Source organism: Neopelma chrysocephalum, unplaced genomic scaffold (genome assembly GCF_003984885.1).
Source record: "Neopelma chrysocephalum unplaced genomic scaffold, ASM398488v2 Primary Assembly neopelma1_26, whole genome shotgun sequence".
Taxonomy (NCBI): Eukaryota; Metazoa; Chordata; class Aves; order Passeriformes; family Pipridae; genus Neopelma; species Neopelma chrysocephalum.
The window spans coordinates 22,737,691-22,859,586 of NW_020897695.1; the positions used below are offsets into that span (position 1 = coordinate 22,737,691).

General features: G+C 38.0%; 2 protein-coding genes and 1 long non-coding RNA gene across 25 annotated transcripts in view; 1 reads left to right on the forward strand and 2 right to left on the reverse strand.

The window, feature by feature from the left end:
* LRRFIP2 (LRR binding FLII interacting protein 2) overlaps positions 1 to 29,466 on the reverse strand; it is a 63,538-nt gene extending 34,072 nt beyond the window's left edge. For 6 of the 11 annotated variants that reach the window (XM_027675908.1, XM_027675909.1, XM_027675905.1 and 3 more), the window contains exons 1-3: positions 28,644 to 29,180; positions 17,821 to 17,925; positions 2,528 to 2,614 (exon numbers count right to left, since the gene is read on the reverse strand). In XM_027675908.1, the coding sequence (XP_027531709.1) occupies positions 2,528 to 2,614; positions 17,821 to 17,910 (177 nt within the window). In that variant the 5' untranslated portion in view covers positions 17,911 to 17,925; positions 28,644 to 29,180. Of the gene's footprint in view, positions 1 to 2,527; positions 2,615 to 17,820; positions 17,926 to 23,865; positions 23,884 to 28,643; positions 29,185 to 29,445 lie in introns of those variants that run through there. The other 5 variants (XM_027675911.1, XM_027675910.1, XM_027675901.1 and 2 more) reach the window with 4 other exon arrangements.
* Positions 29,467 to 49,542: 20,076 nt separating this feature from the next.
* On the forward strand, positions 49,543 to 121,585 carry GOLGA4 (golgin A4). Of its 13 annotated transcripts, XM_027675899.1 has the most exons (28): positions 49,544 to 49,740; positions 54,696 to 54,791; positions 65,103 to 65,201; positions 71,209 to 71,274; positions 72,262 to 72,576; positions 74,562 to 74,609; positions 74,998 to 75,054; positions 78,637 to 78,735; positions 79,257 to 79,395; positions 83,983 to 84,170; positions 85,144 to 85,227; positions 86,039 to 86,186; positions 92,163 to 92,341; positions 93,354 to 93,485; positions 94,495 to 94,650; positions 95,572 to 95,624; positions 96,996 to 99,629; positions 100,302 to 100,423; positions 101,453 to 101,583; positions 105,430 to 105,543; positions 108,694 to 108,762; positions 110,855 to 110,875; positions 111,051 to 111,119; positions 111,724 to 111,799; positions 113,633 to 113,736; positions 116,296 to 116,382; positions 118,716 to 118,779; positions 120,826 to 121,404. In XM_027675899.1, exons 1-27 carry the CDS (start codon positions 49,654 to 49,656, stop codon positions 118,743 to 118,745), a joined length of 5,403 nt encoding a protein of 1,800 aa, XP_027531700.1. In that variant the 5' UTR covers positions 49,544 to 49,653; the 3' UTR covers positions 118,746 to 118,779; positions 120,826 to 121,404. The 13 variants fall into 13 exon arrangements, with proteins under 13 accessions (XP_027531696.1, XP_027531697.1, XP_027531700.1 ...); XM_027675886.1 differs by having other exon boundaries at positions 95,572 to 99,629; positions 120,826 to 121,585; XM_027675890.1 differs by having other exon boundaries at positions 72,289 to 72,576; positions 95,572 to 99,629.
* LOC113964080 lies at positions 51,362 to 77,320 on the reverse strand. Its single transcript, XR_003533043.1, has 3 exons — positions 77,122 to 77,320; positions 54,681 to 54,771; positions 51,362 to 52,153 (listed from the first exon to the last, which is right to left on the reverse strand). It is a non-coding gene; the product is annotated as an uncharacterized LOC113964080 (long non-coding RNA).
* Positions 121,586 to 121,896: the final 311 nt, after the last annotated feature.

The following is a 121,896-nucleotide window of genomic DNA, read 5'->3' on the forward strand; positions in this document are numbered from 1 at the left end:
TCAGTTATCAGTCACAGCCAACACGGCTTCGTGAGGGGAAAATCCTACTTGTCAAATCTGATTTCCTTCCACGACAGGGGAACCCACCAAGCTGATCTAGGAAAGACAATAAATGTAATCTTTTTGGACTTCACTTCTGATATTGTCTCACACAGTGTCCTTCTCAACAAAATGTTCAGCACACAGCTGGATAACCGTGTTATGTGACCGGTGAGCAACTGGTTCATAGGTCAGGCACAAAGAGTTATAGTGAATGGGGTAACATCAGACCGGCAAACAGTCACTAGTGGGGTTCTGCTCCATCCTAAACCCAGTTCTCTTCAACATCTTCATTAACAACCTGGACACAGAACTCGAAGGTACACTAAGTAAGTTTGATGACAACACTAAATTGGGAGCAGCTGTTGATTTCCTCAAGGGCACAGAGGCCCTGCAGAGAGACCTTAACAAATTAAGAGAGATTTAACAAGCGAAAGTGCAGGATCCTGCACCTGGGATGGTTGTGTGTATAGGCTAGGGAACAAGAGGCTGGAGAGCAGCTCTGCAGAAAGGGATCTGGGGGTCCTGGTTGATGGCAAGTTGAATACAAGTCAGCAGTGCCCTGGCAGCCAGGAGGGACAACCGTGTCCTGGGGGACATCAGGCAGAGCATCGCCAGCTGGTCGAGGGAGGGGACTGTCCTGCTCTGCTCTGCACTGGTGCAGCCTCACCTTAAATATTGTGAGCAGTTTTAGATGCCACAATATAAAAAAGACACTAAGCTATTAGAGAGTGTCCAAAGGAGGGCCACAAGGATGGCGAAGGGTCTGGAGGGGAAGTTGTATGAGGAGTGGCTGAGGTCACTTGGTCTGTTCAGCCTGGAGGAGATTGAGGGGAGACTTCATCGCAGTCTTCATCATCCTCAAGAGGGGAAGAGGAGGGACAGGCACTGATCTCTTCTCTGGGGTGACCAGTGACACAACCCAAGGGAATGGTTGAGTCAGGGGAAGTTCAGGTTAGGTATCAAGAAAAGTTTTTTCACCCAGAGCGTGGTTGAGCACTGAAAATGATCCCCAGGGGAGTGGTCACAGCACCAAGTCTGAGTTCGAGAAGCATTTGACAATGCTCTCAGGCACATGGTGTGATTCTTGGGGTGTCCTGCACAGGAGTTGGACTTGATGATCCTATGGGTCCCTTCCAACTCAGCATATTCAATGATTTTATGATAAATTAGAATAAATTCAGCAGCAGCTTTCTCAGATTGTAACTCTATCTTTATGCCTTCCCTATTAGTTTTAATCTGAATAAGCAGCCAAATATTTCATCATTATTAACTGAAAACAAGGGGTTTTTTAATCTTTTATAGTTGATTTTTAAATCCTAAAAGTTGACTTAATCATCTGTAAAGACACTAGCATTTGCCATGTTACTCAGAGGAAAAATACAAATGCAAGACCACTAAGTTAGAAAAAAAGGTAAAAACTCAAGCCCAAAAAGTTAACTGAAATTAAAACAATTATTGTTAAGACACTTACCTAATTGAAACTAATCTCATTTCATTTAAAATAGATTAATGACTTTAAGCCAGCATATGGTGGAAACACAAAACATTTCATTTTAAGAAAAAACATGTCATTCCATAGGTTCTCTTTTGCTGCCATAAAGTGCCCTGGATATCCACATCAATATATAGTTTATAAGTAATTGCTTTCAGTAATAAGACACTTTGAAATGACACACAGCAAACCATTAGTTAATTACTTCCTTCAAATCCTATGTTAGTTCTCTGAATGGCGAAAACATGCACAACAGGTGATTTTAGCCTACCATCCATTTCTGAATATGAGTCCATTTTCTATCACATGAATGCTGAGAAAACGACAGAATGTAAAAAGAAAAACAAACAAACCATTTACAATATAAATTAGTCACCACACAACACTGGATTTCTCAATTGAAAATTCAGAAAAATCTAGTTAAATTGCTATGTAATCTTCAGTATAATACCAGATACCTATAGCAGTTTAAAACCTGAATCTACAGCCTAACAAGAACTGTATAAAATTAAGGCAAAAACTGTTTTGTAAATTGCACTTGTTATTACCACAGAAACCCCCCCCCCCAACAACCAGATATCAGCAATCCATTGATTTGAATGTAATAATGAAAAAGAATAAGTTCTCAATCTTCCGCATGCAATGTCAAAACCTGAATTAAATACAATAACCATGAAATAACAAGACTGCTGAAAACCTAGTTTCTAGAGGTTTTTTCTCAAGAAATGCAAACTTTTTCTTTAGGAGAAATGTGTGGAGCAACACGCAACTGTATGTGTAAATATTACCCCAATTTTATTCATTTTTTTAAAAATAAAGATCCTGACTACAGGTATTTATTGTGAATACTTTCAGTATAATCCAGTCCTAATGCTGAAAATACTAGCATGCAGCTGAATTACACTAAAAGAAAAAATCTTATGCAAATACAGAAATAAAATACGTTAATAATTTCAGTAAAGGTTTCTAAGAATTCCTGACGAGTTACACTACCTCTTTTTGCTGTCGCTCCAGCTCTCTCATACGTATATCTCTTGCTTCTGCTCGAGCTGCTCGTTTGGCTGCAAGTCTGGCTTCTGCCTACAAGCAGATTGAAAATAATGAAAGTTAAAAATGTTTTTTGAATAATGGTTTAAGCACTCAAATTAATAATCTCTTCACAATTGTACATTAAGATTCTAACATCGCAATACAGAGCCAGTAAAGAATTCAGAGTTCTCAGAATGAAATTTCAGAAAGAATATGTACCCAACTTTACAGATATCATTGCTAGTCAAAAGAATTACATGTTGATAAAAGAATCATAGAATGGCTTGGGTTGTAAGGGACCTTAAAGATCATCTAATTCCAACCCCCAGACCAGGTGCCACTAACTAGACCAGGTTGCTCAGAGCCCCATCCAACCTGACCTTGAACATTTCCAGGGATGGGACATACACAACTTCTCTGGGCAACCTGTTCCAGTGCCTCACCACCCTCACAGTAAGAATTTCTTCCTAACATCTGATCTAAATCTACTCTCTTGTAGTTTAAAACCATACATTCTCCTATGTCCTATCACTATCTGCCCGTGTAAAAAGTCACTCTCCCTCTTTTTTATAAACCCCCTTCAGGAAGGCCACAATGAGGTCTCCCCAAAGCCATCTCTTCTCCATGCTGAATAAACACGGCTCTCTCTGCCCATCTTCATAGGAGAGGTGTTCCAGTCCTCTGAGCATCTTTGTGGCCATCACTGAGTCCTTCTCCCAGTCTTTACTCATGTCTGGGATTGCCCTGACCCAGGTGCAGGACCTTGCACTTGGACTTGTTGAACATCATGAGGTACCTATGGGCCCTCTTCTCTAGTTTGCCCAGGTCCCCCTGGATGGCATCCTTCCATCTGTTGTGCCAAATGCACCACTCAGCTTCGTGTCATCTGGAAACTTGCTGAGGGTGCACTGGATTTCACTGTCTGTGTCATCGATAAAGACATTAAAGAGCCCTGGTACCAAGATATACCCCTGAGAGACACCACTCATCAATGGCTTCTATCAGGACGCAGACTCATTGAACACAACTCTCTGCCTGGGTCCATCCATCCAATTCTTATCTACTGAATAGTCCATCCATCAAAGCCACGTCTCTCCAATTTGGAGATAAGGATGTGATGAGCACTCTTGTCAAAGGCCTTACAGAAGTCTAGGTAGTTGACACTGCTTCCATGAGGATCTGCTCCACAATCTTCCCAGGCACAGAGGTGAGGCACAGAGGTGAGGCTCACCAGTCTGTAGTTCCCTGGGTCTTCTTTTCCATGCTCTTTAAAAATAGGAGCAATGTTTTTCAGTCACCGGTGACTTTGTTTGACCAACATGACTTTTCAAATATAATGGAGAGTGGCTTGGCAACATCATCAGCCAGCTCCCTCAGGACCCTGGGATGCATGTCTGAACTGAGTGCAGAAATATTACTGTCACTACAACTTGAAAACTGATGTTTTGTGGACTTTAAAATTACTTTGCCTATGCATAGTATTTGCACAGGCATGTATGCAACTGAAGAATCTTTGGCCACAAAAAGATATAAAAACCAAGAAGAAAGAATCAAAACAAGGATACAAAAACACTACTGCTCATGCCATATTTAAAGGCTCTGCTACCGTTTGGAATTATTTCAAAAAGCAAACATCACTTAGAATACTTCAAATGGCAATCAAAATCAAATTGATTAAAGGACAAAATGTAGGAAAGAAATTTAACATCGCCATTCCTTAAGAACTACCTTCAACACTGACTATCACCAAAAAGGGACTTCCCTACCTTTTCATTCAAGGCCTTATACTGCCAACACCTTCCTTGGACAGAGTTTCAGTGCTCAGAATCTGCTGTAAGCCAATTTAACTAACTACCATAGCAGTAAGTTAACAGCAGCAATAAAAAGTAGTTTTCTGGTGTGTTTGTGAAATGAATTGGCTTGTACAAAGACCTTAAGAACACCAGACCCAGCAAAAAGTACAAGCAGGACAAACATTAGCATGACCTTCCCCTTTTCAGTGGCAAATAGCTTACTTCTGCACGGCTTGTGAAACCTGGTTATTGGCAGATACAACTACGTATTTTCTCCACTTTCTATCCAGCCTCAACAAAAAAAGAAACATTGTCTTTCAGACCCTAAATGCTACCCCAAATTTAATCATGAGGAAATAAAATTTGCCATAAAGTTTGAGGAAAGCACAAGCTCAATTTCTTCATGTTTGAGTAATGAGTTGACAAAAAAAATTGTCTTAAATTCTTGAAATAATAAACCACTGAAGGTTTTCCACCAAAAATTCCAGTTGCCTATCGAATGTTAATTAAAAATTTATGAGAAACAGCAGCAGCCAAAAATTCAGAACTCCTAACAACCAAAACATTTGATTTTGTAGAACTTCTTAAAAATGTAAAATTCAATGGGATTTTTCCTTTGATTAAGGATAGGTTTTTTCCCCTACTTTTACCACTATCACAGCATAGGTTTATGTAAAACACTGGAAACCTATAAAATGTTTTACTGTGCTTCAGAAGAATGAATGGGATTTTTAACCTGGACTTCAACTTCAAATTATTATTAAACTACAGGTACAAAAGTATCTATTGAATAACGACAAGAAAGAAGGCAGACACATTATAGCTTTATTACTCAAAATAGTTTGTCTTAATTTCAAATGATTCTCATGAAGACTGTTTTTCTGTGTATTACATACTCAGATAAAACAATTCCAAGGCTGTATCAACACTCCTGACTGTTCCACTATAATCTTTTTCCTCCTGCCTGATGACAACAAACAAGTAAAGCAAGGAAATTCCCATGGAAAAGGAAGTACTCCCATTTGCAGCCCTACTCTGTAATTATCACTCTGTTGCATATAAACTGTCATACAGACAGGGATGGGGACCCCTGGTGGTCTAGTGGTTAGGATGCGGCGCTCTCACTGCCGCGGCCCAGGTTCGATTCCCGGTCAGGGATACTCCCCCGGGCAGATGGAGCTTGTCAGCCCTGTACGGCCATCCATCTAAGAGAAGGTCACTCTAAACAAACCTACATCCTGAGGACCTTACTGCCATTGTCCAAGCTTGCTTGGCCCCGGCAGATGAACCTTAGGATTAAAGGGTGGGCTCAGATCAGCGCATGCTGTGTCTAAAAAAATCCATTGCGCAGGCTTGAAAGGTAAAAGACCTTTCCCAAAATCTTCGTTCGCGAAGACTGGCCATACCAGACAGGGATGCAGCACAGAAAGAGAAAGGACTCAAAGAGCTGATATATCTCCGTTTAGTTCTGTCTATAGAAAGGGAGACATTTGCATCTAGCCTTTAGGCTCTGGCAAAGATATATCTATTAAAGATATAAAGTTAATTTGCTTACTGGTTCATGCTGAAAATCAGTTCACATTTCACCACTCTCCTAGTCCTACAGACGTAACTTTCAGATTCCTATAGTAAAGGGGAAATTCCATTTCTTCTAATTTACTAAACCCTTGATAAAACATAAGAGAATTCTACAAACATTTGTCATAAAATAGATGCTTGAAATTGAAGAAAAAAAAATCTTTTTTAGAGAAATTTTTTAGCAAGAAATAGTTTGATATTACATCAATTATTAATCTGAGCAACTAGATTCTTCTAAAAATCACACAATTCCAAAAAAGACAAAAAATTTGGCAAGTTAACTGAAAGCACAGTTCTCGGGCTTCCTTCACCAAACTCTAAAGCAAGAGACAAATCATAGTGCCATGTGAAAAGGGCCATCACACCAAGTAATTCTTTATTTTCAGTAGACCTGTTAAAGCACAGCCCTCATGTTACCAATACAGCAGTCATACAAATCTTCATAACTAATTGAAATTCTAAATTAACAACCAAAAAGAAACAACCATAATTCCAAAGGACATAGTTTTCTTCCTGGGTGCTGCTATTCACTCTGTTGTCTTACTGAAGAAAGCCCATAAAAGTTGTGAAACAAATTACCCCCAACAAACCCTTCACAAATTAATTTTGTCAGCTACATTGAAATAAAGTCTTAAATATCTGCTAAGGAAAATACAGTGACTGTTAGGACTGTTAGTCAAGGGTCTGGTTAAGATGAAGGCTGGAAGCAGGTCACTGCACATACCAGGAGGAAGGTTCCTCCATCTTCACAGAATTTGACAGGAAGGGTTGGTACCTTCTAAAACAGGTATGACGCTCTGGAACTAGAAGGTCAGACAACTGGTGAAGTGGGCAAAGGTCCTTGTGGGGTAGTGGGGCCTCCTAAAAAAAACCACCACCTGTACCCCACATCAAGACCTCCTCTGTCAAGAGGAAAAGAAGGGTAGTTGTAATAGGAGACTTCCTTCTAAGGGAAATGGCAGGTCTGATATGCAGACCGGACACAATTCACAGGGAAGTCTGCTGTCTCCCAGGGGCTTGAGTAAGGGACATTACCAGAACACTCTTCAGTCTAAATAAGGCCCTCTGATTACTGTCCACTATTGGTTGTTCAAACTGGCAGAAGCAAAATAACAAAGAGAAGTCCAAGGGCAATCAAAAGACATTTCAGGGTCCTGGGATGATTGGTAGAGGGATCAAGAGCACAGGTAGTGATTTCCTCAATTCTTCTGGTAACAAGGAATAATACTGATAGGAATAGGCAGATCCATCAGGTCAATGCATGGCTCTGAGGTTGGTGCAAGTGGAAAAATTTTGCGTTTGTTGGCCATGGGATGATCTATTAAACACCTGGTCTACTGACAGCTGACAGGATGCACCTATCTCAGAGGGGAAAAAGAGTTCTGGCACAGGAACTAGCAGGGCTCATTAACAGAGCTTTGAACCTGTTTGGAAGGAGGAAAGGGGCAAAACAAGGCTTGCCAGTGATGAGTCATGGGATAGTGCGCCAAAATTTGAGGAAACAAGCACTCATCGGATCCCTCAATCTGCTTCACAAGGTATTGGCTACAATGTACCACACCTGAAATGTTTCTACACCAATGTACGCAGTGTGAGGAACAAAGAAGAGGAGCTCAGAGCTTTGGCCCAGTCCCAGAGATTTGACACTGGCATAAGTGAAACCTGATGGGATGCAACCTGTGACTGGAGTGCCCTGTTGGATGGTTACAGGCTCTTCAGGAGTGATAGGCAGGGCAAAAGAGGGAAAGGTGTGGCACTGTATGTAATAGAAGGGTTAGAATATATAAGAACTCACAGTTGGCAATGGCACAGTTGAGAGCCTTGGGTGAGGATCAAGGGGTAAATAGTGCGGATGTAATTGTGGGAGTCTGCCATAGACCTCCCAGCCAGGATGATAACGCCAATTAATTATTCTTTAAGGAATTAAGGGACACTTCCAAGTCAACTGCCCTTGTCCTTATGGGGAACTTCAACTTGCCAAAAATTGACCGGGAGCATCACATAGCTGGTACAATCCAGGCCAGAAGATTCCTAAAAAACCTGGATGACAACTTTATGGAACAGGTCCCAAGGGAACTGACTCATAAAGATGCTCTCCTTGATCTACTGCTTGTCCACAGAGCAGATCTTGTGAGCAAAGTGGAGACTGGTCTTGGCCACAGCGACCACAAAGTGATCAAGTTTAAAATCTCCATTGACAGGAAGAAAAATGCAAGCAAAACCACAGCTGTGGACATGAGGAGAGCAGACTTCAGGTTGCTCAGGGAATTATTAAGGTCCCCTGGGAAAATGTTTTTGCAGGTGCTGGGGTCTATCAGAGCTGGTCACTTTTCAAACGTCACCTCTTAAGGGCACAAGAGCAGGCAACTCCCAAATGTCAGAAGTCAGGTAGGTGAGGCAGAAGGCCGGCTTGGCTGAACAACTCTTCCCTTGGAAATAAGGCAAAAAGGAAGGTGTACGCCCAGCGGAAGCAAGATCAAGTGACATGGGAAGAATTCAGAGATGCTGCTTGCTGCTGTAGGAAGAAAGTTCATGCAGCCAAAGCTCAACTGGAGTTGAAGCTGGCCAGAAATGTGGGGGACACTAAAAAGAGTTTTTCAAATATATTAATAGCTATAGGCAGCATAGAAATATCATTGGCCTCTTACAGGATGAGGATGGTCACCTCACAAACAGGGACAGAGACAAGGCACAGGTGTTTAACACTTTCTTTTCCTCTGTCTTCAACACGGATGACAGATCAACGAGGTCTCAGTGCCCTGAGCTGGAGGACCATGACTCTGAGAATAATCAACTCCCAGGCAACTCTGAAATTGTGCAGGATCTGCTGCTCCAGCTGGATCTCTACAAATCTATGGGGCCTGATGGGATTCATCCCAGAATCCTAAAGGAGCTACCTGATGTCATTGCAAAACCTCTCTTTTGAGTGGTCTCGGGAATCCAGAGAGGTCCCAGCTGACTGGAAGCTGGCGAATGTTGTCCCAGTTTTCAAGAGGGAGGACCCTGGAAACTACAGGCCTGTCAGTCTCACTTCAGTGCCTGGTAAAGTTATGGAGAAGATTATTCTGGGAAGTATTGAAAAACACCTGAAAGACAGCACAGCCATTGGTTACAGCCAGCATGGCTTCATGAAAGGAAAGTCCTGCTTACCAAACCTGATTTCCTTCTGTGACAAGGTAACCCACCTAGATGATCAAGGGAAGCCAGTTGATGTCATCTTTTTGGATTCCAGTAAAGCTTTCGATACTGTCTCTCACAGTATCCTTCTGGACAAAACGTCCAGCCTGCAGCTGGATAAACACATCGTGGTGGGTGAGCAATTGGCTCATGGGTCAGGCACAGAGGGTGATGGTGAATGGGGTAACATCAGACTGGTGACCTGTCACTAGTGGGGTTCCACAGGACTCCATGTTAGGCCCAGTTCTCTTCAACAGCTTCATAAATGACTTGGATGCAGGACTGGAAGGGATACTAAGCAAGTTTGCAGACGACATAACACTGGGAGGAGCTGTTGGATCCCTCAAAGGCAGGGAAGCCCTGCAGAGACACCTCAGCAATCACCAACCATATGAAGTTCAACAAGGGAAAGTGCTGGATTCTGCACCTGGGATGGAGCAAACCTGGATGTTTGTACAGACTGGGGAAGGAGATGCTGGAAAGCAATGCCATGGAAAGGGATCTGGGGATCCTGGTCAATGGCAAGTTGAATATGAGTCAGCAGTGCCCTGGCAGCCAGGAGGCACATATTAATAAAATATATTATTATAAAGATAAACCATCTCATTTAAGTACAGCTTATTAAAAAGTGTTATACACACCAGGTTTCTATTTTTCTGAAGTAAAAATTCAACTGTGGATTGTCCAAATCTGAACCTTATTTTAGAAGCTTCTAAAGGAGATTTCCAACTGATAAAAAGAAATGGGACAGCTGAATTTTCTTGAACACTTTAACTGCAAATAAGGTAAGGTCCCCTGGGAAAATGTTACTATGAGGTATCCAAACCTGTCATAATCATACCAGTACACACTTATGCTGGTGGCTAAAATGAAAAGAAATCACTTGTTATAAACCCTGGAGGGCAAACAGGAGCCACAAGGTATAGATACAACAATTTAGCATAGAATTTATTCAGAGAAGTGATCAAGAAAGGACATAGAGGACTACAGAGCATATTTTTGTGACAAAAGAAATTGGGTAGGAATGCAAAGAAGAGGCCCTCAAGACTTTGCTTGGACAAAAAAAAGGTCTAATTCATAAAGGATTAATTGATAACTAAACCCGCAAATTTTTTTTTGTATACGAACACACTCATACTACTTATCTTTTACCTTCTACCTTAAGGACAAACATCTGTTTTTAAATCAAGTGCCATATCTGTATTTCTTTGAGTATTAACTCTGCTCTACGTAAGAAAACAAAGCAATCTGTTCACCTGGAATTCTTGATTTCAAAATAGGTACTAAAAAGCATTACATAAAAAAAAAGGTGGCCTTTCCCTGCACCTGCAGAAACAGCATTTCATTCCAGAAGAATATAATCATCCTGCCTGTTTTCAATCAGCTAAGCAATACCTTAAAGCAGTATTCACTTCATTTAGGTTATTTTATTGCATTTGCTTAGTAAACATAGAAGTAGCAAGACAATGTTCTCCTTTCAGAAGGTCATACGGTCAGTTTCCTGATTTTCACCTGTGAGATGATGGATCCAGTTAAACCTAGAGGGGATTCAGAATTTTAAGGTGAAAAGCAGCTGCAATTCCCTGGATGGACTGAGGTCGTATACTCCCCAGTACAACAATAAACATCTGCTCAGAGAAACAGAATGGAGTGTGGAACGAAGTGAAGACTATGTGGCCCCCCTCCATTCTAATCCCAGCAGAATGGGAGAACATTGTGGTACTGAGACCATACAGTACCTCTCCGACAAGGGAGAATCAAGATGTTCTGCTGCTAAAGCCAACGACCATGTCAACCCCCCTACTCAAGTGCCAAACCACAACCACCACCACCCTCCCATTAAGTACACTAATCAAAAATAAAAGGTATTTATGACTAGAGCCACTCAAACTCCACCCAAACACAAAGAAAATAGTATGAAAGAGAGCTGGGGATAAGGGGAAAACGGGAGTAGACCTCTACCAAAACTACTGGGATCAGTTGACGGGTTGAGTCTATCTTCTCTCCCCGCCCCGAGGGACACCTTGGGTGAGAAATATACTCTATGTGCATTAAATGCTGCTTTTAGGACTAGAGCTTTTGCTTGTCCTTACTCCATAGCATATTAATTAGATTGCTTCATATCAGAGCTTGTGCTTGCTTAATATATGTATCAGTAGATTGCTTTAAAACATGTTTTTGCAGTAGACACTATCACCAACAACCTTCAAACCTTATTAATCTATCACAATTTGTATTAATACAAAGTGTTATTCCATAAACTGTTGAAGTGAGCCCTTGCAGTTGCCGGTGGCAGATAACACCTTGGCAGGACCCACTGAAGGGTCCTGGCTCTGTTGAGTTTCCCCTAACAAGAGAGGTCGAGGTACCCTCCGATCTTGTGAATCTGTTGGTCTCCTTACAAGATGCTGACAGACTGTTGGACACCAGGGTCTCATCTTTCCTGGGGGACTGAGGAGCAAAAATCTGAACTCCCACCTTTCACGTAACATCACCTAAACCCCAATTATTAACAACTACTTAGAGTAATTTAGAAACCCATCGTTGTTTCTTTAATTTTTTTCATCTTTGTTTTTAAACACATACTCTACCACAATCTTTTGAAAACTATTTTTCTCAACTTTCAAGGATAACACGTAGGTCTTCAGTTAAATCAAAGATATTTATGGCAGGAAAGAAAGGAGAAAGGGAAGATGATCAGACTTTAATTTTAATGCTTTCATAATGATTGAGTCTGGAGTTTCTTCTTTCTGATGTGTTTTTTTCTTAGTCTCTTCACAGCAATGACCAAGTTCTTCACCCAGGTTAGCATCATGGTAGTACATGGAATTGACATGATGTTTCCCTCCATGCCCAGTAGGAGAAGCATAACATCTGTCTCCATAGTACAGACAGGCATCTTTTTCCTTTCCCTTGCCTGCAAGAAGAAATTCATTATAAAGCAAGAGTATTTTATTTTTAATTTTCATACTCTGGAGAAGATGATTTAATAATTAGCTCAGACTCAGCACAAAAGCTTCATAAGGATAAAATATAGGCTATAATAAAATGTTATTCACCTCGGAAAAAATTAGAATTATTCTGTCATCATGGACTACAATATGTATAACTTGTTTCTCTCTCTGCCAAGTGTTATGCAGTGTTCACAGTCCTGCAGTTTCCAACACAGGAGGCCTGATTGAGGAGTATTTTCCTTCTTCCACCAGAGGGCGGCGGTGAGGGCGCCGACTGTCCCTGGCGCGGGGCTCCCTGTCTGCCACGGGGTGCATGGCACGGCGCCAGGACACCCTGCCAGCTTGGGCCAAGCAGCGGGGTGAGCATTTTACAAACGTTCACCGTATTTCTTATACATTGCTGCACACAGCAAGTTGAAGTTTATTTCATCATTTCTTATTAAGCAAACATGAAAGAGTCCATGCCCATGCCAGGGAGGCTGGAACTAGATCTGTAAGTCCCTTCCAATCCAAACCATTTTATCATTCCTCTCTTCTGCTGCTCATTTCTTCTGTATTCTCACTTCCATGCTTTTTACCCTCCTCTCCTTACTGTCTCAAGGACCTGAGGCAACACCACCAATTATGTGCCCAAAGTATTTCTTATGCCTCTGCAGAAATCTCTCTTTTCCACTTATTTCTGATGTCCCTACTCCAGCTGCCTACAAAGCAAAGAATATAAACAACAAAATCTTAAGCTTTAACATGACTTAAAGGTTTAAGATTCTTTATTTCTGATGTCTCTTATTCTTTTGCCATTTATTTTACACATTCATATATAGATTAGAAAATGTCTAGAATATCTTCTATCATATAAAATACCCTTAACCACTATTAAAAACAAAAGTAAACTAAACTTTGAATTAATACTAAAGATCCCTTAATAAAACAAATTAAAAAGTCATCTAGCATCTATAAAGGCAATATCTATGAGGGTGGGATTCTTTGAGGCTTTGCTTGTTTTCTTAAGAGAAGCTGAAGCTATATGCAGAGAAAAAAGTGTACTGAGCTTTGAATAGATTCAATAAGAAAAAAACTATGTTGTTAACTCCCTTTTTACTTCATGATCTAGCCTTCAACATTTAAAAATATTGAACTCTTAGCTTTTTCTACCATGGTAATTCAGTAACATGACATCTTTACCAAAGTAAGAACAACTGCACTCTACTCCAAGTCTGAGCAACTACAGAGTGAATTTTAAATCCAAATGAATCTTTCTCTCTCATGAGAAAACACCTCTTAAGAGCTTCCAGGCTCCTGCTACACAGTGAAAATAGTAATGAGAACAGTTTCTGAAAAAAACAAAACAAAACAAACCACTAAAATCAAAAACAAGGTTCTATAAGACGGAAATCAAGTGAATGGTGTTGCAGTTGTCATCCACAAGCTCTAGTCCTCTGTCATCTTGTTACTCAGCCCTGAAGAATGGAAGGGTTACTGATGGAAGCATGGGGGGAAAAAAAAAAGGCTATAAATGGTAAATCCTGGTTGTGCCTTCAAACTGTTGCTTATCAGGTTGAGAACAGTGAGCTGACAAGAGTCAGACTCTTCTCCCTATATTCATTGTATCTGAGCTTGAACCGCGGTCAGTGTAAGAACACAGAAGTGACTGAAACCACTGTTCTGGCATATAAGGCTGCTCTTGGAGAAAGAAGTTTCAGGTAATCATAAGAGGTGCCTGGTGATGACAGGTTACTGCTAAATATTTCAAATGAACACAGCTTGTCTAAATTACAAAGACAAGTGAAGCAGTGATGCACAACTCAGCTGAAGATATTCTGTCCACAAAACAACTTAATGAGCATAAAGTCCCCACAACAAATCCAAAAGAAAAACAGACCTTGAGATCATATCAGCTGTATCCAATGTAGATTGTGAACACAACCTTGAGAACACAAACCTCAGCTTTCATTTATCTAGTTAGGTAGGAATCCTTTTTGATTAACAAATAAGAACATAATGTTGCCAGGAGCCTGAAGTTACACTAGACAATCCTTATCTGTACTTCGGAAGGGTAGAATTTTCCACACAACATAAGAAACTGTCTTCTATGCCAGGTGGCTTTATTCTTTGTCAATCTGAGAATGCTAACAGTTTCAGAATCCATTACATCAGCTAGAGAAAGAATCAGAAGATGGTACCAAGAACTCTCTATATTTTCAGGAGATAGGCCCTCTTTTTTCTTACAAGAGATCAGTTGGCTTCAAATTAATCTTGCTATAATTAGAATACATGTGCCATTACTCCACTTTAATGTAACTGTATGCATTTACACTCAGAGTTCCTTTTCTTTTCCTTGCAGGGAACACATGGACAATATACCTACACCTGTTCCCACAGCTTTTGAAACAAACATGATAAAGTCTATTGTATCAAGGTAAGACTGCCAAACTGATCAACTGCAACTAATCTCACTTCAGACACAGAGTAATAGGGAGAGTGCATTGCTTCCAGAAAAGGATGCATAGATAGATCCCTGTCCCTGTATATGTACATCACCTTTACTCTTCCTCAGTTCCAGTGAGCAGTGGAATTCAATGCCAGGAAGAATCACACACTACAACATAAAAAGTAGGTCCCAAAGAAAGAGGTTTAGTAATGCAAAAGTTCTTGGAATAAGGCATCAATTCACTCCAATTGATGTTTTAGCATATTTGTGTCTAGCACAAAGACACAGCAAAAGAGCTTGTCTCAATGCAAACTCCCACAGCAAGGAAAAGTTGTGAAAAGAGCTCGCTACATAACAGAAGTAAGTACAAGTAGAGGGGAACGGACAGCCAACAGAAGAAAAAAGTTTTCTAATGCAGAGGAAAGACAGAAAAAATAAAAGAAATATCAAAGAGGAAGTAGTTTGACCACGGCTCTCAGATCCTATGATAGTGCTCATCTTCCATTAAATATTTTTCATATAAAATGACACATCAGATTCAACCAGTGCAGAAAAGTGACTATATGGAAATTAATTTAGTGGATCAATACAATAGAATTCTTTAAACAATATTTCCTAGAAAGCAATGTTTACTGGTACCAAACGGAAGATACCACATTGGGGGTTTTTTTGACACATGCCATAGAACACAGAGATTGCAATTTTGTCAAATTAGATGTGGTGACAAAGAACAAAATTAGTACACTCTGAAATCTGAACTTTTGGAGAAAAACCACTCTGAAATGTCAATACACTACATTACAGTTCTTTGCTACTATTCCAAATTCTGATAATTCCTAGTACCATTTTGTGACTGCTCTGAATCCCAGAGCATTTCTATGCAGTTGCAACATACAGATCATCCTGAGTGCTGCCTTTTGCTTCCGCATATTCTGTTTGCTCTCTCTTGGTACCTAGAACACTTTCCACAGAAAACATGTGGATTACAGGACTCAGTCCTACTGTAGTAAGTAACATCTACTAAAAAGGTAATTTCAGAAGAGGAAGTTGAGGAACAAAACACCCTTTGACAATAAAAAGATAAGCAAGTTATGCTGCTGAGATAATGGCCTCAGAACAAAGTATATCTACTCCATATATTCATGCACTGAGAACTGGCATTCCATATGTCAGCATACTAACTGAAAACTTACTCAAGCCTCAAATGATAAGGCATATGTATGGCACAGTAAAATCAGATATTATTTAAAGACAGAAATTAGGATGTAACAGCGGAAAAGCCTGTTAATGAATTAAGAAATGCACCCTGTACCCTTAGAGTATGTTTTCTTCAGAATAAGGTGGCTAATGCTATGAATTACAGCTACCACTTCAATGACAACAGCCGCTGTTTGACAAGGGATGTGATGGCCAGCTTCTCCTATACTGATCCAGGGATTAGCAACCTGACAGTAGTATATGCTGTGTTAACACAATATTCATGATGACCTAGAACTTTTCACACTACTTTTAAACTGGATAATAATTTTTAATTAAGATCGTTAAAGTGAAACCTGGATATGGCAATAAAAAAGAAGAAATGGTGCTATACACAGCTTTGAAAATGTCTACGTAATAACAAACAATTCTATTCTGAAAGATGTTGAATTTTCTTCTACCTAACAAGCCATGAAAGGTGATGCTCGAAATACAGAAAAGTACCAGAGAAAAAATAATTGTAATGAGAAATCAGAAGGAACATTTAGACCAATTTAATTCAGCTAGGTTTTAAGAATTATTACTAGACAAAAAACAGATAAAGATTATATGAAATACCTACCCCTTAAAAGATATGATCAGCATAAAAATTTTGGTTATCTTCAGCAGTTTTACATTAACCTCAAAATACTGAATAAGCTTTATGAGATTTTTTTCCTTTTCTTGTTCATTTTTGACAGAAGAGAAGACAATATACCTCTAATTTCTGGAACAGACATGCAACTCACACTATTTTAGTGAGATAACACTTATAGCTGTGAGTCCCAGGATTCATTTCATTTAGGACTAAGGGGGAACCCCCCTTGTTTTTTGTTTAATTTACATTCATGCTCAGATTTTAATTGATGGGTTTAGTGATGTAAGAGAACAAAGCCCAACAGTAATTTTAAATAAGATATTATTTATTACATCTTGCTATTGAGACCTCTTTTTCTAGGCTAAATGTCAAGTTGATGTTACTGTACTGGAACCATGCAAATACTCAAAGAATTATTCCTTCTTTTTCATTAACTGTTTTCCCCAAAAATTAAGAGACAGAATTTGATGAGTGAGACCATGAATGATTCAGAGTCCTCCCCAGAACTTAGCTTGTAGAGCAAGACCTCCATTAGAAGTGATAGAAACATCACTTTCTGAAAAAAGTTACCAGGAAAATTATTTTTTTTATTGGCAAAGCTTATCTTTTGCCTACAGTCTATGATGGATAAATTTGGAAATGCCTGAAGAAACCTTGTTTTCAAAGACTTATTACCTACCTGTTTTGTCTTACATGCACATATATAGACAGTTTACATTACAAAGGCAATTTGAATCTGCATTTTGCACTCATTTATGTCAACTAGGGTGAGCAGCCTTGTAGATAATGTAGCTCAAAGGTTCTGTATCCACTTGTATATAAACAGTACTAAGGCTTTTGTTCCCAAGACACAGCATTTCCTCCCAAAAAAGCTCTAGTCCAAACAGATCTCTATAAGACTAAATCCAAGCTCCCTTTTTCCTATATCCGGAGGGAAAAAATTCCACTTGGTATCAATTTCTTGTTAATTGAACTTTTCACTGGTTATCTACAGGCATCTATTTTTCAGGTGGTGAAATTCTTGGTATAGTGTAATATTAGGCTTATTTCGAAAGAAACATGACTTGTCACATTTGAAATAGAATCTATTACAAATATATTTTAATAATGACTATTACTCGTTCAACACTAACACACTGTATATTTACCGTCTTAGGAATACTACACACTGTAGTAGGATAAATGTGTAATTTTTTTTTAGTTTTACACTTGAGATAGCAACTGCATTTTTCATTTATCTTTAAGCATGTAGGAATATCTGCTAAGTTTAAGTATGGTTCTGTAAAGTTACACTAATCGTACAATTACTACCTCACTGTGATGACATTTCAGTAAATGTGATTTTTTGATTGAAAATACTCTTAGGGTGCATTATTGTCATACTTTTGTCTAATTACACTTTTTAATGCACAGCTTAAAAAAACCAACTTTCTGGATAATGAGATTGCTTTCATCCCTATTTCTGAATTTAAGACACTTTGAAATTAGCAAACCTCTCTGGCAATGTTACTCAGAGCTTCATCTTCTGCAGAAAACCTGTCCTTCACTGGAGTTCTCTTCCGTCCTGATCCAGGAGTTCCCATTTTTATTATCTGGACCTGTATTTGAAAACATAAACAGGACAACGCTCAGTTTTCATTCAGATCTGGAATTAAAAACAATTTACAATTCAAAATGTCATAAGTTTTCCAATTCTTTAGCTACATAATACTGAAGAAACCTACATGCCATTGGCACATATTGGTAAAACTTTATCACAGTAACTTGTGGCAGCTTTACAGAACACCACTGCACCCTACAAGGTGCACACATAGCGTTTTTCTACTCAAAAGAACCCACCAGTTTAACTACAGCTTCAAGGTCAGGCACAGCTGTCAACTCTCCTAGTTCAATAAGGAGACCTCTGTAGTCTATCACTTTGCATAACTTCTAAAAAGAAGTATCCTTTTAATTTATGGATGTGAAAAAAACTATAAGCAACAAAGGGTTCAAGAATTAAATTTACATGATCATTAGAGTTCTCTCCAAAACAGCAAAGACGGATTCAGCTGACAACCTTTTTTAAGCATCCAAGCAGGTTAGATGGGGCTTATTTACATTTTAATACAACTGTTCTCATTCAGTTGCAACTGAAGGAGAACTGCTGTCTTCTAAAGTAAAAGTTTTACCACAGTAGAAATAAAGACATTTTTATGCTAAAAACCCATTCTCTTGCATACCAAGTTTCCCAAGTTTGGGAAATGAAGAGAGAAACATGCTAGCATCATGAACCCAGAATACAAAAAGTACCCTCTTAGTTTTCTTCCAGAAACCGCTTATCAATTGCAAGCATATAAAAGTCACCAACAAAACAAAACAGCCCATACAGCCACAAACAGAAAAATGTTACACACAAAAAAAAATCTCTATTAGGTTTTGTTCAAATATCCTAAAGAAATCCTACTTCCAGACATCCAGGTCCTTCCCAATGTCAGACTAGAATTTGGTGGTAGTCCAGCTATTTCATATCAACAAGACAAGTATCCCACACAGGGCTTGAGAAAACACCTTATTTAGAACAAAAATTTCTTCCTGCAAATAGAACAAGTCTAGAAGGGAACTACTATTGGCTATCCTTTTGAAATTGAACTGGTATAAGAACTACCTTTTATACTGGGTCTAACCAGCAAAGATTTAGTAATTGATTACAGTTGATTCAAAGGGGAAGGAGGAAAAAAATAATAAAATGACAGGTGTTTTTGTACAAGCAGAGTTTTTACTTTATTATTTTTATGAAGCAATCACAAAGCCAAAATACATTGGAGTACTTTCTGGCACTCAAAGATACCAAGTAGCATCACAGCACTTTTTTTTTTAATGATATATTTTAGCTTCTACGCCTTTTTTGTCCCCCTTTAACTCTGTGCTGCTAGTCCCCTCTTTTCTTTGCAGGCAAGAAGATTTTTATTCTGCTTCAAATTTTACAGGTATTTTACTATTCTCCATGTGCTCAGATGAGGCAAATAGAATATTTGCTGCTGAGAGAAAAGACAGCAAAGACTTGAAACTGATTGTGTCCTACCATGAGACAACTACCCTGGATGGATGAGTGGAGAGCAGCAGATATTGTCTACCTTGAATTTTAACAAGGCTTTTGACACTGTCTTTCACAGTATCCTCACAGGCAAACTCAAGCAGTGTGGACTGGATGAGTGGACAGCAAGGTAGACTGAGAACTGACAGAACAGCAGATTCCAGAGGGTCACAATCAGCAGCATAGTGTCTAGTTGGAGGCCTGTCACTAGTGGTGTCCCCCAGGATTCTATACTGGGCCCAGTATTGTTTAACTGTTCATCAGTGATGAAGGGACAGATGCCTCCTCAGCAGGTTTGTTGACACAAAGCTGGGAGGAGTGGCTAATACCCCAGAGGGCTGTGCTGTCCTTCAGAAGGACATTGACAAATTGGAGAGATGGGCAGCATGGAACCTTTTGATCCTGCACCTGGGGAAGAATTACCCCATGCACCAGTATGGCCTGGGGGCCAACCTGCTGGAAAGCAGGTCTGTGGAAAAGGGCCTCGTGGTCCCAGTGGACAACAAGCTGTCCATGAGCCAGCAGTTTGTCCTGGTGGCCAAGAACACCAATGGTATCATGGGGTGCACTAGGAAAAGCATTGCCAGCAGTCATGGCAGGTGGTCCTGACCCTCTACTCTGCCCTGGAGAAGCTGCATCTGGAGTGCTGTGTCCAATTCTGGGCTCCTCAGGACAAGAGAGACATGGAGCTCCTGGAGAGGGTCCAACAGAGGACAACAAAGATGATTAGGGGAGTGGAGAATCTCTCATGATGAAAGGTTGAGGGAACTGGGCCTGTTCAGCCTTGAGAAGAGACGACTCAGAGGGGACCTCAACAATATATATAAGTATCAGGAAGGGTGTCAAGAGAAAGGATCCAGGCTCTTCTCAGTAGTGTTGAGCAATAGGACAAGAGGCAATAGGTAGAAACTGACACACAGGAAGTGCCACCTCAACATGAGGAAGGTGGAACCCCTTACTCTGTGGGTGACCATGCACTGGAACAGACTGCCCAGAGAGGTTGTGGAGTTTCTCTTGTGGAGACACTCAAGAACTGTCTGGACACAACCCTGTGCAATGTGCTTTAGGACAGCCCTGCTTGAGCAGGGAGGTTGGACCAGATGACCCTCTGTGTTCCCTTCCAACTTTACCCATTCTGTGATACTGTGAAACTACATGCTCCCCTCCTTAAAAGCCAGTATCTGCACAGGCCAGATACAACAATTATACAATAATCCTATTAATTTCTAGATGCTATTCTGAGATCAATACTGCAAGTTCAAAAGAACTTCTTTCTATGCAAGGAGAGCTTGCAGTGTTTGCAGATAAATAACAGGGGAATAAAACTATAGTACCTTAATGGGTCACAGAAGATACAGTTCTATTGTCTAGTAAGGAACACACTCCTAATGGGGAAGAGTGGACATAAGTACACCCCTGGATTCCATCCATTCTTTCATAGGCTGCTCATTCATTTAGCAGTGCAAAGTGTTTGGATAAAATACAGACATTCAGATCAATATACAGGACTCACCTGCTAGGGAGTGTTTTTAACACTTGTCCGTGACTCATGGTTCAATTTATTTGTTACTCTTCCACAACACGACTTTGTTATTGTTGTTTGTTTTGGCTTTAATTCTGGTATTAGGTACCAGCACACTTTCAGGAAGAAATACAAGATTCCAGCCTTGCTCTTAGGAGATTAGGAGGGGTCTTAGAAGTAGGACAGCAGAGCTCAAAATCAGGGTAAAGGGAGACTCTGGGATAAGACCCAGCATGATTATTGCCACTGTTAATCCATTTGATAAGATTTTGTATTTTCAGTCTTAAAAACAAGCAAACATGTTTTGTACTCAGGTTAATTTAGATAAATACATGCAGAAGTAGTTTGTAGATCTCTGTGGTAAAGGTTTAAGCTCAGAGCTACAGATTGCTGTCCATGTTCAGAATAAATGTCTCAAAAAATCTGCATCTTTTTTCACAAACTCTTATTGGCTGACTTCTGATATTAAAAGCAGATAGGGTCCAAACTAGAAGTCACACCAACACAATATAATACTCCTCCTACTACAGAAGGCTTTGACAAGGTTACACATTAGCCACAAGAAAAATAATAAAATTGGTATTACAACAGATCAGTTCATGTAAGAACAGAACTCCAACCTACCTACTGAAAGTCACTAAGCATGAAATGATTTTAATTTGTACATTAAGGGCCATATTTCTTAAGTATTTACCACATAAGCAAACACCGCAGAATAACTGCACATATCATAGACTTGAACTGCATTTGTTCACATCCTTTAAACAACATACCATTTCTAACAGGCAACTAACTTTGGTTTATTAATTCAGTGAAATGCTCTTAGCTGGCAGACTTGGGGAACATAATGAATTATACAGCTATTTTTAGTATAGCTATGTTCAGATTAACAGTAAGTACTAATTTATAGACAGAGTAGTAAATTCATAAAAATTAGATGCTGATGCTTTAAATAAGCAAAGCACACTTCATCCCAGTCTCACTGTGGATTAAGTGTGACAGTCACTGTGGAGGAAGGAAAGTGTGGCATCCCTGCCAGCCATCTGCCATCCTTCTCACTTAGAATGAGCACAGAACTCTGACTGAGCCCAAACACAAGAGGGAGCAGGGACAGATTACCCAGAAGGTATAGAGAGATGTTGCCTTTGCCTACAAGGAGGAGTTAGGAAAGGAATTTGGAAAGCCAAAGCTCAGCTGAAGTCAAAACAGGCAAAGGCTGATGTAGTATGTAGTGGTGTAGTATGGCCAGTCTTCGCGAATGAAGATTTTGGGAAAGGTCTTTTACCTTTCAAGCCTGCGCAATGGATTTTTTAGGTGAGACACAGCATGCGCTGAACTGAGCCCACCCTTTAATCCTAAGGTTCATCTGCCGGGGCCAAGCGAGCTTGGACAATGGCAGTGAGGTCCTCAGGACGTAGGTTTGTTTAGAGTGACCTTCTCATAGATGGATGGCCTTACGGGGCTGACGAGCTCCATCTGCCTGGGGGAGTAACCCTGAAAAGGCTACACTGGGAACCTATGAAAGACTAAGCAACCTGTAGGACCACTGCTTGGAGGCTTGCAAGGTCCATCCACGGCAAAATGGTCTGGATAATAACAAATGCGAAGATGGGAATTTTTGTGTGTTTGAATCAAATAAGCAAAATTGTCTGACAAGGTATTGGCCCAAAACTGGTCACATTGAAGAGCAAGAGGATCACCAGTTATACTAAACAGTAAGTAGGAAATTAGAAAGAAGTATTTGAAATAAAGGAGTTCTCTTGAAAATATATATAAAATCAAAATAAAATTGAAAGTCTGTACCAGTGTGAGAAACCTTGGAAAGGTAACAGCATCAGTCAAAAACTGTTTTGATGCTGCCAGAAGTCACCCCACTGACTATATCATACTATCTGTTCAGGCCAGACAGTACTGCATCCCTCCTGGAGGATCCAAGTTCCTGCTCTCCAGCTAGCAGATGGTCAGTACACACCTTAAGTGCATGAATGTGAGCTTGTAAGGTATGCTCTCACTGGCACAGGCATTAGGGCATAGCACAGCATACACTAGAGAATAGCAAAGGAATATGCAAATCTAGTGTCGATATATCCAGTTGCAATCATGTACAAATAGGGAACCTTGGAGTTGAAGAACAGAGAACAGCTAAACACTGGCTTATGGAGGCTGTGAAAAGTCCATACCTGAAGATAGTAAAAACTTAACTAGACAAGGCTCTGAAAAAACAGTTCTAACTGACCACACTTTGGGCAAGGGGAGACCTCCAGAGATTTCTTCCAAAAGAAAATATATGATTCTATAGTTATTATTGCTGTCAACTTTGAAATTTAACCTCAGTATGAACTTTCTTTAATAAGATGCTTAATATTTCTTCATGGGTCTTGACACCATTTCTTCCATTACATGTAACTTTTAATTACGATGATATATGTCAGAGTATTTAATTTCTTGTGACACAGTTCAGTACTACAGAAATCTAAACCTATTGCTAATACACTAATTAGTCTAATACTTACATATCATGATGTTACTTCTTGTGAAAACACAAGATACTTCATATGCTCATGGAAATATTTCTGAAGTGCTTCACTTCCATAACTTTCTAATTACAAGAAAAAATATTTTGCTGCATGTGATAAAGAATTTAATACGTTCTGTAACATTAGAATTTTCACAAAAAATAGCTAAAGAGAACCCCAAAACACAACCAGACAAAGAACAGCTTGCTATTATCTTTTATCATTCAGGTAAGTCAATATAAAAGGAAAGAACATTATAATATCTGCTGCATTTACAGTTCAGAATTCTCAAGTCACATCTACTACTTGCTTAATTCTTACTATAGGCAGGGTTACACACTGTATTACGCAATGGATGAAATGACATCCTGTTGAATTTCATTCCAGAACACTGAAGTGTCTGAAGTCTCCAAACAAACCAGAATACCTGTGAGGAAATCTCTCAAATTCCCTCTAGTTTGTCTTCACTTCAGGCATACGTAAATCTTAACTCTTCCCAAAGTCTTCGCTATCTACTTGTCTTCCTATTATCTTTTGAGTTCTCTTTCTTTCTTTCTTCCTAGAAAAAAAGTGTGACCCATCCTACACTACAAAAAAAGCTACACTATAATCTAAGGGCCTGTCACTCACCACCTTCAATGGCACCACCTGTTCTAAATGCCTGGGTGTTTGCCAGCATACTTGGCATTGCATACATACAAGGCATCCAGATACTACAGTGTGAACAGGCTATAAATAACAGACCAAAATTTTCCTTTTCTCTTTCAACCAAGACTACAAGATAATTAAAATTCACCTGTGTAGACACAATCTCTATATATTCAACAATAGAAAAGAACAACCCTTCTCTACAACCACTGTCTATTAGAACCAGAATCTGAATCAAAGTTATTTGGACAAGTAAGGTTAGAAACATTAATACATAAGGAGGATAAATGTAAGAAGCATGAGGAAAAAAAACCCAATTCCTCACCTGAAAAATCAATCTCAGGTTACTGATAAATCACAAACAGTACTAACTCATTTTGATTTTTGTCAGTTCCACAAATATTAAACATACTGAAAAAAATACTTGTGCAATACATACACAGAACAAAAGCTTTGTCAAACACCTAACTAAAAAGAAAGCACTAAGAAGCAGGGGTACTGTGCAACGATGATGAAATAAAGAATCTACATATACTTCTTAAGTTAACTGAACAGTTGCTCTTTACTTCAAGAAATGAATACTGCTGATGAGTGAAGGTATGGAAGCTACCATACTCGCAATTAAAGCTAAGTTCTAAAAGTTAATGTGCTCAGAAGAACAGTGGAAAACCCAACCCAGTAATTTTAAAGAACTGTCTCATAAAACTGCAGCTCTAGCAACACAAAGCTACAAAAAAGCCAAAAGTATTAGTACTACAAAACAGCAGAAGTTGCATTCGTATTTAAGAAGGAACATAAAGAATCATACTGGAAATCACAATCTTGTTTGATTGATTTTTCAGTGCTTTGTCAAAGCAAGCTCTAAAGGAGACAAAGCAAATGGACATAGAAAAAAATACATTACTTTACATAAGTTAAAATTATGTAAGATGGACACAAGTCTTTCTCAGAAGAAAGACCCTATACAAGGGTACTCTGTTTGCAATTAGTATGCCTGCTCATGGGTCCAAAAGCATCTGAGAAAGAAAAAGGGCTGTATGATCACAGGGTGACCAGAACCCAACAAAGGGGTGTGTAGGGAGTGAGAAAGAAATAGACTGGGGTTTAATGCAATAGTTTTAAGGACTCATTAAGAATTTTCATTCAGAATATTATTAACTGAAACCAAACTATTGCAAAAAAGAGAGCTGCTACTATGAGTAAAAGAGTCTAACATTAAAGGGAAAAAGCAAAGACTGAGAAAATGTGCCAAAAGATTACAGTGCTCACCATTATGTTGAAGGCAAAGTTATTCCAGTTGATGAAGAGTGTTTCCATTTTAAAGAAACTGCTTGTCTCTAATCATGGCCCACTTCAGAAACCCTTGGCACAAAGTTTCTGTGCTGAGTGGAAAAGCTCGTGTCAGCTTTTCCAGGAAAAAAATATACCTTCAATGCAGTATATTTGCCATTTTAAAATCTGAGAAATACAATTTCTTATAAGTTCATGGTGTTTAGTAATAGAATTACAATTCCTTAGAGGCAGTTGAAATCCCTCAGTTTGTTGGTGTTATGAAGCTATAGAGGAACAGGAAGTCACCAGTTAAGACAATCAAAAAGCCATTATGCAGTTTTCAAGAGTCTGCAAGTGCCTGATGAATCCATAAAATGTAACTGTGCCTGGTTAGTGCTGGCAAACTTAAAGCAATGCAAGACAGTAAATGTACCAAGGTATCCTACAGCCCTGTAGAACTATGAGACACCTACAGATCCACCAAGCTATCTTTGGTGACCTTCCTCAGTCTTTGCAAATCACCAAAATTCCAAGACAACATCATGCAGTGATGCAGCTTCAAGTGGTGGCACTTATTTTATGAAGTATGAGTTCTCCACCAGTCAGTTGTCAACAGCTGCACAAAATAAAATATTACGTAGAGGATATTATTATCAGTGACATGAAGAATCTGCAAAGCTCTCATAATGGTCACTCACCAAAGGATGTCTCAGGGAACAATGTAAACCATATGTAGGCTTCAGAGAAGCAGTGTAACACAGCTGGACTTTTCTAGAATCAGTGCTACCATACATGCTGAAGATACAGGAACAAACTAAGAATTCAAATGCAATTTTAAAACATAAGGAAACGACAATACTATAATCAGCACCACGAAAAATGATGAAAATGCATAATAAAAAATAAACCACAAGATTCTTCCAGAAGTGTTTATTCTAAAATGAAACAACCATCATTTTTACACTGTCAACATTTTCAAAATGAGTATCCTTTCTGTCATTTTACAAAATAATGAGTTGTTGCTCATTAAAAATCAAACAAAAACATTGCTATTATATTGAGGCTCCATATTTTTTAATGAAACAAATAGAAAGCCCCATGGTAACAACCCACATTCTGTAACAAGCTGCAACTATTTAAAATATTTTGCAATTACCAATTTAATACACTCCTACTAGTGATACAGTTACAGTACAACAAAGAAAAGCTACCGAAGCAAGAGGAAGAGATTGTCCTGGATACCCCTTAGATGAAACAGCAGTTGGAGAAAACTCTTATCAGTTGACATCATTCCTGCTGACTAATTCTCTGCTGCGGTGGCAGACTGGTAGGCTTAGAAACACTTGTTCTCACTTGGCCCTTTGATAGGCACCCCTTCACCTCTTCCTTAGAAGCAGGTCTAACTCTGCTAGCCTAACTCAAGAAAATGTGAACTTTATCATCTTCACAAGCAGACAAGCACTATTTACATAAACTCTATTTATTTACATAAAATTTTTAAAGGATGTGTAATAATCACAGAATGTCCATTACCTACATTTACATGTAACCTAGTTTCCAGATATTACGATAATAAAATTGGATTACTTTCTCAGAAAGCAGTTCTAATAATTTTCTGTAACGCTACTGGACTGTACTCATGACTACCACCACACACCTTCACATTAGGATTTTATAAACAAAAACAGCAACATAGTATCAAATCCGTTATTTGTTTCTAATCCTCTGCTGACGTTATATACCACAGGTATTCAATTATATATGATACCGATCAAGGTTTTTTGGATATATGCACTGACAGCTTGTGCACTGCGTGAAAGTCTAGGCCTTAATATGCTCTACAGATCCCCACTACAAGGAGCCAAATCTAAACAGCACTTTCTAAAAGTTCACATGTGTTAAAGTACTATGCCATCTTCTGAGACAATGAGACCCTGGGAAAAAAAACCCACAATAAACCCCAAATCCTTTGGTGTCAGTTCACAAGCAGTACTGATGTTTAGGGCAACAAACTTACACCTGACACATTGCACACAACTGTCTTCTATTCACAAGTTCTCAGTTACAGCCAAGAATTCAGTTCAGGTAAAACTGACTTCACAACAAGGTAAACATCTCCAAACCTAAGTAACAGGAAACAACAGTAAAAGCATGTCATGTACGTCAAACAATTTCATACTGCTAAAGCACCTTTCATCTATTCTTACATCGTCACTAAGCAATTATATTAACCAAGGAAGCAGATGTATATTAAGAAGATAACTATTTCTGGGCCTCAATATATTTAATTACCTCGCTTTACAATCAAGACAAATGAATGTTTAAAGTTTAAGCACTGATTTAATCTTACAAGAAATTTGTAATAAGGCCCCCCACACACATCTCCATAAATATTGGATGCTAACATCGATCCTTTAAAGGGATAAAAATGATCCTAGATCATCTTCATTTCAAGCCAAAAATGTATGTCTCTCTAAAATGAGTGACGACTGAGTAGATCATACAAATTCAACGCAGTACCGCTTCATCTACAAAATGTCTTTATTATCAGTGAAATACATGACACTGCCCTTCAAAGCCTCACGCTAGGATTCAAGCCGGTAATCACTTAAAACACATAGAGCAGAACACAGTTCAGAGCTGTTTTCGGGCTCCTTCCAAAGTCACGAATGTGCTCATCTCTCTTATCATCATCAACAGCCTCTTTACAATTATAGCAACAAGGTATACTAAGAATAAAGAAACGTCCTCCGAAATAAATAAATCCCAAATGCCTAAGCATTAGCAAGCCTGACTCCTACCGCAGCCCGCCGCAGCGGGGGAACGCCCTACTGCTCTGGGAACAGCGAAGCGGTGGTAACGTGCTCCGAGGAACTGCGAAAGGCACCGAAGTACACACAGCAGGATTTCAGCACATCTTTCTTTCTTTCTCCCTCTCTGCCTCATTCTGCCGTTTCCACTCAGCCCCGAGGATCGCAAGGCATCTCCCCGCGGGCCAGGAGGAAGGATCTCTCCCGCAGGAAGGGCTCGGACCGGGCCCGGCTTCCCCCGGCCCGCCCGCAACAGGTTTGATCGCGACCATACGGAAGGGGCGCACACCACCGCCCCAAGCCATCGCTTCCCTTTCAGCTCACCGGTCTGACCAGGCAGTTCCGGCTGAGCCGCTCCTCTGAACCCGAAGAACCGGGTTCCCACACCGCTTCGCCGCTCGGGTTTCTGTGTTTGGGACACCCTTCCTGCCCCCAGCCCTCGCCCGATCCTTGCATGGGCCCCAGAAAGCCTTACCTGCGGGCCAGCCTGCCGCAGCACCGGGACGCCTCAGTACGGAGGGGGAATTTTTCACTCTGCCCTCCACCGCTTCCACGGGTGCGAGGGGCTCGTGGGTCCCGGAATCGGCTCAGGCTCCTTCCTTCCCTCACTCCCCACGCCCAAAGACCGGACCACGGTGCCCGCCAGACACGGACCTTCCAGCTGCTACCTCGCTTCACCTCCTCCACCGCCCCCTCCCGCCCCTTCCCCGTGAGGGGCTGCAGGAACCGGAGCTGTTGGCACAGACAAGCCGCACCGCCCCAGGCCGCCCCCCTCTTCCCCGCCCCGCGCTCTTGCCTCCTCCCCTTCAGAGCCTGGCGCTTACAGCCACACCGAGAACTCGGGTGAGAGACTGCGGTGAATTTCAAACCACCCGCAGGGCCCTGCGGAAGGAGGAAGGGGCCGGCGCTGAGGGGAGGGAGGGGAGTGAGGGAGGCACCGCGACCACGCCAGCAGTGGCACCCGGGCGCTACCCGGCCCCGCGCACAGGCCGGCAGGCCGACCGCGCAGGCGCTGCGGACGGAGGGGCGAGAGGGCGTTGCGGCCACATGCGCAGAGCCGTCGGCGGCCGTGAGGGCGCTGGTGGGCGGGGCAGCGCGAGTGTGGGGCTGCGCTCTGAGGTGGCCCCTCAGTTCGGGGAGGTGTTGGCGGCGCTTCAGGCTAGTTTCTCCTTGGCTCAGCAGGCAGGGGAGGGAGGGGGGGAGGGGGGTCGTGCCCTGTAGTGCGCCCGCTCTCCGCTTCGGCCGCCCCTTATCATCGGGCAGGCCGGCTGACTCACTGCTGTGGTGGGGAGAGGTAGGTCTGAGACCTTCTACTTTGTGCTTCGTTCTCGGTTTTAGACAGGGCTTCTTTCTGTCGAGCGGCTTTGCCCAGGGAACGGCCGTGCGGGAGCTCCGGGAGCTGCGGCCGCTGCGGCCGCCGCCGCAGAGCCGCAGCGCGACCCACCGGTGGGTGTCACCGCGGGCGGTGCCGCTGTGTGCCCATTGCCCGCAGGGCACAGGGCACACACGGCACACCGGTGCTTCGCAAGGCTTACGCGGGTGGGTGCCAGGCAGGGGTCATGGGTAAAAATCCAATGCAAACATTTGCGGCTTATCTTCTACTGGCCCAAACACGACCGGACTAATGTACTGTCAAAACTGGAATATATGCAACCGTCACAGTCCCTAAGGATAATATACAGAAAAGAAAGAAATAATTATACCGTTACATATATTCCAATTTATACACAAAAACCCCAACTAACAGTCGTGAAACTTGCTGAAATTCTGCTATGGGATCAGATCTGTAGTAGTTTGCTTTTCAACACCTCTGTCATTAAGTGCAGGGTGTCTCTAGGAGTGTAGAGATGATTAGAGGAGATGGCGTTTTGTATGTTAGAAATCGCACGGGAATGAAAAAGCACTGTTAAAATGACAAGATAAGACTCAAAACCATGCACCAGAGTCCTTGAGAGAGTTCAAATGTCTTACTAAAATAAGTCCAAGTGGATGTACATAAAGTAAAGAAAAAGGGACATGCAAATGAATTAAATCTATTAAAGTAAATGTAAAACAACTTGATTGTGTTTCATCAGTATTTTATAATTTTCCATGTGAGAAACCCTACACTGTCTCAATGTCTTTCCTCAGCTCATCATACAGCATAGCCTTGCCATGCTTATTTTTAACATCACATTGATTTCTGTAGTTTAAGATGATCTCACTGGAGGGAGATGAAGTAGAAAGTTTCTCATGGACCATCTGTAGAAAACACCAACACAAATTACCAGTTTAAAGTCTTCATTTTTATTTGATGTTTATTCTTTCAGAAGGGCTCACTGACTGATTTTCTGGGCTTTTTGGAGAATCTTCATTAAAAACAGCTTGGGTCATTTTGGTTTGGCCCAGCTGGTGGGAGTAGTCTTTTGTTCACTCTTGAGTAGAGGGTTTGCGTAGAATCTTCTGAAATGTGGGATGTCTCAGGTCTGCAGGGGATGATTCTCTGTTAATGTATATGAAAGGCAATTTTTTTTCCAATCACATGTACATTTTTCTATGATGAAGTGTTGATATTTTTATACCATTAGTCTTTTAATATCACAGATTTCACATTTTTCTGCGAAATGTCTCCTTTAGAGCAGACATGCATTTTAGTCACTTGAAAGAACAGTTGTTTACTTGACTGAAAAGCAGTGCACAGTTAGAACAGGCAACGGTACAGGATGTCACAGTAGCAATTCTGAGTTCAGACACATTAATGAGTAACTAAACAGTCAGGTTATATGCAGTTTCATTATAAACCTTCATTTAGAAGCCAGAAAATGAAAGTTATGTTTGAACTTTTGCTATGAAATGACTGCAGTTACAAAATATACAATCATTTATGAATACTCCTTGATCAAATTATTAGTGAAGCTACTATAAAACTTGCTCTATTAATAATCAGTTTCTGGTTAAAATAAGTAAATGAATAAAGGAGGTATCACTGGATCTGCCTTTGAATATTTTTTCTCTTCACTCTTGTCTTCTTATACAGTAGGTTAGTATAGATCCCTTGTCATATGTAATTGAACTTGCTGCTTTACTCTCTCCTTTCCCTTTTCTCTGAAAATCTCTCTCTAAAACTGTTTTGCTCAGTTGAGGCAATCCATGGGTGAAATCTTAGTTTTTTCTAGAGTGATCGTCACTTAAAAAAGTATATCTAGGATGAATCTGTAAGTCAGTTATATGGAATACTTTCAACAATGTCAACTTCCTGCAATAATTTGTATACAGTTGTAAAGAGATTTTGTCACTGTAACAGCTTCTATGAGAAAAAAAATGTGTTTTCTCTGCAATGTTGGCTATTTGGGCCGTTCTGAATATCTTTGGGGTGTTTTATCCCACTCTAACATTTCTAATCTTCCCATGAATATTGCACCTTCTGGTTAAGAATGTAAAACTGATGGCACACATGTAAGATTATAGTGTAACTTAATCCCTAATGTCATTCCATGTATTTTCCCTTATGTATCCTCCCTATTCTCTCTCTCCCTCTCACCCCTGCCACCCTCCCTTTTTGGAAAGAATAACTTCCATCTATTAGTTTAAATGGTAGATTGGTTTACTAATGGAGACTGATTGGTTTAGGAGCATTTTAAGAAGTTCTAACCACATCCATTGACTTATTTCTCTCTACATTTTTTGCTCTTCCTTTCCAGTAGTTTATCTCTCCTCAGTTCAGATACCATCACTCAGCAATTCATTTTGCACAATTGTACATACTTTTTTTCCCCAGCTCTCTCTCTTTTGGAGATTCTCAGTGTTGTTAGTAATTGCTTGTTACCCCCTCCCCACAAAAAGGAGTGTTATAGTACTCACTTGTGACAAGTAGAAAATCAGCTTTGTGTGCTTATACTGTAAAATAAGTGCAAACTGCTTTTGTAATGTAGGGAGCAAGTTTTCCTTGTTTTTTTGTTTTGCTTTTCAAAACAGTTATTGGATGTGCTTATAGGAGCTTCTGCCAGGCCCTTTTAGTCCTGTCCTCCCCCACCTTTTCTTAAGAGTTTAATTTCTGCTAAAGGTACATTTCTGTCATCAGATACACAGACACGTATATTAATGTTTTCAATTCCAGCATTTATATGTTTTTTAAAATTTCAAGAGGAAAAGAAGCAAAAAAGATGCATTGCCTTCCTTGGATGATCTTTTGTATGTGATCTTCTCTGCACCAGTTTTTTAACTCTGAAATTATAAGAACCCAGAATGTATCTACAAAATATAAGGTCTGGGGAACTACAGATAGTTTACATCCTAAGTTAAGTATAAAAGTTAGATAAACAGAGACTGGGCAGTTTAAAAGTAAATTACTGGACTAGTAGAATATATTTTTAGTTACGGGAAAAGTAAATAGAGCAAATGAAGCAGTAATTCCGTGGCACAGTCAAAAGATCTCTAAAATTACCTAGTACCAGTTCTGTTGAAGTACTTGTCATTATTCAAAGTAATGTTGCTTTTCAGTCACATTCAAAGCAATAAGCAAAGGGTTGCATGACTTAACTTTAAATGAAGGGAAACAATTTAATACTTTAAAGAAAATATTTGAAATAGTTATAAAGCAGAATGCATGCAGATTGTATGCTGAACATAATCAGGAAATTCTTTATTTAAATCTTTCGTAGAATTCATTGGAGTACTATTATCAGGCTTTCTATGTAAGGTTTTTGCATACAGATAATGTTTACCATGTAGTGGAGATAAAACAAGCATTCAAAATCTCTGGCTGCTTGGTGTGGGGATATGCACATTTCTCAGCTGTTCTTGTAGGGGTTAATGTAGACTAGAAAATTTCTGGTATTGCGAGGTAGCTGCAGAATCAGTAAGATTTAGTTTTTACCTTTACCTCATTTACTTTAGCACTGCAAAAATCTGTAGGGCACAGTAGGAATTATGTCTATACATATGCATTTTGGTGGGGATTGGTGCTATCCAGCAGCAGAATTGCATGAGTTGTTTTGGTTCAGATCCATTGCATTCTCAGCAGGGAAAAGGTTAAACTGACTGTTGAATAGTTTTCGGAAGAGCTAACTGAAAAATTTGTATTCCAATGTTTTTCCCAAAATCTAGACATCCAGGTAAATGCAATCTTTTGTAGAAAACTTCTGTTTTAACACAGGTTAGGTAATTGACTAAACACTTGAAAACAGAATGCTCCCCACTTTCTAGATTTTTATTTTCACTGTTTTAGTAATTTTCTGGTTGGTTGGTTGGTTTGGTTTTGTGTTTGCCTTTTTTAAAAGTCTTTCAGAAATAAGCACTAGAATAATGTGGTTTATGTTTTAGAGTGTGTTTATAGGAAGATTTTTTTTTTAATTGCTATGGATTAGTATTCTTGTTAATATAGCAAAATTTTAAGCACTGGAGTGCTCTGAACAGTGTCCCAATATCAGCTTGTTAGTAAGAATTAAGAGGAAGATGCGTTATTTCAATCAATCCCAGGTGGATGTAGATAAATTATGAAATATCTTAATAAGGTTTGTTAAGGAGTTTGTGAGAAATATCTTAACAAGGTTTGTTAAGGAGTTTGTGAGAATTCTTTTTATTTGTAAAGAAAAAGTGAAACTATATTCTGGAAAAAATTATTTTAAAAATTAAAGTTTTACTTTGAAAGTGTTTATGTAAGACATAGCAATATATTTAATTTTCTTATAGGACTTTTCTTTATTATTCCATTGTAAAAACAACTAGAGATCCAAGTATCATCATCCTTCCAGACATGACAGATGTAATTCTGAATGTCTTTATGTTCTGTTCTATAAATATAGAAATATTGATAAATTCCTATGCTAAGATCCTTCTGGAAAACTCAGTCTGAAGCCATGATCTATTCTTTATGTGCTATATATCCCCAAGAAGGATTTTGTAAATGTTAGTTGATTTTACTGATGACATACAAGCCACATAGAGGAAATCACCTCACTCTTACACAGTTTTGTTGAGTTTGCAAAACTAACAGGCAGTGTCTGTGTTAACTGTGAGTAAATGTGAATCTTTTAGTATGTACTCACTTTTTTCCTTGTCACTTTTCTGACTCCTGTTATATTTTTTTAATGTAGAAATGTCATTAGAATGTAAAGTTTAAATATGTCTTTTTAATATTTAGATTTTTATAACATACTAAAATATAATGGAGATTTATCACAAATTTTCTATGTCTGATGTCCCTACAACCCAAACTATCTTCACTTACTACAGTGTTCCCACTAGGAATGCAGAGGTTAAGAAATTCTTAATAACTAAGACATATCTACTATGATTTTTTTATCTTCTTTAGAAAATATGATAAAAATTAAAATGCTCCCAAAGTCTTCATATAGCAAAAATAGCTTTCACTGAGTCTTCATTCATTTTCTCCAGCAACAAAGTTGACTTTCTGTCTAATATATTTTAAAAATAACCAAATGGAATAACTGAAATCCAGACAGAGAGAGGTGCTTCTTTTCCATCAGTATTGAGACTATGCTATGGCTCGCAGCTTCAGTGCACTTCTCTGTTGGTATATGTTGGACATTAATTTGCATCATCATTTGAAGGTGAAGGTGGATTTTTCCTTTATACAAGTACTGTTAAAGTGGAGAAGCATAAGGAAAGTTAAATTCTAAATGTCAGGCTCTGAACTATACTTTCTAGATTGTCCAATCTGTATATTGTTCACAGAAGCCAGTCTGTGGTACAAGGTACCCTTGTACCTTCTTTGTAGGCTTAATCACCATCACTTCTGGTCCAGTTATTTTACAGCACCTGAGCAGTCACTCCCTCTTCAGTCAATGGCAGCTATGGATGCTCAGGACTCCTGAGAGAAACAGCCCATTCCAATTAAGCAGATTGGGTTTAATAATACTATTTGCTGAATTGAAAATCAGAAGGCTGGGAATTAAGTAATATTTTTCTATAAGGTACATGCACCTGAGATCTAGGGCAAAACCAGCTTTACCAGGTCACGTTAGAGCAGATAATACCTCAAATGCTTGAAATTTTAGGTCTGTCATGCTGTACAAGTGTTTGTTGGGTTTTTTTGTGTGTTTTTTTTTTTAAAGGTGAGTTTCTATTCTGAACATTTTAGAGAAATGCAGTGCTAATGGAATTCAAACACTAGGTATCAATAAGGAAGAAGAAAAATGTGAAAAGTTCACAGAAATGTTCATAATAATTAATTTAAAATAAACACAGTTTAAACCATGTTCTACTTGCCTGTAAAGTTTAACCTGATGAAATTTGTTTTTAATTTAATAATTTACTTTATATAGGATTTTAATACAGCATATCCCTCTTTAATCTTTCTTATTACAATATGCAGATCTTCTCTTCAACTAGAGAATGAAGCTACCAGGAGACTCCAGATGTCTGGTTGTAACATTCAAACTGGCCAAAGTAAAAAAAGTGAATATATAATTTGAAAATACTTAAAACAAATTAATTAAACTAAATTAAATTGATAGTATTCCTTTAAATGTACAATGCATTTTAGAGCTTGAACATACTTGATTACTTAGATTTTTGTAGCAAATTTCTCTCTGTGTACTTCACGTTGAATCTTCTGGGGATTATGGCAGCTCAACCTTTGTGAGCTAGCAGTAAAAAGGAAATATTTACGTTTCTGTATGTAATGTGCAGTTTTGATCTAAAATAAACTTTATTGTTGTAGAATTCTGTATTTGATTAATGAACAAGAAAAGATTATTTGCAATTTCTGAGGTTTTGTTTGGACTTTTCAGGAATTATTAAGATTATCTTGCAAATAATCAGGATTGCTAAGGGACATCCTAAATTACACCTGTGCAACTCTGTGAGACTTCTTGAATTGTATTAGCAAAGGTCAAACCAATTGAAACAGAGTAAACAGATGATGCAAGTGAAAGAATGTGTCTTCAACTGTTTCTAGGCTGAGCAAATGTAAAAGCACTATAAAAGCAAGCAATGTCACTCTCCGTATATACTGGACAATTCTACTTCCAGGCATGATTTAATTCTGAAGAGTGACAGGACAGTCTTGTTCAACATTTCTGTAGGATTTGAAAGGAAAGCCAGTTAATTTTTGTGATGATTCATGCCTGAATATTTTGCACACTGACTAGCTCAGCTAAATAAGTGAGGGAGAGCACAAACAAACTGGATTATAGTTACTTGTGCAGACTTGTTTATTAGCATCCACTTAAGAGAGACAGTTGGTTACTTATGCAACCTGAGCTCAGATTGCACAGATGTCACCAAGGGCATACCTTTAAAAAATGGGATTACACAACTGTAATGAGAACACTGTTTGGCAGGGAGAACCATTGTTACAGGAAGTGAGATGAAAGCAAAAAATAATGTTGGGTGATTAAAGGAGCCAAGGTTTGTTTTGTATGCCTGGCAATTTTCTTTGTAAAAGACCCAAAAAACCCGAAACACCCACCCTACCCTGTCTCTCTGCATGACTACAGAAAGCAATATCTGGTGTCAGAACCAAGGCACAACAAATATGGATTTTTTTCATACTGTTTTTATAGGAATTTTTCAGAACAAAGCTATACTTTGAACCATGCCTTAAGCTTTTATGCAACAACTTAGCTTTGCTACTTTATTATCTACATCAGCTGATTTAATCACTTAAGACTGAAAACAAATACTTTTAGAATTTGTTAATAACAATAGAATGAGTTAATCCACCAATTTAAGAATTCTTCAAATCACCAAAAGAAATTGTAACTTTTGGTTTTATATATATAATAGATTAGAACATCATAAACTAATAAATTAAATATTAAAACTAATGGAGGCTAAATGGAATCTCAGACAGGTCCAGTGTCTAATGACAAGCAATTACTTAAATAACCATTTCATGCTGCTAGGTTATTCCTTCACCAAAGATGTCATGGTACTCTTCTAACTCTCCATGTCTGCTTTGCTTCAAAACCTTTGAGAAAAAAATTAAATAGTCACCAGACCAGGATAAGTAAGATGTGTGCTGACTTTTCAAGCTTTGCCTGTTTCTTGAGGGACATAAATTCAATTCAATCAATTCCCAGTAAGCAAGACAGCCATGCATATTTTTAGAACAGCCAGTTCTGCATCTGCATTTATCTACTTTTTTATGTTGGCCGGGTTGCTTGTAAAAGATGGTACGAAATATAACCTGTAGGATGATAACTGCTTTCTAAACATAAAAATACAGGTTGATTGAAACTACATAGTAGTTGTGTTCCTTATAATTTGTCATCAGTAAGTGTAGAAGTAATGTCTCCAGTATAACCTAGAACAGGAAAAAAAGTGGCTTCCTATCTACATATTGTTACTGATAAAACATGCACACCTTTTCTTAAAAAAAAAAAAGGCCTCGGGGGAAAAAAAATAAATTACTTCCATGCTGGAAGCAGAAAAAGAGTAAAATATTTGATTTCAAATTAGCTATTTGAGGGTTCTACTTGTTCATATTTGTCAGTTTTAAATGAGTAGCATCCAGAAGGGCTACTAGATGTTCTGTAAAAAGTTATCCCAGATATTATTGAGATCAAGAAAAAAGTTGTAAGGGAGACATAGAATCGAAACTCATCTGAGTTATAATTGTTTTACTTACTGACTATTTTTGGGCAATTTAATATAGGATGGAAGTGCAAAACTGAACTAAATTATTTTACTTCTTCCTTTGACCATGCTCGGTTAATATGAGAGATGTGAGGATTTTGCCTGGAAAATTTGTGACAAATCCAGAGGGTTTTAATTTGAAATTATTCCTTTGATAATGTCAAATAAGGGTTCAGAGCCCAACATCCAGCCTGGAAAGTAACGCCAGTGGCTCACCTAGCAGCTCTGACACCAGCCCATGACTGGCATGGTGCTAAGTCTGTGCAAGGTCAGCGGCTGGTGGGAGGCACCATGGGCTGTCAGGTGCCCCAGCCGTGAGGGTGCAGTGCAGGTGTTCCTGGATTGCCCACTTGGGAAGCAGCTGCTCTCCACCCTAAGCCAGGCAGCTGGCTGAAACCCAGGACTGAGAACTCCCTGGTTTAGCACAGAGAAGACAAAGGAGTGGAGTTTGCAGGCGTATAGTAGAGGTAAGAAGAGAGAGAAGTAGGTGCAAAAGTATAAGCTGTTTGATCAGCTGATGAAAGCTGCTGGTGTTCGCAGCCTCTTGCTAGCAGGTTCTTGCTGCAGATTGTTGTAGTAAAAGCACTTGGTAGGTCAGAATTGCAAAGATGTGAAGGTTTTTATACTGGTGTACTGAAGACCTGATACTTGCTATCCTTAGGCAGTACCACTGCTCTCACTTCTCAATACTGTGCTGTCATCTCTACAGTGATGCCATTTTCTGATCCTTTGTCTCTTCTGTATTTGCACTGTGAAGTCTGATTTTGAGTTTCATGTTTGAATTCTCTTAATAGTTTATTGCCCTAGTTAGAACAGCTGGGACCAATTCATCACTGGATGGGTGTAACCCAAACCTGTGTATTCTATAGCCTTCAATGCCATTTCCCAGAAACTGTTATCAATAGAGCATTTACACCCTCTGCCCAGAGCAGCCTGACTCCTCAGGCTATAAACTAGGTGTTAAGAGGCCTGCGAGATGGGAAGATGTTCCTGTCTTCATGCCCTTTTGTGGAATTCCCTGCCCTGAGGGAAGGACTGAGCATTCCTGCCTGAACTGGAGAATATATAAACTTGGAGTTTTGGAACCTTTTTACCACTCGTGGGATCCAGAGGAAGACTGCAGCTCACCACTCTCAACCAGACTGAGACCACCACCCTCAACTGGACTGCAATCACCACTTTTGACCAGACCGCAACAGCTCTCCCACCAGCAGGTTTTCCCCCTCTCCCTTTACTTTGGACTCAGGGGGGCCCAAGGAACACCACTTTGTTCATGCCCCAGGGTGCTGGGTTATACATTTGGGTTTTTGTGGGTTAAAACCAATTGTTTGTCTGTATAATCGTACTTATTGTATTATTTTATTAAATTGTTATTCTGACTTACAATCTCTCTTTTGAGTTGAGTTCATTTCCCCTGCTGGTTAACTTTTAAACCAGCACATTTATATTTTCAGTATTTATACTTTCCCCTATTTCCAAATATGTCACCAAACAAAAAAATATTTAAGTGTTTAAAATAAAACAGCCAGAAGATTATGTTAAAAAGCAAACAATTAATGGTTTTTATTTAAAAACTATAAATACTTTCTGTGTTAACTCATGTACTTGACAAGTTTCTCATTCTTAAAGAAGCATTTAATTTCCATCATTAAACCTCTTAAATGTATTCAGTATTTACATTCTTCTCCCTCCCTTCCTAAAATCCGTATTCTCTGGAAACATTGGAGGCAAACCTCAGTTTTCTGTGCCTTCAGTATTTCTATCTTTGAGCAGCTTTCACCTTTGAGCAGTCTTATTGTTAGACTAAATGAACAAAAGAACAAAAGTCTTCCACTACAGCAGAAATTAAATGAGTTTCATTATCTAGAAGTAAAATTCCAGTTTTCATTAATGGATTTTATTTCATAATAGTTAAATTTCTTGTCCACAGTGGTAATCCTCTCAAATAAGCATGAGGGAGCTCTCTACCCATTTATTATTTTCTTTGCACCATATAACAAAGCTTTTCACTTGATATTTTCTGCTTTTATCTTCTTGGGGCATCTCTGCATGAATGATGCAACTGGATTTATGTATATGAAAATCAGTGCTAAAACCCCACAAAAGTGCATTCAAAAAAGTGCAAATCTTTGAACTTAAAATTAAGAAATTTTACTTGCTTTTGGACAAAGAGTATTTGAAGACTGTTCATACACCTGTCTCTCTGCTCTGAGTTGTGTTTGCGATCTATCACCTCTGTTTTCTTTGCTCTGAGGCTTGTGTTGAGCAACCATTGTGTTTACCTGTGTGATGTCTGCTTTTCCAGTTTGCTTTTTGGAAACTAGGTATTGTCTGGAAGCAGCAATTCCTCCTTTGAACTCCAGAGTAATACCCCCTTAATTCTGAATACTTGATTCTGAAGTATTTCATGCTGCTTAGGTAAGAGAAGTCACTTCTAAAACTGCTCACTAGTTTCATGGCAGGTTTGCAGGCTGTAAGGTGATGGCAGCAAGAGAATGTTTGAAAAGTATACACTGTGTACTCTAGATTACCAACACCACAGAAGCTGAAGCAGCCTCATTCATAGTGTTATTTCATAATGTTACCTCCCTATACATAATCTTCATACCTTCATAATCAAGCTCTCGCTTGAGTACATGTTAAGTGGACTACACCAGAAGACCCTAAACCCCCTGTGGCTTGTGGGTAGTATATTACCCAATGCAACTTTCTGACATTGTTTATAGCTATAAGAAATTAAAAGGTTGTAACAGAGGTTGGCAAGAAGAAAAGCAGCATGTTACTTGCTTAGTATTTGTCCCTAATGGACTAGCAAAAGTTTGGACCACTAGACTATAAAGAATGAAATATCCAGAAAAGTACTTTGAATAATAAAATTAATGAATGTATGAGTCTTCATATTGTGCCTAATTAGATTAACTTAAAACAATTTTTAGTACATGGAGGAAGAGAAGAAAATACTGCATGATTCATTTTGAACAAGAATTATGTAATAGTGTGATGCTGGTTAATGCATTATGACAGCATGTGAAGAATTATCTTTCTTCCAGTAGCTGAACAGAGCCAAAAGGAAGTTATGCCTTCCTTCTAAGTATTTGTGTGCACTTTATAGTATAATTATGAAATTTTAACTGTTAGCAACACTTTTTCTCACCATAACCATTTTTTTCTCTTGTCTTGGTGTACCAACTGCAAGATTATTCTTGGTGCTTTGAATCGTGGCAGTTTATATTGAAGAATGAAGTGAATAGAGATCTAGAGAGTTACATGGTGTAGAAATAACATTTCTAGCTATTTTTAGTGGTTATAGAGAAGAACTGAATAAGGTAGGATAATAGAAGAACAATATATGACACTTTACTCTTGGAAATCAAAGACTAAATAACACTATTCTAGTCACTACCAGTAGGAGATAGAATTATATCTTGGTGTTTCCAGGAGTTCTGTGTATTCTGACTCAAGTAGCCACAGCAGGCCTCCCTGCCTGAGCAGGTCTGGTCTTCATCTCTGGTAAATAATTCAGTGTAGCACTTCTTCTGTGAAGAAATATTATTATATGTGTTTAATAAAAAAGATTCACAGAGTAAAAATCATTCTGTAAATTCTTTAGTAAACAGTATAACTCTGAGATTCTTTGGCTGCATGCAAAGCACTGCTAAATCAGAATGAGAAGCTCACGATACGGTTCCTGGTTCCATAAGAAGGACCTGGCAGTGATGGAAATATTAAAAAAAAATTGCCTGAAATCCTTTAATTTAGCCAGACAGAGTAATAAATGACACAGTTGTCTTGTTCTTTTTATGCCAGGCTAGTTTGCTCTATGTACAAACTTATGAAATTTCTATTATCTTTCTTGAGCTAAACTTTTTGATTATGGCCTCTGTCTGACCAAATATACTGAATGCAATTTAATACTGTGTCAGTCCCCGTCAATGCAGCATCTCTCTTATCTCCCACAGGTGTTATTCCAAATGAAGTTTCAGGTGCTGCAGGACAAGTTGAAGGCAGCCTAGTTTTTCATGATAGAATAGTTTGAGTTCATATTGCATTGATTATAAGTTTAACTGTATAATTGCAACCCTTAGGTTAAACACCCTTCCCCTTTCAGAGCCCTGGAAAAGTCCAAGTGGTTTGAAGGAAATTACCAGAGGAAATACTCACTTGAAGACGCGTCATTGTTTTGTGGTGATAAGCCTTTTTTTTTAAAGGTTTTTTTCTTTCCTTCTGTAAGCATAGCATTGTACTACTTCAATTACAGGCATCAGAGTTTATTTTGGATAGTTGGAAAACCTTGCTATTTAGAAGGTATGTGATCCATTTTCATAGATGCACTCATCGATAAGGAATATTTTATATTAGCAAATCAAGGTGGCATATTTTATATTAATAATGAAACATAACTATTCTGTGAGCTGTACCTTATATTTCTTAACCCAATGTCTCTGGCCTTTTCCATATAAGCAGGGAAAGACTTCACATGTGAGGGAGCAGTGTGGAATCAAAATGACAAAATAAGGTGAGCAAAGTCTGACAGAGAACAATTTGATTATTAGAATCTGAGTTTAATTTAAAATAGTGCATGTTAAGAGATGAAGATGCAAAATCACATAGTTGGAGCATTCTAAGCAGTTTGCTAATTGCTTCCCTTTTAAATAATATCTTTTTCAAATCAAAGATTCTCACATCTCAAGGTTCTGCATTTGCAGTGTTTCTTTGCAGACAAGGGGGATAATAAAAAGGAGGCATGTCAGCATGTCATCTTTATGTACAGGTGAGCTCCTAGAAATGATGAAATGGCATAAGAATGCAGCAAGGGAAGCATATCTTTTCATTATATATGTATGCAGTTACATAACCGTGTCTGTTAGACCAAAGGTTTAAAAATATTTTAAATTATAAATCTGAGAACAATATCAAATGGTCCATGTTTCAATCCCATATCTATCACTAAGTTGCTGTGCAGTCTCTTGAGTCTTCCAGAACTCACTTTGCTCACCTGTGAAACAATCTGTGTTTATTTTATGGGCATGCCATCAGATTTACCACACATTTCTTTCTAAAGCTCCTCAAGAAAGTCAGATAACGTATGCAAATCAATACTGAATAGTAACTGTGCTTTTGTAGTAGTTCAGCAGAGGTGATGAAGAATTCACTACTTTCAACTGAAAGGCAAGTGACTTTTCTTTATGTAGAAGTGCCTTATGGGCCTGTTATTGAGAAGAAGTCAGGCATGAAACAAATTTCAAGCCTAAAGCCCTTGATCTCTTCAACCAGATACTCCACCCTACTCAGTGAGTGGCAAAGCTTGTAGTAAATCCTAGGAGCTAGAGAGGGGAGTTAAGAAGGATGAGAAACATTTCCCTCCAAAACATTTAATTGAAAAGTATGAGTAGTGGGGAATTGAGTATGCCAATACTCAAACAACAATATAGCAGTATCAGGATATTATCTTAAATGCTGACAAGTTCCTGATCTGAAACTGGTTGAGTGTTCTTATAGATCTGTCTTGAATTCAAGCACTAATTGATAAATCTAGCTACATAAAACTGTTGTCTTTGTGCTTTTATATATAATGGCTGTGTGCAATCACAGAAGAAAAATATGTATTTGCTTTATTTTATATATTCTAGGAACTGTGATGTAGGGAATTAGTTTAATTATTCCTAAATTGCTGTTTTCTGTATTCTGCATCCATCAGTTTCATAAATCTGATGGCCTCAGAAGGAAAGTGAATATTTTTCTTAATGACCTACCAAATTATACACTATTGTAACTGGGAAAAAATACTTCCTGATTCTCCTTGAAATAGCTCCTTGACTCTTGCAAATGTTATTAAGTACATTTCTTTAAGAATCTGTTATGCTATGACTTAGTGACTTTTCTCAGCTGTGAATTCTGCTGGGTACAGCATCTCCAGTGATGTGGTTTTAGATGTTCTGCATTTTAGCTAAAGGAATCACACATATTAGGGGTTTTTTTAGGTCTTCCCAATTCACTGTCTCAATATCTTTGCATGTATTTTTAGCCCTGCTGACTAATTGAAATTATTAAGTAAAATCATTTGCTGTTTCTTAATGATAGTGTTTAAGGGGAAAATATTATCACAGAATCAGAAAAATCCCAGCAGTCCCAGTTGTGTTTTATGAATGTGTATCTCAGTATTCTTACAAAGCACCTAAATATGCAGTCATTTCTTTGACCTTTCTATCACCAGCTGGGCAAGATAAGAGCAAAACTAAAGATGTGTTTGCAGGAAATTGGGTAGGATCACTATTCATTAAAATACCAATAGAAGCACCAAGAGATGCAAAATAGCTTGCCCACTGTGGGTGACAAGGGCACTGGGAGATCTGGGAATAGATCCCAGGTCTCCTCAAAATCAGGCCATTCTTCTCTCATGAGGAATCTGTCTTCAGGAGCAAGTTATTGTCTCTTCTTAGATACAAGGTCCCTACCCATATAGATTTGATTTTTTTTTGTTTTGTTGGGTTTTTTGTTGTTGTTGTTGTTTTATTTTTTTTTATTTACACTGTTATTACAGAAATAAGAATAAAAGCACTCAAGTGAGCATCTGCTGCTGGCTAATTTAAAATCAAACTCATGACTAGCATCACTGTTGATAGAAATTATTGCCGTTTTATAGCACCGTTGGCTCCCTTTTCTTGGCATTCAGAGTTTTTAAGGTACATTTAAGTAAAATAGAAGTTAGGAGAAAGGTTTTGACATTCTAGACAAAGCAGAAGAGAAACACCACTTAACAAGGTATTGATAAAATTAAAATTTTTGTTTTAGGAAAGTCAGACTCTTGCAGGATCAAATCCTGTCACTCACTTTTAAATATTCCCATTCACAAAAAAGATGGCTCTAGTGAGCCAGTTTACTGCAGTGGTTCTTAATAGTCTTTCTTCAGTGGTCGAGCTTGCACTTTGTACTTTTGGAAAGAGAGGTATATGGCATGAAATGTGATCTCTGAACAGTTTTCCCACTAGAGCAGAGAGGTTGTGTTCCCTCCCAAGGTGCAGAGGAGCAGTGCCTGTCAGCTTTTCTTCTCTCTGAAGTGAGTTAATTCCACTTGGCTTCTCAGTGTGAACAACTGTGGCTTTTAGGTTACCTTTCAGTTTTTTCAGACAGTACTCTTGCTCTTTTCATAGCCTTGTGCATTTTGAACACACTCACAAATCTGACTTTTCCCTCATGTCACTCACCATCTTTGTTCAAATGCCTGTTAATGAACCTTTTTCCTCCATTTTACCTTAACTGAGATATGGGCACTACAGATGAATATATGAATGCACAAATAAATAGCATAGACTGTTTGATATGAAGTCAGGCACATGGTAAAGAAATTTAATATTTGATACCCAGCAATTAGAGCAGCTTATACTTTGTACACAAAAGGATCATACAGCAGACATAGAAACTTTGGGTTTAGTCAGTTCCCTGACCCGAATGTTTTTAAACTTTTATCCCACTGTTGGTATAGTTTTGCATTTGTAATACTGACAGTGACTCTGCAAAGGCATAGTTATAATCTCCTACAACAGTGTCATCTGGTGGTGGTTGTAATTCACAACATTTAAATAAAAAAGTAAAAATAGCAATCAGATCAGTCTAAAAAAATGCTCTGATTATCTATTTATACTAAAGCTTTTAGGGTTCTAATCACAGCACTATAAAGGATTTTGCATGATTTCTTCTCATTCTGTGGGCTGCAGGTACAATGAGTTACCATAATTTTCACTGCACTGTCAGATAACTGCTGTCTTTTGTAATGTTTGTGATCAAAATACTTCCAAACTGAAACTGTTTATCTGTGCATCTATGCATGGTACACTCCCGGACTGCTTTAATATCAACAACAGTATTTTGCATTTTATGAGTAGGAGTAGAAACTGCAAATATTACCAAATGCAACATTCCATAAACTGTCTGTAAAGAACAGTGGTGTGTACGTAAGTTCTGGACAGTAACTTCTAATACATGATCAGTGCTCCCTTCTGCTTAGTTTTTTTTACTCTATTACCAGTTCTTGTTAGTTTCTTTTTAAAGTAACCCCCTCAATGTCAAATATTATCCAGGCAGAATAATAGGAATATTCAACATTGTTTTAACAGTAGGATGATAAGAAAAAAATCAAACATGAAAAACCTCCTTTCCAAAAAATATGAATCAACATTAAAAAGTTATCAGAAATGCTACATATATTATGTTACATTGTTCTATGTCTTTTAATATTTGTGTTGGATGACTGGACTGAAAGAATTAGCTGCTAGCAAATTTATACATCTTTGACAAAGTAATTGATTTTGAATGTGTGGAAAAGAATATTGAAAGACATACTCATAATTCATACCCATAGCTTTTTTTATGACTTCCAGAAAGCTGCAATAACTTAAAGACAGCATTTTAAAAATTAGCTTAGATTGGCTGAAGGCCATATGCTTGAATACTTCAGCCATCAATAGCAACTAAAATAGTTACTGGTTAAGATAGTATCAATACTCCCAGTAACAGAGTTGCTTGTTAGCCGAACTTGAAATAGCGCTTAGTGGTATTAGTTGAGTTTATAGTTAAGCAAATTGCTCACCAAAGACTGTATGTTCCTGAGCACTCTGAAATAACTGGCAACATAAAACTGTTCCGCTCCTGAGTGCCTCTGTCTCCCTTGCGGCACCTCTAGTTCTCCGGGGACTCTGCACAGTAAGTCAGCAGAAATTGCTTGGTTTTTTGTCAGGTTAGTTTTCTGCTGACTGAACGCATAGAAATGACCAAGGGAACAGTCTGACAAGCACTGGAGCTAGCAAAAGGCAAGGAATGGGATGGCAGGGATGTGTGAGCCAGCATTGCTGACACTTAGAGAGAAGTCTAGACTGCTGTGAAAACATAGTCTTTTACATTTACGCTCTATTCCCTTTCCCACGGAAATAGCTTAACTGCTATAGATTTAATTTGGAACAGACCATAACCAGTGCCGTTTGCAGATATACATGCATCTTTCACAACACTATAATATCATATTTTTCTTGTTTAGTCTATGTTAACTGGTGTACTTAAGGAAGATGAAGGGCAAATCTTCACTTTCAACAACTACTTTTAATTTTACAAAGATATCTACTAAGATCAGATCGGCCCTCTAGAAATAAGGTACTATTCAGTTAACTATGGGATTTTGACACTCTGTGTGTGTATGGAAGAATAGTTCCAGACATTTACCACAGGACTTCTGTGGGGTTTAGAGCAAATGCTTTGTATATTGCAATATATTTTAATCAAACTTGCCCAGATGCTAAAATATTTAAAGCCCTTTTGTAAGGCTTATGATAGGGTTTTGCAGAATTATCACATACGTCTTCAGAATTTGGATATTACTAGTTAATGTGGGATACCACTTTGTATTATTGGAGCACTACTAGATACATAGCCACGCATCACAAAATATTGCTGGTTTGTACCAACTCAAAAGCACAGAATTTCACATTGTCCTTGATTCTTTAGATGCCACCAATCTATATATGATTAAATGATACATACAAATATTATTTCACCTCTTTCTAAAACCCAAGTTAGGCACCTCCTGTGAAGAACAGGAGGTGATTAAGTACCTTGGAATTTACACAACAAAAGACCTTGCTGTAGTAAAAAAAAGTTCCCTAGAAAATATCCAACCTCATGATTACCAGGTTAGTATTATTGCAACCCATTAAAAGAGTTTCAATTAATAAATCACCTTACCATTTTCTGTAGCAATTGAGGCATTAGCCTAGAAAAAAATAACATCATAGTTTCTAGTCTTGTACTTGTTCTCTTCCACATAGCCTTTATTCCTGTGAAAACATCTGTACTATGAGAAACACTACTCAGAACATACCATCTCAGGCTTTAAATTTTCTAAGGAAATAATACATAGCTCTCTTTTGTATTGGATACATTTTATGAAAGAATTAACAAAGCTATGCTTTTCAGTTTGGTAGCTGTAGAAGCTAGTGTCCTTTCAGTTATATATCTATCCATCCAACTCACATACTACATTTAGTGACTTAGGTTTAAAATTAGAGTGTAATCTGTAGATGCTGAACAGAAAAAGATAATAGAGCACATAGGTGTGAGAGAATCACGGAATTATTAGGAGACTGAAGATTGTTAAAGGGTTTCCCAAACTGTTCATTAGGCAATGCTCCTCTCACTTGATAACCTCTGAATTATTTAGAAGGAACAGAAGCTACCTGACTGAAGTAGAAAATTTTTTCTTTTTATGGCAGTAGTAAACTTAATTGCCTCATTTCCTCGTGGACTGCTATTCACATGGTTTTGCCTTTTTAGTCCTGCAGATTTTTTCCCATACCTCTGTTTCAAGCTCACCTACAGAAAAGATACCATACAAATCTTCAAGATACTCACCTGGCTATTACAGCTAGTAGGTTCAGACTAGCTTTTTTGGAGGTGTTCGAAATCAACATTTGTTCTCACCAGAAATCAACTGAGTGTGCAAGTCACTGCTGTCATCTGATGTATACACAGTAGTCTTAACAGGAACACACACAAAAAGGATCACTACCAGTTGCAGTTTATCTATAATGAAACAGTCTGCTGAAAATTATTTTTCTGAACATGTTGCAAAAAAAAATTAGGAAAAACAGCAGTTTATATTTGCTGTAGATGTATTTTGGTTATTTTTTTAGTCAGTGTAACAGCAAATGATCCATTTCCTATGCACTTTTTTCTTCTAATTACTTACAGATTTCAGGAGCGTATTTCAGTGAAAACATTTCTGGGCGTTTGTGATTACTGCATGCAGCCTCCTGAGTAGGGCGCTATACAGAAGACCAGCGTGGTCATCATTTCTTGCAAACAGCACCGTGTATTTCTTAACCTTCATACAGAGTCACTGTCAATACAGTGTTTCAAAACAGTCCCATTGCTGGAGAATGAATGCTGGCTACTGCTGACAGCCCTCTGCATCTGCACGGATAGGACTGAACACATATGCATAAATGTCATCCAACAAGGGCTCTAAAACCAGAGGCTTTAACGTAAAGTAGCCAAGAACATTTCCGCCCTACTTTCATAGGGACAGTAGCAAAAACAACAGTGGCATACCCTGCCTTTCCACCCTCAATGGTACTTTAGTTGTAAACAGTATATCTCAGATTTACAAACAGAGGAGTATTCAAAAGGCTTCAGGGTGGCGCGAACGAAAACAACACGACTTTCTTATTAGCAGATAGGCTTTCAGGCAGTTTCAAAAAAGCAGCTGTTGAGCATTTAGTTGGAAGCTTTCACAAGCCCGAGAACCGAGCACCTTGTTGTTACCTTGTTGCCCGATTCTTCGGCTTGTGAAAGCTTGTCCGCGACACTGTCACTACCGGCTCAGAAGGACTCGGTCACAAGAGAGCTTTAAGACCCTCGGCGTCAGCGTTCTGGCGAGGCGGAGGTACGGAGTCACACGGTACGGCGGCGCAGAGACGCCGCGGGGTGGCTGCGGGCGGTTGTTACCGCTCCGTTTTCCCTCCCTCTTGATGGAAACGGTGACTCCTTGCTGCCCGCTCCGTTCCCTGGATGGCACCTCGTCCCGTGCCCACTGGGAGAGAAGCGAGGCGGCGCTGCTCCGCCGCGGTGGCGGCTCCAGTGCGGGCTTGGGGGAGGGGTGGCGCCGGGCATTGCGCTGGGAAGTTTGTACCTCGTCGCGCACCGTGCCGGCCGGGGCGCTCGGCTCCACGTTGGCCGCGCAGGCGCACCTGCCGCGACGTTGCCCTGCCCCGCGGAGCGGGGGCCGAGCGCGGAGCGGCGGCGGCTTCGCAGGCAGGGGCAGGTGGAACTCGGTCCCGCCGCCCCCCGGGCGCCCCTCGCCGCCCCACCGGCTGGCCGGGAAGCCGCATCCTGGTCCTCTTCTCCGTCCCGCCACCATGTTCAAGAAGCTGAAGCAGAAGATCAGCGAGGAGCAGACGCCGCCGCGCGGGGCGGGGGGACGCACGGGCTCCCTCCCGCCGCAGGTACGGCGGGGCGGGGCCGGCGTCACCGGGCCGTGTTGGGGCTTGTGGCGGCCTCTCACCCACCAGGGCAAGGCCGCGCCTCGCCTGGGGAGACCTTGGTGTCCCGTGGGCTCGTCGGACAGCGGGAGGGTCGGGTCATGCCGCGCCGCGCAGGCCCGGCAGGCCTAGGGCTGCGGTCTCCGTCGGCTGGCGGGCGTCGCGCCCCGGTTTGCTCAGCGCTTCGCTGGAACTTTGACATCCAAGTTGGTTGTTATCGATCTGCCTCCTGCCCTGGAAGCCTCTCTAGATGCTTCTGAGACCGTGGTTTGGCCACTCTACAAGGGCAGTCTTGTAGAGGAATGTAAAAATCATTTCTTGCTTGAACATCAAACAGAATGGGAATTCGTCTTTACTATTTAAAGTAATGACGCTTTTGTGTGCACTGAATAATAATCCAACATTGACTTCTCCAGTCATCCTTTTCTCTCAGTGTTTATTCTTTCAGTTCTGTAAGTTGTTTCTGTTTCCGTTCTTTACAGGGCTGGTTTGCTTACCTCAACCTTATTTTTGCTTTTTTTTTCACTGTGGAAGAACTGAGAATGTAGTATAAATCTGAGATCAAGGCATTTATTTATTTGTTTTAATCATAATTTAATCAGCTGTTTTTCTTACATGTACTTTCATGAAATTAACTGTTGGATTCTAGAAACTACCATTTTTAAATTATAATAATGCACATTACATATGACATGAGCGCAGAGTATCTCTATAAGTGATAGTGGCCAGAAAAATGTTGTGATGATTTCATACATGCATTGAAACAGAATAAATTCTCTCTTATCAAATTTTGGGCAGAAGGGCTTCAACAAGTTGTCTTTGTATTGGCAAACTCCATGTTTATAGTGTCTGCCTGTGTGTCATTGCTGGGTTTTAAGTATCCTTTGCATCTTGGAATGTAAAAGAATAAAACTGATATATAAACTCTGTATCCTGTAAATGTTAAGCTATAGGCAGGTAATTTGGTTAATTTGACAAATGGGTGATCAGTTGTCTTGGCTTGATTGAGTGTAATTTGAACCACTGGGAGATCTGACACTGCATAGTCTCAGTATTAGAGCATGGTTTCAAAGCTGCTGACATTCAGCTATGTTGTATTTCTTAAATCGCTCATTTGTCAAATAGAGGTAATATTTTTGAAAATGAGTTTATTATAAAGTTTTATGTAGTTTTTCAGTCTTATTTTAAGGTCTTTCACTGTATGTTCTCTAGTTAGTGAAATTAAGTATGTTTTTGTTAGTTGCAGTTTAGAGTGCTGTCTTGAACTGGCATGTGTGGTGAACTTTCAGTACAGTGCAGCTGCAGAGTTTACTGTTTTCAATAAACAGCAGTTGAATTATGATACCTTGCACACAGTATTGTAATCCACTTAGTTCAGGATACTCCATGCATGTGTTCAAGGGTTGGTACTTGCTGAAAATTGGCCTAGTGAATAAATTTGGGCCTAAGCGTACATGTGCACTCAACAGCGTAGTATATTGCAGTCTTTATCTGGCTGTTGTAATTAATGTTAAATTTCCTGAAACCTGATACAAGATCTTTAACCTAGTCTGTACAGCTAATCTGCTGTACTGTGGACAGAGCAGATCACATCATTCAAGGGTTGACACGAATAGAAAGGCAGAAGCATAAAATTACAACATCTGTTGTTTTATTTTTGTGTAAAATAGTTGTCTTGGAGTACTTCTTATTTTTCAGTCGCTCTCAAGTAACACTAGGGGGAAATTATAGTTGAATTTAATCTTAGAAGTAAAATAGGTTAGTCTTCTCTTCATGTGTTATTTGAAAACAGATTCTGTAAACGAGGAAGGAACGAGAAGGTTTTGAGCCCTGTAATGTACCTGAGTCTTGCAGAAAGTGTTGAGATATGGTTTTGTTACTTTGCTTTTAGTAATTCAGATCCTTAAAATGGATTACTTTCTGTTGAAACATTTTCAAACCAAATTTTCCTAACACTTTTAATTTCTTAGTTTTGTGAAACTTGTGTTTGCATTAATTTTGCTCTTTTCTTCCTATACTCTGTTGTAGAGGGGTTTCACTCACTATGCCCTCTCTGCTCTATTCATGTCTCTTGCTTTGTGACATAGAACTTGACATTTGTACTTTGGCTTGCAGTGTCTGAGACTAAATTTACTAACCTAAGACTATTTAAATCTGGATGTAAAATTTCTCAGGTGTGACGCTTTTTCTGAAGAGGTGTTTGTAGTCCTCCTTCTTTCAAATGAATGGTTGGTTTACTGATGTCATCTGTCAGATTGAGAATAGCTGCACTCTGCCCCTCACAGGCTGAGGAACACATCTGTTTCTAATTGCTGACAGAAAAAAATGCTATTGCAATTACAGGTGTCTTGGACTGATACTTGTTGAAGATTATTATCTGAAAAATAGGGATGAATTAAAAATTGAGACAGTCAATGCTTTTTTTGCTTTTTTTTTTTTTTTTTGTACTGACAGACCTTAGCTGCCTGGCCCCCGAGTCAGGACCATGACTGTGGGAACATTGACTTTCCATTTGTGAACACTGAAATTGTAAGGGACCAGTTGTGTCAGTTGAATGTTTATACATTCATGGTGTCAGATGGGATTCATCCCAGAGTACAAAAGAGCTAGCAGATGTTACTATAGGACCCCTCTCAATCATTTTGGGAACCTGGGGAGGTCCCTGCTGACTGGGAGCTAGCCAATGTTATTCCAGGTTACAAGAAGGGCATAAAGGAAAACCCAGGAAACTACAGACCTAACCTCAGGACCTGGAAAAATTATGGAGAAGATCATACTGGATGCTATTGAAAGACATTTAAAGAATAGTGCAATCATCAGACACAATTAATATGGCTTCACAAAGGGAAAGTCCTGTTTAACTGATTTAATAATCTTCTGCAGTATGGTCACCTGCCTGGTAGATGAAGGGATGGTGGTGGATCTAGTTTTTCTGGGTTTTAGAAAGGCTTTTGATACTGTTCTTCCCAGCATCCTTCTGGACAAGTTGTCCAACAGTGGGATGAGCTGGTACCCAGTGCACTGGCTCTGAATTGGCTGAAGGGCAGGGCTCAAAGAGTTGTAGTGAACAGAGAAGTATCTGTCAGGTGACCAGTTACTGGTACTCTTCCCTCTGTACTTAGTGCTGGTGCAGTCTCACCTTGAGTACTGTGTGCGGTTCTGGGCCCCATCATTTAAAAAGGGTGTGAAGGTACTTGAACGTGTCCTAAGAAGGGCACCAGAGCTGGGGAAGGGGCTGGCAGGAGTGGACTCTAAGGAGAGGCTGAGCGTACTGGATTTGTCTGGTTTGGAGAGGAGGAGGCTGAGGGGTGACTTCACTGCTCCCTACAGCTTCCTGAGGAGGGGAAGTGGAGAAGCTGTGTCTGTCAGGGGAGATTTGGACTTGACATGAGGATACACTTCTTTACTCAGAAGGTGGTCAAAACCTGGAGTAGATTTCCTGGAGAGGTGTTCGATGTCCCATGCCTGTCAGTGTTGAAGAGGCATTTGGACAGTGCCCTTAAAAGCCTTGCTTTAACTTTAGTCAGCCTTGAAGTGGTTAGGCAGTTGGTCCCTTCTGACTTAACTGTTTCATCTCTTCTCATCTAGCCATTTTCAGTTACTTAATCTTTCTGTTCCTTGCATATTTTTTCTGCGAAGCTTAGTGCCACTGAAATGACTGTAAATTGACAAGAAGTCTGAACGCAGCAGTGAAAACTGTAGAACTGTTAAGGGCAGGGTGAAGATATGTGTTGATGCCGCTTCTAAACAGTCACAAAGTGTTCATGAGCATTTGGAAATCAATTTCCTTCTGTATTATGAGGGCCAGAAATAATCTTCTTTAAAACCCTGGCATTAGGTTGGGGGTAGGGATAACAAGAGAGTAGGCTGTTGGCATGAATAGATCGTCATTGTTTTACAACAAATATGAATAGTTCTGGTGTGAAAGGAATAAATTTGTATTATATTGGCATTAATTCACTAGTATCCACATTTTACAAAAAAGTACCTATAGATTTAGGCTATAAAGCATGTGTAACTATCTGAAAAACTGTGTATTTTGGTTATATCTTTTCAGTGGTCACGTTTTTGAACATCTAACTCTCTCTCATGAGGCAAGCGTTTTGCAAAGCAGAATTTATGTACGCAACCTCAGCGATGGTGCTGCAAAAAGTTGTTAAGATATTTGTGGTGTTTTGGTTTGGTGTTTTTTTTGTTCATTCTGGTTATGTTGTAGAATATACCTAATGAGAGATCTTGCTAGTTACTTGTTTTGCATATGCTTGTTGATACTTTAATGCTCATTACATTTATACTGAAAATTTTATATTTGAAATTTGAATCATGAGGCTGACAAGCTACATTTGGCTTAGGTTGGCGTGAGTTGTTGGAACAGCACTCTACATGAAGTGGTAAAATTTCTGTGAATAGATGTTCAATGCTGATAGGAACAACAAGTACATACCAACATCATAAAATGTGGCATTTTCTGCTGCCCTTTTTCATTGTTTAGATTCAATTTTATAAATGTCGTTTTTTCTTCTTTTGTCATTTTTTGTTGTTAATTTCTTAATTTCTTAAAGTAATCAGATGGTATTACACTTGTAAATGTTTGAATCCCTGTCAAATCGCAAAACTTTTAATCCTTAAGTAACTACTATGTTGCTTGTGTTTAAAATGTGGTCTAAGAGAACCATAGTCAGAAATAATCAAAATAACCTATGTTATTGCATGTTCTTGTGGCTGATTCATGGCACATTCTGCTCTGGAGACTTTGTAGTAAGGTAGAACTTGTCACGTACAGTTTTTTTCTTTAAATAGTTCTAGACTAGGCTTTACTGAGATGTTACAGTTAGTAATTGCTGAAGTAAATTATGATACAGAATAATTAGTTCTGGACTTTAAAGTATTACTTGTTGACATACATGATCTCTGTGTAGGTCCTTTCCAAATCACCTCCACCAACTGGCAACAGAAGTAGGACATCTTCATTTACAGATCAGAATGATGAAGGCACTGTAACACCAGACAAAGAGGTCAGTTGAGAACTGTTTTTCAACTTAAAAAAAAAAAATCTAACTTTGTGTCCTTGATTACATTTTTTTTAATTCCTCAATCTCACTATTTTCTGTGCATTTATAACTATGAATAGTCTAGTTTTTAGCTTCAATGCTGAAGTGTTTAGTATTAATAAAAAAGACCTTTAAGCTTAACTCCAGATTAGGAAACTTTTTAAGTCATTAGGTGTTAAAAATCTTACCCCTGAATTGAACTCAGTGAGGTAGTGGGACAGAGCTTACATTCAGAGAGACTAACTTTGGTTTTTTGCCTCTTTTGGTTGAAAAGTTAGGTGAATCCAGTTAACTGCACAGGTAATTTGAGGTGGATGATTGAAAAGATTTAAACAGAGCATTTGTGATTGTTTCTAACTATAACCACTAATAATTATCAAACTTAAACATACTTGCCCCACCCCACTCCCCCGCTCTCCCCCAAAAAAACCCAACCCATCCCCTTCCTGAAAAACCAAACATCACACCAAACTGAGCCTAAATTATTAGTCATAAAATATCATTAAAATCACTATTAGGATAATGAGTAACCCCGGCTTGCATAATAAAGCAAACAGAGAAGATAATCCGCTCTCATCTTTTTTCATATTGAGTACTGTGGCTCTTTTGAAGTGTCTTGATTAAAAAAACCAACAAATACAAACAAAAAAATTCCCTGACTTACTGAGCATGGAAATAGGCTGGTAGCATAAGGGATCATTCTGTGAACTTTTTCAGAAGAGGTATTGACTTCCTAGTCAGAAAATTCAGACAACCACTTTATTTTTTAACACCGTGTTTTCTTCAGAAGATAATCAGTTATACATGAAATTTGTATTAGATTCCATTATGAACGCTATCAGTGATTACAGCTTGACTGTTTGCTTCCTGCAGTGGTAGAAATGAAAGGAAAAGTATGTCATGGTTTTGTTTTATATTTATGAAATGCAGTATTGAGTTTTCACAGCTATATCTATATGCGTATGTCTGTCTGTAATGAATTCCCCCTGTCCCTGGAGAGAGATCTCCCTGGAGAGAGATTCTGGTGCTCCAGAGTGTCAGAAAGCAGTGTCACCCTGGATAAATTATTGTTTTTCAGTAATTTCTGTTCTTAATGGAGGGTATAGAAGTAGAATATTGCCACATGAGAACTACCACTGTGGCCTGGGAGTGAGCTGGTGCCGAGAGTTGGTTACACTGATGACCAGTGTAAACAAAAGATTCCATGCCTTTTTAAAATTTATTCTATTATGTGTATCCATTGTATTATGTGCAGAGGTTAAAGAACAGATTTGACAAAGGTTTTCAGACTTTTTAAGCAGCAAAAGCTTAGTCGAATATGAAGTACTGAAGCCACGAGACAGTGATGTTCCTCTTTGTGAACGATTCACTATTTTTTGTCTGTCATTGACTTGGTGCTGCCTCCGCAAATGGAAGAAATCTTCCTTTCTTTTTCAGTGGGAAAATAAAGGGAAAGATTCAGTGTAACTTACTGATTGATTGATTGAAAGGTAGAATACTTTTCCTTAACTTGTATTTATTTTTTAAGGTGTTTGCTTTTATTCCAGATCAGAAAAAGGTATGTGATCCTGAAGGCTTATCTTCTTTTTCAGTTTAATCATTTGATTTAGTAAAAACAATAGTTCTCTTCACAATTTGAATAACGTATTTAAAAGATAAATACATTTCCAAATTTTCTTGGATGCTACTGACATGTCGCCTGTATGTATAATGATTTCTGAAGTGTTCGTAATTTCTATGGAGAACCACTTATTTTATTAGATGTTGTATGTTGTCCCCAGCAAACTCCGTTTTCAGACTGCTTTTACAGACAAACAGGAGAAGTAAAGAATTTCCCACAGGACATGCCAAGTTACATTGGGAGAATATTAATCTCTAAATACAGCGGTTAGACTGGAGTGATCGGAGAGGCAGAAGGAGAAATAAGATTAAGACTGATAAAAGAGTACTAAAGTGCCCTCAGGTTTACAATTATCCTTGGGCTTAGTGTGCTGCCATGACAATTTTACTTGAGAAACATATCCTTTAATTAAAAATTTAGAAAGTAGTAAAGTGTTAGAGGGATGAAAACCTCTTACTTTTTTGTAAGGACTGGTTTTACATCAAATGGAAAATATTACTAAAAGTAAGTTTAAATTATTAAGACATGAAATTTCATTTCTCCAAATATTTGTCCTAAATGTTGACAGTATAATTAAAATAAAATCATCTTTGAAATTTGTTTGTTGGATTACATTTTCATAAAATTCAGTTCAGCAGTATTACTATGCTTAAAAAAAGATGCGGGTACTGTATACTACCTCTGAAAATATGTGCCCTGATTACATGGGTGTTATGTCTTTTGGAGGGCATTTCAGGATCACTCTGGAGGAGAAAAGACAATGCAGAAAGAATCGTGCCTTGCAGAATATACCACCTAAGGAGTCTTTCTGCTGTGCCTTTTGCAACCAGACGTGTATATCTCGTATTGACCTTTTTAGCCACCAGCGCACTTGTAACAAACGTGGGTAGAGCCCTCCCCAAATCTTCATTTGTGAAGCCTAGCCGTGATGATCTCATTTGACCAGGCAGTTGTTCTATGTACAGGTGTCAATGGCAGTGACATTACAGTGAACTGTTGGACAGTGTGTAATACACTAAAAATATTTGCTTGTAGAGTATCACGTGCTAAAGCGTTTTTGCAGTACATGAGTAATTGCTAACCCTTTTACTACTGAAAGCTAAGCAAAAGTAGTTTTTCATCGTCTTGTATGTTTTCTGTCCTCCCTGTGGGCTGTGTTTTAGTATGTCTTCAATAACCATGATTTTGGATTTTTACTTCTGTAATATCAAAGTTGCAAGTATTGCATGTGAAATCTTTGATTTACACTCAGAATATTTTTATAATAAAAACAATTTCAGAATGAATTACAGTTGTAAATGACAGCATTAGTCTGATCAAAGAATTATAATAAAACATACATGCAAACATTCTTGCTTTACATTCTAGTGATAAGATTTTTTCTATTTTTCAAAATTCCAAAATGTTTAAATAAACCTACAACTTATATGCTCCATTCGTGGAATACTAAGTAGGTTTCTTTTTCACACCAACTTTCTTCTTCAGATTGTATTTTATTAGATCTGTGGATCTTCAGTGGCAGTGTTACACAGAAACTCATAATTTTTTCATGTATAAGGAAAAAGAAGTCTCTAGTTCTGTATTCTGTGACTGCAAGTAGCTCATATTTACAGTGTGAGGTAAAAGCATATATTGGTACTCGCATAGAACTTCTTCAGACAATTTGCATATCAGATGCTTTCTGACTTCGTATGTTGCCCTAGATGATTAAAATATGCTTACTTAGTGCTTCCAGTCTTTTCTAGGGAAGAATAGTGTTTGGTTTTCAACCTGTTACTGCATTCACTCTGAAACAGAATTTGAGGTAAAAAGCATCAGTTATATTCACTGTAGTTGCTGGAAGTTCAAAATTTTCTTTTTGTCCTACAATATACTTACTTAAAAGTCGGGTCCACCTGCAGAAGATAAACAGCTAGTTTGCTGTCAGCTGACAGCAAAGAGCTGAGAGCTTGCTGTGGATGACCTACCAGTCATGCAGGTCAAAATATCACTCACATCCTCTTGAGTGTTATGGAAGTGACAGCAGAGCACAATATATATAGCTCTTCTTACAGATAGAGATAAAGTAGCCATGGTACTTTTCAGTCTCACTTTAGTGCTGTAAAATTACTTTTAAAAGTGTTTTTAAATTAATTGAAATATTTTTATAGCATTGGCTATTAATAAAGCACGACAAGGCAAGCTGAAATAATATTCTTTCAGTACTTTAATCCTGCATCTTTCCTGTGTTGACATACTTAATTTGAAGTAGTTCTTAACAGATGTTGCCGTGCAAAGATTGTAGTGGTTCAGATATATCTCTTTTTTTCCTTTCTGACATGCAAATTTAAGACTAAATTTATATGTATCTAAACTTAGATTTTACAACTCCTGATGCTTACACCAACATGATTAGATCGCTCATGAAAATTAAAAGCAAACCAGAAAAGACCTTGTATTTGATTTCTGTACTACCTCTTTCTGAAAATACAGTTCTGCTTTCTTAGATTCTAGAGCTTTTTTAATTGCAGGGAAAACCTTGAACTTTCAGCTCTTCATTTTTTCCTATTCCCTGATCACAGTAGGGATGAGGCAAAAAGAGTATGTTGCAAATTGCACAAACTTTTTATAAATAAATATTTTGTAAATAGGAAAATTACTGAATTATTCACAACTTTTTTCCCTGGCATTCCCCAACTTGGACAAATAACCAAATTTATTTATTTATTTTACTCTGAGGAATGATTTACTTGTCAGTAAGAGTTGAAACTCTAAACCTTTAGCTGATAACTGAATCTGCTAGCTCCTTGAACTAGATGAGCAGATACTGGCTTGTCTCTTAGTCAAGTTTTGTACCAAAAAAAATCAGAATGAGAGTTAAATATTGTGACGAAAGATCAGCCATATCACAGCATGTTAAGGAAGCTTTCCTGTGTGACCATCCAGGAGCCACTCTGGCAGTCACACTTGCACCATCCCAGGCTTTCACTGCTGGGACTTAAGCCCCTTTCCCACAGGCAGCTCCAGCAAGCCAGCAAGTGACCTTCTTGACTCCCCACTCACACTCACATTGTCAGACAAGTTTCTCTTACTGGCTTGACCCAAGGTTTCCCACAGCAGAGTCCCAGACTTCTGGTTCCTTTAAGTAATTTTATCAAGGTGCAGCAACATAATGACAGGTCAGGCTGGGTGCCTCCAAGCTGAGATCCTGAACAAAGGAATCCTCAGGCTTTCAAGTCTGTGTGCGTGTTCCAATGATGATCTTTGATCTGGGGTCTTCTCACTGTTCAGTGGGTTCTACAGAGTCTCTGGGTTGACTGGCCACCAGCCATCCAGCACAGCAGGTCCCCATGCCCTTTTTTGGACAAAGGGCTCTTTGCTGGGGGTTCCAACCATTTCCTCCCACCCAGGGCACAATCTGCAGCTTACAATGCAGCTGTACACTGAGCTACTTGCACTAGATGTAGTCCTTAACAGCCTGAGATTAAAATCAGTGTGGATTAGGGAGATCATATGCCCTGGAGTATCACAGAATCACAGAATTGTTAGGGTTGGAAGGGACCTCTGGAGGTCATCCAGTCCAACCCCTGGCAAGGCAGTGACACCTACAGGAGGTGACACAGGAACATGTCCAGATCGGGTTTGAATGTCTCCATAGAGAGAGAGACTCCATGATCTCCCAGGGCAGCCCATTCCAGTGCTCTGCCAATGAAAAGAAGTTCTTCCTCATGTTGAGATGGAACTTTTTATGTTTTAGTTTATGAACACTGTTCCTTGTCCTGTCACTGGGCACCACTGAAAAGAGTCTGGCACCATCTTCTTGACGATGTCTTTTGAGATATGTGCATGTATTAATTAAATCCCCTCTCTCTCTTTTCTTCTCCAGATTGAACATACCCATCTCTCTCAGTCTTTCCTCCTAAGAGAGATGCTCCAGACCCCTAACCATTTTTGTGGCCCTCCACTGCACCCTCTTGTAAGATTCCAGCTCTGGGAGCTGCCAACTCACGAACTCAGCTAGGAGTTTTACTTTAAAATATAAATATAGGGTTCTTTAATACCTCGAGACAGCATCAAGAGAATAAGCCACAGATTTTTTCTCAAGGGATTTCTTTATTAATTTAGGGCAGCAAATAAGGGAACTTGGCTAAAGTTCAAAAGGACACCACACAAGCTAGACAAAATGTTCCACCACAGTACTGACTCAGTATATGCTATTAATCCACAACATTTAAATCAGAATCCAATCCCTTCAGCTCCAAGCCACCCTAAGCATCAGGAAAGGAGCAAAGAAAGAGAAGCAGAGGGAACAAAAAGACAGAGAAAGAGGGAGAGAGAGCTACCACTGAAACCTTGTAGAAGGCCAGCTCTCACAATTCCAAGTGGCAGGGCCACGACGCAAGGCAAAGACATGCCTATGGTTTTATCTGCTCTGGTCGCTATGGCCAGCCCCTCTAGGCCACCAGCCACTCTGGGGCTCCAGGCCAGGGTGGGGGGCAGTATCCTCACTGGCCCTGCCAATCTGTGCTGGGTTAGGGGCTCCAGGACGTGTGGTGTGTTATAGTTTTCCCAGGCTGTTTGTGACTGACAGCTACCCCGGGGCTTCCCCATGTGGGCTCCAGGAGCCTGCCATGGGGGATGCAACGCCACCTCACCTTCATGACGTTTGACCCCTCCTTCCCCCTCCACACACACACACACACACACACACACTCCCCATAAGGTGGTTCTGACCCAATAATAACTGGTCGAATGTCTAACACCTCTCCAGAAGCAACTTGTCTTTCTTGTACTGAGGAGCCCACAACTGGACACAGCGCTCCAGGTGTGGCCTCACTAAGGCTGAGTAGAGGGGAAGGATCCCCTCCCTCGACCTGCTGACAGTGCTCTTCCTAATGTCCCCCCCCGGATCCCATTGGCCCTCCTGGCTGCAAGGGCACACCGCCAGCTCATGGTCAGTTTTTCATCCACCAAGACTCTGAGGTCCTTCTCTGCAGAGCTGCTCTCTGGGTAGTCAGCCTCCAACCTGTACTGGTACTTGGGGTTATTTGTCCGCAGGTGCAGTGCTCTACACTTGCCTTTGTTGAACTTCATTAGGTTTCTCTCTGCCCAACTCCCCAGCCTATCAGGGTCCCACTGAATGGCAGCACAGCCTTCAGGTGTATCAGCCGCTTCCTCCAGAGTATGTTTCAAAGAGAATGTTGGAAGATCTTAGTAGGATTTCTATAGCAAGCTTCAAGTGTGATGTGATGGCATTCAGAGGATTAGAGAAGGTTAATTAAACATCTTTGCATGCTCTGTTTCTGATATGCTTCATCCCACTTGGAGTCACCACTTGTCTAGTTTTGTTGATCACTGTACTGGCCTAGTGCTAAAGTGGTGCTAGTGATGCATAAGACAGTATAGCACCAGATGTCTTTAATGTTTCTGAAGCTACTAAGATAATTCAGAGTGGCTTTTAGGACAAGTCCTTAAGTGCAAGAATCCCGTGGTAATATTGTTTAATTTTGCCTGACTAGCAGGTTGTTTCTTGCTTGTTTTCCAGGCATAGGTGAATAATTTTTAGTTACTTTTAATACCCCTTTCCCTAACATCCCCCCCCAAGTTAACTAGACAGCTAGTTCTTAAAGCCATATTGAATAGATGATTAAAAAAATTAAAAATGCAGATAAAAACACATGTATATATTGGAAAGCATTAAGTAGTGTAATTATAGGACTCACTAGAGAGCTCTGCCTATAATGGTAAAAACATACCTGTCAAAGTAACAAAAATACTGTGAACCAGTCCTTAAATATTTTCATTGTTGGTCACCCAACATCCGAGAATGGAGGATGAACTCGCTAATGGGTAGATACAGCCAGTTCTAAATATGTTAAAGAAATTACACTCTTGGACCATGACTGAGCATGTTCTATCTTTGGTAGCTATTTGAAGTGTGAAACTCTTGGCTACTGGAGAAGAAATACTTTGGAATTTCGTTTTGATACAGTAATTACTATTCTGCCTCAGTACTGTACTGTATTTTGTTCTTCTTTATTTGTAGGGTTGGCTCCTTCCCTTTTGTGCTTGCCTTTACTCAGTTGACAGCAGGGTGAAGCTGAGATTATTTAGAAATGCTCTTGGATCTGATCAACATCTGTGAAACTTAACAGAATTGCTAATTGCATTCTACTGTTTGTGTAAACTATTAATTATGATAGAGACCCTGGAGTTGTATGTCTGAAAACTCAAGCAGTGCTGCATCAATTTATATTCATAAGGTTTTTTCTTTCTTTTTTCTCAAAATCATAACATAATATGGATTGGCATATTTTAGACAGTGGATAGCCTGGATCTTCCAATCTTGCTAAAAAGGAGTTGCCTACACTATGTATCAGTCTACCAGGTAGTTTGAGTGGATTTTTAAAATTAACTCCTGCCATTGTTTAAAGCTCTCTCTCCTTCCTGTAAGTTTTGGGGTTTGTAATTAATGTTTTGTGAAAGAATTAATGTCTAGGTCTCCTGTTAGAACTTGGCTGCAATAACATGGTCATGGACTTCCAGGGATGACTAAAAATCCTAACAACTCTTAGGTGCTGAGCAAACTGACAGTCCATCTTTTTTTTGGAGGGGGGTGAACTTGTTAGAGATCAAATAGGAATTATTTTTAATGCAAATTGTTTGGTGTACTAAGTAATGGAATTAGAATAAAGCGAAGTAATGCTATGGTGAAATGTCACAAGTTAATATTTTGAGAAGCATTAGCATGCTGTTACTATGAAGAGATAATTTAATTTGCCTGTGATTCCTGAAGTTCTTGGGTCATGTTGTTAAAAAGTGACTTAACTAAGCTGAAGATAATGTTACATGTTGAAAATGTTCATAATCTTTTGGTTAATAATATTTGCTGTAATCCATTTATCAGTGCTTTGCAAACTGTGTTTTATCTTCTTAACTGATCTTCTCCAAACATACAAAGTAATTTTTATCTTAAAAGATTTCATAACTTTATTTTTGGTGGAGAATTTGCGTGCTTCTAATTCAAGAGGCCATCAGGCTTGCTTGTAGTACTACTGCTGTATGTTTGTGCACTTGTGCATGCATAATATTTGCCCCTTTCTTTTTCTGGCATATATCCTTTAAAGAAGAGGAACGTGTGCAAAATGCATAGCAAGGTCAAGGCTATGAGCCTCTACAATTGTCAGCACTGGAGGAAGATTTTCTGGAATCATTATCATTTATCAGCTTTCTTATTTTTCCTTTGTCTAAAAGCTCAGATAAGGAAACTTCTATTGGTTTTACACACTTGAACGTATATAGCAGGAACTTTAACACAGTTTACTCTTTAAATATTACACTTCTAATAGGCTGAGACTGGTTACCAGTCTCACAAAACTCAGCAAGTGTTTGCAACCACAATGAACGCAGAGGGCAAGTGTGCTGAGGCCAGAGGGGTGAAAAAGATTGGGAGCAGGAGAAATGTGACCATCTCTTTTATTAGCAGCTTGTCTTTGTAGCAACTTAAAAGTGAGAAATTTCAGCTGAGTTTCTCAGACCTAGCTAGTTATTGGCAAATCCAACAATCAGAAGCTATTGTATATGGCTGTCAATGAACATTAACCACTTACTACATTTTCCGAAAGGGTTTTGTGAACATAAATTGAGAGTCATGTAGTGTTCCAGATCTCACATATGAAAATATTTTTCCTCTCTCAATTTGATTGATGTAAGTAAGCTACTAGAGCACTGGAGTCAATGTAACTGTCAGAAAAAAAGGTAAATCAAACTCTTAACTTACACTGTAATTTATTTGGTTCCTAAAAATACTATTTAGTAACTTGATATAGGGTTTTGTCTCATTATTTCGGAACAGTTTTGCTTTGTTTCATGTTTTGGTTCAGTCAGCAGACAGCACAATTCTGAAATCTCAGGCTGTAAGAAAGGCTGAAAGAACCTTGAACTTATATATAAATGAGTATAATCATGAGAAGAATATTTTTTTGAAATCTATTACACATCCTAACAGCATTAGATTGCATTACATTAAATATATATATCCAGTTTGAATTCAAATTCCGGTCTCCTTCTCTTCATGTTTTCATCTCTAGGGATTTAAATCTCTTCTTAGATACTGACTTGAAAAAATGGTTAATTCATCTTGTGGTATTTTTACAAAATAGCCTTCTAGTAGTTTAAAAACAATATAAGGAATTTTTTTAAATGTAGTTAGAATTCTAGTGTATAAGAGCACTGATGATAAATAGTCAAAAGCAAGCAATTTATAGTGTATATAACTGAAATATTGATAGAATTTTTAGAATAGTGGGTTGTTCATGCATAACTGAGAGCGTATAGGGCTCGGTGGTATATGATGATAACTCATCCACAGAAGTTTAAAAAAGTTACAGTATAAATGCCTGAAACATTTTCTTTATCTTTGGCTAAACCAGGATCTGTCTTTTAAATTGCGTGCTTCTTTACTACCAAATGATAAAAATTGTATTTTGGCTGTTCTGAAATGATCTAATGCATATTTTCTGGTTATGTCCTGCCTTTATCAATATCTGTTGTCTCATAAACTGCTGTATTGTTTTATTATGTTTTTAATAGCATGGAAAAAATGAGTAAAGTTCTGCAGTGTTCTTTATTTCTTGATTTATTTTCATTTTCCTCCTTTTTGCATTGAATGACAGCTGTTAGCCGGAATGATAGCAGAACCTGCTTTTCTCTCTGAGTATACTATCTTTGCTTTGGATCCCACCAAACAACCTAAGCCACAGAGTGACAGTGTGGTGAGTCCTCCCACCCCTCTTAGTAATGCCTTTAGCAGGTGGAGGAGAGTAATGTACTAGAAGGCAAACCTAGTGTTGCTTGTGGCTTCTTCTCACAGAGACATCCATCTTAACTACCTTATTGCTAACCCTGCACTAAATTTCACAGAGGTAGTACCTGATAGCTCCTGGCTGGTGTGCTGTATGATGTGAATTTATCGTAACATAAAAAAATTAACATTTTCTCTTATACAGGTAACCGTACCCTACACAACTTTTAAATAATTGTTGCACAAGTTTGTATGTTTGTTGCATAGAATCTTCCACTTCATGTTTGTATATGTCTGTATATATTTCAAGATAAATGGATAGGATAAACATTGGGATTGGTTTTGTGTAAAAATTACATGCTTTTTGCTGTGTACAAGAAAGGTTGCTTGTCATTTACTACTAATGGTAGCAGGAAATAATTATTTCACATAGACTTTGAAATTAATCTATATCTAGTTGGTACCCTGGCAGCTATTATTGTGAAGATAACTAACCTTTTTTATAATAATTGATTTTTATTTTAAATATACATTTCTTTGCCTGGAATGTTGTTTTCATCGTATATAAGTGGAGAAGCTCAGTGAGAAGAGATGAGACGTGAAGAGGAAGCAGCAGGCACAGGGACGAAAGCAGACTTCCGCTTTTTAATATAGGCACATACAAAACTGTATTCTTACTATTGTCCCAGGACTGGAATGGCATCCTTCACATGCTTCAGAGGCATGGCATTCCTGAGTCGGTAGTCAAATCACGGTATTTTTTAGAGTCCCAGCTCATCCCTGGTGCTTTTCCGGTTGAGTAAGTGCTCTTTTGCTGGTCATGCAGGGGCTGAAAATGACAAGTCACTGAAAGCTGTAGCAGGATAGAAATCTAATAAGGAGGTGGACAGAGCAAAACACACCATGTTGTGTTGGACTTTTCTCTCTCAGGCTAAGCAAGATTAGACAGAAACAATGATTAATGATTAAAATGGTGATCCATGGAAAGTCTTAATTTGTTGCAAATGGTTATGCTTTTTAGAGCATGTCCTTAAAACACAGATTCATTACCAGTTCAGTCGTGTTTTCAAGATTGAACTTTTTGGACATGCTGAAAATCTGTAGTTTCAAAATAGTTACTAAATTTTTTTTTCAGTTCTAGGTATTTTGACCATATTCGAGATCCAGCAATTGCTACTTAAAGATTCACTGCAAATTTAATTAAGCTTTTTTGGTTTTCACTATACAGAATATCTCTAAAACAGTTTTATTTCAAATAATGTATTTGTGTGATTGCTCAAATATTGTCTTTATATGATCTTTTAGTATGTACTGGCTTGCATATTTATATACAAGCCTGCATACATAGCAAATAGTTATAATGTACAAATTATTGTTAATGTGTACCAGTGTGTATTAATAATATGTTACCTGTAAAACTGATTTTTTTCTCTGAACTTTTTGAAAACTCTAGAGCAGTACTCTCACAGTACTCATTGGAGGGGGAGAAAACAATGAAAGTACAGAATGGGATGTCTGATTATAAAAACAATTATATTAAAAAGCACCCTACATTATGTATGTTTGGGAAACCTAGATAAACTAAAGATACAGGAGAGGGAAAGTTTCATCAACACACACAAATGCATGTTAATTCTGCTAAATGAAACTGTGTGTGCAACTGATATGTAATCTAAGAGAGTGAATGTCATAGAGAAGTGACTGTAATTGTGGATTTTTTTGGCATAGATGAAGTTAGTCTAAACCCTTTACTAACTAAGCTACGTAGGTTTTGTTGCATTTTGTTCAAAATTTTCTTGGACACAATGCGGTTTTTAAAAGAAAAATGAAAGGGAAATGAGGGGAAAAAATGTCTGCTAAGCTTTATTTCCTTTCTCCCTCCATAATTTACTAAGTTTTGGAATACATGAGGAGGGAGAACAGTAAAATGTTTTTAAATGAAGACATTTAAGCTTTCACTTTTCAGGCTTACTAATCTACTTATACCTTTGAGAAATAAGTAAGATGAATTTGCATTTCAGAAATAGGGAAGTAAGGAGGTGTAAATGTCACTAAAACACCCTAATGTGCTCCAGTTAAAACTGAGTTCTGATTTATACATCTTCATAATAAAAAGAAAACTTTTTATTAGAGATTGTAAGTATAGCTGTCTTTGGATAGAGATATGGATGTGTATGTTCTATGAGTTTGTTGAGGAGACACTTCTCTTGGTTTCCAAAAACCCTGATGTAACAGCTGGGTTTAAGACTTTTGAAATGCCTGCTCGTGCTCTGTGATTTTGGTTTTGCTGAAAGCTCTCATAAGACTTATGAAAGACTAGGGCATTTAAACCCTTGAAAGCCTTTTGCATCTATACTTATATATAGCAACTTCCATTTATAGTTACCTTTCAGTGTGTGGACACCTGAATACAACCCTTTGCACAGTGATGTAGGCTTGTAGCAGCTACATACCTATGGTGGTCCAGTTTTTATACAAAAGATTACCAGTGTATACCTTTTATTATTTATGCCAGTGGAAAGTCTAACCTCGGATGTAGTTTCTACTTTTGTTCACACAGATTGAGTACAAAGACACCAGCATAAAAAGTAGGAAAATTCTAAAAGTGGCGGCATTAGTTTAGTTTTGAAATTACATTTTTGAGGATCTTTGTAAATCCTTAAATGGCAGATTTTTTTTTTTTGTTCCTTCAAAGAAAGGAACAGCATCCATGGGTTTTGTGTTAATAAAAACCTTATTAAATTTAATAAATCTACTTAATCTTGTGTTTTAAAATAGATGTTAAATATTAAATTATTCTTATGAATTACATGTACAAACTCTTCATAGTTTTCTCTAATTCTCTTTTATGTATATCAGAATATATGATTTTTGAAAGAAGTGTATGCAGTTAGTTTGTAATTCTTGGTAAAGTATTTGTCTTTCTCTGTTGTCAGGCCTGTACTAGCATGGTAGATGCTTTGTACATTGTAAAGCAGAAGTTAATTTTTTATTTGGATTACCTTATTATTAACTTTCCAATTAGGAAATGAAAAAGAACAGGTAAGGGCGCTGAGAATAAAATGTGGAAGTGCTGTAGATTAAAATGCAGTAAGAGCTGTTAATCCACTAGGAATAAATCCACCACCACAGGATAGTGTTCTGAAGCAGAATGCAGATTTTGTTCAAGCCAGGTGAAGTGCAATTTCCAAATTCAGTCTTCTTGTATGTCTGGTTATTACTCATTTTGTTTCGTCTGCATCTGGGTGACTGCTCAGTACCTGAGAGTGTTGTCCAAACACTTCTTGAACTCTGTCAGGCTTGGTGCTGTGACCACTGCCCTGGGGAGCCTGTTCTCGTGCCCAACGACCCTCTGGGTGAAGAACCTTTTGTAATATCCAGCATAAACTTCCTCTGACAGAGCTTCATGCCATTCTTTTGGGTCCTGTCACTGGTCACCATGGAGAAGAGATCCTGCCTCTCCACTTCCCCTCCTTAGGAAGTTGTAGGCTGCAATGAGGTATTTCCTCAGTCTCCTCCAAGCTGAACAGACCAAGTACCCTCAAGACCCTTCACCATCTTCATTGCCCTCCTTTGGACACACTCTAACAGCTTAATATCTTTCCTATATTGAAGTGCCGGAACTGCATACAATATTCAAGGTGAAGAAGCTACACCAGTGCAGAGCAGAGCTGGACAATCCCTTCCCTTGACTGGCTGTCGATGCTTTGCCTGATGCTCCCCAGGACAGGATTGGCCCTCCTGGCTGCCAGGGCACTGCTGACTCATATTCAACTTTCTGTTGACCAGGATCTCCAGTTCTGTTTCTGTGGCACTGCTTTCCAACCCCTCTTTCCCCAGTCTGTACAAACATCCAGTGTTGCCCCATCTCAGGTGCAGAATCCAGCATTTTCCCTTGTTGAACTTCATATGGTTGGTGATTGCCCAGCCCTCTAATTTGTTGAGGTCTCTCTGCAGGGCCTCCCTACCTTTGGGGGAGTCAAGAGCTCCTCCCAATTTAGAGTCATCATCAAACTTACTTAGTGTACCTTTGAGTCCTGCATCCAAGTAATTTATGAAGCTGTTGAAGAGAACTGGACCTAAGATGGAGCCCTGTGGAACCCCACTAGTGACAGGTCACCAGTCATGTTACCCCGTTTACTCTTTGTGAATTTACCCCATAACTCTTTGTGCCTGACCCATGAGCCAGTTGCTCAACCATCTGTGCTGGTTTAAAAGTTAACCAGCAAGGCAAAATGAACTCAATTCAAAAGAGAGATTTATAAGTCAGAATAACAATTTATTAAAATAATGCAATAAGTACAAGTATACAGACAGACAATTGGTTTTAACCCACAAAACCCAAATGTATAACCCAGCACCCTGGGGTATGAACAAAAGTGGTGTACCTTGGCCCACCCCCCGAGTCCAAAGCAAAGGGAGAGGGGATAAAACCTGCTGGTGGGAGAGCTGCTGCAGTCTGGTCAGAAGTGGTGATTGCAGTCCAGTCGAGGGTGGTGGTCTCAGCCTGGTTGGGAGCAGCGGTGGTCTGCTGTCTTCCTCTGGGTCCCACGAGAGAGAGAGAGCCCCAAGGCTCTGAAACTCCCAGTTATATACTCTCCAGTTCAGGCGGGAGTGCTCAGTCCCTCCCTCAGAGTAGGGAATTCCATAAAAGGGCATGTGGATGCTCAGTCCCTCTTATCAGAGCGGGGAATTCCATATAAGGATATCAGAGCGGGGAATTCCATAAAAGGGTACAGGAACATCTTCCCACCTTGCAGGCCTCTACTGACAGCAGTTTTTGGGAAATGGCATGGAGGCTATAGAATACACAGTTTTGGGTTACACCCATCCAGGGATGAATTGGTCCCAGCCGTTCTAACCAGGACACCATCACATGCTGTGTTTATCCAGCTGTGTGCTGGACGTTTTGTCCAGAAGGATACTGTAAGAGACAGTATCCAAAACTTTACTGAAATCTAAAAAGATTATAACAAGTGGCTTTCATTGATCAGCTCCATGGATAATCTTGTCATAAGGGGAAATCATATTTGACAAGCAGGAGTTTCCCCTTGTGAAGCTGTACTGACTGTGACCAATGACTGTGGTGTCTATCAGGTGTTTTTCAATAACTCCCAGAAAAATCTTCTCCATAATTTTACCGGTCACTGAAGTGAGACTAATAGACCTGTAGTTTCTAGGGTCATCCGTCTTGAAAACTGTGACGTTATCCAGCTTCCAGTCACTGGGAGTTGGTTAGAAAACACCTGAACATAGGACATAGGAAAAGCAGGATAGACAGACTAGGAACAGAATGTAAAAAAAAAAAAAAAACAACCACCAAAACCCCCCCAAAAAACAATGAACAAAAAACCCTAACAAACAAACAAATTGTTTTCTTCTGTGTTGGTTTTGTTGATTTAGGTGGGGTTTTTTATGTGTTGTTTTTCTTTCTTTGGCAGTGCAGAGGAATGTACCCATGAAGTTTTTTGCCAAATGTTTTTTCTGAAAGTCTAATTTTCTTCCGCTGCTTGTTTGGAGTTTAAAACAGCTTGTTACCAGCACTCTTTTTCCAGGTGGTTTCCACCCCCCCAGTGCAGTTAAACAGAAAAAGACGGTGTTACTCTTACTCATGTTGGCTGTAAACACTAGTCATCAATTAGATTTCTCCTGCTGTCATTTTGGCTTTTTGGTGTTTCTTTGATTTGTGCATAAATGTTATATAAATAATCGCTCTGAGTAACTTAATTGGAGATATCAGCATTTGCACGTCTCATACTAATCCATGCACACATAGCTGCTTTGTAGTTCTGTATATTGCAGCAGTCTGTTCTGAATTTAACAAACTAGCTTGTTTGCATGAAGACATCTTAATAAAGATTGTAAAGAAAGTACTAAAAGCACAGACAAGGTAAAAGTACAGATGGTGTTTCTAGGAATCACTGAATTACAGTCCTTGTAGTGTCTGTTCCTTCTAATGGTTGTTTTTCCTGCTGTAGAACTTAACTAAACAACCACTTCCGGGATCCACAGAAAATGATGGAAGTGAACCAGCCTCCCCACAGGTATGTGAAGGATATGGGGGGTTTGTTTCTTCCTTCCCTGCTGTGTTGTCTTTGTGTTACTTTGGCTTAAGTGCCCAGTATGTATCTTCATGCTGGAGTAGGGATGATAAGTCCTTGCCTGTCAGGATACTAGGGTATTTTATGTGTAATCCCATTAGCTGGTATTAAGTGTTGTCACTGATGTGCGGAGGTTTGATTGTTTTTTTTTTTGTAAGGGTAGGTTAGCAGACTGCCTGCATTGAGATGTATCTTGTTGCACAGCCATCATGGGATATAGAGCATTAACCTCGCTTTCAAGAGTACAGGGCATATTACATGGCTGGAAAGCTAATTTCTACCTGAAGGAAAAGAACTGACACGCTTAAAAGTATTGTCATTAGTGTAAAAGTGTAAGTCATTTGTCTTGGGGAAAACTTTAGCTTGATGAAATTGAGTTAGCCGTGGCTCCTGGCACATGCATCCCAACATTTGATTGTAGGGGCAACATTGTGCAATAATGCTTTCGAATCACTTCTGTAGCACCAGCAGTATATAGTACCATAGCACAGAATCTTTTGGTCTAGAACAGTGTAAGTACTATAGCTGCATAAATCAATAATTTCATTTTATGTAAAAATCAGAAAGCCTTTTAAAATAAAATAATAAAAGGAATTTTCTGGATGGCATGCTAGAACTAACTGTCATACAATAAGTTTTACAGTAAATTTGTTCATGATAGAGAATAGTAAATGTAACTATTTATATTAGTTACATATTCTTCACTCTTTAAAGGGATTACACAGAAATACATTCTTTTCAAAGTTTAAATCAGGGCTGTAGTTTATTGGATTTAATTGCTATCCAAAATTGCCCACGTCTTTTGGTGTCATGCATGTGTTAGGCACCAGTCATTCCGTTGCTCAGATCCGGTCTCTCTTTCCTGGGTTTTAGTGTGTCTGTCTACCTAAAAGCAGTGCAAAAGTAATGACTTGCTTTGAATTTTTGCAGCAAAGTGACACTCAGTCTTTCACCCAGAGGCTTCAGCTCCGAGTTTCCTCCATGGAATCTTTGTTTCGAAGCCCAGTAAAAGAGACCCTATTCCGCTCTTCTTCTAAGGAGTCTCTAGTACGAAGTTCTTCAAGAGATTCGCTGAATCGACTGGACTTGGATGCCCTCAGTCTCACATTTGACTCACCTTCTGACATTGAAAGTGAAACAGAAGAGCCTCCTGGAAATATGGACAGCCTCAGCAAAGAACAGTTGCTGCAGCGACTGCGCAGAATGGAGCGCAGTTTGGGCAACTATAGGGGAAAATACTCAGAGGTAGGCAATGTAGTGACTGGTTTAGCTGGGCAGAGAGGGGAAAAAGATGAGGCTTACAGAGATTGCAGTAGTGCATAATCTTTTTGTTTTCCTGTTTGCAGCAAATGGTTCAACTTAAAAACCTAACATGGCAATTAAATTATAATTCAGATTGACCTCTGGAGGGATCAAATGTTTTTCCAGTAATAAAACATAGAAATCCTTCTCTTGTTTATAAATAATTTCCTCATGTCAGCAGTAGAGGTTAATTAGTGGTTACTCACAGAAAGTAGGCCTATTAAGGTTTCAGCGGAAAGCCTGTAGCAGGGGGTGGAGTTCAAGACAGAGCTGAGCATGCTTTGTATTCACATGACAGAAAATTTACTTTTGTTCTGAAACTTTTTCTTGAAATTCATAATGTATATTCTATGCATGTGCAATAGATAAGCATTTTGTTTTAAAGAAATAAGTTCTATTCTCCATAATTTCCAGATATTCCCTGTAAGGAATTAATTCAAGGACCATTTCTTTTGCTATTTTAGTGAACACCAATGATATAAATAGTTTTTCTTCTCATTTCCCAAATTATTGGGAAAGTAAAGCTGTCTGGGATTGGGGGTTTTTTGTTTGTGTTGGCTTTTTTTGTTTGTTGTTTTTTGAAGTGTGTGTTGTATTTAAAACTGGATGTTTGCACTGGTTTTTTACATTTTTTTTAATGTTTGCTGCCCTCAAATACAAAAATTGCTGTGCAGACTTTTGTCTACTAATGTCAAAATCCCCAGAATCTAAAATATGTATACAGCAATTGCAGTATTCAGCATATGCCTGAAAAAACAGTTGTCTCCCATTAATTTTTGGTTCTCTTCCAGCTAGTATAGTAGGTATTTTTTTAAAGTTTATGTAAAAAACTATTGCTAAAGTGAAAATTCTTCAATTTGTGGGTTTGTTTTGGTGTTTGGGATTTTGTTTTTTTGGTTTTTTTTTTCTATTAGTGTAGTCTGTTTAGCAAATGTTAATTTTCTGTATCAAAAAGGCTTGGTGATTTTTTCTGTTTCTTTAGTTCAATTGGAAAGAATTGCTTTGCTGGAGCTTGGAAGACAGTAGTTTCAATATATAATGAGTAATTAAAATATAAATATTTTTTCTCTCTTAAAGTAGGATACAGAGTTAGCATCTCAAAAATATGGTAAGGGAAACTATCCGTAGCAGTTTTTGTTTTCTTTATAAGTGCAAAATAAATATGACTTTGAAATTAAAAGTAATTTTGAATTTTGAAAAAATCTTATTTTATATAAGAATTTGAATTTATTTTGACCTATTGATTTCTGGTTTGGGTGTTTTGGACGTGTTTTCCTTTAGTTTTTCATCAGTTTGAAAACAGAATATTCTAGTTCCAAGTGCCATTATGCTACTTCAGCTTTGGCAGTTGTAATTAAATTTTGAATTAAACTAAATTGTGCAGTTTCTTGTTAAATCCTTTGTCAGCTTACAATGAGAAATATTATTCACTTTCAATCTGTCTGTATGCTGGGTATATGCAAAGCACATGGGATGAGAACATTACACAGACCCTTTTTTGCAAAATTTGTAAATGTATTTTTTAATGCATACTCTTTGTAAAATTACTTTTACTTAAGCTCCCTGGGACATGCACTCTTACAAATGGACATCCCTGTGGGGTAGCTGTCTGGGATGTAACTTTCTGATACTGTTAGGTTTTGATCCCCTGTATTGAAGCATGGTATGTCTTCTCAGCAGAGGGAAAACTGTGCATGAATGCTGAGTAATGTCACTGTTTTGTGATGTAGACTTTTTCTTTAACACATCGGAGATATTTTATAGATAGAAAAAGGAAACACTGAGAAAATTTAAGTATACTTCTGTCAACAGTGTTCTCAAGTGAAGTGAAGAGTTTCAAAATGCACACAGTGATACAACTAAGGAAATTATTTCAGTAGCTATTAATGAATGCATTATCATCATTATACCCGATTTCTGTATTTTAGCTAGTGTCTGCTTATCAAGTTATCCAGCGGGAAAAGAAGAAGCTACAGGTAAGAATTACTTTTCATCCTCTCTTACCTGAATGCTTTTTGAATCTTAAAATGTGTAGTGCAAATACAGATTTAATTTTCAGTGCATTGTGTGTGTACGTATAACAAAAGACTCAATTGTCTAGGATTTCTAAGGAAACCAAGTTAATACTGATTTATCAAAATAATTGTGAAGCTATTGTACTCCAGTCTTTTTATTTTTGCATCAGCTGTGTCGACCCACAGTTCGCAATTTATGATAATACTTACACATCAAGCATGACTTGAAAGAGAAATACAAATCATGACATCTTCTGCTGAAGTACAATTCCGTGAATTTATTTATATATCTATATGTTTTATAAGTTACATTTAATACACCTGATCTTTATTCTCCCTTTTTCTTAAGAGCATTCTGAGTCAAAGTCAGGATAAAGCACTTCGCAGAATTGGAGAACTGAGAGAGGTAGGAATTTCCTTTACTGATTGCATGTTTACTTTATAGCACACCTACATAGGATCTTTTTCTGCCTAGCTTTTGATTTTTTTGTTCACTTTACAAAATATTTCCTATTATAGAGCACTTTTTTTACTGCTTACTTTCTTTTTTTCATATGGGTTTACTCCTCTGGCTTGTTTTCCATTCATCAGCTTGGTACTGTACTCTTAAGACAGAGCAGTGCATCATACCAACTAAACTCTACTTTTTTGTTCATTGTGAAATATGTAGAAGTGCATGTGGTTCTTGCAGTGTTGTTGGGCCCAGCCATAGCTGTGTAATTTGTTGCTCTTCTATTATTGACAAATTCTAATGTTAGGTAAATACAAGTAGTAGGCACATTTTAATAAAAATGTCAGTGACTATAAAAAAATGGGGATAAAATTTTAAAAAATATTCATCTTTATCTCATTTATAATATTTATATATTTTTTTTATTTTAGTATAGTTTGATTTCAGTCATAAAATCAGGTAGGTTATGTTACTGTCTCTTTAGGTTATAGTGAAATTAAAAGGAGAAGCTCTAATATATTTGGTATTGATAATAAACACGTTGGACTTATTTAAAAAAATGTACAGATGATCAGGCGGGACAAATTAAAAGGGCAAGTTCACAAAAGCCATGTTGTGAGACCCTGGTGAAGCGCAATGGGAAACTGAAACCATTTTATTGCTGCAAGAGCAAGTGCAGCATCAGGTTTGAAGATGGGCATGGACTTCTCTGTCCACACTCTTACCTTGCTGGAGAGCTGGGTACCAGTTAGCCCAAAGCCACAGGCTTTGTCTGTGAGTGCAATCCTGCTCTTGACCTGTGCCATGCTGAGCAGCAGCACTGGCCTGGAAGTTACAGGAGCCATTAGACTGTGGTGAGGTCTCACCTTTGCCTGAAGGCAGACTCACTCCAGGCAGTTGGGTGTCTTGCCCCCAGACAGGGACCAGGACTTGTTCCCTTGGGGTGAGGGATGGTGACTGTGAGCATCTGACTGTGTATGTACTCGTGCCTCATGCTCACCCACAGGGAACTGTCCCTGTGTAACTGGTCAGGCAGCCAGTCATTTCAAAGGAGGTCACTGGCAAATTGTCAGGCAGTCTTCAGCAATGCCGTGAGTAATTCAGGTAAGCAGGCTTTGAACTGTGTGTGCCACCAGGGTGGCATTTTGATTCAGATCTATGCTGCTTCTGCCTCAGCAGCTGAGAACAGTGGGCCAGAGTGCTGAGTGTGGTGTGCTCGTCTGAGCTGGAGCCTGTGCCTGGGCTGTTACCATGTCTTAAGCTTAACTGTCAGCCCATAGGAGGGAAAAAAACACAGCATTACTGACAGAAGTGGCTTGCTAATGTTGTTTCTTTTCCAGATCGCTACAAGGTCAAATGAAAGAAGCTCATTCTATGTTAAGTCCATATCCGTGTGCTTCTGTAGGATTAGTTTTTCAGCTTAATGCTACTTGATAAAGTCAGGAAGGCAGATGTATACCAGAGTTAAACCTTTTGTTTATGACAAAAGGTTGGACATGTGCATTTTTATTTTTCACTTCTGTCATAGTCTTTGTGATTCATATATATAGATAAGTTATACATATATTTCTGATTTATATATATACATTTATATATATATATTTGGTGTAACATTTAATATCACTCTTACAAATCTGGTAGATTTAAAGAGTCTTTCAAATCAAATGCTGAGATTCTTTTTCATTAATTGATAAACTTCAAAATGTGTTTTTCTAGTCTTTTGGAAACTTAAGTGTTGCAGTATTAGGTAAATCAGACACAAAAGAAAAATTACAAATAAAATGGTTAGTTTCCATTGTGAAAGCCAAAATGGTAAAAAGTAGTTCATTCATTGATGTAATAATTGATAACCAGCAATTAATTTTAAAAATCCTTTTCTTCATCATACAGTCTAATTTCCCTATAAATATGTTGAATCAGACAAGTTTCTTATAAGAGGGCCAGGTAAGAATAAATTATCTCCTTTGAGGCCAAGTTGACAGTGTGAAATAGTCCCTAGACATCAGTGTGTCTTTTGCTTACCTTAGTTTTCTCCTGTTAGGAGTAATTTCTCAAAAACGGTCTTCAAGCAGTCTTCAGTGTTCTCCTTTTCAGAAAAGGATCAGAAGCAACTTTGGGATCTAAAAAGGGCCATTTCTATGTTGGTTTCAGTAAATCTCTTTGGCACTTTTTCTCACACTGACCTGCTTTGCTTCATTTGGAAGGAATCGCTTCTAAAGGTCAGAAGCACAAGGCAGAAGTGTGATTAGTAGTTGCTGAGAACCTGAGGCAATGCAACGTTAAGAAGTGGATATGGTGGATATAGGAAGAGAGGAGTTTTTGCAGTGACACCTTCCATCACTGTCCTGCCTGTGCATGACTGGGCAGGCTCAGCTAACATAGCTGTGGTTCTCAGAGCTGGTATCAGGGTCAGCTGTGGCAGGGGACTCTCTTGGAGGTAAGGGATAGACAGCAAGAGTAAAAGCAAGATTTAGAATTGGAGGAAAGCAGCATAGGGCATTTGGTGCCCTATGTTTTGTCTTGTTTGCTTTTTCATCCTTTCTTTCTGTTATCCTCTGTCCTTGCCTGGCTAATGGAACTCCAATTTATGGGTGGGGATTCCTCATATGCAAGTGATCTTTGCAGAATAACGGTCATAGAAGGATTCTTTTCCTGGGGTAAATCATTGGGAAGATATGTATGGATGAAGTAAATATATAAATAAAAAAAATTAAAATACAAGTTTCAGAAAGTATTTACAGTGCATGCATGAAATATGTGTGGTCCTGGTTCTCTCAACAAGCAGTTAGATGTGAATTAATTTAAGTGCATTTCTTTACTATTACAGTGATAATTATTGAAAGAAATTTTAATATTTAAACTTTAAAAGTATAGGAATTAAATAGAAGAGACCTCCCTCAGGAAGTATGTTTTAAGACTATGTAGATCCTACTAATGCATTTAGGTAACATTTACAAGTTTCTAAGGGTGTTCAGCCAAATAATTGCACATAAGTATCAAGTGAAGCCACATAGTTAAATTATTTGGCATTCTCTGTTTTGTCATTGGAGACACATTTGTGGAATAAAAAGGCCAACTTTTTTCTCTTACATATGGCACTTGTCCTATTAGAATGCTGGCATGTTTAATGAGCATAATGAATTTTGCCTTTCTGCTGTTTATGTTGGCTTAATCTGGTGGCTAAATGAAGAATATACTGAAGTGCAGACTTCAGCTTCCAGGAGAAATGTGTACATGGAAAACAGTTTTTCAGGAGCAGGCTTGCAATGATCCCTATACAAACTTACTTCTAGGAAGAAAGAAAGAATCCTTGATAATTTTGCATCAAATCTGGACTCTTGCTGTTTTAATGCTGGTGTTATAATGGGATGTTCTTATTATACTCTCTGGAATGTTGTATAATAAAAGAAATGTCCGCTGTATGGTTGTATTTTGGGGTCACAACTATGAAGAGATATTTTAAATATTATTTCATAATATTTTGATCAGTCTTTGAATTCACATTTCAGTTTTCATTTGAGATGTGTTTATTCACAGGAGCTCCAGATGGATCAACAAGCAAAGAAACATCTTCAAGAGGAATTTGATGCTTCCTTAGAAGAAAAGGATCAACTTATTAGTGTGCTGCAAACTCAGGTAAGATACTTGACCCAACAGGTGTTCTTCAGAAGTGCTTTTTTTACTTTTTCATTTTAGCTATCTATTTCCTATAATGCATATCCATGTTTTGTTATAATTGCTGTGAAGCTGTAAAGCTTCTTGAGAATTTATGATTATCTAGAAATTAGGTGCATCTTCGTGGTAGAGGATACCTCTGCAAAAGTCTCACTCATGTTAAATATGATTGATTTGCACTTAAATACCTTCATAATATCTTTGTTATCAAGACATCAACATTAACAGATGTCTGAGCTAAAATTACTTTGGCAAAATTTATGTGTTTCGCTTAATTGGTCTTTGTTTCTCTACTCATAATGATAGTATTTTTGTTAATTTTAAGCATAATTCTGATTTTAAAAAATTGGTAAATTCAGACAGATTTTTCCATTTTCTACTTGCTAATACCAACTTTATTTAATTCTCTCTAGTTTTGAAGATTGACACATGATCTGTTTAGAATCATTGGGTTTTTTTAACAAAAAGAACATTTTGTTTAGGTGTCGTTGCTGAAACAAAGGTTACAGAATGGTCAAATAGGCACTGAATTGCTTGATCAAAATATGCAATCAGAACCACAAGTTCAAAGTCCAGCAGAAGAAGTCAGTGCAGAAAATATTGTGGAACCAGGAAGCAATGGTATGTATTGCGGCTTTTTCAAGAGCTTGAATTTTGAGGAATAAACTTGCTGTTGTTTATGATGGAGTAACAGTACATGTCATAGTAGGGATATATTTCCTAGAAGGAGACAATTGTTTTGAAAACAATGTGGCAGCTAGAGGACAGGATATCTTAGTATCTAAGATACTAAATTTTCGTAAGAATTCAATTCTGATAGATCTTTCCTTTGTCAGTATTGATAATAACATTCTAATTACTGCTTTGTTGGTAGGTGTTCTTACTACCCCCACTTAATATGATTAAGAGATTCTACCTCCCATAAGCAAGGACCTATCCCTGGAGTTTAGAGAGGAGACTAGTTGCTAATCTCTGTCTTTTGTTTGTGAGTTTGTGGTTTTTTTTTCCGTTGGCTTTATCAGTCGAAAGTAAAAGCAAAGATCAATTTTGATATTCCTGTTATTAAGTAAGCTAAGTGTTCCCCACACTGGGAGGTTATTTGAATTAATGGGACTCCCAGTATTGTGTATATTTAATTACTGAGCAGGGGACATCATAATGCTGATACAGAATAAAAGTGTCATTCATTGGTAGCCTTCATAAAAGGGTGGGGTTCAGACAGAGGTGAATATGTATCTTGAAATGATATTTGTTAAGCTGTGTTCAGCAAAAATCTACTATGATTTTTGTATGTACAGATAATATGAAAGGGTAGATGCTCTTCCTTAGTGCCATGATTTTTGTCATCATCATCATCATCACAGCTAGGCTTCATGAACGAAGATTTGGGAAGGACTCTACCCACACTTGCTACAAGCGTGCTGGTGGCTAAAAAGGCCAATGCGAGATAGACAAGTCCGGTTGCAAAAGGCACAGCAGAAAGACTCCTTAGGTGGTATTGGCAAGACACGATTCTTTCTGCGTTGTCTTTTCTCCTCGAGAGTGATCCCGTGTGCTTTCTCAAAAGAAGCAGCAGCGTTATAGATATTGTGTCTCCAGACCTCCCGATTGGAGGCCAGAGTAGACCAATGATGATGATCAATATGGCAGAGACTGAGATGATATTTCAGGGAGTCCTTGTATCTCCTCTTTGGGGCTCCTCTCTTGCAGCAGCCGGTGGCAAGTTCAGCATAGAGCACGATCTTAGGGAGGCGATAGTTCTTCATCCTTGAGGCATGTCTTGCCCAACGCATCTGTGTTCTCAACAACATGGCCTCAATACTTGTAACTGCTACCTGTTCTAGAACAGACGTATTAGTCACATAATCTGACCAGTGGATGTTAAGGATTGTACAGAGGCAGCATTGATGGAAGCGTTCTAAGAATCGCAGGTGGTGGCGGTAAATGACCCATGATTCGGAACCATATAAAAGAGTAGACAGCACAATGGCTCTGTAAACACTGATCTTTGTACTTTTCTTCAAGTGTTTATTCCACCAAACTCTTTTTATGGAGTTTTCCGAAAGCTCTATATGCCTTTGCTAACCTGTTGTCTGTCTCTCTGTCAATTTTACCATCCGAGGAGATGATTCTACCTAGGTAATTAAACTGCTGGACTGATTTGAGCTCTGATTTGCCAATGATGATATGGGGATGATGACCTCACTTCCTGAGGTGCAGGTTGATAGAAAACTTCAGTCTTCTTCAGGCTGACTTCCAGTCCAAAAAGCTCAGCAGCCTCTGCAAAGCAGGATGTTAAGTGCTGCAGAGCTACTTCTATGTGGGCGATGAGGGCATCGTCATCAGCGTAAAGCAGCTCCCGGACAAGATGGTTTCAGGTATTAGTATGGGCCTTCAGTCACCTTAGGTTGAATAGGCTTCCATCAGTACAATATCGAATGCAGATACCATCTTCTTTATCGAGGTCTACCATGGCCCTTTGGAGCATCAAACTGAAAAAGATTGTGAATAGGGTAGGAGCGAGAACGCAGCCTTGTTTCACACCATTAACCAATTAGAAAGGGCTCAGAAAGTGCATCACCATATCTGACTTGGCCGCGCTGATCCTCATGGAGTGAGATGATCATTTTGAGGAACTTGGGGGGACATCCTAAACATTCCAAAATCTGCCATAGATCTTTGCTGCTCACAGTATCGAAAGCTTTGGTGAGATCAAGAAAGGTTACATAGAGACCTTTGTTCTGTTCCCTACACTTCTCTTGCAGTTGTCTGAGAACAAATACCATGTCTGTGGTACTCCTGTTGGCTCTGAAACCACACTGGCTTTCAGATAGAAGTTCTTCTGCTATAGCAGAAGTGTTCAAAAGTATTCTTGCCAGGATTTTACCAGCAATGGAGAGCAGAGTAATACCCCGGTAATTTGAACAGTCTGATTTATCTCCTTTCTTCTTATACAAGGTGATGATGACTGCATCACGAAGGTCTGATGGTAGTTCGCCTAGTTCCCAACAGCGCACCACAAACTCGTGAAATTTAGCATGAAGTGCTTGGCCTCCATGCTTCCAGACTTCAGGTGGAATTCCATCAGCCCCAGCTGCCTTGCCAGTTTTTACCTGCTGTATGGCCTTAAGAGTTTCTCCCATAGTAGGGGCAATATCCAATTCATTCTTCACTGGTTGTTGTGTGATGGACTGAATTGCTGAGTCTTGGACTACACGGTTGGTACTGAAAAGAGTCTGAAAGTGTTCAGACCATCGATTCAGAATGGAGATTTTTATCTGTGAGAAGCATTTGCCCATCTGCACTGAGTAGAGGGCTTTGGACCTGGTATGTAGGCCCGTATGCTGTTTTCAAGGCCTCATAGAATCCTCTGTAATCACCCATATCTGCGCATAATTGAATTTTTTCTGCTAGATTGATCCATTGTTCTAGATGTCACAAAGTTTCTGTTGGAGCTTGCTTCATGCAAGATGAAAGACTGCTTTTCTTACATGACTAGAGTGCTTAGTAAATAATGTAACAATCAGGATTCAGGATGTTTCCTGTGCTGGAGTTTGCTTCTGGATTATAGTGTGTAAGACTTATGGTTGTGAACAGAACCTCTGAATTTGTCTGATCTTATTTTCATGCCAAGTAGTCTTGCAGCCTCCAGAGCATCAGAGCAGAAATACACAGTAAAATATTATGCAAATGTTCTAGTTATACAGAGAGATTCAAATTGAAAGAGAGTAGGTTTAGATTATATATTAGGAAAAAACTCTTTATTGTGAGGGTGATGGGCACTGGAACAGGTTACCCAGAGAAGTTGTGGATTCCCTGTCCTTGGAAGTGTTCAAGGCCACCCTGGATGGAACTCTGAGCAACCTGGTCTGGTGTAAGGTGTCCCTGCCCATGGTAGGGGGGTTGGAACTAGATGCTCTTTCAGGTCCCTTCCAACCCAAACCATTCTGTGATTCTACAAGTACAGCTCAGAAAGACACTAAGCATAACCTTTATCCTGCCAAATGTAGTATTGCCAACCTGGATATTTTAGAACTAACATCATACCCAGCCCTGAGGAAGGAAGAATCTGTGTGCTCGGCACTTGAGAGATGTGATTTGCTTTGCTTCATATTTTTTACTGCATGTACAGATTCTGTTAGTAGCAGCAGGCAGGTTTATAAATTATGATGACTTTTTAATTGCATGAAAAAACTTTTTGACTAATAATTTGGTTTTGAAGTTGATAAAGTAACTTGGGTTTTGTAAATTAATATGGTGTGAAAGAGTGTATTTACTGTTCTGTGTATGTGTAGCATGTTTCTGACAGTTATAGTAGGAACTAGGAAGTCTTGCAGACTTGACTCAACTTTCTTTAGAGACCCATGAGTCACCCTCATTGTGAATGACGAATCATGGAATCACAGTATATTCTGAGTTGGAAGGGACCCACAAGGATCATCAAGTCCAACTCTTAAGTGAATGGCCCATTGTGCTGGTTTAAAAGTTAACCAGCAGGGGAAATGAACTCAACTCAAAAGAGAGATTGTAAGTCAGAATAACAATTTAATAAAATAATACAATAAGTACAATTATACAGACAAACAATTGGTTTTAACCCACAAAACCCAAATGTATAACCCAGCACCCTGGGGCATGAACAAAGTGGTGTTTCTTGGGCCCCCCACTGAGTCCAAAGTGAAGGGAGAGGGGGAAAACCTGCTGGTGGGAGAGCTGTTGCGGTCTGGTCAAAAGTGGTGATTGCAGTCCAGTTGAGGGTGGTGGTCTCAGTCTGGTTCAGGGTGATGAGCTGCAGTCTGGTTGAGAGCGGTGAGCTGCAGTCTTCTTCTGGATCCCACGAATGGTAAAAAGGTTCCAAAACTCCAAGTTTATATATTCTCCAGTTCAGGCAGGAATGCTCAGTCCTTCCCTCAGGGCGGGGAATTCCACAAAAGGGCATGAGGACAGGAACATCTTCCCATCTCGCAGGCCTCTTAACACCTAGTTTATAGCCTGAGGAGTCAGGCTGCTCTGGGCAGAGGGTGTAAATGCTCTATTGATAACAGTTTCTGGGAAATGGCATTGAAGGCTATAGAATACACAGGTTTGGGTTACACCCATCCAGTGATGAATTGGTCCCAGCCGTTCTAACTAGGACACCCATACAGAATGCAGATCTGCATTTTGGAAAAAGTGTGCATATGGTGATGTCGGTGTATTGTCTTGTAGAGGGTAACGAAGATTCTGTTAAAGCACTGGAAACTCTTAATCAGAGGGTGAAGCGCCAAGAGAACTTGCTGCAACGTTGTAAGGAGACGATTCGGTCACATAAGGAGCGCTGCGCCCAGTTAACCAACGAGAAAGAGGCACTTCAAGAACAGTTAGAAGAGAGGCTTCAGGAACTGGAAAAAATGAAGGTGTGGAAAATGGTCTAAACTTTATGCGTAGCTATCAAAATATAGTAAGAACTCCCAATATTTCCAAAATTTATTAATAAGGCAGACCATTAAACAAACTGTCCCTGTACTTTTTTGGAGTTTAAAATGAACCCACCTGGAATTAACATGCTGAGCAATTACTATTCAAGAGCAGTAAAGTAGGATGTGGAACCTTACTGTGTGAATAAGTATCAGAATTGCATCAGAAATAAGTAGTTGTTGGAAATTGGGGTGAGGGGAAGACTGGCTTAGCACAGAAGACAGAACATAAAGTGGGAAAAGTGGAACTGAGCTAAACCTTTAAGACATAGTGAAAGAGGCATCAGTTATGTAAATTAACAGAAAAAACAGAAAGGCAGGACGATGGAGATCACTATATAGTGAGCATAAGTGCAGTCCCAAAGCTAATAAATTAATATTTTGCTCAGTTTTCCTTTTAAGGTCATTTATGTTTAGTATGGAGTAAAAGTAAGGTGGCTGATAGTAATTGAAACATGAAAATGTGCTAAGTATAGCTGTATTCAACTTTAGTTACGGAGATCAGATTTCTGTCTCTGTCTCTGAGCACTAGCCTGGTTTGAAAAAGCTCTGAAAGACTTGAGTATTTGAGGACCTTTTCCACAGCAAGACCAGTAATGATCATTTGTTGCATTGCTGAGATCCTCTTGTAAGCCAAGATGCAGATAATAGGGCAGGTGCTTTAGGCATGTTTCTTGTTTTACTGTAGCAGCTCAGACCTCCATGTTTGAAGGCTGTAACAAAGCCTTCAGGAATCTGAATTATTATAGAAGCCATGAGGCAGCTACCACTGGGAGATTTAAAAGTAATTTAAAGCTGCTTACTTCAATTTCCCTGGATTGTGTTCTGTGTTCTTCCTCCAAGACATAGTGCAAGGTAAGAGCCAAATCTAAGCTGTTTGTCAACCAACTTCTGGTTGGGGTCTTTTTTTTAGGACCTTCACATGGCTGAGAAGACTAAACTCATTACACAGCTGCGTGATGCAAAGAATTTGATTGAACAGCTAGAGCAAGACAAGGTAAACAAAACTGTAGATTTTGAGGAAGAAAACACAAAATATCTTGCTTCTTGGTATTAGAAGCTGTTCTTAGTGATCTGATGGTCTGGTTTATGTTTTAATAAATAATTTAAGCTACCTGAGAATTTTATTGTATATATACCACAGGGTATTTTATCTGTTGGGTTATACTTAACACTGCAAGATGATAATATTTAGGATGAAGAAATTATACTGGATACACTCCTTGATGTCAGCTTTAAAATGAACCAAAAAAACCCCCAAACACAAATAAAGATGAGATACAATTAAATGAATTAGAAAATGACAGTGAAGGAAGAGTAACTGTAGTTTCTACAGAAAATGAAGATTTTATAGTTTTTTTACTCCTTAAAAGTTTTTTTTTAATCACAGTCTTGGTACTTGGAATAACTTCTGGTGGTGTAATAATTGATGGGACTAACATTGTACGTGCATGTTCTCCAAGGAGAAGCACAGACTCTACAACGCTTTTATTTTGGGTTTGTTTACAGAATGCATATTTCAAAGAAAAGTGTCTGTATCAGAAGGAGGAAGTTTTTGGATGGTACTTGGTTGCTAGAGTTCTTCTCACCACTAGATAAATTTTGGATACTCTTAAAAATAATCCCTATTCTTATTTCTTTTTGGTTAGCATTTTGTGTTTTCTGATATAGAGAAATACCATGATCTTTGGTCTTGTAGTAATAGACTACAGTTTATTCCTGACAAGGATTGTGTCCTGGCTTGAAATTGTTTCAGCTATATGTTTTATTTATTTGCTAGCTTTTTATCACAAGGACCTTTTCCATAGGGTATGGTAATTGCAGAGACAAAGCGACAAATGCATGAAACATTGGAAATGAAGGAGGAGGAGGTAGCCCAACTGCGTGCTCGGATCAAACAGATAACTACAAAAGGCGAGGAATTAAAAGAACAGAAAGAAAAATCTGAAAGAGCTGGTAAGAAATTCTTGAGATCATTAGTTTTCACATTTAAACATTAGAAAGCTTCAGTGTGGTCTTTTACACTCTTTTGTCAGTTGTTGTTTGGAATGGATATTAAGAGCTGCTCTTTTTCCTGATGTTCCACATATCACCCCTGCTAGCATCATTACTAACTTCACTTCTGGTCAGCAGGATGTTTTTGACTGGTTTGTGTCAGTTACCAATAAACTGGAGATTGGAGGGAAACTGCTGAAGGGCAACTGTACTTCTCTGTTTATAGGAAAAAAGATTGATAGTTTTTTGCTGGTATTACTTCAGAAGAGGAACCTGCAGCTACCTATAAATGGTCATATAATGCCACCAGTATTTTACATAGAAGACATAACAGTGTATAAGAGTTTGTGAAGAAGTAGAAATAAGTGTTACAACTATATTAAGCATTTTCTTTCAATAATTCTAATGGAAGCATTTCTGATTTCTCTTTAGTGAAACAGCAGTAAGGTTCCTTTTGCTTCAGGCTTGGAACATAGCATTTATGTAGTTTACATGCTGTAGTTTGCTTTGGATGAAAATTAGGTAACATTATTTATGTGTGCTTGCAGTTCTTCTTTTGCTTCAAGTGAAGTTAAACCTTTGTTTTTTAAGCAGTGGAATTGTTTTGTACTGTAATCAAGTTCTTTTAGAATAATTTAGTTTGCTCTCATATGCATGTAAAGGAGCTCACTCTTTTGGCAGAAGCTCGAGTGTTAGTTTGGATAAAATATTATATGTATTTTTCTCTAAAAAGCAATGAGAAGTTCAAACAATACAGTTTCTAGTGGTGTATTTTATATGTACATAGATTTAGATCAGAACTTGCAGTTTTAAAGATTAGTTTGGGTAGATCATTCTGCTGTAATAAAAGCAGCTTGAACATCCATCTTGTGAAAGTAACAAACATTTTGATCATTTCCTCTCCTACTCTTTTAGGTTGTGTGTCTTTTTAGGTCTGGAAATTCATACTTCAAAGTCAGTCAGTCCTACTAAAGTTGTATTTGTTTAGTACTTGGAGACTGGGAAGCTACTCTTCATGATTAAAAAGAGAAGCTGAAAAATCTTTTAACACTTCTGTAGATATGAAGTTATTGTCATAGTTGTTTGAAATACAGCATTTTTTGAGGCAGTAGAAACCTCTTAATTATGAAGGAATATCTACATGCTCTGCTTAATACAATAGCTTCTTCAGGTTTGCCTAGCCAGAAACTGAAATTGGGTTAGATATGATGCTGTGGATACCTGGAAACCTGACCTATTTTAATGAGAAGTAATTTCATTTAAATGAATAATGTGTTGAGTACACTACACTTTTCTAGGGTGAGATTTGTATGTTAAATGTGCTCTTTTTTAAACAAAATTTTAAAGTACTTTTGGTAGCTTTTATGGTGCATAAGTATCAACTTTTCTTTTAAGTGCATTTATTTTTGTACTCTGTTAAGCATGCATATATGAATGTTGGAACCCTTGGAAAATCAGTTAACACTATGTCAAAGACTGAATTGTAAGGTGACCTTTACTAGATTTTTCTATTACATTCTTGGCTTAATGCATTCCAAAAATGTTGTGATGGACAACGAAAGCGTAGTTCGCTACAGTTGAACTAAATTGTTCAGGCACTTTAGAAAATCACCATGCATATTGGGACAGCCTGAAATTGCTTCTAAGTCACAACCTTTGAGTTGTACTGGTTTTGTGAATTTGGTGATTTCATGTATTTGAGGTCAACATTTAAAGTTCTGGTTTATGGCTAGTAAATCTGAGATGACTTTCATAGAATCACAAAGTGGCTAAGTTTGGAAGGGACCACAGTGAGTCATCTGGTCTGACCTCCCTGCTCAAGCAAGGGTCATCCTACAGCACTTGGCACAGAATTGCATCTGGACCATTAGATTCTAGACTTCTTTTCCTATATGATGATTTGGTGAAAAATTGATTTCCTGGAATGAAGTACAGATGTTAATTTCATTTATATTTTAGCGAAATTAGGGTTTTTAACTTGCCTAGTGTTATGTGTCTGGCATTTTTCCTTGTAATTCAGTGACCTTAGTGAATTGCTCCAGTGTTTGATTAATGTGAATGCATTTTTGTGTAATGAAATAGCTAAATGATATGTATGCTTATTTTTTGCCGTGTTTTGTAAACTTGTAACTTGGTCTCCCCAGTTGAAGATAATTTTTTTTTTAGTTAAAGGTACATTATGTTAAAATCTCACAGAGCATCTTGTTTTTTGTGCATCCACACATGCCAATAAGTGAATCATGGTGCCTTTCCCAAGCCTTGTATGAACAGGACTGGGGTAAGGGCTCTGTTTTCTTACATCACACATTGGGTGCTTGAACTGGGCTCTAAAAAGTAAATTCTGTGCTTCTCAGGCATTTCTACTTGAAGTAACTGCAACTCAATTTTTTTTCAACAAAACTCTTCTTAGTATTTGTAAATATACTGGTACTGTTTCTTCTGAGATTACCTGGCGTAAGTCCTTTCTGATTTCTCAGGATGCAGGTTATGGACTTGCTTGTATTCTGTTCAGTGAACAAAGTCTTTAGAAAGCAAATGCTATTCTTTGTAGGCAACATTTCTTTTGTAAGCTTAATTAACATATGCTTTCCACCTTTCTACAGAGAAAATAAAGCTTGGACTGTGCATTTAAATCCTGCCTAGATGCACAAATCGGCTATAGGAAATTAATTTGACCTTTGTTTCTCAAGATTTGGACAAGATATCTGAGCCCTTTGCCAGCCTGTTTAGTGCTTTCTTCACAATTTTTAGCACTAGATGGCGCTGTACTTGAAGATAAGAGGTCTGCGGCGCTGGGCAAGTAAGCGAGAAGTCTTTGGAGCACGGACTGATACTTCGCTGGGTAGGATAGGCAAGGCGAAGGGAACCGAGACTGGTACTTTGGAGTGGCGTAGGTAAAGCAGTCAATTCTCCAGCACATGTTTTATAAGAATCAGTTTTGCAACCTTGCACTCCTTAAACTCTGCTCAGGCTCATTTTTTTTTTTATTTACTTACTGCACTGGAAGGTTTCCAGTTTGGCTTGGTCATGTGAATGGGGTTTTGCAAGACTCACCTGAGACTCTGTTGGTGTGCTTGTTACTGTTTCTAATTTGCTCATATGCCTTTGTAAGACTTCATTCAACCGGTCCTTGGTTGGAAGACCTTCCCTCAACAAAACTCTGCATGTTGGAGAAGAACACTAGGCAGTGCCTTTACTCTCTGCATTCAGAATAGATGTATTTAAATAAAAACAAGGACTTTATTCCAGGTTTTTATACATGGTAGAATTAAAATCTCCCACAGATTAAAAATAACTATAATAATGGAGACAATAGTCTGTCTACTTGATTATAGTTTAGCCCTCTGCTGGTTTGAAACTTGGTTGTGTCAGGCTACACTAGAATTAACTACTTTCAATAAAAATGTTCTGTTTTGCTTAAGTGCCAGAAGTGCCTGAGATGCATATGATTCAACTTTTAGAGAGCTAAGTGTGTTTTTGTGAAGTGTTGCTTCTTTGTGCTTTCATATCCTCTTGGCTTTTTATCCATCAGCTTCTGTCTAGCTTTTGTATTAGCATCCTGCTTGTGATTATGGTGATGCAGCTGTTGTTCTGCATGTTGCTCAACAATTTCATATCAGTAGTCAATCCTAGTGTAAACCTGGACCTTCCCTTTGGCAGATTTGTGGACTATGGAAAATGCATTCTCTTTCCTTTTGCAGAAGTAACAGTTTCTCAAATGGAAAGAAAGTACATGGTGCTCAGAAAAAGAATCAGAAAATGTGCATGGAGAAGTGAAATAACTTAATCTTTTACTTGCAGGCTTTATTTTCAAGCTGTACTTTGTAAAGGTCTGTAGGGTGATTTGCCTTTTTTTTTTTTTTTAAAGACATTCATGGTGCTGTAATACTGAAGGACTTGGCCAGTTTTCCCTGGCTGTGCCTGCTTTTGTTAGGACCGAGAGGAGTGTCAGGGAAGTCAGTACCATTCTCCAAACACAGTTCTGCAGGCTGTGTTCATAATCGAGTTGTACCCAGGGTAGCAAGGAGGGAGGACTTGAGTCCTGTGAGTTGCAGGTGGCAAATGCCTTGATGAGGATTGTGAAGAACCATGTAACATAAGGAGCTATAAGCCTAGTGCATGCTTGTAATATATTTTAGATTGTTTTCCTGTTTGAAATAATTTCTAGTGCTCTTAATTTTTTGTAATAGTTTTAGTATTTAAGCAGAACCAGGAGTGAAAAAGTGGATACAATGGTGTGCTTCGGTATTGCCAGAGTCAGTAACAGCCCTGTTTTGCCCTAAAGCATGATTGTGTCTGTTTGTAGTCAGAAAAAGACTTCCTTAAAAAACAGAAGAAAATTCTGGAAAAGGTCAGAATTTGTGTGAATGCAGTTTTATGAAATTAAGTTACTTGAAAACATATTTGCAACATTGCCTCAAGAGTACAGATTTTGGTTCAAATCTTCAGTCTTAAATGTTATCAAAAGATGTGGAATGGAAATTATTATCCACTTCTCAAACTCATACCTGAATATTATTAAATATACTTTAAAAAAAGCAAGGATTGCAAGAATTGCTGTGAATGCCTGCTAAGTAACGGTGAATCAAAGAAACTAGAGATGTGCATGTCTATTACAATTTTCTTTTGGGGATAGAACTAAGTGGAAGAAAGCTTATCATAGTTAATTACACTTAAAAATTTATTTTGTTCTCTCTCCTCCCAAACTAGAATCCAAGTAGTCCATGGTATAGTAGAACAATATACTTTTAGGAGGTTGTGCTCTTATAAATTACAATCTTGATATTGGCACTGTGATTTTGAGTTTTATAGAGATGTTTTGCCAAAATTCTGTTATGCAAAGTATTAGCAATATAGTGGAGTGTTCTGACACTAATTTTTTTTTATATGCAGCAGGGGGTTTCCATATTCGTGATCCATTCAGGAAAAGAGATTTCCCTAATAGTGATCAAACTCTAGTCTTGTGTAGTTCTCTATAGCTTCTTACATCAGTTTTAGTGAGGAACTCAGATACTGGTATTGAGTAATAGTAATAAACCAGCTCATAATACAGGGATTTATTTTCTTTTTATATCTAACTTATTATTTAGGAGGTGGATAAAATATGTTAGGATACATTTCCTTAGCATGGGATGAAGATGGGGAATTATTGCTTTTGATTTGTAAATTAAAATGGATTCAGTGGATTTGTGCATCTTACACAGGTGTAAATAAATTTTATCACTGCAGCTTTAGTGTTCTTTTGAAACACAACTATTCAAGTTTTCTGAGAGCAATTTTTTTTTAATTGCATTTTATTCTTGAAGTTTAGAGGCACAGGACAGTCTTCGTAACACTCAAGCATTTTTCCAGTGTTTCTGAATTGCACTGTTAATAGTGTACATTAAATATAAGTAGTGAAAAAATGGAATTAGCAAAGCCATCTCTGTGGACTCTATGAAACCCACAGTTTAAAGAGAAGATTCTTTAGGTTTTACTGTTTATAGTTAACACCTCTTAAGTAAATAAAGTATTATGTTTGAGTGTTCTATTTAGGAAGATCTCTTCCATTATTCACTAAAAACTGACTTGTGTAGTAGTCATTCTTGGTTTATGTTTCTGTCTGCTTTACTGGAAGAACAACTTGTGAATTGCCTTTTCTTTGTGCAGTTGTTTTCCTCTTTTTCAAAGTTATTCAGCGAGTATAGGCAGAAGAGGAGCCATAGTTCATTCACTTATATGGTTTATTTATTTTATAGTGATTTTAGGGAAAGAAATAAAAGCTACGGGATGTATTAGAAGACATTCACAGCTATTAGTCTGTTCTCTTTTTTTCCTAGATAATAAACAAGTGAATTCTTGATGGATTCCTAAGTTCATTCTTCTCTTACTTATGTAATTCTTCTATCAAAGGACATAGGTATTTCTTGACTATCATACACTTCTTTTTCTTGGCAGCTTTTGAAGAGCTTGAAAAGGCTCTAAGTATTGCCCAAAAGACAGAGGAAGCCCGGAAAAAACTGCAGACAGAAATGGATGAAAAAATTAAAGCAGTAGAAAAGGCAAGTGAAGAAGAGAGGTTAAATCTTCAACGGGAATTAACCAGAGTGAAACAAGAGGTGGTTGAGATTATGAAGGTAAAAGCTTAATTCAATTAATCTGTAGTTGTAAAATACATCAGTATATCACAGCTTTGTTATAATTTTGCTGTTTAATGAAATCTATAAAAATTATTTTCTATGATTAATGATTTACTTAAGGCAAAATAGAAAACTCCTCGTAGATTTTTTGTCCTCTAACAATTTAAAATCAGTACATCAGTGGCATGTAAAAAAGAACAGTATGACTCTTTGTTTCACAATGTTTAATAAAATTATTTATTAGAAGTACATTTCAGACTTTAAAGGGAGTCAAGAAGAAGAAATTAATGGTGGTAAGCTCATGCATCTCCACCAGGATTTTGGGTTTTAATACTAAGATCTTTTAATCATTATCCTAACTGAGTATGTGTAAATGTTTAAGAACTTGTTGCCTAATTGTTTGCTGGTTAAGAATTGCCAAAATTTACTTCATCTGATGTATTCAGGTCAGAATTGCAGGGGTACTGCACATGCATTGCAAAGCTGTAAATTTGAACACCTTTAAATTACAGTTCGTTTTTGACATTTGTAATGGTATTAATTTTTCTGAGAGAATACTCTGATGCTTTAGGAGGATGACTGACGTGCTTTACATTATTCTTAAATAAAGCACATGTGGAAGGCAACTGTCTACAAAGAGTATCACTACTTGACTTTGTGGATCATGAAATAACAAGGATACAGGGAAAGCTGCAGAAAGAAGTTCCTTGTCCAGTGTATTATCATGTTTGAATTGAAAATACTGTTTACCTTGGTAGAAGAGTCTTTAGAAAATGTGATGTTCCTTTTAGTAGTACTGTGAAAAACTTGAGAAGGGAGATGGATAACTTCAAGCCTGAAAATAAGAGCTATCAGGGCTTAATATTAACTCATTTTTACTTATTCAAAGGGAGTAAAGAGATGGTTCTGGTTTCTTCTCTCTGTTGCACTGCTTTTCTTATTAAGAAATAATACAAAGTGTTTTGTTACTTAATATTTGAAATGAGTTTTTTCTGACTTTGAGTCACAGAAGTCTTCAGAGGAACGAGTTGCTGAACTAGAAAAAATCCATAAAAAAGAAATGGCTACCAAAGATCAGGAGCTAAATGAGAGATTACAGGCGCAAGAAAAGGTGTTCCAGGAGAAGATGAAGGCAGCTCTTGTAAGTAAACCTAAGATGCGTAGAAAGACATTTCTCTTAAGTGTGAGTTGGGATTAGAAGTCTTGATCTGACACTATTCCATAGGGAGAGTCCTTCTGTGCTCAAAGATAGGAGTTTTCTCCAGAAGTCAAATGACTCAGAGACTTCAGCAACATGAAAAGAAAGCAGCTGCAATGATCCAGACTGAATAATGATAATTTATTACTATCAATGCTCACTAACAGCTACGTCTTTTGGAAATGGTTTCCTTTTTTGAAACTTTTATTTAGACTTGTTTTTTTAATTTCTTCCTCTGGATCACTGGTAATTAGCCACGGCAACCTAGAGTAAAAGATGTACAAAAAATGAGGCTGTTATTTGAAAAGCGTTGGTATGGTTATGTTTGGTTGCGTTGTGTTATGTGAACAGGGTTAACTATTCATAGTGTTTGACCTCAGAAAAAGAATTTTCTTCTAGGTCAGGTTGGGAAGAATCACTGGAATTCTTTGCTCTTTTTTGTGAGCTATAATCTACTTCAGATCATCATGTAATTTTACCTAGCAAATACTAGATTGGTTTTTATGCCACTCCATGATGGATGGTGACTGGGACTGAGGTCCTTTCCTGACTATATTTTTCTACCTGTTTCTACGTGATTATTTTCTTAATTATGAGGAACAGAGGCTTAAAATTGCATTAACAGTGGAATCGAAGGAGAACAGACCTTTATTCCTCTAAGATGTTATTCTCAATTAATACTGGTAAACAAACTAAAATGAAAGGCTGAGTTGCATCATATTTTTAATGCAAAGAGAAATAGAAGACAAATGGTTCCCAAGAAGAGAAAATGCAAGTTATTTATTACAATTTTGTTTTCACAGATGAAAACAAACTGTGTGTGTATGTAGAAAATAAAGGTGATTAGTGTATGACTCTTGTTAACTGATTTGAAAATATCCTATCATAATGTTTTTGAAGGTGTGATGACTGTATTTATAGTTTATTGTTTTACTTGTATTTCTTCATGCAGGAAAAAAATCAGAGCGAGTGCTTAAAAACCCTTCAAGAGCAAAAGCAGCAAGAATCCCTAGCCTTAGAAGAATTAGAGCTGCAGAAGAAAGCCATACAGTCTGAGTGTGACAAGAAAGTTCAGAAGATGCATCAAGAAGTAGAGACTTTTAGAACTGTGAGTAAAGATTCCAAAAGAGTAAACGTTTACAAGTAGTCCTTTCAGTATGTGCTTAACTGTGACAGGTTTACAAATAGAGGGTGGGTTTGTTGTGATTGGATCATTTTAATCCCAAAATGCTTCTTGTGGGATTAAAGCGACAGAAGTGTAATGTATTGCTATGGTATGCTGCAGCTCCTAGCTTTTTACAAGATAAGATGGCAAAATATAGAAATACATTCACTTTATACCGTGGCATGAGATATGAATTTGTATCCATCTACATAATTTTTATGTATGTAATGCAGAAGTTAAACTTCAGCCTGTTTAATTTCTGGGTACTGCTACTTTAAAAACACTTAAAAGGATACTTTAGGAAATAAAAATTTTACTTAAATTTTTCAAGTATCTTCTGCTTTATGTAATGGGTAAGATTGTATTATCTGCTAATGCAAGTTTGTACATTATTCCAGCACTCCCAAGTATTAGTTTGGAAGTTTTGCTTGTAGAAGCATTTAAACTTTACAGCAGCATTTCCATGAGAGGTGGAATTCAGATAAATCAGTAGATAGGTACAAAACTCCTTAGTGCTACCATAGATTCCAAATATCTTTCATCTTATTTGTTGGTACTTTAGCTTAAGAAGAAAATCCAAACATATCACATGACTTATTTTATTTGAATTAGTTACATTCTTTTCACAGTTCATTTTCACTGCAGTGAAATAGGAAGTTTTTTATTAAATAACTAACTCTGCTTTATAGAAGCAAAGGTGAGAACAAACTAGATGAATGAAAGGCTTATAAAAATTGTTGATATTCAGTAAAATAATGGAATAAGTGACTTGTAATAATCTCAGCCTGGTAAGATTTTTAAAAATTTAATTAAATTGTTACCTTTTGAATATTCATATTCTTTTAAAACTATATTCTTTAACAGAGGATTCTTGAACTGGAGAGCTCTCTTGCAAAGTATTCGCAAGGTGACAGAAAGTCAGAGGAATTAAGTACTCTCATAGAGTCTGAAAAAAAGAAGCACAGTAAGGAAATTAGTGATATGGTTGAAAAACACAATAAAGAATTGGAGAATGTGAAACAGCAGCAAGAAAGTCTTTGGACAGAAAAACTTGAAATTTTAAAGCAACAGCACATAACTGAAATAGAAAAAATAAGAGAGAAACAACAACAAGAGATAGATACGATTTTGAAAGAAAAAGAAACAGTTTTCTATGCACACATAGAAGAGATGAATGAAAAAACATTAGAAAAACTTGATGTGAAACAAACAGAACTAGAAGCATTGTCTTCTGAGCTATCGGAAGCACTAAAAATACGTAATGATTTAGAACAAGAGCTCTCAGAATTAAATAGTAAAGTGTGTGAAGCAAAGCAAGAATTGGAAGGAAAGTTGGAAGAAGAGAGGAAACGGCACAATGAAGTGATTGAAAAAATGTTAAGAGAGCACGAAATGTCTATTCAAAGTGTTGAGAAGGTACTCAAAGAGGAACTCAACACGCTCAAGCAATCCCTGGAGGAGAAAGACAGGCATTTGGAAGAATTAAAAGCACATGAACAGAAACTAAAGGAATCTGCAGAAAGATCTGAAGCTGAACTTGTCCAAGTGTCTGCAAAGCTAGAGGAGCAAAGCAACGAAAAAGTAACCTCTCTAACACAACAGTATGAATGTCAACTGAAGGATCTACAAAGGAAGGCTGATGAGATGAAGAGAAGTCTAACTGAGAAGGAAAATGAAATTGAGCACATGAAGAAATTACAGAACAACCAAGTGGAAGAGCTTAAGGAGAAACTGTTAGCTACAGAGGAGAAAATTAGTGCTTTACAAGGAGAGTATGAAAGTAAACTGAAATGTCAGGAAAAGAAAATGGAAAAAATGAAGCAGAAATCTAAAGATATGCAGGAAACTTTCAAAAAGAAACTTGCTGAGCAGGAAGCTAAACTAAAAAATGAGCTTGAAAACAAGCAGTTGGAGTTCAGTCAGAAAGAGAGTGAATTCAATGCTAAAATGTTGGAAATGGCACATGCCAGCTCAGCTGGAATCAATGAAGCTGTGTCAAAACTTGAATCTAATCAGAAAGAGCAACTAGAGAGTCTTGCTGAGGATCATAGGAGGAATTTGGAAGAAATTGTCCAAAGTTGGGAAAAGAAACTTAATCAGCAGGTTGAAGAGCTCCAGGAAAAACATGATATGGAACTGCAAGAGAAAGAACAGGAAGTTGGAGACCTGAAACAGAAGCTTGCCATCTTCACTGCTGAAAAGGAGGACTCCAGAACAGAAATAACCCAACTGAAGGAAGAACAAGTGAAAAGGGAGGAGTGCCTGAAGGAATTGCAAGAACAGCTAAGGCAGTCAGTGGCTAGGGTGAACACTTTGTCAGATACAGAAAGTGACCTGAAAACACAGTTGAGAAAATTGGAAGGTGATCTTAAACAGTCTTTGGAAGAGCAGACAAAACTTCAGGAGCAACTCAGTAAACAGAAAGCAGTTGAAGAGAAGGACAAAGCTAAAATTATTGAGCTGGCTGATAGACTGAAAACTCTTGAAGAGCAACTCCAAACTGTGCTATCTTCCCAGTATAAAGATCATAAAAATTATGAGAAAAAAATAGAGGCGATTCAGCTAAAAGAAACTGAATTGAAAAGGTTGTCAGGAGAACTTGCAACCCAGTTAGATGCTTATTGGAAAAATGTTGAAGCTTTATTGCAAACAAAAGGCAATGAATTAATTGAAAAATGTAAGGACAAAATTAGCATAGTAACATGCAAAATTGCAGACTGTGAGCGCCAAACTGCAAAAGTTAAAGAAGCAGTATTAATCAAAACAAGTAAGATAACTGAATTAGAAGCTCAACTTAGAGAAATAACAGAGCATCATTCTGCTTCTACTACTTCTTTACAAAAGTCAATGCAAGTGCTGCAAGAGAAGGACAATTTAATTATGTCCATGAGAGCCGACATTGAAAGACTTGTAACAGAAAAGGAACAATTGCAGAAAGAGGGAGGGCATCAGCAGCAAGCAGCATCAGAGAAAGAAACTTGCATAACACAGCTGAGGAAAGAGTTATCTGAAAATATCAACGCTGTTACATCAATGAGGGAGGAACTCCAGGAAAAACAATCTGAAGTGTCTGCTCTCAACAAAACAATTAATGACCTTAATGTTAGGCTTGAAAGCACAGTAAGTTTAAGAGAGAAGGAAGCAGCCATGTCTCTGTTAAGCAAAACACATCAAGAGGATCAGTTGCAGTTGTTAAACCAGATACAAGAGTTATCATCCAGAGTCGAGATGCTGAGTCAAGAAAAAGCATCAACCCTTGATTGCATGGCCCAGCTGTCAGAGTGGAAGATGAAAGCACAAACCAGGCTTACACAAAATGATGATACTATTAAAGATTTGCAGAGCAAACTTGAATTAAGCAATACTGCAACCAGTAAAAAAGATGAAGAGCTAAATAAACTGAAGGAGCAGCTGGCTAAACAAGCCAAGAATCTTGATAGTTTAAAAAGTGAATTGGAACAAAAGCAAAACAGGAAGGAAAAGCAAGAAAGTGAGTTAACCTCAAATTTAAAAAAACAAGCAGCAAAAATTGCTGAACTAGAAAAACACATTGCTGATAAAACTTCAGAAAATGATTCCTTGGTGGAGGAACTTAAAAAGTGTAATGAACAAAAAGACACAGAGAAAAAAGAGATAGCTTGGCAACTCCAGCAGGCAGAGAAGGTGGCTTTTGAAAAGGACAATAGATTTAAGAAGGCTGAAGAAAAAGTGCTTAATCTTGAGAAGCAAATAGATTCACTGAAAGCTGATTTTGAAGCAAAGGAGAGGGAATTTGATCAAATGAAGTCAGTGATGCTTAAAAGCAAAGAGGAAGAACTGAAAGAATTAGAAGAAAGGATGATTGTAGAGAACAGCACTAAGCTGGCAGATTTGAAGAAGAAGGCAGAGCAAAAAATAGGTTCTATTAGAAAGCAATTAATGTCTCAGATGGAAGAAAAGGAACAGAAATTTAAGCAAGATAGAGAGGATCAGTTAAGAGAGTTGGAACAGAAAATGCAGGAGAGAGAAGCCAAAATCAAGTCCTTAGAAGAAAAAATTAAATCAACAAGAGATTCCGCAGAATTAGAGAAGGAAATGCTGGAAAAACTAGAGAGTGTAAAAGCTACTGTAGAACAAGAAAAAAATAACATGCTTGAGAGTATCCAACAGACATACAAAGAGAAAATGCATGTGTTACAGAAGAGCTTAACTGAAAAAGATGAATTATTGCAGAAGTATGAGAAAGAACAACGAGAGAGTAATGACTCTCATCTAGAACTTCAAAACAAACAGAAAGAATTCCTTAAAAAACTAGAATATGTTGAGAAGAGCCATCAGGAAGAGCAGAGTAAGGCCGAAAGCCTCAGGAAGGAACTTCAGGAGCAAACAAAAAAATACTTATTGTTAGCAGATGAGCATGCTCGTTGTGGTGGTGATTTGGCAAGAAGTAGGGAAGAATTGAAAGGTACAGAACAAAAACATCTTGATATGGAGAATATAATTGGAGATTTCCAGAAGAAATTGCAGGAAAAGGAGGCAGTCCGTCAGTTTTTAGAACAGAAGATAAAAGAGTTAGAAAATAATCTAGTGAAGAAAAATGAAGTGCATAAGATTGAGATGGAAGATACAAGTTTAAGATATGAAGAAAAGCTAAAATGTTTACAGCAACACTTGGATGAAAGAAATGACAGTCTGAAAGCTTTTGAGGAAAATGCTGAAGAAAAGGCTAAATCTGTTTTGGAGCTGCAGAAATTACTAGGTGATATGCAGAACCAGCAGAAGGACTTACAGGCTAAACTGGAAGAGACTGAAAGGGAGAAACAGAAACTACACAAAGAGGTTAATAATCTTCAAAAAGACTTACGTATTTTACGAAAAGAACATCAACAAGAGCTTGATATAGTGAAGAAGGAGTCCTTAGAAGAAATGGAGCAGAAAATCAGGTATACTCTTTGTTCTTGTTTGTGTTACCATTTCTGTACTTTAACCACTAAAACCTCAAGAATACTTTTCTAAAGCTTAGTTTCTAATGAGGAAATAATGGCTGGTAATTTTCTGTCATTTTTCTAAAATAGAGAAACAGAAAGAAAAGAGGTTTGACTTTCGCCAGAGTAATACTGCTTCTCATCTCTTTCAGTGATGGTCATTTTCAGCATTGCCAAAGCATTAAATATAATTCTATTTTTCTCAAAAAGGAAATGAAATTTAAAACTTAGTACTGAGAGCTTCATGTTCAGATGTTATCAAGAACTGTCCATATGTACTGCGCAAAATGTGGTGTAATGCTCAGCACTCTTAATAGTTTCTCAAGCAATGAATTCCCTAAAAATTCTGCCTTTTATGACACATTCTTTACTTCCAGATCTTCAACTCCATATCTTTTGAAAGGGTTCAATTCTGGGTTGTTTTTAAATGAAACACCTACGCTTTCCAGGTAAAATAAATAGGAGGGGGAAAAAAGATTCTCTGAATCTCACAGAATTCATATAATTCAAAACCATCCCATTCTAAAGTAGTTTTGGAGAAACTCCCACATCTCTGACCTTGCTAAACTGTTCTCGCACACTCGTTAAACGTTTTATTTCCTCACTGTATTTTTTGACATTTTTGTACAGATGTGAACAAGAAGATATTGAGTTAAAGCACAACTCCACCTTAAAGCAGTTAATGAGAGAGTTCAATACTCAACTGGCTCAAAAAGAGAGAGAATTGGAAGCAGCAGTAAAAGAGACAATCAGTAAGTGAAATACAAATATAACTGTAATCAGTAAAATAGTCAGAAAACTGAATCTTTGGTTGTTTTGGGGAAGCGATTTTACCTGGGACTATGATAAACACATATGTTTTATGAATGCCTGGAGAACCCAGGGGAAGAACTTCCCTTGCTTGGGAAATAACATATAAATATTAATTTTAGTACAATTAGGAAAGTGCATATGTAGGTGTTCATCCTTACCCTGCAGGAAGGATCTTTGATCTAGCACTCTGTTTACATCTGTCATGGCAAGAGTTACGCATTATAGCTTATCTTTTTGTCATATGTATAGAAGAAAAAAAAAGAGTAAGACTTTGCAGGTGAAAGCACATTGGGAAGTTTTCATTGCAGTGCTACTTTGCAGTAGTACAAACTTCAACACTCCATTGTTGAATATATGGCAATGAACGGTGCCTTTTAGAGAAAGGTAGATCCATATGAGAATCAGAATAGCATTTTTTTAGCTGCATCTTGCAGATTTCATTCACTGTAACCACTAACAGGTGCAGCTGGATATGGTGTCTGATTGCAATACCATGTGGTTATAACTAGAGTACAGCATATTTCAGCTTCTCTGTCCATCTTTTGCAACCGTAGTGAAAATTGGAGATTAGAGAAGTGAACAAAAAGTATGTTTTGACTTCACTGTTACTAGAAGTACCTCTACAGATGAAGAATTTCTGAAGATTTACAGATGTTTCAATCACTTGTCTAGATAGAGTAGGAGATAGAATTCGTTGATAAATATTGGTTGTCATCTTAACTTCTGGGAAGAAGTTCCAGGTAGAAGAAACTGCTCCAGGTACCAAACTGCAGACGACAAACTTCGTACATATTAGGATCAAATGACATAATAGTTATTGGCAGTGTGGAAAAATGAATTTTCCTGGCATATTTTCCTTATATTTGCTTTCCACCCTTGTCTTTAAGCTTTTTTTTAAATATTGTCATGACATAATTAAAAAAAATAAGAAATGCCTTTTTTAATATTGCCTAACTTTTCTTTTATAGGTAAAGCCCAGGAGGTAGAAAATGAATTGATAGAAAATCATCACATAGAGACAACTCAGTTGCATAAAAGAATTGTTGAAAAAGATGATGATCTAAAAAGAACTGTGAAAAAATATGAAGAAATCCTTGAGGTATTTTTTTGAAAAGTGGTATGACTGCATACATTTCAGAATAACTCTTTTTTGATTGCACAGCTAGACAGAAAAACTAGAGTTCTTTCTAGTAAAGATCTTACTGCCTGAATTGCACTTGATATGTCTGGTGACCTAGCTTGCAATTTAAATGTTTGTTTCTGTGTTTTGTGGGCATAACAGAAATATGAGCCCTAGCTCTGATTGTTTAATAAAAGCTATACAGTTAGGTCCTTATGTCCTTGAGCAATTTGTGTACCATATTGGAATAAGGAAAGCGAGTGACATTTAAGCTTTACTAGAGTTGTGGTGGTGATGTATGGTTTTTTTGTAAGGATTTAAATACAGCGCTTATGGCTCAGTCTCACTCTCTATCTCCTTTTTCTGATGCTGTGTGAAGATTGGCAACATAGCCCTTAAAGTAAGGTTCTGTTCTATGCTGGGTGCAGTCTGTTTGCATAGTTCTTACATTAGTAAAGATTTCTTTTTTTACTTACCTTGAACAGTTTGTTTGCATGCTATTTGCAGATAGACATAGTTTAGTCCTAGTAGCATTTCAACCAGAAGTTAGCAGCCAATTTCTGTCTAAGGATACTTTACCAAAGATGGCTCCTGTTTTAGCCAAGTTAATTGACCCAGTCCCGCATGTATGGCACCATAAGGTTAAATGGTTTTCGGTGGTAGACTATACTTCATATTGGCATGCAGGCTTTAACTTTGTTAATCTTAGTCCTGTTTGCACAAATGATGTAATAAAAGAGAATGTCCCATTAATAGAGCCTGCAGCAATAAATGTAAGTGAACATCTGTTTGTTTATGCTCAGTTACCAGTCCAAAATTCTTTTTACTGGACATGACTGAGTATTTCATATTAAAAATTTCAACATATAAGCAGGTTGATGTGTTCCACTTTGATATTTCAACTTTCAGCAGATTGAATGGAGTTAGCAGGGTTTTAAATTTAGAGTCCCTTTCTTTTCTTTCTTAGTTTAGAAAAATTGCATAATATAAAAGAATCAAGTTTTTTTGAAACATAGGTCTAAATTCCGCATTTCTGGAGGATTTAGATTTCTCTTACTTCAGTGTGCAGTGTGTTGCCTTTCAGGTCCTCAATTTATATCCCCAAATAGGTATGTGATTTGAAGTTGTGCAGGTGTAATTCCTCTGTTTTCTGATACTTGTAGTCCATACATAGGTCAGAAACACACATGCTGTAGTCATTGTGTGATCTTGAAGGTTTAGGCTGATTTGACTTCTGTGTAATTGGAGGACATGAACACTGTCATTTTTTGCATCTCATTGATGATGGCAGTAACAATTGCCTGGAACTGCAATAAACTGTAGTTTGATATTTTAAATTTCAGACTACATGTTTCTTTTATAGGTATATGTATGTTTTGTTTCTGTTATTTTTTTCCTGAAGAAGTGTTGCAAGCATCTCAAAAATTCAGAAATACTTACCTTAAATTGAAGGTATGTCACGTTCATTGAGATCTCTGGTAGAAATAGGAGCATATGCATCACCAGATTTAGCCTAAAGTTACCAGTTATTACCCCACTTATACTTGACTTGGCTCATGACAGGTTTGAAAAATTTCGCATCATGACATTTATGCAGAGAGGGTTGTCTCTGTCACAAATGGTAAGAAGATGAAGCAAAAATAAATCCAATTGCAAAAATGAATCTTGCTCATATAACTTTGTAGCTCTTTTGCATTTTAAATATGGTTGATGATGCTAAAAATTAGTCTAACTTGATTTGAGTATGTATCCTTAAAGACAAGCAGGAATCAATAAGTTTGTTAAACTTCACATGATTTACTTGTGAAGTGCTCCACTGAAGTGCTCATCTTTCGTGAAAACTTCTATAACATAAGTTTTCATAGAAGTCTCCCTAATTAAAGGATTTGTAAATCAGCATAGCCTATAATTTGGGGCCTAAGTATTTTTTTTCAGCTAGGGTATACAATTAGAGAAAAAATGAATGTTGTATTCCAGCTAGCTTATTTTAAGCCTGTCTATGAGCTAAAAATAAAATACGTAACTTCAGGTATGTATCCTTTCATTTGTCGTAATGCCTTCCGTATGAGTACAGGATAGGCTTTGGGGTTAAGATTTGGGAAATCATAACTTTGTCAAAGTCTTAGTCTATAACTGTATTTAAATCCCAATGACATATTTTCAGAGTATGCCAGGTGCTGTATAGAACAACAAATTATTGCTGTAAACACAGATCAAGAGCATGTTGGAACCCCACTTAATCTCTAATTATTTCAAATTACAAATTAAATTGTCTCTTTTATGCAAGTGTCATTCATAATTCTGGGTTGAATTTCTTTTCAGCCTTTTAACTACCTTTTATAACTAAGAATGATGTGCATGCAGTTGCGATTTATTTAATTAAACAGTAGTCTAGAAGTAAGATTTTAGATTCTTCATGGACAAAAACATCAGAAAATCCCCAAAAGCCAAAACAACAACCACCACCATTACTGAATATGCCAGGTACTGAGGATTTTTTACTAAAGGAGTATAAAAACTATAAAAAAACCCAATCTTAGAAACAATAATTGTTGATACACTTCTGAGGGCATAGAAAAATCTTGTTCATGAAAAGAAGCTAACACTGTTTGGAGGTCATGATGTTTGAGCAAGATTTTTCTTGAAGATGGATATTCTTAAAACTTTTAGGCTTTACGGCAATTTTTACAAATTGCTCATATACTATGACTTCTCATTCACTAGGGGCAGATTTGCTTTTTTTCTTTTTGGTGATGCTTTTTGGGCTGAGGGGCTGCAGGGGGAGGGTGTTTCATTCTTATGTCAGGGGCAAAGAACATTAAAAATTGACCTTGCCGGGAAATAATTATTTTTTTAGTAACGACATACCGTAAATCTAACCTGGATCAGCTTTCTAGTTCTACACTTGCTTTTCTAGTGAATATTCTGTATCATTATAATTGTACTTCTGAGATTTTTTAATAGAACAAAATTTCCATCAGCTGTTCTTTGCTTGTTTTCAGTTGATTAATTGTACGAATTTTATTTGAAGTACTACTGCGTAGCAGAGCAGTCAGCTGACTGCCCTGTGTGACTAGCATGAGTGAAACTAGAGTTTTAGTTTCATCTGGCGGTAGAGACATACACTTGGAATTGGAGGCTATTTTATGAGGTCCCTAACATGGGATCTCACAGAAAGGCCAGAGGGGACACAATTGAAAAAAATACTTGTTTTTGCAGAGTGTCATATGGGTAGATTAATTTGCTAGGGTTTAGGTCATCGTACTTTTGGTCTCTACAAGAAAAGTTCATTTTCTTCCTACCCTTCTTGCCACCGCTTCTTTCCCCCCACACTGCATTAGTGCCTTTCAGACCCTTGTGAATGGGGAAATCATTGGTCATTGTTTCTGAAAATGTGCTTAAAACTGCTTTAGTACCATCTTTGTGAGAGTGACTGAGGAAAGGATTTAAGTCCTTGTCATTTCTAGAGTATAGGAATTAACTACGTATCATCATTTGCCCCTTCCGTGAAGGTTATGACCTTCACACACTTACTGGATTATACTCAAATGCTGGTTTAGTGCCCAAGAGAAATAGGATTTTTTTGTAATTTTTAAAAAAGCTAACTGTAATCTTAACTATATAATCTTTATTGTTGAGCACCCTGTTTGTTTCTTGTTCTGTTCTGTAGTCCTCTTGTGTATACAGCTTTTATACCAGATTTCAAGCATATTCTTTCTGTGTATAGCATAACTTCTGTTGATTGCTTTATGTCCACTGTACTTAAAGTTTTCATTGATTACTTGGGTAATTGTATAAGTAAGGTTTTTCCCCTGTGTTTTGAAGTCGCGTGAAGAAGAGATGACAGCAAAAGTTCATGAGTTACAGGCACAGCTAGAAGACTTGCAAAAGGAATACAGACAAAGGATTGCAGAAGAGGAACATTGGAACAATGAAAAAGTGAGCTGGCACTATCATTTGTTTTTATAATTTTAGGTGTGAAATTCTTGGTCTTCATGAAATTCTGTAGTTTATTCCTAATTGGATTTTATTTAAATATCTGGCCTTCACTTTCACATACAAAGTGAACTTCTTTAGAAGCTGAAGCTTTGGTACATACCTTTTTTACTGGTCCAGTTTTGCTGTTATTATTAAGGTGGGGTTTTTTGCCCTCTACATTTCTTTTAGCTGATTTTACTGAAAGCCCTTTAGAAGGAAAGGAAATAGCATTAAGTCCTTTTTAGTGTGATATTTTTAAAATTCGCATTTCAGAGGGGTCTGAAGTAGTACCTTGAATATATTAATTATAGACAGAATGGCCTTCATTGAAAGAAGTCTGATTTCATGCGTTTGTCTTTCTGAGACCACATTTTAATTTGAGGAATTCTTTGATTAAAATATTAGTAGTTATTATTACACTGAGGAGAGGAAAAGTATGTGAATTGTTGAGTCATTGATGAGAATTCATATTGACCTTACTTTTAAATTTTTCCTTTTGACAACAGGCAGCTCTGGGGAGAGTAAATTTATATATTTGACATTAGAAACTTAATGTACAAATTACCTCACTGTGCTAATGTTTGTCCCTTCTGCCTTGGACTTGCTTAAAACACCCTTCATATTACTTTTCTTAACTATTCCATGATATGTGTTGTTTTCTTAACAGGAAAAGCCGAAACATTTGTTTAAGACTACCTTTTATTCTTAATTAACCCTTGTCCACCTACTGATAATTTTACATAATCCTATTATCTAGAGAAAGATTCCTTAAGGGACTCCTAAACCCTAAAGCATGATTATGAAAAGTGTGAAGAGTACTTTATCTTTAGAACTTCTTTGTTAACTGTTTCACTAGTTATGGAAGTTATGGAAGGTGGTCATTTAGTATCGTATTACACATGCATATTCAGGATTACATATTCACTGGTAAGACATGAAAGTTGTATCAAATCTATATACCAGGAATGATATTTTATGTGTTCATATACTTGGCTCAGGAGCAATGCATCCCAGCAAGGAGGAAATTGAGCAAAAATGCCATGAAGCCTCCATGGATGGATAAGGAGCTGCTGGGCAAACTCAGAGTGAAAAAAATAAGCTTTCAGGAAGTGGAAACAAGGGCAGATGGCCTGGGAGGAATACAGGGAAATTGTACAGGAAGCTAGGGACAAGTTTAGGGAAGCTGAAGCCCAATTAGAATTGTGTCTGGCCAAGGATATTAAGGATAACAGGAAGGGCTTCTATATTTATGTTGCAAGTGAAAGAAAGGCTAGGGATAATGTGGGCCCTCTCTGGAAGGAGACAGGAGACCTGGCTACCCTGGGTATGGAGAAGACTGAGGTTGTCAATGACTTCTATGCCTCAGTCTTCTTGGCAAGTGCTCCTGCCACACCATCCAAGTCATGAAAGGCAGATGCGGGGACAAGGAGAATGAAGACCCACTGTAGGAGTGGATCACGTTCAAGACCATCTAAGGAACCTGAATGGGTTCCATGGGACCTGATGAGATTAATCCACAGGTCCTGAGGGAGCTGGCAGATGAACTTGCTAAGCCATTAGTCTTTTTGGAAAATCAGGGCAGTCAGGTAGAGTCCCTGATGACTGGAAAAAGGAGAAAGCAGAAGACCTCGGGAACTATGGACCAGTCCATTTCACCTCTGTCTCAGGCAGGATCATGGAACAGATTCTCCTGAGAACTGTTCTAAGGCACATGGAAAACAACGAGGTGATTGGTAACAGCCAACATGGTTTTATTAGAGGGAAATCACGCCTGACAAATCTGGTGAGCTATGATGGGGCTACAGCATTGGTGGATAGGGGCAAAACAACTGACATCATCTACCTGGACTTATGCAAAGAGTTTGACATTGTCCTGCACCACATCCTTTGTCTCCAAATTGGAGAGACATGGATTTGATGGACGGACCACTCAGTGGATAAAGAACTGGCTGGATGGCTGCATGCAAATAGTTGTGGTCAATGGTTCATTGTCCACGTGGAAACCAGTGACGAGTGGTGTCCCTCAGGGGTCACTATTGGGACTGATACTGCTCAACATCCTTGTCAGTGATATTGACAGCAGGATCGGGTGCTCCCTCAGTAAATTTGCTGACAACACCAAGATGTGTGGTGCAGTTGACACACTGAAGGGAAGGGATGCCATCCAGAGGGACCTTGATAGGCTTGAGAGGTGGGCTGATCAAAACCTCATGAAGTTCAGCAGAGCAAAGTGCAAGGTCCTACGCCTGGGTTGTGGCAACCCCAGGCACACCTGGCAGAGAATTGATTGAGAGCAGCCTTACAGAGAACAACTTGGGGTGACGGGTGATGAAAAACTGAACATGAGCCAGCAGTGTGCCCTCACAGCCCAGAAAGCCAATGGAATCCTGGACTGCATCAAAAGGAACATGGCCAGCAGGTCAAAGGAGATGATTCTACCCCTCTACTCTGCTCATGTGAGACTCCAGCTGGAGTACTGTGTACAATTCTAGTCCCGAACCTAGGAAGAATGTGGAAGTGTTGGAGCAAGTCCAGAGGAGGACCACAAAGTTGACAAGAGGACTGGAGCTTCTCCCCTACGAAGACAGCCTGAGAAAGTCGGAGCTGTTCAGCTTGAAGAGAAGGTTGCATGAAGACCTCATAGCGTCTGAAGGGGGCCCACAGGGAAGCCAGAGAGGGACTGTTTGTCAGGAACTGTAGTGACAGGACAAGGAGTAATGGGTACAAACTGAAAGAGGGGAAGTTAAGGTTGAATATTAGGAAGAAATTTTTTACTGTGAGGGTGGTGAGACAGTGGACCAGATTGCACAGGGAGGTTGTGGTTGCCCCATCCCTGGAGGTGTTCAAAGCCAGGTTGGATAAGGCCTTGAGCAACCTGGTCTAGTGGGAGGTGTCCCTGCCCATGGCGGGGGGGTCGAGACTATGGGATCTTGGTCCGTTCCAATCCCTTAACATTCTGTGATTCTTTGATTCCTCAGTTCTTCCCAGAAATGCATCACACAGATTTGCAAAGGTAGCATAGAGCTGTAAAATATTTGAATATTGCAAATATTGATTACATTAAACAAAATAAACAGTTAATTTTACCTGTGTTTGGAATCTTGTCCACAGTTCTCCACTCCTTGGAGTTTCCATGGCAGACTTTGGAGAAACTCAAAGGAGTTGTTCCATCTGTGGCAGGTATAAGCCAGTTCAGAGAACTCCATTGCTGGTGAACAGCTTAGTTTTAAAGTATAATTGATGTCTCATTTGGGGGGGGGAGGAAGACCAGGTTGTGTGTGTGTATGTGTGTGTACATAGGTACAGTAAAAGCATCCAGGTTCAAAGTGCTTGCAGAATAAGAATGTGATTTTTTTTTTTGGTGAGTGTAAGGCAGTTCATTATTTGATTTCTCTTGAATATAGGCATCAAACTTTCTTGAATAGTTTTGAGAATTCCAACTAAATTTAGCAAATTGTTTACAAGCTTTCTTTTGCGTAGCTGATTTAATTGAATGTAAATATATTATTTGATACTATTCACAATGGTGATTTCATTTCAAAAAAACATAACTGTTCTAATAGATTATGCTATTGAATGTGCACATAGGTCCTGGTACATCTTCTGGTCCAGTCAAAGCTCAAATATTTAGAGTGGTGTAATTGGGCTTTCAGTTTCTGTTTTATCAGTATTTCAGGATAGGGTTCCTACTCTTTGGCACAGTCTGTTCTGGGATCAAGAGGTAGTTTTCTTTTGTTCTCCTTAGAAATTAAGAGCTATTATTTTTAATTCTTACCTGTCTTAATTTGTTCATTGCCTGTCCTTGGTATGTCTTCAGGAAACTAGTTTTACTATTATCTGGTGCAATAGCACATATTTGCAACAAATACCATAGCAGCATTATATGTAAATATATATATATATATGCAGCATTACAGACCTAAATAAGAAAATTGGACAGGGCCTGTGGACCTTGGCAACATACCAGAGCAGAACTGTACAAATCCACATCTGGATTTTACAGTGCATTCAAATGAATTCCATCATCTTACATTTGTCATGGTATTTTTTGTCTTATCTTATTTCTTTTTTATTTTGTTGCTCTGTAACATTTTTCTCTTTTATGTTGAGGGGTTTTTCCCTTCAGCACTAGTAGTAAAAATGCTCAGAAGTCTTCTGTTGACTGGAAGCAGCTGCAGCTGATGCATTTGTTGTCCAAAGTTGGAGACTCCCAAATCACAGAAGTTTGTCTTAAAAAACTTCCTGTGCTGCTTGTTGTCAGCCTAGGCCAAACATCACACATAACATATTCACTCTGACATAAGGATAGATATTTGAACAATATTTGTCTGACTGATAAACAATTGACAAATACTAACAACCTTAAGTGTTATCATTTGGATGTAAAAATATCAGAAACTGTCTCTCTATATGAGAAAATAAATGTCTGATGAGATGACTGAGCTCTTCAGAAGAAAGAATTGCACTTACAGGTTTGAGGATTGATTTTCCCCTACTTTCTGTTTGTGTAGTGTAGGAAAACCCACAGGTTTTATCAGCCTACAGAGATAGAGAATAGCTCTCCTTTTCAACACAATTCCAAAGAGGCTTGGGAAGAAAAAAAAATATGTACTACTTCTCTGTTAAGGTTTAGGTTACCTTAAAAAAAAAAATTCACACATAAATGATTTGATGTTGAAATGCATTTACAACCTTGATTTATACCCATGACTACCAAAGCATTACTTTCCTTAGAGTTGGAACATTGAAAGATAGAAATATCAGCTTAGAATTTTTTCTGTACTTCATAAACATCTTTGCAAGATGTAGAGCTCATGAAGCTCTTAACTGAAGCTATTTTCAGGTAAATGTTCACTTTTCCAAATGTGGCTTGAAGAATTAAGGTAAAAGATACAACATTACGAATAGTATTAATAGTAGTTAGGGTATCCTGGAATGTACTTCATACTCATTCAGTTATTATTCATCTCCAATATGTATTTTGTAAAGATTTGAAACACTAGGTTCTTGAAGTTATATTTGTGATAATTGTCTTACAGAATAAAATGAGGTAATTTAAATATAAGCTTTATGTACTGACAATACAAATAAGTTAAACTCTATGAGACTAGTTATTTTTATAAGTACATGGGTATTTGGTAATTTCAATTTTTATCATCCTTAGTTAACACGCTGTATCAGAACTAGATGATTGGTATTTTTTTCTTCAGTGCTTGATATACTCAGTATTTTTCTTGCATTTTAATCTAAATTTTTGTTGTTGTTTTTCTAGGTCACACTATCAGAACTAAAGGTAAGTCTTATATGTTACTTATTTTGCACTAATATTTCTGTTTCAGAGCAGTTTGAAAGCTGAAATGATGTTTATAACTGTGTGTGTTAAAAGGAGAAAGAAATTTTTTGCAGAGGTGCTTTTGATGTATTTTCAGCAGTTCCTTGATGATTTCCGTATGTGACTGTTCTTTCAGGCACAGCTTGCACAGAAAACGACGTTAGTCAACGATTCAAAACTGAAAGAGCAGGAATTGAAAGAGCAGGTAAGGGTGATGTTGAATGAATAAAAAGTGTTCTTGTTTGATACTCTGTGTTTTCAGTGTTAAAAGGTTTGTTCTTTTCAAGTGATGATGTGGCACATCTCCACACAAAGTACTATGAAAATAATAGGCAGATAAAATAGTTTTCACTCATACTTGCTCTCAGATATGTGTACTTTCCAAAGGACTCCTGTATCCACTGAGAATGAAACTACCATATGCTTGTGATACTGGTTAGCAAAGCAGTTGCACTGTGATAAAGGTAACAGTGCACACCATGAAATTCTGGATTTTTTTTTTCAAAACTAAAACTTTTTGATGATAATTTTATGTATGCTTTTATATATATATAAAAAAAATAAAAATGTGGGTATATTATATATACATAACATCGCTGTAGATATTTTTATGTGTATATACACCTGTATGCACATTTCCTTAAGTAGTTTTTGATAGTTCTAATAATACAGTTTTTAATGTTTTCCCTCCTTAAAAAGCAAATGTATTTTGCTTTCATAGGAGATGATGTTTAGTGAAAACTGTTTCAGTGATGCTTGTTTTAGCTGCTTATGAACACCATTTATAATTTTGACTGTTCTCTATTTAGATTCATGTACTGGAAGACCGGCTGAAAAATTACGAGAAGAATATGTACGTCACACCAGTTGGAACGCCGTACAGAGGTAAGTACACAGTTTTCATCGGAAAGAAATTTTCCGTTTGTTTGAAAGATATACTTTGGTCTAGACAATGTAATTAAAATGTCAGTCTCCTTTAGACACTCATTTTGTGACATCCTTGTTTTGTCTTGTCTGTTATAATAGAGTTAGTGTGTGATTTCAGATGAGCAAATCACAGAGCATTTTGTTTGTTGTTTGTTTTTTTTGTCATACAGTTAAAAGAGCTCTATATATCAGAGTTCTTAAACTCTCTGCCATGCAGATCCCAGGCCCATTCAGGTGACAGGGACGGAGATGGGCACATGTACAGCATGGCTCAGGCAGGAACTGATGGCCCCAGGCTGAGATTGGATGCATCTCCTGGGCCCTTGGCAGGAACCAGTGGGGATGGGGGTCCCAGGGGAGGCCGGTCCCAGCCACTGAGACCTGTGAGCACCCCCAGGACCCTGACAGAGGTAGACTTGAACTGCTCATATGCTCTCCTTTGGACATTGGTTATTGGCCACTTTGGAGACAGAGTATGGGCAAATGGACCTTCTCTCTGGTGGTGTACTGTTCCTCTCAGGCTCTGTTGTTTTAACATGAGATAGAAAAATCCACAGGGAAATGGTGTTCCTTACTTCCAAAAGATTTTCAACTGTTTAGTTGAGGAACACGTTCTGCATGAGACTGAGGGCTCAAGAATTGAACCTTGCTAGTATCAGAGATGCAGAGTTTTGCCATCCTGTGGAAACCCATCTCAACTGGATGAACTCAGGAGACTTTCAGAACCCACATATCACACTTATTCTTTGCAAATTTGTGCAAATGGTCAAATTATCTCAGGATGATGCACAGCTCTCACTTTCCCCTCTCCCCCCCTCAAAGGTCCATGTCTCCTTCCCACAAGGTGACAGAGCGAAGGATGGGATGTGATTATGAGTATTGAATATCTTCTGCTAGGGCTGGGAAGAAATATCATCAAAGATTTCCTCAGCATGTACTGATTGGGAAAGAAGCAGGTAGGAAGAAGCATAGCATAGCATAGTTCAGCTGGAAGGGACCAACATCAATTACCTAGTCCAACTGCCTGACCACTTCAGGGCTGACCAGAAGTTAAAGCATGGCTTTAAAGAGCACTCTCCAAATGCCTCTTCAGTGCTGACAAACATGGGGCATCAACTGCCTCTCAGTGAAGCCTGTTCTAGGGTTTGACCACTCTCTGGGTGAAGAAATGTTTCCTCATGTCAAGTGCAAACTTCCCCTGATCGATGCAGGTTTCAACCATTTCCGTGTGTCCTGGCACTGGGTACCAGGGAGAAGAGGTCATCACCTGCCTCTCAACTTCTCCTCCTCAGGAAGCTGTAGAGAGCAGCAAGGTCACCCCTCAACTTCCTCCTCTCCAAACCAGACAAACCCAGAATCCTCAGCCACTTCTCACAGGACATGCCTTCCAGCACCTTATCGAGTAGCAGTGGTGCCCTCCTCTGGATTCATTCACGTACCTTATCATTCTTTTTAACTGGTGGGGCCAAGAATTGCCTGCAGTACTGAAGGTGAAACTGCACCAGTACTAAATACAGCAGGATAACCAACCTGTCTTGGCTGGCTGGTGATGCTGTGTTTGATGCACCCCAGGATGTGGTTTGACCTGTTGGCTGCCAGGGCACACACTGCTGACTCCTGCTGAGCTTCCTGCCAACCAGCAGCCCCAAATGTCTTTTTGCAGGGCTGCCCTTACTCCGTCCCAGGTGCAGAATCCAGCATTTGTTCTTGTTCTGTTTCATGCCATTGGTGAAACTTAGATTCATATGAGTGACTCTCAGTGTAAATATGCTCTTATTTTTGTTTACACAGATGGAAACCTTCACCATACTGACGTTTCCATTTTTGGGGAGCCTACGGAGTTTGAATACTTGAGGAAAGTGCTCTTTGAATATATGATGGGTCGTGAGACAAAGGTATGGAAATTTTTATATGGTGACAGGTGATTCAGGTTAGAGTACAGTTTAACATCCTTGCTGTATAGATGTGAAATACCATATGTTTGTGATTTGTTACATGGTGTTTATTACTGACACAGGATTCAATAGGCTTTCACATTTGTTTTCCAAAGAGGGATGATCCATAACTTAAAACTTTGTCAGCATGCCAAGATGAGTGGCAGGGGAAAGGGGCTTTCACATCTCTCACCAATGTACCTATGAAGACAAAAACCTTTATGAGTAGATACAGTTTTATTAGCAAAAGTCCTGTTGTCAGTCAGTCTTAATGTACCAGCACCATATTAGCAAAAGTGGTCTTTTGATGTCATCTTGATGCAAACATAGCAGGTAATGGATTAAATAATAGTTCGTTAATAGCTCTGAAGATGATGAAATATCTCTTCAGGTTTTGCTTAAAGATGTTTTATAGGGCTCCCAAATCTGTGTATCTTAGATAATAGTAATTTACTCTTAAAAGTAGTGAAAAGCTGTACAGTAGGCTTCTTGTTGTATGCTGCAAGCTTGTGAAATCCTAAGTTGGAATTTTACTAGCTTCTTACAGTACTAGTGCTTAGAGATTGACCAGGTTCAAAAGAGGTATAACACGAATATTTTCCTTGGATGATAAATTCTATGTGGATGAATTTTTGTATTTGTTTTTTTCCTCCTCTCTGGAGTTCTTCCACTGTTGCCCTACTTTCAACTTAGACTACTATAAAGCAAAGAGTTTTTATGTAGGTTTCTGTGTTAATTAGCTTTGTTCTCATTGTGTTCTGTACAGAATAAAACTTGGACTGTGCAGAACATCTTGTCCTTATGGGATTTCTCATCCTCTCTCTTTTTATCCCATTTTTCATTGTGATATTAATTCCTTTTTTATTAAAAATAAAAATCCCTGATCCAAAAACCCCAGAATCACTAGTTACCTTCTGTTCACAAGCCTGTGGCTTGTTGGATAGCTCTCCTACTTAAACAATGAAATAGTTAAAGGAAAATACCTACAGTAGTAGATTTTATGATTTTGAATTGTGAGGGACTTAGACAAGTGAAAATGCTAAAAAAATCTGTCAGCAATGTTTCAGTTTAAAACAAGTCTTAAAACAGCTGCAGACAACTATTGCATATAGCTGATGCACATAGCAAATTTTCATTCAAGAAAACCTAATCTGAAACCTCTTTTTTGCTCATCGAGGCTATCTGTCAATGATGTTCAAAACATTTCTGTACGTGCCTCAAAACTTTGGAGTATAAATTGTTAGAGTTATTTTTCTTTTTAACAGTGTTATACTAGAATTTGCAGTTGATTTCTTCAATAACAGCAACTAACTACGATCAGTGCTAAAGAAAATTGTCTTTAGGTCTCTCTTTGTGTTTCAGTCTCCAGTTTTGCTTCAAAAAGTGGTTTCAAGCTGATTTCATCTGCTGGTTTTCTTTCAATCATTAGCTGTGTTGCTAGAAGACACTGAGCTTAGTATCTGCTCTCATCAGGATTATATCATATAATCTTAAATTTACGGAACTGTGTCTTGAGAACTGGTTTCATCTTGCTACACTGACTGGAAAACCATGAGCAATGATGGTGCAATTGATAAAATTTTTTAACACAGTCTTAAGCATGTGCTTTTTCTCCCCCAACACAGTCCTGGAGTTAAAAGATCTGTGTTGTGATTTATCTCCTGAGTACAGATATTCGTTTCTCTCAGCTTTTATTTCCCTGGACCAGAAGAGGCATTTTTTAATCTAATTTTCTCTTGTAAGATCATTTGGTGGCCTTCCACTGTGCAGGATCTCCTTTTATAGTACAAATATATATGCCATGTCTCAAAGGTGATTCAGTAGTGGAGTTGGTGATGTCTATGGACACGTTTCCTCTTTATTGAAAGGAGTTCAAAGGAATCTGTGCAAATTATCTAGGATGGATTGCTATTTATGCAGCCTCTTAAATGATCCTGGAATACTATCAAGACATTAATGAATGCACCAATTAGATTATAGCGCTGGAGGCATAAGAGAAATGTGGAGGGTTGATACAAATTTTAAGAATCAGGAATTACAGTCATAACATGTAACCTGTAATCTGTCACACTCTTTGTAAACTGCTTGACCAAGATGTGTACATGTCTTTGCGGGGGGACTTTACTTTCTTGCCCTCCAGTCCAACTTTATTTGCCTCTGTCTTGGCAGGATTCATGAAAGGAGATTGCCAGCTTTTTCTAAGCATGCACTTTGTTCAGTATGCTGTCTTGTTAATGGACTCTATTGTTTGAGCATAGGTACCATAGAACTCACATCATATTACAGTAGCTGAAGTTTGTGATAATGTGAAATGGTGACCCTTCATTGTTTTCATATAATTCACAGAATATGTTGTGCATATATGGTGTGAAACAAATAGTTATATCTTACTGATTTTACTGTTTTCCATTGACATTAGTACAAATACTATACTGTATTCTTAAATGAAATTCATTTTAAAATATTACAAAGCATTTTCGTCCATGTGGAATTACTTATAGATAACATACATCTTTTTAGACAATGGCCAAGGTTATAACAACAGTGCTAAAGTTCCCAGCAGATCAGACTCAGAAGATACTAGAACGAGAAGATGCTCGACCAATGGTAAGTTATATAAGTAAACCAAGTTTATGCACGAGGGTTAGGTTTCAAGAATAAGGAATTAGAAACTTATTTTTAAGTCTCCTTTTACCTGTGTCCACATTCAAGTGAGCTCCTTTTCTTCCTTCTTCCCTCTTCTTCAGTGGAATGTCAAATTTGAGCTCTAGATTTGAGTTTGTAACAATAGTGAGAAAAAAAGCAAGCATATGAAAATTCATGTTTCTTAAATTCAGAAGTTTCTGTGGAAGTTGTACCAGTTTTCATGAAAAATATGTCAAGAAACATTTTTTTCAGACCTGGAATAAAATTTCTGGCAAAAACAAGAGCCTGCAAAAACATTTTGCTTGTAGAATATAAAACTAATTAGCTCTATCACCTGGGATATGAGTTTGAAGTGAGATATGTACAATTTTATTTTAAGTGTGTATCCTAACAAGATTGGGGTTTTGTTTGAGGTTTGGGGCATTTTTGTAAGTCTGCTTTATTTTTGTACTGAAAAAACATGAAAATATGTCAGTTCACTCCAGGTCAGGACAGGTCAAAAATAGTCAGTCTTCAACACTTTGGTGTTGGCTTTTTCCCAGTTTCAATACATTTATTATATGACATTTGCTTGGTATTTACCATCTGATCTATTTACCAGAAAGGTGAAATTGGGTTTGAGAAGCAGACCCAAAAGAGGATAAGGTTATATGAGCATAACCATTTCTTTGGTATTACTGTTACTGTTTTATGCATTGGAACTACTTTTTATCAAAATAAAAACTGCAGTAATAGTCTCCTATACGTTGTATCTGGAGTCAATACTGTGATCCCTCCCTTTGTGAGTCAGCTTAGTGAAATATTTAGGAATTAAAGTGAGAGGAAGAATACCGCTCTGTTTCTCTCACTGGCCTTGCATATATATTTATTTAGCACTTGCAAAACCAGAATAAAATAAAAATTTGAACATTTTTACATTTCATTTGAAGTAGTTAGTTACATTAAAATCCTGTTGATCCATTAAAACAGATTTTTAAAAAAATCTGTATTTTTCATCTGCATGCAGTATCACATCTGAGCAAAGTGTTAAATACGTCAACATTTTCCTGTACAGTTAGTAGGTTTGAGAATGTCTTGCAATCTTAAATATTTAAAATACTTTTAGAAGTATATAAATATTGATAATACTGCAGCTCCAGTAAGTACCATGTATCCCAAACATTATTTTATCTCTCTGACATTCAAATAAAAAGCTGGGGCTTTTTTGTTTAGTTTTGTTTTGGCAAGCTAGAGTGATATTTAGGAAACCTTTTGAGATCAGAGGTGGACCTTATTTTGCAGTCACTTCAACTTTTTAATACTTGAAATCTGTTCTTCCTACAACAGACATTCACCACTTCTGATACGAAATAAAACTTTAACTTTAATTTATCCAACAAGATTTCATCCTTGGTATTAAATTTTGGCTAAAATATATGGTGAGGGTTATTTTGCAGGCTGCGAGTGCTGTGATTGTTGAGGATATCGTCATTAAAAGAGCTTCATGTCCTGATGAAAAACTTCTTGGATTTCATGTAGCAGTCCCTTCTTGGCTCAGATCTAGCCTATGAATTTTCTCCTTTCCAAATGTACAGAGATTGAATTAAACATCTAATGGATACTCAAATACGAGGGCGTATTATGAAGGAAGTGTTTTTTTTTTTTCCTTGACTTCGAAGTTAACTAAGTTTGTTTGCTGAAGCACAAATTATTTTGAGTGGTGCTTCTTTCGTAATTCTGTTTAGAACTAAAAAGTTAGAGAGATCTTTATGAATTATTCTGTAAAGAAATATGCTTGATTTGTTGGGGGTTTATTTATTGGCATTTACTTACGTAGTAGTAATGTTTCTCCACACTTAATATTGGAGTAATGATGGTATTTGAAAATATCCAGTGTTAAGATCTCACAAGCAATAAAGTTCTGAACTACAACATAAATGTGCATTTTAACATAAAGCTTGTTTGTATTTTAGTTTACTGCCAGAACTTATGTACTTTTAATGTGTAAACTGTTAACTAATTGTGGTACTAGAGTAACTGTGTGGTACTAAGTATCTTTTATTAATTATATACCCTCTTAGTGGGCTTATATTTAACAGGTTTTTTCTGAAAACTTGTAACAATACGAGCCAATAAACATATGCTAGATTAATGTATCATTTTCACTAATCTAGCTTTTACTACATGGTTACTGTGTTCTAACTGCAGCAATCTCATCAGTAAACTGTAGATGTCCACAGAGCTCTTATCTATTAACACTATATAACACTGTTAACAAAGTAGTCCAATAAGCTCTTTTCTTCCTGGCTTTGTAGTTTGCCTCACCTCGCAGTGGTATCTTTTGAATATCCCATCAGTCTGTGCTTAGTTAGCATGTGGGTGAGTGAAGTCTAATACATCCTTGTTTTATTTAAAGATGGAACATGTATTATGAGATTAATCATTCCTCTGCTTTTTTTCTTGCCTGTTTTCCTTTGTTAAAAATCAAATATTTGTTCTACATGTGTATGATAAATTTTGTTCTACTCTTAATCATGTTTTGCTCTACAAAGCCAAGTTCGAGAATGGTAAATATTGATTCAAAACAGTTGTTTTTCAGTTATAAGCATAACTTCAAATGTTGATTGAGCTACAGAAATCTCTGAAAAAAATTCAGATTTTGAATTAATTAATATGTAATATTGTATTTTATTGCACTTGGCTTTGTTTTGACTTTATTCACTTTCTGAGTTCCTTTTTTTGAATAGGCAAATAAGTCAGATTTGTGGGAAACATACTGCACTGCTTGAAATTAATTACATCTTTTAAATGTGAGATTGAATTATCCTAGAAAAGATTGATGAAATATTCTCTGTAGAGGGATTAGGATATGATTGCATGTAAACATATTACCTTTCTGAATCTCAGCTTTGGTTTGATATCAAGAGGAGTTAAAGCAGAGACATTAGGGAGAACAGTTAGGTGAGCTTTATGCTCTCAGTTTATTGTGCCTTTTTTCAGGTTTTATTTAGTTACTTTCATTATGAACCTGCAATGCTAGTTGTAGCATTACAGGAACAGAACAGCTGACTTAGGCCTAAAGGTGCAGGTTGCATCAGACTAGCCAAGCTAAGCAAGCAACACACAAGCAGTAGTGGTTGAGAGAGGAATACGGTATGGAAGTACAGAGGACAAAGCTTTCTGTGCTGACTGATAAGCTTATAATTTGAGGCACTAGTGGTGTTTGATATATAATAAACTCTGCAGATAAATTCTATGGGATATGATCAGCTCAATTTTTCTTTTCCTCCTTTGCAACTGGAAAGTTTTGCACAGTTGCCAGAAATTAATTCAGTGTATGTGAAGCAGTTGCTGTCTCTTGGCTGAAATGCAGTTGTTGGCCTGCATCACCACCACAGCAAAACAGATTAATTTAGGCTGTTTCCATGGCTAGTTACCACAATGCGTTTGACAGGTTATCTTCCTCTCTTGCAGTCATGCAAATACAGCCTTCAACACAAAATAATACTTCTTTCAAAGGAAAAAAATTGTTCATCTTAGCTAACAGTCATGATTTCTACTTTGTGATTTTTTTAAACCTTTGAATACAATGGTGAATGCACTTTATTGCACTTAAAATGCAATAGAGTTTGGACTGTTTGACTCCTAGCCTTGATCACTTCTGACAAAATCAGCAACTGTTTTTTCTAGCCCTCTGTTGAAAAGAATTGAATTGTTGATAATGATGGAACAAAGCTATTTACAACACTATTTCAGAAGGTATGTTTGAAACTTACATTCTTGTCATGCTGTCTGTAATGCTGGTGTAAAAAATTCAGGTGTTCTCAGTGAAACACCACAGAAGGGCTTGTTGATATTGACCTTAATGTCAGCATTTATCTGTTACACTTCCATAACTTAAACTAGTATATATGTAAACTGTGCAGACCTCATTATTGGACTGTAGTTGCTTACTTCATCTCAAGTATATTTGTCCTTTATTCTTGCATGTATATACCTTAGAAATTAAGGTGATGCTGACTTAACTGTGAAGGCATTCAATATTTTTCTGGTACAGGAGACTTTTTACTAGCTCCAAAATTGTACATTATCATTTCAATTTTGATGATAGGCCTTTATGTAGAGAGGACAACCTTGTGTTTCATTGGATTAATATGCAGAGACGTGGTAGACTATTTCCAGTGAGACTTCTGACTGTTTTGCTACAGCTGATTTCATTTTCATCAATTTCTCAACTGTGTTGCAGATACTGGTATAGAATTGCTTGCTCAATATCAGTTAATAATTTGGCAGTTTGACTTACCTGAAATTCTTCTATCTCCTAATCATACAGTAAATAATGTTATTATTTTAATATTAAGATCTTTTAAGTTGTTCTCAGTAATCTAACATTTGTTCATTTCTTCTAATTTTTTATTCTTCTAGTCATGGCTACGACCATCTTGAATTTGTGATGAGAATATCTCATGACACTGCTGCTTAGAAATATGTTTATATCTCTGTTGTTGTCCCTTGAAAAGGGACAAGAAGAAAAGCTATTATTCAAGGTCGCAAATGGAACAGCAAGAACCAAAACTCAACACCACCTTTGGACCATGAATATAGTTAAGACTGCCTTGACAGAAATGCTAATCAGGGGTTATTTGATGATGAGTCTTTCTCTTCTATTGAATACTGTCTTCTATTTTGTGTTAAAGGTTATTTTTTTAAAGGAGAGAAAAGACTTTATCCTAGGAAGGAATTACCCACTACTGTATCTTTATACAGGTTTTACTGGGTGTTTTTTAAGAGTTGAAATAAATGGTTTGTTTCTTCTATTTATTTTTTTTTATTTTTGAATGAATTGTGCAATACATTTTGAATGAGCAGTGGTTGAGGTGATTTTTCTGATGAAGTAGGAACTTCTTTTGACGATTCTCTCCTGATTTGATCTTGACTGTTTGCTAAAGGTCACTTCTATATGCTTTTGCCTATTTTTGCCTACAATAAATCCAAATTGCAGTACCTCATTTGTTTACTCCTAGCTTTTGTACTTATATTTTTGTGGAGAAAAGTTATGTTCCTGTAAATTCCTGTAAATAGTTCATATGTAACTGTATCATATGCTGATCTGTGACTGTTGACAGCACTAATCTAAATAGACCTGAGATTAAATAAAGTTTATTTACTGTATAATTTTGGAACATCTTTGGTATGACTTTTCTTTTGAAAGGATCCACCAGTATTGTTCTTATTTCTGTTTGAGACATCCTTAGCTATTTCCAGGCTGATATCACTCTCATAAGAAGAGCTACTCAAGTACATTAAACTGTAAAAAGTCAATGGAGACCTTCAGATTTTCAAGGGAGCACAACCTGTGAAACAGACACATGGTGAACTGAAAAGCTAACGTGAGAATGTAGCAAATGGAGAAGCTTGTGTTGTAAAAATTTTAAATTATTATAGAATCACAGAATGATTTGGGTTGGAAGGGATCTTAAAGATCATATAGTTCCA

Bases quoted from the DNA above. Each gene is read 5' to 3' on its own strand.
- GOLGA4 (XM_027675886.1), top strand. From the start codon at position 49,654: ATGTTCAAGAAGCTGAAGCAGAAGATCAGCGAGGAGCAGACGCCGCCG. The intron at 72,577-74,561 runs GTAGGCAATGTA...TCTGTATTTTAG, and splicing joins ATAGGGGAAAATACTCAGAG to CTAGTGTCTGCTTATCAAGT. The intron at 100,424-101,452 runs GTAAGTGAAATA...TTTCTTTTATAG, and splicing joins AGCAGTAAAAGAGACAATCA to GTAAAGCCCAGGAGGTAGAA.